The 144179-nt window shown below is 44.5% G+C and overlaps 1 long non-coding RNA gene across 1 annotated transcript; it reads left to right on the top strand.

Moving 5' to 3' along the window:
• Positions 1 to 124516: 124516 nt before the first annotated feature.
• Positions 124517 to 125044, top strand: LOC147703016 (uncharacterized). The gene is made up of 3 exons (XR_015297272.1): positions 124517 to 124573; positions 124674 to 124725; positions 124970 to 125044. It is a non-coding gene; the product is annotated as an uncharacterized LOC147703016 (long non-coding RNA).
• Positions 125045 to 144179: the final 19135 nt, after the last annotated feature.

Genomic DNA, 144179 nt, shown 5'->3' with positions numbered 1-144179 from the left:
CATTTAGGGGAGAATGAAAAAGGTAACATTTTCTTAAATAAGAGGTGGAAGTAGTAGCGTGACATGGACACTTCCGAGAAGGGGTGGGAGTGATTAGGGCTCAGTGTTGTGGAAGAGTTCTACGAAAAATAATAATGACATTCTTTTTCCCTTGGAGACAACAATTGTAGAGATTTAAAACATTTCTGATACCTGAAACAACATTCAAAATATAATTGTGAACATCAACAGCACAAATATGACAACAAATCTAACAAACAAAGGAAACTTTGCAAATCTCTCTGTTGAAGGTGGTACAGAATAAACAAAAAAACAAACAATTTAATTTAAAAATCAGACAGACTGCATAGTTGGTGGCTTTACGTGATTATTTTGTTTGCAATGAGTGATGCATTTAATTTGAGGACAGATTACGTGGGTTTTACAGACCACACATCGCTGATGCTTAGATTTGTTTATCTAAAGTTCTTCCAACCTTCGTAACTAGAGGTGGGACTGTGTGAAGGGCTGTCATTTACCACAAAGAGATGTCTAAAAATATGGGACTCCCTGATTCAGCCCTTAAAACACGCTGAGACCCTAATGATGTTGGTTAAATGACACCAGCTGAGGGGCCTGCAGTGAGGGATCTCATCCCGGTACTCACACCCAAACCTAGTCAGCCACATTCTCCTTTCGGTGGTCCGTCCACCAGCACCGAAACCTGTTTCCAAACTTCCCACCAAACATGCTTAGCCAATGCTAAATCAGCCAGTTGTTGTTTTAGGTTTCGCCTGGCGTCCGCTGCGCAGAAGCGTTCGCGCAGGCGAAATTTAATGTTATCTCAGTATTGGGGACTTGAACCCGCCCCTTCTTCCATTGGCTAGCTCCATAAATGGAGGCTAGCCATTGGAAGACATCGTTGTCAATTACTTTTTCTCCCCGCCAAGACGGGGGCGTTTCCGTGTCTTTTTTTAGGTCCCGCCCCTTTTTTCGTCATGGCATTCGGTGGGCGTTTCATTGGCAGCTTCCAGCCCTCACCCATGCTGTTTATTTAATATGCACGCTGTTTATTTAATATGCACACTGTTTATTTAATATGCAAGAGATCTCAGATTAGTTCATCATAATTAAATGTTGCAGCCCACACCAAGGCTCGAACCCTGTTCTCTTGTTCCAAAGTCGGCAAAGTTATAGGTTGAGCCACCTCCTCGCACTGTTTGCTTTCACTTGTTTAAAACTGCCACTCCTTCCAAGCTGGAAAATACCAGCTGTTGTGGTCCATTGGAGGTGCTGCAACACCTCATGTCGCATGGCCAATGAAACCTTGAGTTCACTCAAGCAGACGGTAGGCATGGGAGGCATGCAGGGAATAGCGGGGCAGTTGGCAGCTAACATCGCCCGGCACGGGTTTGCTGCTCTCCTTCCCTCTCGAATATTTTTTCTTTGCTTACTTTCTGCACATTAATTACTTTCTTCAAAATGTGTTTAGACGCAGTTGATTTAATTATTTTTACATTTTTGTTTTTTAATGTCAGTTCCCCTGCCGCTTCGCGTGTGCTTTGCTTTTTTTATGTCAGTTCCCCCGGGGCACAAGCAGGCATCCACTTCTGTGTTTGTGTTCAGATCAGCTGTCCTGCAGTTCCCCGGGGGCACAAGCAGGCATCCACTTCTGTGTTTTTGCTTCTTTACTGTCTATCAATTGCTAGTGTTTCTAGTCTATTTCACGCCTTGCTGTTTCCGCTTTTTAAATTTATGTAACCCTAGTACAAGGGACACGAGAATTTAATGCGGTATGCAGCTTGTCACAGGACACTGGATCAGTTGTGAAATTATACATAGTTTGTTTCCTTGGAAATGCCATCATTCTCTTACCCATACACATCACTGGGTATGGGCTCCCAGGCAGCAAGGCCAAACCCTGCCTAATGTATACTACAAAAAAACTGCCAATGCTGCCAATCTACATCAAAGTCCCTGTAATACCGACATACGAATTAAACACTATGAAGGCAAAGTCTAGTCTTTGTGAATTAATCTTTTTGATTTAATTTTCATTTGGGTTTCATTTTTTCAATAATTCAAGAGGATTTTTTTACATTTTCAAAAGAAAAACATTTAAAAAAAATAGAATCAACAAACATGTATATGTTGAACATTATACCCCAATAATAAATTCGTACACATTCTCTCTGAAATTCTCACACTACACACATTCATACTCTCATATTCTCGTAGCAAGAATAATTTATATGTACATTTTTTATACAATTTGTACAAGAACCATAGTATACAATTTGTGAAACAAATCCATCTAATTGAAATATTCTTTCTAATTTTCTTATGGTTCAGAAAATAAGGTCTACGCGTTTCGAACTCCCTTTTGTTACGGAGTTCTCATCAGGACCGTAAACTCTCAAGTGATAACTCCGATTAGGGGATCCTTACATCACCTACCACGGCGCAGAACCACTTTATATGTGTGGTTGATGTTTTCACTCTCCTTGATCTTTAAATATGTCCCAAAATTGTTTGTTTATACGTGGGAGGGGGGAAAGTTATTTGAAGTTGCTCCCTCGACACTTCCGCCAAGTGCCTCACGTTGGTTCTGCTGTTCAATAGTCTCACGTTCCGGTCTCTCAGTCCCGGTTGATCATTCTCCTACAGCCCCTTGGTCCCTTTGTGCGCTGACTTCAAGCAGCCGTGCTCGCTGAATCTGAGGCCACGAAGGCGGGGCGATGAAAGCGCCCGTTGCATGAGGGCGGTGAAGTTACTGCCGCCATCAGCCCGAGTCATTGGAAGACGCCTTTTTGTTGTGAACTACAAAACATGCAACGTGAGATTATGTTAAGAGGCAAAGAACCACATTAGTCAAGCAACACTCCAGAGCGGGGATGGGTGAGGCGGGGGTTATTCTGATATCACTTCAACTTCTCTGGCTTCCTCAAGACAGCAGCGGGAAATAATGTCTACATCAGGCCTTTACAAAACGAAGCTAGCGTGCCTCTCTCCTGAAGAGGGTTCTAAATACCAGTTGTCTATATCTACTGTTCCAATAGTGAAACATCGCATATTGACCTTCAATAATGTAGAACAGCAGACAGCCTTGGCTCACCGCACATTGCCCCGGCCCTACTTGAGCGCCAAGAAGGTGGGTATGCTGAGCTGTCACTGTTTTGTCACTCCGCAGCCACCAGTATTCAGCGCCAGCAGAGTCGCACGAGTATTCAGGGCACTGAACCACAGTATATTAAGCAAAATAAATAAAACTGTGTGCCCGAGCGTTCAAATCAAACGCTTCTTTGAAACACTCAACCAATCACATGACTCGATTTGCACACCACTGACAATAAGTACACACTTGTTATTCTTTTATTTCACCTCATGCCTTTGATATACACCTCTCTGCACTCCCTCATACATGAACCCCACAAACATCACACTCCCTCACACTAGAACCCCAGGGGCGTGACAGTGCACTCTACCCATGTCTGTCTGTCTGCGCGTCGCTCTCTCCTGGCTGTCTGCTTCACCCCCTGCCTGCCAGCCTGTCTGGGCAGCTAGTTGGATGGATAGACAGACCACAGAGCGAGATGTTAAAGGACACATCACCCCATGGGCACTCCATAACTGCAGAGGTGTGTTGCAGGAATACAACATGACAGGTCATACTTGAGGAGTTTGACTTTTTCGCACCCGCCACAGTGTTGATATGTTATCAGTGTTTATGTTTCGCCTTAAGCCAATAGCAAGGCATAGAAGCTTCCTTGAACAAAGTGGGGTTATTGTACAGCTCTGGATTTTCTATTGGCTACTTTTGTGGGAGAACTCTGAATGTTAGGCAATTATCGAACAAAATAGTGTGGGTGTTGTAAGGTGTTCACATTTTGAGAAGGGGGTAGGTAGCATTACCAGGGCTTTAAGTGGGATAAAATAACTGGTGGTGTCTCCCGTAGGGGCGTGGCCAATGTAATCAAGGGCGTGCCTTAAAACACAAGCCAAAAATCGGTACTTAGCTTATTGTGCTGCCCCACTTGTATTTTGTTGCTTCTGTCCATTGTGGCTCTGTGTATGTGTGTGTGTGGCTCTGTGTGTGTGTGTGTGGCTCTGCGTGTGACTCTGTAGGTATGTATGTGTGTGGGACTCTGTGTGGGTCTGTGTGTGGCATTTGCGAGAGATTAAGCTATTGCTATTGTAAATGACAGTGCCATTTATGTATCTGTTTTCAAAACCAACACATAAATAAAAATGTTGTCATTTACAATGCCAATAGCTCTAACTTTTTTAAAGGCGAGATCCTTTTGGAACGCAGGTACAAATTCTATTACAGGACCGGAGGCTTCCGATTATGCTTCTCTTTCTTTTATTTGCTACTCACAGCAGCCAATGTAAAACGTTTTGTATGCAAATAAAACTACATTTCCCATGATGCTTGTCCATACATCACATTCCGTATAGCCCTATAAGAGCTACTGTGTCCTGTTTCTCCTCCTCTTTCTTTGCTGCTCACGCAGACATTTAAGTGCTCAGAACATTATGTTATGATTTATGTCGTAATTGACTGTTGAATTATCTTGGCGATGTTGCGTTTATGTTTGCGCTTATATCGCGCTATGTTGAATACTTGTGTTTAAGTATGTGTGTTGGCTGTAGTAGGGGCCATTATGCTTTCCTTGTAAATTGCCATATTTTTTTCGATTAGCGCTTGCTGGTGCTATTGTTTTCAGACCATTGACGGCTTGAGAGGCTTCCGCTGGGAGCGGTGTGATTTTGTGGGGGGCTCCCACTAAAGCATTGTATTTGATTAACTGGGCGGCCCCTCCGGGCATGTTTTACTTCCCCGATGGCCTGCTGCAAATTTATAGGTTTCCCGCTGGGAGCGGCGTAATGGTGATACGCTCCTGCCTGGAGGAGAGCTTGAATACAGCACCGACGGCCTGTTCGGGCTTCGCTTCTCTCCCTGCTGCCGCTGAGTGCCACGCTGCTGTCATGGCTCATTTAGATCTTTAGCAGGTGCGCGCCGCCATTTATTATTCATGACTGAGGTTACCGTGGTGTAACTTTAACGCGGGTGGCCTAATCCGTCTTAATTGTGCCCCCGCTGACCTCACAATGCCGCGCTGCCCTCAGTAGCCTTCCCCCATTGACAGAGTCCACAGACTTCCTCAGGTTTACGTGCTTATTGGTTTGCACGGAGTCCATGTGGCCCAGGGGCAAGGCTTTTGCCTCCTATTCCAAAGGTTCAGGGTTCGATTCCAGGTTCTTCAGGTTGTGTTTTCACAAGTACGAAATTATATTTAAATTACAATTAAGATTGATATTCCTCTGATGAATGTTTTCAGTATTTGTACTGCAAGGGTTTGTGTGCGTGTGGTAGCGCTATTGGTTTCACCCACAAGAGTCCACAATACGATCTCCCGCGGGAGTGGAAATGTCGCGCTGATGATACCTATGACATGCCAGATTGGGCCTACGCTTGATCTTCATGACAAGGCCTGGGCTTGGCCGCACACTGAATCAAACGCTCTTTCAAGAGCTGCGATACTGCGCTGGCGTTGCAACGCTACAAAATGAGTCACTGTGGTTTGTGTATAGATTTTTTGCTCAAAGATTAGGTGTTTCAATGATTATGATTTCTGAATTAACACTATTCCTGTCACTTCCATAGGGTTGTTCTGATCATTGCACGGTCTCACGCTTTCTCCGCCAAAGGCTTTCCATAGTAGCCAAGAGCCGTTATGGATTCATAACGCTCCAGTGTGTGTAACTCAATTGGGCTTCATTAGGCGATTTTGGTCTACCCATGTCGCACGCGTCCCCCATTTTTGCTTCGAGGTTCACAGTGCCTCGTGCTTTACATGAGCAGATTTCCTGGTACGCCTTCCAGGTTGTAACAGAAGGCTGGCCCTTGGAGTGCGCACATGCTCCTAATATGACTCGGACACCCGTTTAGAGCACAAGTCTCCTAAATAATTCTGTTGACACTTGGATTCTCCACGTCCTTGAGTGGTCAACCGGGCCCCAGGTATGACAATCCCTAATTCAGGGTAACAAAGCTTGATTGACGCCCATCACTATTTTTCTACCGCAGATCCTTGGGCATTATTTTATTTTATTTTCATTTTTATTTTTATTAATTTTATTTTTATTTTTTCCTACCTCACCAACATGGCGGATATTAGGACATCCAAGCGCGCTCAACGGTTTAGACAAGGGCACATTAGCTTACAGTTAGAGGCGTTGCGGCCTGATTTTTTGGTTACGGTTGAAGAATTGCCCAACGTCGACGCCAGTCTCCTTTTTCTGGTTGTCTCAGAAAGGGTTTACCCAGTCTTGACAGGATGCAAAGACAAAATTCTAGTCATAGTCGGCCACAAAGGGTCATAGGCGTCGGTATAACGTCATCTGCGCCAGCTCTCCAGAGAGTTGCAACTCCTTTCAAAAAGATGGACAACTTGACATCCTGACTACGCTGGCCAATTGCGACAGATCCCCTCTGGGACGGGTTCGTTATTGGTCGTATCTATAATAAGTAGACATATTTTTGCTTGTGGTCACATCCTCTGGAATTAGGAGGGTCTTTTACAATGTCAATCCTTGACGGGCTGTTCAGGGATTCCTACTGGCTTTATCAATATCTGTCCCATCATATTTCACAAATTCTAACATATAGCATTCAGGAGAGAGTCTAGTTGTGGACACCTTCCTTTCCCTTCATTCGCGGCTGTTCCAATAACAGGCCTGATGGTTGATTTTTTTTTTTTTTTTTAAATATATTTTTATTGCAGGAATCAGTAAATCGTTACAATATCGATCAGCATTGTATCATAAGCAATATCAACACGGTAAAACCCTCTGGCCCCCCACCGTAAGTTTCGTACACAGCCATCCAGCCCACAACCCTGGGGTCGGGCGGCGAAATGCAATGGGGGCTCAGCAGGATGCTTGAGCTGGTCCGGATGATCCACTGTCCGTCATCTGCTTTTCCAAACAAGGCTATAAACCCAAAAGAAACCGCCCACCCTCGAAATACTACTTCAAACCAACAAAAAACCCACCCAACCCCGCCACCAGCGCCTGGGAGCTACCGCTACAGGATCTGCCATGGGACCCACGGGGAAAGCAATAGGACTAACATTGCAAACGTTTACCGGGACTCGGGGCGAGTCGCTTCTTCACCTTCAGAGTCGCTGGGGGCACAGTAATCCCTGAGGGCCTGCACCAACATTTCCCACTCCAACGCGGCCTCCTGCGCCTTTTCATTACGCTGCCTCCAAGCTAGTTGATATCTCAGCGCGCTCTCCCCCGCCGCCCATTTCAAAAGCTCACTGTGCCATCTGCTGCCTATCGGACCAACTCGTGCCTTCCAGTTCCTGGTCACCTCTCGTTTAGCAAGGAGGAGCCCTAGGTCGATAAATTTACTAGAAATTTTATTCCTGGGGGTATGGGGGAACCAGTGTAAGAGCCCTACCGCCGCATCAAATGATAAGGACCTCCCCGTCACCTCCTCCAGGGTCTTCTCTACTTCCTGCCAATAAGATGACAATCCCGGACAAGCCCACAACATATGAAGGAGGTCCGCTTCCTGAGCTGGGCACCTAGGGCATTCCGCAGAATTCGTGGCAAAATATCGCTTAATTTTCACTGGGGTCAGGTACGCCCTATTGAGCACGTAATAGTGGACCAGCTGGAAACGGGCGTTACGTGTGCCCTTCCAGGCTCGTCTCACCAACTGGTTCCAGGTCGTCTCCGGGATCTCCTTGCCAATGTCCTCCTCCCAGCGGTTTCTCAGAGTGGGAAGAGGAGCCAACCCTTCGTTGATCAACCTGCCGTAAAGGCAAGTGACCGCCTTCACCGTGCCCGCAGACATCATCACATACTGGCACACCTGAGATAAGGGGGGTTCCTCCTGCCCGCTCTTCCAGTGTGCCTGGATTGCTCGGACTATGGCCGAGTGCAGCAGAAAATCACCACGGGGGATCTCGAAGCGGTCAATAAGATCCTGGAAGGACAAGAGCGCTCCATCCTCGTACAAATCTCCAAACAGCTGTAAGCCGGCATCCTCCCAGGCCGCCAACCGTGACCAATCACCTCCATGGGGGAGGGCCGTCAGCATCCCCAACGGTATTTCAGGCGCATACGGTGTTCGCAGTTGGCCTCGGGCGTGGGCCCGATTCCAACACAGGCGGACAGTCCGCTCCTCCATCGACAAATCCCGCAGGGCCAAACGTTGTCGCAGCACTATAAAAGAGAGAACATGTCTGGCCATGCCCGTCCCCCTCCTGTCTTCCGGGCCCCGGAATTCCCTGGCGATCTCCTGGTTGAAGGTCTGGAGCTGCGCCGCCAGATAGTACTTTTCAAAGTCCGGCACCGCGAGCCCCCCCTCGTCTTTCGGCCTCATCAAGGTTTTGAGGGCTACCCGCCGGCGGCCCGACCCCCAGAGGAATCCGACCACCATAGAGCGTAACAGTCGAAACGTGGCCGGTGGGACCCAGATCGGTAGGGTCCGAAAGTAATATAAGAGCCGGGGAAGCGCCACCATTTTGAGCAGGGCGATCCGTCCCGCCACCGAAAGCGGCAGCGTGGCCCAAAAGTCCATGCAGCCTCGAAGTGCTCGAATGCTGCGGGCAATGTTCCCGTCCAGGAGGTCGGGTTGGTCGTGGTAGACGAACACCCCAAGATATTTAAAGCAGTCGGGTTCCCACCTAATCTCCCTATCTAGGGTAGGGGCGGGAGCACCTCTGCGCACCGGAAAGAGACAGGTCTTGGACCAATTCACTCGGAGGCCCGAAACCTCCCCAAACTCTGTGAGCGCCACCGCCGCTCCACGTAAAGCGTCGAGCGGGTCCTCTAGGAAGAGCAACAGGTCGTCCGCATACAGCGAAACATAATGCTGGCCCGAAGGCGTCCACAAGCCCGTATAGTGGGCTCCCGATCGAAGGTGCAGCGCGAGTGGCTCCACCGCCGGCGCAAAGAGAAGTGGGGACAACGAACACCCTTGCCGCGTGCCTCGTTCTACCGGATACTGTGAGGAAATCAGTGGACCCGCCCGGACCCTGGCTGAAGCAGAGGCATACAGAACCGCGGTCCACCTAACAAAGCCCTCCCCGAGGCCGAATCTCCGCAGCACCGTGCAGAGGTAGTCCCACTCCAGGCTATCAAAAGCCTTCTCTAGGTCCACCGACAAGACGACCGGGGATGGAGCATCCACAAAAGGTTCCCCTAGCAAACGGAACAACCTGCGAATATTCATAGTCGTGTTCCGTCGCGGGATGAAACCAGCCTGGTCTTCATGCACTAGGGAACTCATGTGTCCCAGCAGCCTCGAGGCCAAGACGCTGCTCAGTATTTTATAGTCCACCGTCAGCATCGATAGGGGACGGTAAGACCCTGGGTCGGACGAGTCTCGACCCGGTTTGAGGAGAGGAACCACCAACGCCTCACACATCGAGCTCGGGAGTCGCCCCAGCCTCTTCGCCTCCCTGTAGACCACCAACAATCGAGGGGCTAGGAGATCAGCGTAAGCTGCATAAAACTCCACGGGTAAGCCATCCAGGCCCGGGGTCTTGTTTCTCGCCATCCGTTTAATGGCCCCGCGGATCTCCCCCAGTTCAATGTCGGACCCCAGGGTTTTCGCCACTTCTTGCTCCACTGCGCGGAGCTCCAACGGACGTAGATAATTATCGAGCCGGGCAGGGTCTCGTGCGGAGCGACTGCGGTACAAACGTTCATAATAATGCCGGAAGCAGCTAAGAATCTCCGGTTGAGTGTGTACCTCGGTGCCGCCTGCCTCACGCATACTTGTCGTCAATTGGGACTGGCGCGTAGGGTTGGCCAACCACGCTAGCAACGCGCTCGATCTGTCCCCCTCCGCGATGGATCGGACCGTATAGGCTTTATAATCAAAACAGCGAAGCCGTTCGACTTCTGCCGCTACCTTTTCCCTCGCCTCTGCCGTTCGTACCTGCAATTCCGGGTGCCCAGGGCGGCGAATTTCAAGCTCGCGGAGTTGCTGGTCCGCTGCATCTAAGTCAGCCAGGATCACGCGCCTCATACCCACTTTCTTAGAAATACAATAACCCCTCACCACCACCTTAAAAGCATCCCATTCTAACGCTCGTGTACTCGCGGTGCCTCCGTTGGACGCAAAATATTCCACTACCTTGTCCCCCAGATCCGCTCTGAAAACACTGTCCTCAAGAATCTCGGGTCGCAGCTTCCAGGTGGGCACCGCCGGCGCCCCGGGGAACCAGCGAAGGTCCAGCAGGAGTGGGTTATGGTCTGAAATGGTTCTGGACAAGTACTCAGATCGAACCGCTGCCGAAACCAGTTCGGGCGACCCAAGAAAGCCATCCAGTCGGACATGCAACTCATGAAGGCTCGAGAAGTACGAATAATCCCTAGACGCGGGGTGGTGCGCCCTCCAGATGTCCGTCAAACCCCATCGGGTCTGCCAATCCTGACGCCCCTTAGCCGTGCGACGAACCGGAGAATCGGGAAGTGGTGGATGGGAGCGGTCAATATCCACGTCCACTACGGAGTTGAAGTCTCCCCCAAGCAGAAGGGGCCCGGAGAAGAAGTGGGCCAACGAGCCCGATAACCTGGAAAGGAAGGCAGTCTGGTCCACATTAGGAGCGTACACACAGCAAACGTTCAAGTCCCTCCCTCCTAGGGTGCCCGAGATAGCCACGTAACGCCCCTCCGGATCTATCACTGTTCTCGTGACTTGGAAGGGGACCCCTGCTCTGATCCATATTAGCGCCCCTCTGGCATACGCGGAGTACGACGTGGAAAAGACCTGCCCCCGCCATCTACGCTGTAGCGCCGCCCCTTCCGCCTTGGTCAGATGAGTTTCCTGCAGCAGCGCCATTTGCACTCCCCTACGCACTAAATAAGCGTGGACTTTGTGGCGCCTGGACATAGTGTGAAGCCCCCTTACGTTCCAAGTAACACATTTCAAGTTAGCAACATCAGCCATTGTCCCATATTGTTCTCGCCCAGTTTCCCCGACCGGGCTCCCACAAAGAAAAGACATCATACATCCCAGTACTGATGGCGGCCATTTTCCCCAACCAAAACCACACAACCCAAGAACAAACCGAACTCCCACCCACCCACCCCAGAACAGGACCCAAACTACACCATCCAGATCCCATCCAAACCTCGCTCTCTAGCAACCCAATACCCCCTACTAATCCTACGGTCGCCACCGTAGGAAGGCCTTAAGGGCCAGGTGCGGGCCGGGCGGAGGCAGTGGGCCCTCGACGCTCAAGCCACCAGGACTAAAACAAGCCCTAAACAGTACCAAAACCCCCTCGGGGCAGAAACAGGGGCACCCCACCCCTCCCTCCCTCTTAGTCAGCATCAGTGGACGGCAGCCGCCTCCCCCCTGCCGGGCCCCCACCCCAAATAAGGCAACACATCCCGTTACCCTTGACCATCCAAAAGATCCTCCACCGATTTCGGTGTGATCACCGGTGTATGGGCACTATCAGTCACTGAGTCCTCCGATTCCGATGGTGCCTCCTCATCACCCGGGTTGTCTTCCTCCACAACGGCTCCGTCCCGTGCACCAGACAACTCCGACAGTACTTCCAACACTCCCCTCCGCTCCGATGATGTCTCTGCAGTTGAGGGCCCTCCTGTACGGCCGCGGCGATTCCTGATCCTCCTGGATCGCCGTCTCTGTTCCGGCTCATCTGCCTGTTGGGACGAGGAGCCGAAGCCATCTTTCCCTGTCCTGTAAAGCTCGAGCCAGGCACAGACATCCTCCGGGGTGTCGAAGAACTGAGTTTTATCATCGACAATGATGCGGAGCCTCGCAGGATAGAGGAGCGAGTACTGGATGCCCTCGCTCCTGAGCTCGCGCTTGACCGCCAGAAAGGAGAACCGCTTGCGTTGAGTCTCATAGGTGTAATCCGGGAAGATGTTCACCTGACTGTTCGCCACTTTGAATGGACCATTATGTCTGGCGGCATTAAGGATTAAGTCCCTGTCCCGAAAGTGCAGTAGCCGTGCCACCACCGGTCTCGGGGCGCGTCCCTGTTGCGGTGGCCGCGCCGGGACTCGGTGGGCACGCTCCAGAGTGTAGAAGGAGGATAGCCCCTCCGGGGCCACCGTGTCACGGAGCCAGGTCTCCAAATATGTCACCATGTCGCCCTCCTCGATCTTTTCCGGGAGGCCCACTACACGGATGTTGTTCCTTCTGTTGCGGCCTTCCGCATCCTCCGCCCTCTGCTCCAGGGACGCAATTCGGGATAAGGCATCCTTCATCATTGCAGCCAAGGTCCGCTGCGCCGGCTCCAAGGTTTTCACCGAGCTCTCCACTTCCTTGACCCGGTCCGAAAGTTTGCCGTGGTCCGCTCTGAGGAGGCCTAGGCTCGTTGCCACCTGGGCAATGTCCTGTTGGAGGGCCGATCTCGTGGTCGCTATCGCCTCCAGGATGCGGTCGAACTGTTGTTGCATCGGTGCGCCATCAGAACTCTTTGGGTCCCCACGTTCCTCTTTGTCCTGGGCTTCCGAGTCTGAGGCAGTCGGGGTAGGCCCCTTGGCTCCTCTAGGTTTCCCCATGTCACCGGGGGCACTCCGTGAAGGTCTCGGAGTAGGCGTCTCCGGGTGCAGATGTCGACCACGACCCTCCCGGTTACTGGTCTTCAAATCGTGTATGGGAGACCTCCTTCTCCAGGGCCTGTGGAGACTTCTCCGCTTCGGCTCACGCCACCACCACGGCGTCCGAGGGCACCGATGAGGGGGCGGAGATAACCGCCGCCGAGTCGGGCAGGCCCGCTCAGCCGCTAGAGACCCGGGGTGAGGGTCACCAACTCCACCGGACGACTTGTGGCGCCAAAGTGTCGCGCCTCCCATGGAAGTGGACTGGCCAGGAAAACGTAGCTAGGTGCGGAGTCGAGAGTTGGACCACCGTCTGGATCACAGGGCGTCCGCTCCCGGGGTCCCCTATAACGTGGGCAGCCGCCCAGTCACTCAACCGAGCGCAGGCTCGTTGTAAAAAGTCCGATCCAATTGATATCTTGTGCACAGAGCCGCCGGAGATGGCCAAGCCGGGCGCAGGTCGCTGCTCGCGCCGCTCCTCCGAGTCAGTGGGTCCGACCAGGGGGACAAAGAAATCCGGGCGCCATGTTGGGTCGCACTCCGCAACTCCGCAAACTTCGGTGTTACTCCGGATCAACCCTCGTCCAAGCCCCACCAGGGGCCCCGGCAGGTCTCCGTCGGTCCGCTCAGCGGAGTGCGGGGTCTGGGGTGCCCCGCAGCCTCCGATTTACAGGATAATTCCGGGCTCAGTCCCGGAGCCGAGCTCTCAGGCGACCATCGCCATCGGCGCCCAAGCCACGCCCCCAGGCCTGATGGTTGATGATATATTTTCTCACAGGCCCCTTCAGCTCTCTAGTGCTCACCAAGTTGCTAAATAGGTGATTATTTTTCCTAGGGAACAAGGCATCGCACCTTTGTGTTAATGGGATTTATATATAGGTTAATCAATTTGGAAAACGTCAACCAAATGCTTCTTGAAGACAGCTTCAGCATCCCGTGTAGTCAAAATGGCGAATCTGCGATCTACTCCATCAAGGGCAGCGCCACCGCCTTGAGGATAGAAGGAGCCGGCACCTCCTTTGGGGAGGGGACACTGATCAACAGGACCAACACCGAGCAAGTAAACCTGAGCCTGTGCCTACTGAAATCATAGTGGACACAGAGGATGCAGAGGGAGGCATGAAAGAGCTCTCCTATTTCGAGTTGACGGAATGGGTAAAAATGTTGCACTCATATGGGAACACAATCCCTGGACATCCTCAGCTACCAGCATCACCAAGGCAGGACAATAGGTCCCTTCTTAAGAAAAGGCATGGGCTACCGCCCTTGATATTCTCCAAAAGTCAGCAGACGCAATGACTTATCAGGCGGATAAAATGGACATTCAAATCAGCCTCCTAAACACACTTGCTGTGTACGTAGTTAAAATCGACGACAGGATCTCAAACCTAAATAGCCTGATCAGACGGGCCCAGGAAGCTGTAGACCGCCCGCAGCAAGGATGTGTCTGTACACCAGTAGTGGAGAAACGCAGTTCACTCCCAGGCATTATGGAAAAGCTTGTGGTATACCTAAAAGAAATAGCAAAAGTTAAACCCATCCCTGGAAATGGCAACGACGCAGACTTAGGAAACTTAAGCGAAGATCCTCAAGTCAAAACAGCTTCTAACTCATGGTCAAGAGGGGAAGAAGGGGCCAACTCCTCTCGACTTCAAGAGTCATCGGTGCAAGGCGGCAGAACGTGTGAACAGCAATTTCCTCAGATCACCAGCAGAGCAAACTCCACCCTTCTCTCATCAATTGGACAAGACCTGGGAGACCCTGTGGGAAAAGTGAAAAGACAAAGGAAGCGGAAAGGACGCAACAAAATGAGAAGGAGTAAACAAGTTTTAAGTCTCTACCCGATGTTCAACACCCTTAGACGTCCTGCAAGTTCAGGAGACGATGATTTAAAAAACTCTTCTGATCCAGCAACCACAACGGAAGTACAACCAACCATGCAGGATAGTGAAAGAAGGAAGAGTGACACTTCCCCCTCATCAACAGCAAAGAAATCAGCAATGGCACCTCTAGGAAAAAGTGTGCACAGTGGTGTAAAAGAGCAAATAACAACTACCAACATGGCTCCCCCAAACACACCCATCATGCAGAATGTAAAGGCTAAGAGTCACTCATCAAGTCTCGCCACAAGGCAGCTTGAAGGCACCATGTCAAAGCAGGTAGTCACAGTTAGCAGTGACAACAATCAACAGGGCGCACTTCCAGCGAGTGCTAAATGGGCCTTCGGTCAAGTAAATAATGAAAGGCTCGACAGTGTGCAAAACGAGGTCCTTTCCACGGGCCCATTGACAAAGGTTGCTCACACGTCTAATGCGCAAAAAAGAGGCAATTCCTAGGCCGATTAGTACAGCGCTGAGTGGGGATGCCCTCTTCACCTTCTTCTATCCAGAATATTAGTCTAAAGGTAGCCATGACGTCCTAAATCGGGGTAACATCTTAAAGCTGATTCAAGCAACAGGACTGTCAAATGCAATAAACTCACCAGACATAATATCGGTAGAATTCATTGCACCGTGCCAAGGCCAATCAAACAAATCTACAAAGGTCACCTGGAGTACTGCACAACATTTTAGGGTTAATCGATACCTTCAAGCAATGGGGTATACTGATACAACTGGGCAGGGAAGCGGGTTATCCACACGTTTTGCAGGATAGCCGTGGTGAGGAACACAGTCGAGCAGGGACGGGTTTAGTGTACTCCGTCCTCAGGGGCGCATGCAACAAAACCCCCACTCCTGACCACTCAATGTGGAAATTAAGAGAAGACGGGACCACACCAATCAGGAATCAGGATGAGGCAGGTACATAGTCATGGTTGGCCGGCACCCTGAATACAACCCGACTCTTACGATTACAGCCCAACAGGGAGGACTGCTACGAAACGCCTCCTCTTAAAATCTGTTCATGGAACATCAAAGGCCTAACAAGCAAACTTGAGGACAACGCCACAATTTCCTACTTTCGGGATTTCAACATACTGCTACTACAAGAGACATGGTTCACTGAACCGCAGCATCTAGAAGGCTTCAAAACTCACCACATTCCAGCTCACAAACGGAATCGTCCAGGAAGAGGGAGCGGCGGCCTTGCAACCTACATATCAATAACAAATACAGTTACCTCCTGGGACCTTTCGGGCTCATCACACTGTCTCCAGTGTGTGGGAATTTCTCACACTTCGAGTAAAGGCCAAAGTTGGAGTCTAATCTTAATAAACGCTTACGTCTGTCCAAACACAGCATCAAGGAAATCCTTCGTAGAAGAAGCCACAGCGTCAGCAGTGAGAGCGCAAACAGGACCCCTAAATCCAGAAATCTTACTTACTGGTGACTTTAACATGTGGTTAATGTCAGACCTTCAAAAAAAAGAGGTCACCAAATCACACGACAGCATCTGGGTGATACCACCGCAGGACCGGCCTGGATTTTACAAGGACGACCCACATGGAAGTTCCCTACAAGGCAACCTTGAAAACCTAGGCCTCAAAGCCTTAAATGGACGTTTTTTCTCAGACAAGCCTCCTCGTTTTTCCTACCTATCGAAAAAAGGCACTTCATTATTTGACTACACCTTCGTCAGCCTTTCAGTGCTCCATCAAATAGCAGGTTATTGTCTTCCGAGAGTTTCACAATCAACCACAAATGAATTAAATGCTGCTTCAAGAATTTTCAACAAGTAACAACAGAGGCCAAACAAATAAACGAGCGCCAAAGTAGGAGCCAGAGTGATACAATCGCCAACTGGTCAACATTTGCAACTAAACTCATTGACAGATACGCAAAACCAATAGAGCATACAAACCAAACCGTTCAAAAGCAAACGCCCCGCTCGAATCCAGAGATACAATCAGCAACAAGATCCATGAATCGGTCATGGCGGGCCTTAAAAACTGATCCAACGGACCCCATAAAAATAATAAAATTGAGAGAGGCCTGCAGCCATCTTAAGAAAGCGAAACGTGAGCTACGCATAAGCCAATGGAACTCGTTCTGGGCCAAACTGCAGCAAGACATTAAAACAAACAACTCCACTAGGTTTTGGCGTACAATCAAAAGCATATCCGGGCACGCATCTAAAGTTGCCTCCTCGAGCCTACTGGAGACAGAGTGGGTCGATTTTCTCCATTCTCACTTCAACGATCGGGAAGTGTATATTCCCCTCCTAAGTCTCCCCTCCGCGGACAAAGCGGCACAAAAAGAGTGTGACTGGGCATCTGTTCTGAACATTGCAAACTCCCTAACGAAGGAACGGCCCTACGATGATCATAAAACGGCACTAACAAAAGAGTGTTTTTCGACTCAAAGCAACGATAATCCTACAACAGTCCAGAAGGCTGAAATAGAAAAAATGATAAAAAAGGGATGGAAGGATGGGGCTCCAGGTCCAGGTGGAATTCCTCAAGCTCTGTTCAAGGAAGACGCAACCTTTTGGGCTGCGAAATTAAGCACCCTATTTAATTCAAGCCTGCAAAACAACACCATACCGCCCTCCTGGCGTGGATCAATCCTCGCACCGATCTTCAAAGGAGGGGACAAAAAATCCCCAGGGAATTATCGCCTCATCGCACTCATCGACAATGACGCAAAGTATTTTGCGGGAGTGTTGCTCAACTCACTTAGGGCATGGGTGGATAACAACTCTATAATTCCTCCGAATCAAACAGGCTTTACAACAAACACCGGCACCTCAGTCAATCTTATGACCCTCTCCTGCCTGATTGACCAAGCAAAGTTCTGTTCTTGCCCACTCTATATGGGATTCATTGACTTCCAAGCGGCCTTCGACAACGTGAACAGAGGTGAGCTCTGGCAGAAGTTGTCCAGACTTAACATTCCAGCTGACCTTTTAAGAGCCATACAACTTCTACACCAGGACACATGGGTCAGGATTAAGATCAGGGACGGCTCAAGATTATCCCGCCCAATTCCAATGAAAAAAGGCCTTAAACAGGGTTGTGTCTTGGCCCCAACACTCTTTAATTTATTTCTAGACGACCTTCCTGAAGCCCTCAACAAGGTCAATTCCCACGCTTCAAAACTAACCGGTCTGTCGTTGACAAACCTACTATATGCTGATGACGTGGATCTTCTTAGCAAAACAAAGATCGGAATGCAAAGGCTCCTGGACGCTACCTCTGAATACTCAAATAAGAACGAGCTACGCATTAACAACAGGAAGACGAAAATCCTAGCGGTTCATCCACTGAAAGCTAAGAAACTTTCTTGGACTCTGAACAAGGAAAGCATTATCTAATCAAATTGTCAGAGGTATCTTAGAGTTATTTTCATCAATAATGAAAAATACAAATCCCACCTAGAAGAACAAAAAAGGAAGGGTGCTGCACTTGCTTTTGCAATTGGACTAATTCAAAAGAAACTACAAGGCCCAACTATCGCACCTACAATACAGGTCGCTCAGGCAAAAATCATTCCTACCCTAACCTACGGTAGTGAAGTTTTAAAAAGACCGGACAGCGGCCAACTGGACACAATCATTACAAAGATCTACAGATCAGTGTTCAAATTACCAACCCATACATCACCCGCACAAATTAGGTTGGAACTAGGCATCTGCAATCAACCACTCGCCAGAGCCATGTATTTTCTTGTGTGCTGCCACAAACTGAGGTCATCAAAGGAAGGACGTCTATGGCACCATCTGTGGGCCGGTATTGCCAAGAACCCATGGTGCGAAAAGGAGAAACAAGGGGACCCTACTCACAGCGGAACCAGGGCAAACTGTATATCCAAAGAACAATGGTTCCTGTGGCATACGAATTTAAAGGATACAATACTTGACAGCTTAAATAAGCGATATTCACTTGTAGCAGAGAAGGGTTTGGCAGAAAAAGAAAACACACATATGCAAAATTTATAAGAAAAAATTCTTATATTTCAAATCATGAACAGTGTCCATATTTACAACAGCAACACATATACAAAAAATTGTATGTACAGTGAAAAGTGCAGTGCGTCCCAAGTGATTGTGTGAACACAAAACCAGAACAAACACAAAAGATAAAGGGTCTATACAGTTTTTGTGTTATGGGTATTTATGTGTTGCTGTTGTAAATATGGACACTGTTCATGATTTGAAATATAAGAATTTTTTCTTATAAATTTTGCATATGTGTGTTTTCTTTTTCTGCCAAACCCTTCTCTGCTACAAGTGAATATCGCTTATTTAAGCTGTCAAGAACCCATGGTGAGCAGGACATGACTACTGGTCAAAAGGACAACCCTATGCCTCAATGACCTCTGGAACTTGCACGCTAGTCAGAAGGAATTCAAATGGCTAGCGAAAATAAGTACCAAACAACTTTCAATAGTGGAAGACAAAGCTTGCCTCGCAAAAAGAAGTCATGGGTGAATGACCCTTCAATCCTACGCTTTGTTAACCCCACAGCCGTACCTAACCAAGGCCCAGATGTAGGTAAAATAGATTTACCGATTGTTAATTACCGAATTCTACCGAATTGGTAATTAAAAATCGGTAAATCTAAGGGGTGGATATGTAGGAACATCCAGATGTTCCTTTTACCGAATCGGTATATATCTGTATTTACCGATTCGGTAAATACCGACCGGTAATGCCCCATTCATTCCTATGGGCTTTGAAGCCCATAGGAATGAATGGGGCATTACCGATTTTGACAAGGGTGCAGGGGGTGTCACTTTGACACCCTCTAGCACCCCCAAAAAAGATTCGGGGGCCATGTGGCAGGCATACCTGCCCTAAGGGCAGGTCTGTCTGTCATATGGCACAGGTGTGCATGCACACATGTGCATGCACACCGGAATCGGTATTTTACCATGAAGTTGGATTTCATGGTAAAATACCGATTCTGTAAGGCTTGTGGGACTCAGAAGAGTCCCACCTACATCTCATTGTTACCAAATCGGTAAAAATACCGATTCGGTATTTTACATATTCGGTAAATTTACCGATCGGTAAATTTACCGAATCTGTAAAATATGTGGCCCTACATACCATTTTGTGAATCTCGGTCGGTAACGGCTGAAAATACCGATTTTCGGCCGTTACCGACCGACCTACATCCGGCCCCATATCTTTTAGTGCACGAACGAAACTAAGTTTTTTAAAATTGAGACTGGGTGTTATCAACCTGTTGGTTCATTGGCCAAAATGGAAAAGAGAGCACGGATGAGATCTATGCCGACTTTGTGGGAATCACAAAGAAGACATAATACACATCATTTGTCTGTGCCCAAAACTGCTGACAGAGAGATGATGATGATGATGATGATGAAGTGGCTTTTATAGAGCGCAATCTTACACTCCATGGAGCATCTTGGCGCTTGTCATTGCGTGTCACAGAAGAGAAAGGAGGGAGAAAAATGACACAGACAGACTAGGGAGAGAGAGAAAGGTATGTGAGTCAGAGAAATGGAGTTAATTTAGATTAATGCTAGGCATAGTGTGTCAGTGGCCTTGAAGATCCATGTTTTTAGGGCTTTCCGAAACAGGATCTCTGAATGTATCAGACGCATCTGGGGTGGGAGTTTGTTCCAGGCTCTGGCTCCTAGCACTCCGATGGATTTTCCACCTTTTGTGGCTAGTCTGAATTTGGGGACGGCTAATAGGTTTAAGTTGGATGATCTAAGTGACCTGGAGGGAGTGTATCTTCCAAACTTTTGAGACAGATATGTTGGGCCCAGCTGATGGTAAGCTCTGAAAGTGATGAGTAGGATTTTGAAGAGTACTCTCTTGTGAATGGGTAGCCAATGTAAAGTTTTAAGTGCTGAGGAGGCAGACGATTTCCTGGGTAGTCTTAGCACTAGACGGGCCGCAGCATTCTGCACAATCTGTAATTTGTGCAGTACAGTTTTGTTGGAACCTGCGTAGATGCTGTTGCAATAGTCTAGCCGGGATGAAATGAGGGCCACTGCTACCGTTTTTCTGGCTGACAGGGGAAGGAGGTCAAAGAACCTTCTGAGGCCTCTAATAATGTTGAAGCAGGACCCTGCCACAGTACCTGCTTGTTTTTTGAAAGATAGGGCTTCATCAAATCTTATCCCGAGGTTGCGGGCCGACGTAATGGTGTTGGGTGGAACTTCGGCGTCTTTAGGCCACCAGTTGTTAGGGGAGAAAAGGTTATTCTGGCCAAAAGGGAGGATTTCAGTTTTGCCTGAATTACATTTAAGATGGTGATTTCTCATCCATTCAAAGGTTGCGGTGAGGCAGTCTCTCAGATTTTCTTCCGCTTTAGTTGAGTTGTTGTCCAGTACGAGGATGAGTTGGGTATCATCCGCGTAGGATATTGTACTGATGTTGAATGATGTGATGATGGGGCTTACTCAAGCATCTTTGGAATATAAAAATGATCAGAACCTGTAGAGCAGCAGTTCTGGCCTGCTTTGATCCTAGGAACACTAAACTAAACTGTGCCCTAGTAAGATTCATGGAGCGCACTGCAAAAAAACTCTGTGTGGTGCACAAAGTCTGCGATTCTCCATCGGCATAACGCTTTGGCAAGCTCCACCTGTTATTGCTACCCCTACTGGTTCTTATGAACATTACATTTTAAATGAAGTTTTGAAATATTTTTAAAGTTTTGTACTTGCAATGGTTTTTTTAAATCACGCAATAAATAAATACTACGACATATATAGGTTAATCTTAACTCAGACATAGACCTTGGCCTCACACCTTCCCGATGTCAGATTCCCTCTTCGGCTACATCATATGCTGGACTTTTCCGGCTATAGCCTTGATTCACTTGGATTAGATTTCCAGGGTTATCTCATTCCTACGCGTCTCAGTTACATATTGCACGCTCTAAATTAAAGAGCTACGAGGAGTCTTTTTCCGATGTTATACATGCAAAGGGTTCCATTCGGGCGACTGGCAAAGTAGTGGTGTGTTAGCATCGTCAATCAAACAGTTTTTCCGACCTTTCAGTTATTCGAGTCGTTTACCGCACCGATTTCTTGACACATACTGCTCAGCATGCGCAATATCTCGGCTGCGAGACCTAGCGACAAGTATAAGAATACAAGGTCACCTTCCTGGTGGACTTGGCCTGGACCTATGGCATTCCGATAAAAATTCTCAGATTTAGGTCATTGCAAAATGCATCCCATAGCAAACAGGACAGTGATGGACTGGTACTTCGGGTTTCTCCAGATGGAATTGGATGACAACTTCACCGAAAGACAGTCAGTAGTTGTATGCCTTTTTGGGTTCTTGCTCTCAGACCGTTTGTGGCAGGACTGATTCGCCAGTTACAGACGTTCCAGTTGGAGGTCAGTACCATTAGAAAAGCATGTTGGTCTTGTCTCACGAAAGTCAGTGGGAGTGAATTATGTTCCCCTCTGTTCCATAATATTTTTGGCGAATGGGGACGCAAATTTCGCTCCGTTTATGTGTAAGCGATATTTGCACTTCTCGCATGGAGGTCTCCATTTTGTATTTCCAGTACTCCTTGAGACGGCGGTGTCCCGTTCGGAGTTCCTCCCTTACCTTTACATTATTTCTCAGGCAGCAGCGCTCATCTAAATTGGGGCAGCTGTCCTTGATAATACACCAGAGAGCTGCAGCTTGCAGGTTAGTCATGTGCCTTTAGATAGCACAGGGTCAGGGTCGAAACATGCCAATGCGGTAAGTACAGTTTTCCCAAGGTGGTATATTACACACATTTATTGGTATGTACACAAAGCGTCAGCTCTGTGAGGACTGATTTTTTCGAATTGTGAATTGTTTATCAGATAAGGTAATGGGATTTCAGTAGCGTTCACTTCACAGTGGCCATGTCGGCCGTTTCTGTGACTCTCTCTCGGATCGAAGCAAGTTGTTGAATCTGCGCCGTGTTTTTCTTTCGATTTCTTGTTGGTAGCGTAAAATCCCAAACCAGAATAATTCTCTTGCTTTCCTATTTGAAAAGTGGCTGAATAATAATAATATGTCGATCAGAGATCATCTATTGTCAGGCTGTGTTACAAGGCCTTCCACCTCTAGGTGTTCCTACGGTGAGACAAGCCCTCGATTTACAGGTACAGTATCTACTCCAGGAAGTTTGCACTATAAGTAATGGCAAGAATACATATGGTCAGGGTCTGGTCTCATGAAGTTTTCGAAATAATGCTGTTTATGTGTGTTTCTCCATACCTTAGGGTTTACAAGGATGTCCTCTGCTTTACTATCTGAGGTTTTTCGTATAACTGTTCATTTTACTGTTGATTATTACAGATACTTTTACATGTGTGTCTGAGGCTATTAGCCGGTGGTTGAGGGCAAAATTCTCTTTTTTTTTTTGCCAGGATGTGGTATTCATGACCAAATGTTGAGACGCAGTCTGTTCGAAAGACTTTACTCATCAATATTGTTTGATGATTTCCATTGTTCAAGACGTTTCTAATCCTACTGATTGATTTCTCATTCTATATTTAAGCAGTTTATTATGTACCGGTGGGAGATATGCCTGTAGTTGTGTGGATAAGCGTTAAACTAGCATAATCCGAAGCCTCAGGTCCTGTAATAGTATCAAAAATTAGCTAGCATTCGCGCCAAGAATTTTCAATTCTATTAAGGACACGGAGGCGAGGATTATCCCACCCGGTTTTATTACTATATTGGTAATAATTGCCCACCCGCATGTACTTGATATTCTGTATCAGCAGAAGTTACGGGTTTTCCCTGTCTCATTCCTTTCAGGTTCGGGAAAAGAAGACGGAGAAGGTGTACTTCTGGTTTAGAAGACGCAAACTTTCCAGTTTGAATATGGTTCTTCCACATTGGAGGATGATTATTGGGACTCATATTCCTTGGTTTTTGGACTGAAATTATTAATGTTGACTGTTAAGGTTTGAGCAAAGAAAGAGGAGGAGAAACAGGATACAGTAGCTCTTATAGGGCTATACAGGATGTGATGTATGGACAAGCATCATGGGAAATGTAGTTTTATTTGCATACAAAATGTTTTTCATTGGCTGCTGTGAGTAACAAATAAAAGAAAGAGAAGCATAATCCTCGCCTCCGTGTCCTTAATAGAATTGAAAATTCTTGGCGCAAATGCTAGCTAATTTTTGATCCAGCAACATGGTCTCCGAGAATCACTGCAGCGAGCAGCAGTACAAGGGATATGATGGGAGTCACCGCGCAAGCCCGGAGCAGCCAGGCCTTGTCGAGCAACTAGGCCCACCTCCTGCCGAAAGAAGCCCTAAACAAGTACAACCTGCAGTGCGAGGCTGCCAGAGTAAACAAAGAAATGTTTACACCATGATTATAGAAAGTAGTTCAGCTTGTTCATGTGCCGTCCTCTGCAGAGTAACTATGTCAAAATGACACCTTTTAAGGAAAAGTCTCAAATGTTATTCCCCGAACGTCCTTGGAAGAAGCTGCGAGGTGGTTCATCCACTGTGAGGTGTCAAGAGGAGGAGGATGGGGTGGGAGGGAAGATGCAATGGAATACGGCACCACCGCTAAATACCAGCAGGAAAGAAATAAAAAAACAAGCCCATGGTGGGCACCATTAAAGAATGCTGCATTTTTAAACATGGAAAATGAAGATGTACAAGTAGTGATGTGCGCCAGTCCTGAGGAATCCCAGGCACATAGATGTGGATGGCAGCTTTGGCCACAGGCTCCGGACAAAAAGAACACAGGAACCCGCAAGTAAAATTGTAAATTGATACTTGTATAGCGCACTACTCACCCGCAAGGGTCTCAAGGCGCTTGTACGAATACCGCTGTGGAACCCATCCTGGCTTTCCCTGTGAGGCGTCCACTCCTGGGCACCCCCAAGGTGGAGGACAGGCATCCTTAGCGTTGTGGGGACCGTTGTGGAGATTAAGCAAGCTATTGCCCAGAGTTGCAGAGTGGGACTCCATGATTGGAATAGGCAACGAGGCGAGAATTATCAGGTCCGTGGAATTTTATAGCCCAAGACCCGCCGAGGCAGGGAATTGAACCCTGGTCCCGGGCTAGACCTCTGCATCAGGGTCTGCCGCTCTAACCATTGAGCCACACTTCTCCACTCAAGAAGATCCCTGCTTGTGCGGGGGGGGGGGGGGGGGGGGGGTGGAGTGCGCGTGCAATTGGAGTGTGAATATGACCCAGGCAGAGAATGAAGCAGTTGAGGCAGATTAAGAAAAGGTTGAGGTGTAGAGAGAGGGATGTGAGTCAAAGAGTGGAAGTATTGGCGCGGCAGGGAAAAGTAATGTGAAGCAGAGAGAAAACAAGCATTTGCAATTCAATAGGACTCGCATTTACGTGAGACCTATTGCATTGAAATCGGGAGTGCGGGCAGGGTACAGGGAGCGAGAAGGCATGAACAACGACAGTGCAGGTCAGGGAACGCACAGACTGCGGGAGGGGGTTGGGGGAGAAGGCACAGGAAGAAAATAGTTACCATGCAACACTCGAAGTATAGGGGCCAGTAGCCTTGGAAGGATACACATGACGTCATGGCCGTCATAAGGAGGGCCTAAGAAGCATATAAACCAATCGGAAAGAAGCATTTAGGAACGACAGAGACACAAGCCATTGAAAAACATTGGGAGGGAAGTGGGCATTGCTTCTTTCCCGTATTCAACTACCCCAGATCAACACCAGAGCAGCGCTTGTGCACTGGCTCAGGGCTGGACCAAAAAAAGACAAGCACGTAGCCACTGAAAACGTGGTGAAAAAAAGTCCCTCAGCAGAAAGTAAAAAGCAGAAGCAGACAAGTCCTGCAGCAATACTCCAGAGCCCTTTAAGTACATACAACCGATCATCCTGCTGCGCAAGTGCTGTAGGCTCATCCTAAATATCGGGGGCAGTAGTGGGGGAGCTTCAACCACATGTATAGCAGTATATATATTTTTTACATGCAGTGTAAATTTCTAACCTGAGCCATTGCTGCTTACTGGCTTGTGGGTCATTTGTAAACAGTTTGGGCTTTTAGCTATCAGAACATGGCATGCTGGGGCTTGTAGCTACATGCTTCGCATTATGGCTCTTGTTCTTCAGGTTCATGAATGCAAAGTTGTGTTGTCTAAAGTGCTAAGGCTGGGAGAAGGTGTGACATCTGACAAGGCACTCCTTGACCTGGGGTAACGGAAATGAGTATTTTGATTGTAACACGTGATATACTGCACATGCCAACATCCATGACATCGCTCATGCATGATTGCGGTTAATTAGTACAGGGACGAAAACGATCACACAGCGATGCAGTTGTAAACAGTTCTTATCTAGTTATTTTTGCCACAAAATATTCAAAGGTAGCGTGACAATGTTAAAAGACGCACTAAAATATTGGTGCAGGGGAACTCAGTGATTGTTGTTAAGGCTCAGATCTCTTGAGAGACGGTTGTGTTCATGACTCATTTAAACGCTGTGGTCCCTGGGGACATGTTACCTGCAAATCACAGCAGAAGTCATGGTTATTGTGCTGTGTTTGCAAATGCCAGCCGTGGCTGTCTGCACTCATTCCATTGCCTCGCCATGCGTCCTCTTGTTACAAACACATCACCATCCCCAACACACACAGACACACACACCTATCCAGGGCTACACCATTCTGCAGTGCCCCTTTCTATCAGACTGCTTTGAAGGCCCTGGCTATGGGTTCAGGTTTTCAACCCCCCATCACACAGAGATGGGATTTATGACAAGGGGGCCTATTTCACTGGTCTTACACAATTAGGTCCTCTGTAGCCCCCTGACCCATTTTCTCGCCTGCTGCCCTCCCTCTACTCCAGGGTTCTTCAAACTGTAGGGCGCCCCCCTGGGGGGGGCACAGCACCATCCCAGGTGGAGCGCGCGCTCCACTCCGATCTTCCCTTTGTGCCCGTTCCTTTGTCTGGGTGATTCTCCCAGGAGGGGGCCAATTCCTTGAGTCGACAGCTTCGGCTGCAGTGCAGGCAAGGAGTCTCCTCTGCTTAAAACGAAAGCAAACAAACAGACACACTTTAAGCTTTAACAGAGGAGACCCCTTGCCTCCCACTGCAGCTGAAGCTGTCGCCTCCGTGAATTGGCCCCCTCCTGGGAGAGTTAGCTCTTCCCAGAAGGGAGAGAAGGTTTCCGGAGAGGGTTTGAGGCACGGGCGGGGTGGGCTCTGGCCCAGGGCCCCAGCCTTTCAAGGGGGGTGGGAATGAGGGGGAGGGGGGGCGGGAGTCCTTCAGTTACTTTGGGAAGGGAGGGAGAGGTGTCTGTGTTCAGGGATGTTAGTCTGCAGATTCGAATTTGAATCATCAAATGTGTGAGGGATGTATGGGTGGAGTGGTGGATGTATGGGTGGAGTGATGGGTGGAATGGTGGATGTGTGGGTGACATGGTGGATGTATGGGTGGGGGGGTGGATGGATGAGTGAGGGGATGGATGGATGGATGGATGAAGGGGTGGATGGATGGTGGGAGAGAGGATGGATGCATGAGTGGAGGGATGGATGGGAGTGGATGGATGTGTGTATGGTTGGAAGGGTAGATGGATGGGTGGAGGGATGGATGGATCAGTGAAATGGTGGATGGATCGATGGGGGGTGGATGGTGGACGAGTCAGTGGGTGGAAGGATTAGAGAGGTGATAGATGGATTGATGTATTGATGGGTGAAGGGGTGAATGAATGAATGGATGGATGGATGGATGGATGGATGGAGGAGTGAAGGGGTGGGTGAGAGGTCAATGGATGGATTCATGAGTGGATGAGTGGATGGATGAGTGGGTGGATGGGTGAAGGGTGGATGGAGGGATGGGTGGCTGGGTGAGGGGGGAATGGAGAGAGAGGGGGAGAATAGGTGGATGGATGAGTGAGGACATGGATGAATGATTGGCAGAGTGGATGGGCAGGTGTGTGCATGGATGGGTGAGGAGAGGAGCATGGAGATGGATTTGTCAGAGAGTGCATGCATGAGTGGGGGGAGGGTGGAGAGCGGGAGAGATGGATGGGTGGGTGGATGGATGAGTGGGGGTTGAGTGGGTGGACGGATGAGTGACTGGGTGGATGGATGAGTGGGTGGGGGGATGGCTGGAAGGGTGAGAGGGTGGGTGGTTGGATGGATGAGTGAGTGGATGGATGGGTGGAGGAGTGGATGGATGGGTGGAAGAGTGGATGGATGAATGGAGGAGTGGATGGATGAGTGGGAGAATAGCTTGGGTGAAGGGGTGAGTGGTTGGATGGATGAGTGGGTGGGTGGATGGGTGGAAGAGTGGATGGATTGGTGAGGGGATGGATTGGGTGAAGGGATGGATGGATGATGGATGGATGGGTGAGGGGGTGGATGGAGGGATGGATGGGTGAGATGATAGATGGAGGGATGGATGGTGGATGGGTTTGCAAGTGGTTGAAGGGGTTTGGATGTAGATGGGGCACAGATGGAGGGACGGAATGAATGGTGGGGGAGTTGGTGGATGACAAGGTGTACATGATGGATGGGGAGGGTTGTGATGACTTCCTTTGCCTTGGAGGATTGTGTTTTGAGCTGTGTGGCACGCCTCTGTCGTTTTGCCACACCCACTCACAGGCCTGCAGTTTGCTAGGCACTCTTGTTGTGTTGAACGTTGTTTGCCGGATATGGCCCGTGGTGTGCGCGTTGTAGTCGATCATGTGGTGTGCCGGATTCCCGAGGTTTCGGTCGGGTGGTGGGGGGCCCAACATCTGGGGGAATTCAGCTGGGGGGGCTCAACCTGGAAACGTTTGAATACCTCTGCTCTACTCTCTAGTCTCCGCTGAGTTTTTTTCTGGATTTCCTGCTCCGAACTGAAGGTTGACCTGTGCCAGCCCACACTGTGGTACTAGCAGTAATATTATCTGCAGCCAGCTGGCCAATCAACGCAAAAGGGAAACAGTGACATCATGAGCTAGGGAACAGCAAAGAGGCACTGAGGCATCCGCGTTGCTGATGCTAGAATTGTCGGCAAGCAGCCGGGCTCGGGCCAGAATGGGGGGGCTGCGGGTTGACTTAGCTAGGGAGGGGGCACATCATGCATGCGAAGGGACTAGAATGGGACATAGATGGTGCAGTAATGCATGCCTTTTTTGCAGTAATGCTGTCAGTGATGGTGAAGCAGAGAGCAAAAAGGCATGCACGTAGTCACTGAAAACATAGTGAAAAAAAGTCCCTAAGCAGAAATCAAAAAGCGGAAGCAGACAAGTCCTGCGCAAATACTCCAGAGCCCACTAAGTACATTCAACAGATCATCCTGCAGTGCAAGCACTGTAGGCTCGACCTTAAAAAACAGACATAAGCGTTTCACAGGATAGGAACATTTTCACTACATTTTGTCTTGGCGGTTGCACAGCAGAAGTACATTACAGGAGCATACATGTACAATTTCAATTTGCCCTTCTTAACAGGTGTCCGTAGGATTTCTGTAAATCTCTAAAACAACATATCTGTGGAAATCACAGAAAGAATCGTCCGATTTATCGACTTATAACTTTCTTCAAACTGGCCAGAGAATTTTGCTCGCAGAAAATGTTCATCTATGGGTTCAAGTTGCGCACTGATGCTCTTTTGGTTTGAACGAGAGAAACACCAACATTTATTGAAGCTAAAGTCAAATGAGTAAGTGCTGTGATGTGTAGAAAACAGTATCCAGAAATATATTCTAAAAAAAAACAATCAATACCAGTGGCATTAATATAATCATCGTCATCAATCTTTATTCGGGAAAATTCTATAAAAGTACATTTAAAAAATGAGTACAGTTCATAGGGATGAGAAAGTAAAGCACCCAGAACAATATATATGTAGCCATAATGTTCATACACATATAAAGTACACATTGTCCAAACCAAATCACATCATGCTTAAAGACCATGTGGCTTATTTACAAGGCCCTTGCAATTCTTTCGCGTCATTTTTAACATGGGAAAAGTGACGCAAAAGTGGTGCAAGGTGCTTTTAAATCTGCCCCATATGTATTACTCTGCATCATCATGAAGTCACATATAAATAGACAGATACACAGCGGTAAGGCTGCGGCAAATACACAAGGTATTACAATTACATCGTTTAAGATCCTGGGGGAAAAAACGAAGTTAAAATCCCATTATAAATTCATATATTTTCCTTACTGCTAAGTTCCTTGAATATAACTGATCACAGCAACTATACTCAAAACATGTACGCCATTTAATATTCTGCCCGAGCTCCTATTCTATTTACAATCTATATGCAAAGTAGAGAATTATAACAGGTACAAATTCGTTTGTTGCTTTGCGGTGTTGTGAGCAGGTGTGGTTCAGTGGTCAATCCCTTCTGCTTCCTAGGATGTATTGTCTTTCATGCTCATGTGGAATACAAGTAGTTCCCTTGATACTTACTTTTCTCTGGTTGACCAAACATGAAAAAAGGGATGCGTGAAATTGTGCAATTTATTTCACAAAATGTCATGAAATTTCAAACGAACACTTAGGTACGCGTAGGTCACATCGCAAATTTCACATTTTAAAGTAGGTCAAAAAATGATATGCCTGATGAATATTAATTTTGCGGTGTCCGTGGCCACCAGTAAATGGCTGCAAATGCAGGGATATCGGCCTGCAGGGGACTGTAGGCGGCAATATTTGAATTGTCTTTTCCAAAAAGAAATATTTTTTAAAGCAGCCCATGCGCACTAAATGAACAGGTGCAGATTTTAAATCAAAATGCTTTCCAGTTTGGGAGAGCATGAAGTCTCTCACTGGGGCTACCCAAAATTATCCCATAAGGTGAAGCTACCAACAGGGAAAGATGCCACTTAGCGATTCAGTTACCACCCACATTGAAGCGTTAATATCATTTTAATGGTTTTCAGCTGCAATCCCTGCTACTTACCTTTGAAAATCATCATTAGGATGGGATGGCCCTTTCACGCCGATTCCTAAAAGCTACAGGGTATAATTTGCAAAACTTCATTTGAAAATTGGATAGGCTTTTCTGGCTTGCAATAGGATATTGGTAGATGTCTCAACACCATTTTGCAAGAAACAACACTAAGAGTTTGGAAAGTTTGCAAATCAAAGTATTTGTGACTGCAAAAATGTTTAGTACACCTGGGGCAATATCTGGGGTCATGTCTCGTGCCCTGGGGAGCAACGGGAATGTGTGCTCACTTTATGCTCCCCAGGGCACTTTGGTATTATAGAAGGGGCCGCAAACGCGTATGCAGCCTGTAGTGTCTTGCTTCTAATAATGACAGACACATACTTATGTTTATCAGGAGCTTTATTCTTTGCTTCCTCTCTCATCCCTGTCCCTACTCTATCTAACCCCTTCCTGCCGTTACTCCTTCTCTTCCTCTGGCCCCCTAGCTCCACCCACACCCAACTACAAGACTGCACATTCTTACATCTCCCCCTTTGTTAACAAATGAAACAAACTGACTTGATCATAGTTCTTCTATTAGTCGTACAGGTCGTTGAATGTTTCGTCGAGGTCGGAGGTCCACATCTCCACCTTCAGAAGCAGCTTCTGCTTGAGTTTCAGGTCTCTGCACTGCAGCTGCACGATCGGGCCTCTCAGTATTCGGTTGTTCAATTGTATTGTTGAGAACCTCTTTCATAGCTGAAGTACACCATTGGAAATGCGATACATTTCTGGGGATCTGTTTGTTCTCGGAATCTGCAGTCACCATCTTACCTTTCTGTTGAGTGATCATCAATGGTTCAGCTCTGAATTTACAGTCCGTCTTTCTCTGCTGTTCCTGCTTAACCACTACACAGTCTCCCTCATGAAGGGATAGCGATTTGGCTCTTCTCCGAGCATCAGCGTTGGACTTCATTTTGTTCTTGCCTGCCTAATCAGACACCACTACCTCCTGATGGGCACCTGCGGGTGACACTGGTCGCAAGGCTCCTTCCCAGGTAGGGATCTGCGTTCTGATTGGTCGCCCTAACATAAGTGTGGCAGGACACTTTCCTGTGGTGGCATGGGGTGTCGTTCAATACTCTCTCAGGACATCATTGAGAGCCACTTGAAAGTCCTTTTTGTCTACAGTGGCTTGTTGAATAGTCTTTTTTAAAGTTGCCATAAACCTCTCTATGGTGCCATTGGCCTGAGGCCATAGAGGGGGGACTTTTCGATGCCTAAAGTTGAGGCGCTGCACAAACTCCCCAAACTCATGTCCGTTAAAAGGAGGGCCATTGTCTGTCTTGAGTTCCTTAGGCACACCCCAAGCAGCAAACACTTCATCCAATACGGCTATGGTGCTAGCGGCACTGGTGAATGCTACAAACTGTGCAATCGGAAATCTCGAATATTCATCCATTATTGCCAGGACATATTTGCCTGACTGAAGGGGTCCATAAAAGTCCATGGCAAGTTCCTGCCATACCCCGCTGGGTAATTTGGTCATTTGTAGAGGAGCTGGAGGATTTCCGTGGCTGACCAGTTGGCACTGGGGGCCGTCCTTTAGTGTGAGCTCCACCATTGGATCAAGCATCGGAAACCACACTCGCTCTCTGAGCGCTCTTTTTGTCGCGAGCACTCCACAGTGACCTTCGTGGGCAAAAGTGATAACACCCTGCCGCAGCTGTCTCGGGATGACAATCCGTTGATCTCTCAGTAAGAGCCCTTCTGAGGTAGCAGATAGCTCCTCACTTACATGTCTGAAAGCCTGCATCTCTTGGAGGATCTGAGGGTCTTGCCCTTCCTCCTCGCTGTCATGTCTCCACCTATTGGTCCGCAATCAACGCATCACTTTTTGAAGGATGTCATCTTGCCTGGTGGCCTCACATATTGCTTCTAATGGAACCGCCGGTGGCCTGGCGTGGTCCACTATGAAATGAATGTACTCTTCCACTAAAGATGGACTTGAGGCTTGAGATGCTTGAGGGTGCCTCGACATGTAATCAGCAGGATTTGCTGATTTTCCCGGCTTGTGTATTATTGTATAAGTATATTCCTGCAGACAAAAACCCCAGCGCTCAATTCGAGGTGGCATCTTGGCTCTGGGATTTCCAAAGATGGTGACGAGCGCCTGATGATCAGTCACAATGGTAAAATGTTTGCCATAAACAAAAACATGGAAGTGCTCGCATGCCCATACAACTGCAAGACTTTCCTTTTCGGGTTGGGAATACGCCTTTTCCGTGTCCGATAAACTGCGGCTGGCATAAGTCTCAATATGTCTCTGGTCTGTCTCATTGTCAAACTGAGCTAGTTTTGCACCCAGTCCCACCGGGCTGGCATCAACAGTTATTTCTGTGTGTCTTTTGGGGCTGAAATAGGCCAAGTTATCTGCTGACTCAACAGCTCGTTTGATTTCTTGAAACGCCCGCTCACACATGGGGGTCCAGACGAATGGCTGTCCTTGTTTTGTAAGAGCCTGTAGCGGGTGACTTATTGTGGCATAGTCATTTATGTATATGGCGCAGTAACTTGCCATGCCCAGAAAAGATCGAATGTCACTCACGTCTTGCGGACTCTTGGTATCATTTAGTGCTATCACTTTCTCGGGATCGGGCTTCATCCCGGCTCCAGAGAATACATGTCCAAAGAATTTAAGAGTGGATTGATGGAACTCGCATTTGTCCTTGTTGAGGGTAAGATTGGCTTCTAAAAGGGCATGACACACCCAATCCAATGCTGTGTCATGTTCCTGGACATTGGACCCATAGACTAAGATATCATCGCTATAGTTCAGTGTGTTTGGTATGTGCTGAATGGTCTGGTGGATGGCTTCTTGGAAAATTTCCGCAGCAGAAGAGATACCAAAACTAAGTCGTTTGTATCGAAATAAACCCCAAGTGAGTGGCAAATGTTGTGATGTAGCACGATTTTTCATGCAGTTCCAGCTGATGGTATCCTTTATTTAAGTCGAGTTTTGAAAAGACTCGCACGCCATTTAATGATGAGATCATGTCACTCAAGTGAGCTCCTGGATGACGCTCCCTTTCGAAGGCAGTGTTGGGGAGCCTCATGTCCACACATAGGCGCACCTTTTCGGCTGTCCCTTTCTTTGGCACGATGACCACAGGTGACACCCATGATGTTGGACCGTCTGTTCGTTCAATAATGTCTGTTTGTAATAGCTCCTGAATTTCATCCTCCACTGCTTGTTGAAGGTGAAAAGGTACCCACCAGGAATGTTGCGCTACAGGGCGTACTTGCTCATTAATATGTAGTCGAATCTGACATTTGTTCATCTTTCCAAGCCCAGTGAATAACTTAGGGAACTTATGTATAATGTCTGGATCATCGCTGACTCTGTATAAAATGTCAACTAGCCAAAGGCACTCCGCGGTGGGTAGACTGAGGAGACAGTCAGCTTCTGGACCTTCGATCACATGAATGTATGCCGGCACAGAGGTGGTTTTGTGTTCGAGTGTCGTTGCAAACTTTCCCAGACAGGGAAGAGGCTTCTTTGACATCCACGTGAAGACTCTGACATATGCCGGGCTTAAGGGGGATGGTGGCTTCATTTTGTTGTACTCAGTCACAGGGATATAATTCAGTGACGCCCCACTGTCCAATAAAAACTTGGTTGCATGAGTTCCCACACATATATCCAGTCTGGGATATTTCTTCAACTGATCTGGATCGGCTACTATGCCGACATATTCATCCGTGTATTCTGATTCCGGAGATGCCGATCTGGACTCTCTAGATGGTGACCTTTTCATCCATTGCAACTTGCGAGAGTCTCTGCTGGAGTGCGAAGAACCGGAGGATGATTTGGGCCAATCCTGTACTGCTTTCGCATGATGTCGCCTTGTGTCAGGGCGGGAAGACCTGGTTATTTCATTCATTTTTTCTTTGCGATATTCTCTGCACATCGCCTCAAAGTGATTTTGTCCCCCACACTTCCTGCACTGCTGACCCATTGCAGGACAACCATCTGTGTGTGGGAAGTCATATCCACACCTATAGCACTTTCAAGGGCGGTCTCGTTTCTGATGTCCTCGGCCAGACTCTTGGCGTCCGCGCCTAGCGTATTGGTGACGGGATGACGGTCTGGATCTTTGCCGTCGATCTCTCGAGTGTCTGTGAGAGTTATTGGCCTGCACACGACATGCTTGTTCCTGCCTTTCACCACGTCCTGTTTCCATTCTTTTGGCATGCTCCTCTGCTTGGTCATGCACTCAAGTCATTTCTTCGATCTCGTCGAGATTATGGCTCTTCCATAATAGCCGCCTTCTGAGCATCTCTGATTGGCAGCCATCAATTATTCGCAATCTGATGACAGCCTCCGTTGAAAATGTGTCGAACTCACAATATCGAGACAGTCGGTGTAACCTCGATATGAATGTGCTCATCAATTCCTCCTTTTCTTGACGATCTTGGTGAAACATGTACCGTTCATAATCCAAATTTCTTTTGTGTAAGAATTTCTTATTTAAAGCATCTCGCACCTTGTCATACGTTCCTGTATCTGCTGTCGGCAGTTCCTTGATCAACTTGCTAACTTCTTTCCCAACAAGATTGCGCAGTGCGATCAGTTTGTCCTCATCTCTCGTGACTCTTGATCCCTTAAAATAGTCCTCAAAGTCCTCGAACCACTCCTGCCATCTGGGGCCCATGCCTCCTCCGGCTATCAGAGTCAATGGTTCCAGAGGGTGCAGATGTGACATCCCAGTTGTGATTGGCGTGGTCACTGCCGCACCTTCATTGTTCTGGGGCGGGGAGACTGCCATTTTGGAATGAGCCTTTGTCCCTATTTTGTTTCTTTGCACGTGCTTGTCGATATCATTATTGTAGTTACTTATGCTTGTTTGTGTTTCACTGTCGCATTTGCTTGTGCTTGTTTGTTATTTCACTCTTGTTTTGGCTCATGCTTGTTTGTTATTTCACTCCTGCATTTGCTCGTGCTTGTTTGTTATTTCACTCTTTTATTGGCTCGTGCTTGTTTGTTATTTCACTCTTGCACTTACTCGTGCTTGTTTGTCACTTCACTCTTGCATTAGTGAGGGTTTGTTGATTCTTGGCACTGCCTGACCTGAAAATTGCCGCTCAGGGACTTCACAGGGGATGTCTCCCAGGTTGCCTGATTCTAAGATGGCCGCCAGTCCAGGAATTTCGTCCTCCACGAGATTTGGTTTCATTCACTCAAGCTCTCCTCAAACTCACATGGACTTACTCGGCAATTACCAGCAGCCGGCTCTCTCATGCACCGATGCCTCAGCGATGTCGCAGACACTCCTTGGGCACTGAAGCAACCAGGTAGGATCGGGGTAGGCTCCCGATCTCGCTTCTTTGGTTGCACGCTGTTTTCCAGGCATCCGGGGTGAGCACCCGATTTTGGCGCGTAGCGGCGCTTCACTTCAAATGCATCCAGCGCTCGACCGCGCTGGTTCAGCAGGGCTCTACGCGACAGCTCACGGAGCAGGGGCAAATACCGCTGGCCTTTCACTCTGGGCGGCGGCTTCAGCATGGGCACACGTGTCACGACGGCGACCGTTCCTCGTGCTCCGCTCAGGACAGGGCTCTTCCTTTCCGGGGTTCAGGGGTGGCAGACTGCACCATCTCACCCTCGTCGCCAGCTGTAGTGTCTTGCATCTAATAATGACAGACACGTACTTATGTTTATCAGGAGCTTTATTCTTTGCTTCCTCTCTCATCCCTGTCCCTACTCTATCTAACCCCTTCCTGCCATTACTCCTCCTCTTCCTCTGGCCCCCTAGCTCCACCCACACCCAACTACTAGACTGCACATTCTTACACAGCCCTTTCTGTAATACAGATAGTGCTGGCAAACATGGAGTCCCAGTGCAACCTTAAAAGGGTGTTCCCTCATTGGCAAGAGGGCATGACCCAGTGCAAATGAGAGAATCTCTTTGCCTCTGCAACTCTGCCGTATTATACAGGTGGGTGCAGAAGCAAAGAAGTTGTCAGGGGCTGTATTGACAGTGCGTCACAAAAAGTTGAAGCACTGTCAGTGCGCTCAATTATTGCAGCCCTCTGGATAGGGTCAAGTGAGTCATATGGGTGCCCCAGATATCCCTTCGCAGGTGCAAGGGGATCTCTTCCCCTCTCAAAAGTACAGGCGGGTGTAGCATTCTCCCCAGCACAGGAGCATGTAACAGACCACGCCACACACGGAGCTCTAGTTTGCACACCTTTATTCTTCAGCATGCAACAATTAACTGAATGCCCAGCTTCATAAACGTTATTAACCACACCCATTTACACTCACCAGGTTACATAATTCATGTTAGGAGTCTGCTGAGGGCCTCCAGAGGCCTAATATATATAAACACAGGACACAAAAGTGGGTTGTGCCTGCACAGTGAAACATGGATTGGCTGCTTCAAAGGCACTCTGTATATCACTTGAATGAGCTGCACCAGGGCAGCACGAGCTCGCGGCTGCCCTGAGGGCAGCACATTCAGCTTAACAGGGCGGGGCGCACTGTCCTTGTTTGAACATGGTGCACCTGTTTAAAGTTGAGCTTGTGTGCTAATAGGGAAAGTGAACCCTATATGTGAAAGGGCCCCTGGCCTCTTTTATTTGAACAGCAGGAGGACAACCACAGGAGTTCAAGACAATGTACTAAATGGCATACTGTGCATGTTGGGATGTATCTAACTGGTTCCCTGCACATATATAATTGGCATAGGTACCAGAAGGTGTCAGCAATATGTGTGAGGGCACAGATGCCTAAATATATTTAATGTAAAAATATGTATGCAGCAAGTAGGTGCCAGTTGAGAGAGCCTTCAGGGCTGACTCAGTCGTTTTCTTCTCATTAATCAATAAATAGCTTGCTATTTAGGTGATTTATTTGAACACCCACTGCTTGCTGAGATTATAAAACACAAAATTGTCTAAGCAGTAAGGAAATCAAAACAATAAATATGTTGCCATTGGATGGATAATTCAATGAGGGGCAGAGAAAGGATAGCCACTCTTAAAAGAAAATACATATGAGCCACGAGCTGAAAGTATTTTTTTCATTATTAATCTGAAATATGTAATGTTGCTTTTGTGTTGTTTTTAAATCACCTCCTTGTGATACATTTTACTGACTGGCATGTTTTTCAGCGTGTGTCATGTGTGCTCTTCGGAAGCCCCTTCTGTGCCTCGGTTGGTCACACAGACCAAGGTTCTTCTCGTGACCTTAAAACACCTTGCCAAAGGACCTGATTGCCTCGCTGCTTTTGGATGTTGAGCACAGTGGCACCTGTCAAGGCATCGCTGAACCTTTCCTTCTGGGTAACCAAGGGCCCCTTGCTGGAATTGACAGGTCTAGCTCACAGCTTGCTCATTTGCCATCAATTCATTGTCTCCTTGTCTTTCTGGGTCAGGGGACAGGAGATGTTTCTGTACCTGGTAGCGTCAGAAACCTCATCGCAGTATATGAGTTTATTCAAGACATAGGGCTTTATTTCACATCGTTAGCATAGGCAAGGTGACTTTCAGTTATACTCATGTAGGGTTGGACCGGCGACAAAGAGAATGAGAAACATTGATGACACAGTTAGAAAATGTCAGGAAGAAATGACAAGTCAGGCACATAAATGAAATAAAAGGCAGTACCTCACAAAATCATGTTGCTGGGTAACGTTTGTGATGCTCCAAATTAGGGCCGCTCATGATCTTCTATTAAAATATCAGCAATTGCTGTAGCAGTAAAAGCACTGCTAGTAGTTACTTTCACCACATTTTGGGCAATAACCTGCAGTTACCAAAGATCATTTCTGCGCTTCCTCAAGAGTTGCACACACGGATAATGCTGGGAATATTTTGGAAATTTGAGGTAAAATAATTCATTTTACAGCCCAATATTCACTGGAATTTTCTAAGAAGTCCTAAAATTTGAAAGGTTACCTTTATAGGGGACATCTGAAACATGTCAGTACTTGCATGATTCGATTTGTGGGGCTGGGACTGGTTGGGGGGCCTATAGTAGGCCAGTAAAACTGGCTGGACCCCCATTTGGTTGTGTTTGTTTTCTGAAAAACACATATGCCCTGGTTAGGTGGTTTTCATTCTTTGCAAATTTGTATACGGGGCTAGAGCCTTTAGTTGTCGAAGGGCCTTATTATGAGTTTGGCACTGCGGAAGCGGGACTGCCCCACTCCTGCACCACCAAACCCTTGTAGGAACCGCCCTCCAGATCAGGAGTTTTCTCCTGTCTAGCTGGCAGTTCTTTGGTGTTCCCATGGCTGTGCCTATGAAATAGGAACTGCAATTGGAACATAAAAGGCAGTGCCTGCATGGCATGAACTGCTGCAGTCCATGCCTTGAAGGTACTGGTGTGCATGCACACAGGAGACATGGTGTAGATGCACAAGGGAGCCCTGTATGTCCCCTTGGTTTCCTCATTGCCACACTTTTCGTGGTGGTAGCAATGCCATGAAAAGTGTGGCTGTGAGGAAGCTTGTAATATGTTTGCAGGGGCCTCAGCGGCCCCACCAAGCATATTGCAGCCTCACAATGGCGATTCCACCAGGGATGCAGTGGTCCCAGGGCAGGCCAACCACCTTGGTCCTAGTAGGGCTGACGGAAGACACACACCCGCGAGTCTGGCCACTTTCGGTACAAAAAAAACAATCATTCTAGATCTGCATATGGCCGCTTCCTGTTATAAATAATACATTCATGCAATATGATTCAGAATCTTTAAATCTATTATTCAATTGTCTTTCATTCATGTATGGCATGCACTGGTTACATAAATCTCCTGGATTAGAGTTCATTATGGGCCATATGTTCAAAGCATTCGTATCATTTGCAACAGCAAAAATGCTTTTCCTGATGTACAAACATACATACTGCGATTCTCCAGATTCACAGTTTGGTTGTATAAATCACATTTTTGGGAGGGGCATGTTTAGGGCGTCCCTTCCAAATAGCTATTTCTAGTGTCATGTATCAATGTTTACCGACTGAAATGTGGAAGCAAAACCTTGATATTTCACCACTAACTCAAAGTTGATGATAATGCATTCGCAAATGGGGACCCCTTTCCCTTGTGAACTTTTGGGGAAATATTTTTTAAGAGCAGGCAGTGGTCTCTTGTTTAAACATCCAGGGGCGTAGATTCAGGGGTGGTGATAGAGGTGTTAAACCCCCCTAATAAATGTATTTTGTGATAAATAGTTGGATATGATGAGGTGTTTGCTGTATTTAACCACAATTTTTTTCACACACAGACAGAACGCACACATATTCTCTTCAACTCTCGGTTTGGAAAGACTTAAAAATGTTAGTTATTCTACAAAATAGTGTGCTTTCTCTCACTTAGTACCCATACCGATCTGCATTCCTCTCCCTTTCCGCTACACACTTAAGCCGCTCTTGTGCACCCTGATTGTTGTACAATGAATTTTAACATTATCTTCCAGCATGATTGTTGGCAAATCTGAAGCTCACCCCCTCTAATCTTACCAACCAAGCCACGCCTCTTAACACATCCCATTTTTATTTGAGTAAAACGGATTGCATTTCAACAAAAAAACTATTCAAAAGCAATCACACACATGAAGGTCTGCTGACCTCAACAGTCCACTATCCCTGTGATGGCACACATACCTAATGGGTCGCAAATTGCAACCTACCTCTTTAATATTCACAAGGTGGGTCTCTTTACGACCCACTAGGAAACAAAAAGTTTCATACATGAGGGATAGCAATTTCCAAATAGTGATTCAGATAAAATCACTATTTGGAGATCACTATTCCTAATCTTTGTACAGCGTGTCCTGTCTTTAACTTGCTAATGGTTTTCCGTAACAAAGTATTTGACTCAATATTCACTGAAAACAGAATTTAACATTGCATTGTTTTCGATCTTCATTTTCTGGAGGATTTTTACAGCCCATTTGCTTTCCTTTAATAGTTGTTCTGCAAAGTAAAATCCTTTACTGAACCTTGAAATCACTATTTTCCATTCTTTCACCTAGCATACCTACATGATTTTCAGAAGCTCCTGACTTTTTGCATTTTTGCAATTATTTACATTTTCATTGGATGCAATGAAATGGGTCTTGGCTGATTAATGGGACAGAATGTTTTTCAGTTGTAGGGTCCTCAAAGTTTGGACTATAGCTTAAAAAGAATTCAACGGGACTTGCTAGAGCTAAATCAACTACAGAATACTGTAACAATAAGAAATGTTTCTTTTTCTCTCCCTCCCCCTGTTTTGTTAATTGGAACTTTTTCTGGTACTGATGCCCAATGTTAATGAGAGGCTACTGAGGGAATAATAAATGCTCATGGACATAACTGCTGTAGAGGGTCAGTGTGAGGAGGAGCCCGCCTTTACTCCTGTTGTGACCCCTAACCTCGACATCCCGGACAGCCGGTCTTGTGCTGAGAGGAACCCATTGGTAAGGCAAGGGTTATTAACCCAGACTCCTCTCCTATACAGGTCGGGGAACACCCCAGGGAGAGAGAGAGCCATTGGGAAGAGCTCCCAGTGGGGAGCAAGGCGGGACCACCCCTTCAAAGGGAGAAGCTGGAAAACATTGAGGAGGACGGCGAATGGAGACCGGAAGAAGGAATCCTGACGAGGATCGAGACAACAGAAGGGAATTCCTGTATATCGGGATGAACGGACGGGTATCCCCGGAACCGGCATCGTCGTTGAGGAGGTAGCCGAACCTGAAACTTGGACGGAGGACTGGTGGACACCCCCGGAGGAAGCGGGTAAAAGACCTTACAGTGGAGCCTTCTTAGAATCAGCACCTAACATAAAGTAGCCCCAGATGATGAATGTTACCCCTACTAATTTCACAGGGGTTCGTGTGTACACTGAGTAGCACCCACTGTAACAATGTTGGTTCCCTAGGGAACAAAATCAGTTAAGTATAACAGCACAGGTGCACTACAGCATTTAACATAAGACAAGTCAATATTTAATATACAATTCCAATAAGTCACGGAGATTGAAGTTCCTCGATTTGATTTCTTTATTTCAATAGAAAAATGAAGCACCATACAACCCTGTATGGTGCTTCATTTTTCTATTGAAATAAAGAAATCAAATCAAGGAACTTCGATCTCCGTGACGTATTGAAATTGTATATTAAATATTGACTTGTCTTATGTTAAATGCTGTGGTGCACCTGTGCTGTTATACCCCCGGAGGAAGTCTTCATGCTGCTGTAACTCCGGAGAGTTACTGCTCCTGCGGTACGTGGACCTGGAAAGGGGAGCGAAGGGAGGGGGAGGGTTTTGTTGTATGTGGGCACCTGGGAGTAACGGGTCTATTTTGCTTTATTGTTGGTGGGGGGGAAAGAAGGGAGAGCACACGACGGGTTGCCACAGACACATTGTGGGGCAGGTAAAAAGGTTGTTTTGACTTTGGGGCTTTGGAGGGCTATTCTGACCCTCCTTCTATTGCTTTAAGGTGTTGGCCATATTAGACTTTTGTAACCCCTTGCAGCCTGAACTTAAGGGGCAGACGTGTGGGTCCTTCTAGGGCATATGATTCCCAGGCCTTTCCGGTTTTACTCCAAACTGCACGTTAAACCTACTCCATGCACTCAGTGTGTTCTGTTCTCCTTTTTCTCCTTATTGGTGACAGTGGTCTACCCTCTCACCAACCCTGCTACATACTGGACAGTTAATCTTACCGCCTTCCATCTCTTCTTTTCCCTCGGTACCTGGGGACGTCACCACCACTCGCCTGGAGGAGGGAAACCGGAAGAAGAAAGGACACTAATCACCCAAGACCCAGCGGAGACTCTTACCTGTTTTTATTCTTGTGTTGTTCCCTGCCAATAAAATCAAGCCATCATTGATCCATGCATAAGACCTCATTGATTCTTTTTCCGCCCATCCCTCTCACATGCAGATCGCAGTGTGTTAAGTATGAATACCAGGAGGAAAAGATTGGATGGTGTTTTCTCCATAACAAAAGACTGAACTGCTGAAAGAACAGGAACAGTGCTGTCGTGATTGATATTGGTGTTTGTTAAGAGGCCTGGAATTACGGAGTTTCTGGAAAAATCCATTAAGTGGTCAAGGTGCCCCTTAGGCGTTGGCGAGGGGAGATATATAGCGGCATGACGCAAAATTGAAGGTTTATTTTTTGTACAGACTATATACTCTGGTAAATCAGCCCCTAGTGGTTCAGAAACTACAATATCTATAGAACCTTCTCCCCTGCTGCTCAGTTTCACCACATTGGGTTCAAAGCTGGAAGCAGTAAATTAAGCACTGGCCTGACACTATATTAAGGAAAGGCTGTTCTCCTTGCAATAGGGCAAAATAATAGTGTGTTTTTAGACAATTGCTTACTGCCAAGATGGGTAAACTTTAAAAAATCGCCAACATATTAGCCCATGTTGATACAAATGGGGGACTTAAATCAAAGACCTGGTCGACCCAAGTGATGACAGCCATAGCAACTTTAGGAGCTGAATGTTTGCAGAAAGCTTGTCAAGGCTTGGCTAGAATATCAAGCCCACTGAGCTCAGAAGACAATCTAGTGGACAAGTGTGGCTCAATGGTTAGAGCAGCAGACCCTAATGCAGAGGTCTAGCCCGGGACCAGAGTTCAATTCCCCGCCTCGGCGGGTCTTGGGCTCAAAATTCCACGGACCTGATAATTCTCGCCTCGGTGCCTATTCCAATCATGGAGTCCCACTCTGCAACTCTGGGCAATAGCTTGCTTAATCCCCACAACAGCCCCCACAACACTAAGGATGCTTGGCCTCCACCTTGGGGGTGCCCAGGAGTGGACGCCACACAGGGAAAGCCAGGATGGGTTCCACAGCGGTATTCGTACAAGCACCTTGAGACCCTTGCGGGTGAGTAGCACGCTATACAAGTATCAATTTACATTTTACATTTACATAGTGGAGCTCGGGAAGGGAACATTGCAATGATCAGTCCCTGGAAATCTCTGAGACTCCTGCAATAGAAAAGACAAATGAAGGTCTTACAGCTGAGGGGCTAGCTCTGGTTCAATCTGGCTCAGTCTGTGCTGGGGCCATCATCCAGGAAGAAAGCCAGGCAATAGGAAATCCTGCGAATTCAGAAATGTGCCAAAATCAAGAGAACGCAAGGGAAGATTTCACTGGCACACATCAAACAAAAACTAAAGTATCCTCTATTTTTGAAGCCCAAATCACCTCTACCACCTGCGCAGCCCCCATGTACAGAACAAGAACCTCTGGGGAAAACACAAGTGGATGGGCCGTAGGATATTCCAATATCTACCTGTTCTACACCGATTTTACCTCCAAGACCCCTGGATCCTTTAAAGTGGGATTTGAGGGATGGTCAGCCTTCGATCTCCCTAGTGGATACAACGTCTTCAGTAGTATGTCTAGATCGGACTCTGGAAGAGCCAGTTGGGATCCAGCATTCAGACACCGGGGCCAGCTTTCAACGTGACATTAAATCCATGCTGAATCTCATCTTAAATAAGATACTTGAGATGAAAGTGACACAAGCGAATGAGATTGCAGCCTTACATCTTCACCTCTCAAAAATTGAAGAAGCAGTCGCCAGCTATCTGGTAATATTTCAGGAGGCTGGGTCCAGGATATCTCATCTTGAGGATCAGATGACTGTGATCCAGCATCAGACAACCCTGGACAAAAAACAAAAACTCTCTTTGGAAAGTAAGCTTGAAGAACTAGAAAATCATTCCTGACGTTCCAATTTGTGACTGGTTGGGGTCCCAGAAGGTTGTGAGGGGACACAAATGCTCCAGTGGGTTGAGTCATATATTAAAGATAATGTGCTGCCTGTGTTTACCGGAGATCTCACCATCACAAGAACACATAGAATCCCAGCTCAGCCATTTCCGAATTCAGTTACCCAGAACAATCCTCTTTACAGACTTTTGGATTAAAGAACAGAGATTGACTCAGGCTAAAGAATTCCCTAGCTGTCGCATTTTTTCTGATATGTCTGCAGCAGCAGCCCGCCACTGTAAAGAATTTGTTAAACTTCTCTACCTGTTTAAGGCGCAAAGGGCTCAGTCTTCTACAGCCCAGCAATCTAAGCTCTGTGTTCTTGTACAAGGGAAATTCCATATGTTTGGGAACCTTGAAGACATACAGGAGCGTCTTCAGAAAATCACTGTGGAAAAATAAAGAATTAAGTCTGGTTGTTATCATTATACTTTCTTTTCTGGGGAGGTGGGGAGAAGGAAGGGGGGAAGAAGGAGGAAGGCAGAAAGTATGTTTTTTTTCTCGTAAAGAGTAAGAGAGGGGCAGGGTCAATAAGGGTGCAATAATATGGCACCCAGTTTGGGGGGTACTCAATGAGAAAACGCAGGGTGTATGGTGGGCTATTCCACATTTGCCGGGGGTTACGGGGAGGGTGGCAAGATAGTGGGGGATGGGCGGTTGGAAGGAGAAAGCAAAGGAAAAAAGGAACAGGAAAAGAGTGAAGTTCACAGGATATGTTCACAGGGGAGGAGGAAATTGCAGAGATCGGTTTGGAGGGGTGACGATGGGGAATGTAGGCTTAAAATAGTAGAAAAAAAGTGGAACACCAACCAAGATGCAATCAAAAATGCAGAATATAAAAATGGTTATGTGTAATGTTGATGGACTACAGAATCTGCGGAAAATCTCTGCTTTTATAAATTGCATAACTTCCCTTTCTCCTGAAATTATATTCTTACAAGAAACACATCTCAGATCTGATACCCCTAAGAAATCACTTACCAAGAAATATGTACACGTATATTTCTCATCTGCTAATTTAGCAGTTAGAATGGTAGGGATTTTATTATCTAAGAAACTGTATTGGCAGGTTAAAGATGTCCTGTTAGATGGTAAAGGTAGATGACTTTGGGTAAAAGTAAAGCTTGAGGAAACAGTGCTGAATCTGGTTAATTATTACAGCCCTTTAGAGGATGATACCGTAGCTCTCGAGCAAATGTATCAATTGGCAGTACCAATGGAAGGTATACTAATTCTGGGGGGTGATTTAAATTTTATTCAGAATCTGACACTAGATACATCAAATAAGGCAAACCGACAGATACATTCCAAAACCACAAAATGAATAAGCAGTTTGTCAAAACATTTCTCCTTACTAAATCCTTGAAGGCTAGGGCATCCTGGCTTCTTGCAATTTACTTGCTACTCTGCAGGATTAGAATGGCATCCCAATTGGACGGTCCAGCAGAAATACTGGCTAACTCATTTTTGGACCACTCTCTAGTTTCATTTAAATTAAGGGTAGGAATCACTCCAAAAAAGAGGCCAAGATGGCAGTTTGACAAATATTTATTACAAGATACTAAGTGGGTGACAGAAACTAGGGTATTTATGAAGGAATTTGTCCAGCTTAATGTAAATACTGCCCCAATGTTTATGGTTTGGGAGGCATTCAAAGCTATTTGTAGAGGCCAGACGATATCATATAAGGCGAGAATAAGTAATGTATGAAAACAATAGATTCTGAAACTACAGACTGCCGTGGAGAAGGCTAGACAAAATGCAACCCTAACAAATATAGCGGAGCCCATCATAAGAGCACAACAGCAAGAATTAGCTAAAGCCAAGGAGCAATTGAAGGATTTGTTTTGGTACACGCAAACATGCTGCTGAGCTCTGGTACCTACTCAACACCACCGTACCAGACATCGCCTTCCTGACCGAGACCTGGATGAACAAAGCCTCCTCCCCAGACGTAGCAGTGGCCATCCCCGACGAATACAAGAGACCGCACCAACGGAGTTGGAGGAAGAATCGCCATCATCCACAAGAACACCATCAAGGTCTCTACAAACACCGTCGACACCCTCAGCACCGCCGAACTCATGCACTTCCAGATTCACATGGACCCCAAGACCACCCTAAGAGGCACCCTCATCTACAGACCACCCGGACCCCATCCCCGATTCTGCAACTCCATCACCGACTTCATCAGCACGCACGCGCTGGCCTCCACCAACTACATCCTTCTTGGCGACCTGAACTACCACGTGGAAAACAACAACGACAGCAACTCCTCCACCCTGATTGACAACCTCTCCACCCTCGGACTGAAGCAGATCATCACAACACCGACCCACATCGCCGGCCACATGCTCGATGCCATCTTCTCCTCCAGCCCCCACGTTGCCTTCCGCCACGCTTCCGAACTCACCTGGACCGACCACCACTGCATTAATTTCACCTTCCGAAAACCTGTCACACATCACCGCACCCCACAGATCCCACGGCGTTGCTGGGGCACAGTCACCAAGGAATTACTACAACACACCTCGCACTCAACCCACTGACCACCCCACCGACTCCGAGGAGGGGGCCTGAACCCTCAGACTCTGGATAGAAGACTGCACCAACACCTTAGCCACATTGAGACAGAACACATACGGAGACACCAGCAAGAGAGCCAACTGGTTCCCCCCGGAACTTCTAGCCTCCAAGCGCACCTGTCGGAGACTGGAAAACATCTGGCACAACGAGAAGATGCCCAACAGCCGCGCAGCCCACAAAGATGCCATCCGCAACCATCATCACCTCATCAGGACCACCAAGAAGGCCTCCTTCAAAGACCGTCTCGACAACAATGCACACAACAGCAAGGAGCTCTTCAACATCGTGAAGGAACTCTCAAACCCCAGCTCCTGCACCAACGACATCCCGCCTTCACTAATCCTGTGTGACACCCTCGCTGCCTTCTTCTACCGCAAGATCACCGACATACACGACAGCTTCAACCCTCGGATAATCCCGCTGACCCCACCACACCGGACCCACCTAACCCAGCCGACCACGACCTCCTCACCACATGGACCAACGTGAACTCCGAGGACACTATCAAGACCATGAGCACCATCCACTCAGGCACCCCATTCAACCCTCTTCCCCACCACATCGTCAACAAAGCCGACAGCTCCATCGCATCCCACCTGTGTAACAACATCAACCTCTCCTTCAAGGCGAACCTGAGCGACCTCAAGAACTTCCGGCCAATCTCGCTGCTTCCGTTCCCTTCTAAGGTCATCGAGAAGATCGTCAACACCCAACTCACCCGCTACCTGGAAAACAACAGCATCCTCAACCCCTCCCAGTCAGGCATCGGCAAGAACCACAGCACCGAGACCGCCCTCATCGCAGCCACAGACGACATCTGAACCCTACTCGACAATGGGGAGACAGCAGCTCTCATACTCCTGAAACACTCCGCCGCCTTCAACACCGTCTGCCACCACACACTGCGCATACGCCTCTACAACATCGAGATCAGAGACAAGGCTCTGGACTGGACCGACTCCTTCCTCTCCGATAGAACCCAAAGAGTCCGCCACCCCCATTCCACTCCGGGATCACAAAGACCGTCTGCGGCGTCCCGCAAGTATCCTCCCCCAGCCCAACATTATTCAACATCTACATGGCACCTCTCGCAAGCATCGCCAGACAACCCCGCCGCCGACCTGTCTCTGGCCGCAGTCCCACGCATCCACAGAACCACTTCTGGGGCAGGTCCTGCTCCCACCGCACCGCCAAGACCTGGAACACCCTCCCTCTCTTCCTATGACAACTGAAGACCCGAAGACCTTCAGGAGACTACTCAAGACCTATCTCTTCGACCACTAGCAGCGGCTCATCCCCCGAGCGCCTTGAGAACCTCGTGGGTAAGTAGTGCACTCTACAAATCCACTGATTGATTGATTAGAGGGAATCACTGGAAGTAAGGCCTACCAACACAAGCTTTATGGGAAAAGTCAGCAGATTGGCAGATTCCTAGCTTGGTCCACGAAAAGTCAGGAAGCAGCTCAATTAATCAGCCAAGTTTAAAATTCACCTACGGGGATGTTAATAGATGACAAACAGGCAATGTCTGAGGTGTTTCTTGCACATTTATCAAATATATGCAGAAACACAGGCGGTAGATGAGGTAGAATTGACATATTAGTTTGAATCACTGGAGTTACCACAGCTATCACAGCAGCTCTCTGTGACATTGAATAGCCCAATAGGAAACTATATCAGTATTAAAAAGTATGATCAATGCTAAGGCTAGTGGTGTAGACGGGCTCCCGGTGGAAGTTTATAAGGTATTTCAGGAAGAACTACTTCCCTTTCTAGCAAAACTGTTCAATCAAATAAAGGAAGGTATAGACATCCCCAAAAGTTTTAAAGAATCAGTGCTAGTAGTCTTCCTTCAAAAGGATAAAGTTCTCTGCACCAAAACTCATATCGCCCTACTAGTTTATTAAATATGGACTACAAATTGCTTATGAAAATCTGGGCAAGAAGGATAGCCCCATTTTCACAACAAGTGGTTCATATTGAACAAAATGGTTTTATGCCAGGACAGTTGATGGCATCTAAAATGTATTTTATATTACAAGCCATTGATTATTTCGCCACTTTTAAGATTAATGCGGTGATTATGATGATGGATGCCAAGAAAGCTTTTGATTTAGTGGACTGGAGTGCTTAATTTTTTATTTTGGATAAGTTTAGTTTTCCGTTACAATTTCTACAGATGCGAAAAGAATTATATAGTTATGCGGAAGCCAAAATTATCATCAATGGATCAGAAGCCGGTAAGGTAAATATTAAGCGTGGCACACGGCAAGGATGTCCGTTATCCCCCCTTCTGTTTTCTTTGTTTATTGAACACCCAGATGTTAAAACTCGGAAGACCTTAATGATTTTGCCTCCCATTGAAGGGATGGCAAAAAACAAGCTTTATGCATACAATATTATTTCATATCTCAAGGCAGGGGGGTCTAATGTACAGAACGTACTTGATGAAATCCAGAGATTGACACAGGTTGTGGGATATAAAGTGAATCAAGCGAAAACTGAAATTCTTACATTTAACTCGAATCCTTTGGATATTCTGGCTTCCATTCAGCTAAGGCCACCACAACCAGTTAGATATTTAGGGATATATGTTATAAACGATTTTGGGCAATTATTCTCCTTGAATTATAATAGCATGCTCACGAATGTGAAACAATTATTAGATAAATGGTCTCTGCTTCAATTATCATTATTAGTACGGAGTTCTATAGTTAACATTTTGGTGCTCCCTTTGTTCCTGTTTCTTTTCAGCTAAACTTAGCACTTTATTTAATATTAACTGCTGCTGCCAGCACAACACACTTTAGAATAGTTTGTGACCTTCTTTATCTACTAGGACACCGACACACTGCACTTTCTATAAGTTTTGAGGTATATCTGCTGCTAGTCTTATCTGCACTTTAAATAGAATGTACGTTAGTTTGATGTAGCTATTCTAGGTTGTAGTTGTCATTAACAATTAGGTACGGACAAATGTATTTGTGGGAAATCACTGGAAGTTAGTTTGAGCATCGACTATAGTTTAATATAGATTACTGCGAACTATATTATATACTCTATTTTATATTTTCTATGGAATGTTTTTATAGTTGTCATGAATTCAGATTTATCAATTTATCTTCATGGAACTTGGCATTGTTATTAATTGAATAAAGTTTACTTCCGCCTCTTGTTCCTTACTCTGCGATGTCATGCAGTATGTCTGTTTGCTCTCGTTTGTTCGTTTTCTTGTTCTAATACAAAATAACTAAACAATACAAAATCTATATTTTGGGGTGGACAACTTAGCTCCTGAGAGGTACCAACTCCATGAGGGTTGAATTAGATGGTGGTAACAGTTTTTCCATTTGGCAGTCGTGAGGGAAAGAATTCGGGAATTTATGGCTTTGTGCATTTTAATTATTCTTCCATAGTTTGTATTTATTTACAAGATTCTGAAGGGTTTCTAAAGAGAAATAGCATTTACAATGCAGTCTAAACCACAATGTACTTTTACAGCAAAGTCTTAACAATGTTTCAGTCTTTACCACGCAGGATTTTACAATTTTTTTTAGAGCTAGACATTTAGTACATGTGTGTACCACTAGTGTCATTACTATGCATTTTTTACCCCTAGTATCATTCCCACAAATATTTTTACCATACACCAATATGTAAGTATATTATTAAGTATATAAGTAATTATATGTTAAATATATTTGGTAAATATTCATTTTGCAATTCTTTTATATTTTTTTTAAACAATAATACGTTTTTGGACTGGAATGTATGTGAAACAGGGGTTTTGGATTGGGAAGAATATTAATATACAGGTATTCATTTAATATTTTAGTATTTGTATTGTAATACTGTAATTTATATTTATTCAGGTTAATGTTCATTGTTAAGAGACATTTTAGCGACTGTATTATAATATTTTAGGGCTGGGATGCAAGGAATATAGAGGTATTGGGTGGAGATGTGTATTAACACTCAGATAATAATTTTAATCATTTACTATTAATATTTAAGGATCGTAATTGTTGCAAATTAATAATGAACATTTTAAAATATTTCATAAAGCATTACTATTTAGAGATGGGATGCTAGGGTTATAGGATTATTTGGTGGGAAGTGTAATAATACTCAGGAATCAATTTCAATACTTTAGTATCAATATATAAGAATTGTAATTGTACAGGTTATAGGGGTATTGGGTGGGGAAGTGTATTAATACTCAGGAATCCATTTCAATACTTTAGTATTAATATATAGGAATTTGAATTTTTTTTGTAAATTAATAATAATACATGTTCACATATTTCACATGATTGTAAAATTATAATTTAGGGATGGGAGGCAAGTGATATGGGGTACTGTGTCGGGAAGTGGACTAATGGTCATATAGTCATTTGAATAATTTAGTATTAATATTTAAGAATTTTATCTGTAAATTAATAATAATGTACTTTCTTTTATTGTTGTAAAAATATAACATTACTATTTAGGGATGAGATGCAAGGGATATAGTAGGATTTGGTGTCCACCTCACCCCTCATACGATGGCACCCAACAGACCCTGCTTAAATGGATCTCACTCAAGACAGAAAACCCCTTGAAGACCATGAAAAGCATCCACTCCGGAGCACCATCAGACCCCTGCCACACCACATCTTCCACACAGCTGCCTCAGCCATCGCACCCGAACTACGTTGGATGATCAACTGCTCCTTTGAGACCACCACCTTCCCTGTCGACTGGAAACATGCCAAAGTCAACCCCTTCCTGAAGAAACCCTCTGGGGACCTGAAGGACCTCAAGAAATTCAAGCCCATATCCCTGCTTTCATTCACAGCCATGGCCATTGAAAAGGCCATCAACACCCAGCTAACAAACTTCAAGGAGCTAACAATGTCCTGGACATCTCCCAATCTGGATTCCGAAAGAAACCACAGCACCGAGGATGCCCTACTTACTGCCACTGACTACATACGTTCCCTCCTCGACAAGGTCAAAACTGTATATCATCCTCCTGGACCTCTCAAGCACATTTGAAACCATCTCCCGCCATACCCAATCCACCAGACTCCACAAGGCCGGCATCCACAGCAAGGCCCTTGACTAGATCCACTCCTTCGATACTGGCAGAACTCAGCGGTTCAGACTCTCTCCCTACTTCTCAGAACCAACAGAGACCAACTGTGGAGTGCCCCAGGTCTCCGCCCTCAGCCCCACCCTCTAAAACATCTACATGTCCCTCCTCATAACCATCATCAGGAATCATGGGCTCTGCTCATCATCTCCTTACACTGCTGACACCCAGCTGATTCTCTCCCTCACCAATAAACCCTACATCACCAGACACATCTTCCAAGAAGGGATGAAAGCCGTCACCACCTGGGTGAAGAACAGGGGCCTCAAACGCAACTCAGAAAAGACAGAAGTCCTCTTCTTTGGTACCACCCCGTCAGCATGAAATGACTCCAGCTGGCCCTCGGCCCTCGGAAATCCTCCATCCCCAACGGACCATGCACAAAAACTTGGTATGATACTAGACTCATCACTCACAATGAACCGCCAGATCAACACCACCTGCTCGACCTGCTTCAACACCCTCTGCATGCTTCGAAAGACTTTCAAATGGATCCCAGATGAAACCAGAAAAACGGCCATGCACGCACTCATCAGCAGCACACTGGACTATGGCAAAGCTCTCTACGCTCTCTACGAATCAACAAGAACCTCCTTTGCAAACTCCATTCTCTCCAGAACGCCACAGCCAGACTGATCCTAGACATCCCCTGTCACAGCCGCATCACTCAACACCTCCACGTTCTCAAATGGCTTCCAGTCAAAATAAGAATAACCTTCAAACCGCTCACCCATGCATACAAATCCCTTCACAATACCGGACCAACATACCTGAACAGCTGCCTCTCCTTCCATGCACGCAAAAGATATATCTGATCAGGCCAGCTCTCTCTGGCCACAGTCCTGCGTATCAGCAAGACTAGAAAATGAGGAAAGTCCTTCTCCTACCTCGCAGACAAATCCTGGAACACCCTTCCCCTCCACATCCGGCAATCTTCCACACTGTCTCAGTTCAGGAAGGACCTCAAGACCTGATTTTTCTTATGACCCCAGCCAGCTCCCTTGCCACCCAGTGCCTAGAGACCCCCATGGGTCAGTAGCTGCACTGATTGATTGATTGGGTGGGGAAGTGTATTAATACTCAGGTATTATTTTATTGTGTTAGTATCAATATTTAATATTTGTAATTGTAAATAATAATAACATTACATTTTTCATGTTTAAAAAAAGTGTAACATTACTCTTTAGGGATGGGATGCAACGATATCGGGGCATTGGGCGGGGAAGTGTATTAATACTCAGGTATTATTTTTATATTTTAGTATTAATGTTTACGTTTTGTAAATGTTTTCTATTTTAAGTAATACATTTATATATATATATTTTTTTAAATAAATACTATTTAGGGATGGTATTTAAGTTATTTAGAGGTATTGTGTGGGGAAGTGTATTCCTACTCAGGTATTAGTTATAGCACCTGGATATTATTAATTCAAGGTAATTATTTATTTATTTATTTAAGGTTTTTATAGAGCGCGTAGTCACCCGTGAGTATCCCAGCGCTAGCTAAGTAAAAAAGGTTGAAGTAAGTTAAACATCTATTTAATTAAATACCAATATATGTTATTTAAATAATTTTAAAAAGTAGTTAAAACATTATCATATGTCAAAATTTAATTTTTACACAATATATGGAAAGATGCAACATGAATATAAAGTTGTAATATTTATATTCTTTTATAAATAGTATAAAAATAGACACATTTAAAACAATAGTAAATTATGTAATATTTAAAAAAAAAAAAAATTGTAGTGTATAACATATTTTTCAAACATGTTACAAGATTTTTCTCCACAGTTTTCCATAGACTTTCATGGCAAATAAGGGCCCTTCACTGTTTTTACTTTTGTGTTTGATGCTCACACTTGCACATCTGTTTCTACAGTCGAAGGCACATTACGGTCAAGATCGGAAGCAAGGGAGAGTTGCGGTCAGGTGAGAAAAATGTGTTTTATTTTAATAATTGTATAGGTGGCTACATTTATTGTAAGGTACAGGGTGGATGTAATTAGATGGTAGATAGAAATAAATGTTACCCCTCATTGCTATGTCAGGCAGACTTGCGTCCACCCAACACCGATTCTGTGAGGCAACCGCCCAACCATAGGTCGGTGGTCCCGCATACCAAATTAGGATGCGACCGCACATGGTGCCATTGCAAACTTCCATTTTACAATGAGAGATTGTACCGTGGTCTGAAACTGCCCGCAGCACAAGTTCCCATTGCAAAATGGAAGTTTTTGCACATCTCTGAACCATGTGACAAGCTCCTCACAGTGCCTGCCACATGGTGCAGGATATGGTGCCCCCCAGGGCCACAACCGGAGGGCCAGGGGAGAAGAGGGGGGCATGCTAGTGGCCCCCAAAGTCGCTCTCTGACAGTCTTTCCCTGTCAGAAAGACCAACATGGGAAGGCTTTAGAAAACCAACATCATAATCCCAACAGCGGAAACACCGTCTTTAAGGGATTATGGCGACATGCTCCTTGAGCCCATCGGAACCCAGTCAATTTTCTCGAATGGTTTACACTCCGATGGTCAACATTATAATTTAACGGTTGGAATGTAAACCCACCATGTTGGTCAGTAAGCCTCCAATGAGTAGTTTGAGGCTTACCGATCAACATCTTATTTTGGCCCTGTATGTTTTATGTGTTTTTACCACATTTCTATTTTCATGCAGGTTGTGTTCATATGCTCACGTCTGAACGGTTGTTGTTTTTTTTTCAAACTAAGTTTAGAAAAAGTTGAATGATAATATTTTAAAACTTTTTAAGACTTATTTGAAACAAAAGCAACACTTTTACTTTTTGGGCTACGTGGAGTATTTGGAGAATTCTTGGGATGAAAAACACGTGGCCGCAAGAGGAAGGTGGATGTTGTTAATCTAGTACAACAGCTTTTTTTGTCATTTCCATTTGGAAACAGTGTAATTTGTATGGTTATGCTTTTATTAACAGAGTTTCGGATACAGGTGTTGCTTTTGTGTATTGCTTCAAACACATTTATGTATTACTATTGCTTTTTGGAGAATGTATTTTTTTCTGGCTATTTGAAAAAATATAAGTTTTCCTATTTTGCTTTCTAAAACTGTGTTTTTATACTCAAAATGCATACATTTATAATAATTAGGTTGTAAGTGATGGGTTTACATTTAAAACCAAGCTTTTTCAGCACCTTACTTTTTCAGAGGATGTTAATTACTCTATATAGATTATTGGAGTAACGTTGACTCTTATTATTATTTTAGTTTGGTATAAACAAATAGAAAAATGACAATTGAATTGTATACACTTGTTAAAATAGGTAAGTAATTTAGGGAATATTTGTCAGCATTAGTAATGTAATATGTATGCAATAATGTCCGGGTAGTCTGAAGCCACCATCCACAAAAATTTTTGAATTCGACCCATTTGTTTCTCAGTCATTTATTTATTCTTTGTTAATATATGTGGGTTCAGGCTACCTGGCAGTGACTGTGCAAGTCTTATTTCTGGGAAACTTTGTTCCTTCTTCAAAAATTTCCCAAAATGATATAGGTTTGGGTGAAGTTTTCCAATTGAATTACTAAAGGAATTGTGCAATCCCTTAATAGCATTGTTTGTCTTTGCACCTCCCTCTAAGCAGGTCTTGTAACAGTTCCACCATTCAATGGGAAACATTGGCTTCCACCTGTGACCTGCTTAGTTGGTCAATCAATGTATCTTTGAAATAATTTAGTAGGATTGCTAATTTCTCTTTACTTTATGTGAAATATTCTGATTCAGAAATTGCTGTGTAGTACTCATCTACACTATCAGGAGGTATAAAGCACAAGGCAGGTTGTTTTTTTTGTTGAAAATGAAGCTTACTGTTTGATAAGTAATCCTAAACTAAGGATAATTTTGGATTTTTCACCAATATGCCTGTGAAAAGTGAAAAAGAATCCTTGAACCTGGGTGATAGGGTAAATGTTGTAATTTTATTAAGCATTGATAATTTGAAGTCAATTATTACTTTTCTAGGACTTTTATTCATTGTTTTGGATTTTACAACTGTTAGAAATGTGGTGTATGTTGAGGATTGCTTGTCAGGGAGTAAACTATAAACTAATGGGACAGTTGTCTTATTTATGTTAGAGTCAATAGTGTAAATTTGAGTGAATAAATAGGGTGTTGATTTAAAAGTACCATTCATCATCCAAATTTTAATATTCTCAAGTTTTAAAGGATTATGGGTTGTGCTAAATATTAGTATTCTTTTTGTGGGGTTTTTGTTATCATGCAATAGGAAAGGTTCTTCAGAGAACGTGATAGTTAATTCAGAAGGGATGTTAATGTCAAAACAATTGTGTGGTGTTATTTGTTGGGGATTACTTGGGTATTTTTGTCTTTATACCATTCTCCAAATATCTGAAATTGTGGGCATACCACTAGCTATATATATGAGAATGGTTTCAGGTACCTGTCTCAAAATTGAGCCAAAGGGCTCATTGGAGGTGGATTCAAGTTCTATATTTTTTGTATGTTTTCACGTATTTTCATCTTCATTGCAGTGGAAGAGTGGTTATACTCAGTTATCCTAACTACGGTGTTTTCCAGAGTAACTGCTCTGCCTGTGCAATGGGATGAAAAGTACTCCACACACCTCCAATGACACCTGGGCTCAGTTAACCTGCCCTTACAATAATGGTAAGTCTGTTGCCTCGCCAGGATTTGACATAACTTGCTTGATTAGATGACTCCATTGATATTTGTTCTGTTGAAAAAGAGAACTAGAAAAAGAGTGTAAGTTAATGTATTACTGTTTCTTTTATTTCTTGCTTTTGTTAATTTGCCTAGTAAAAGAATGGTAATGTGTCTTGTTAATTCTTTTTTTCTGTTAACAAGAGCATATTTATTGTTAGTTGATATTTTTCACCTGAAAAAAAATAATGTTAGAAGAAATTGTATTTTTTTTACCTGGAAATTGGTGAGTTGTTTGTTTTTAAAAGGAGGTTATTGGTAGTGGATATATTTCTACTTTGAAATGTTCTTTAAAGAAATTATTCTTTCTTCAATTATGCTGTTATCTATTCAAAAAAGAAATATGCAATTTATTAATTATTGGTTAACTTTGAGATTTCTGAACTTTTTCTTACTATATTATGTTGGTATTTACAATACATACATGGGTATTTGTGCTTTAGTTGTTTAGGTTATGTATGTCAGGTTGTTTTGTAGGTAGATGTATCTGTTTTAAGAAATAAAATACATGTTCATTTGTTAAGTATTTATTTTATCAACTTGAGCAATTGGCTTCAGATAAGTATTTGGTGAAGATAAACTATTAGATTTGTATTCTAGTTAAGGTTCAGCACCTTCCCTGAGGTGAGTACTTGGTGGAGTTAGAATAGAGTATTGCCCCCTAATCACTGTCCAGCACCTGCCCTAAATTAAGTACTTGGTGGACTTAGAAAAGTAATTTTGTCCACTAGTCACTGTCCAGCACCTGCCCTGAGGTAAGTACTTGGTGGAGTGAGAATAGTAATTTTGACTCCAGTTACTGTCCAACACCTGCCTGAGTTATAATTGTTATATTACCCCGTCAAAATCCAGCATCTGCCCTGAGGTAAGTGTCTGGTGGAATTAAAATAGTACATTTTCCTCCAGACACTGTCCAGCGCCTGCCTTGAGGTAAGTCCCTGATGGAGTTAAAATAATAGGTTTGCCCCCTAGTCGCTGTACAGCACACAATTTTATACCCAGTCACTATCCAGCACCTGCCCTAAGGTAAGTACATGGTGAACACCCAGGTAGTTGAAGGTTTCGTTCATTTTCACAAACCAGCTAGCAAAAATAAAAAATTTGGACGCCCCTCAGGGGGTATGGTAACACTTGCTTCAACCAGTTTTGTAAAAGAGTCCAAACTAATCAGTTCACTATGTAAATGGCTGTTGGTTTGTAATGTATGTCATCTAGGGTCCAATGGGAAGGATGTCCATCTGATTATCATAAACGTATATATCCAATGGGGGTCTCAAAAAGAATATGAGAGAGAATTAAGCCTCTTTAAAAAGGATATAATTGACTTGACAGAAAAGTATGGGAAGGATACTTTGGTAATAATGGGCGATTTTAATCACAAATTAAATTTTGGAAGGTTGGATCATTGGTTCGAGGATATGCTGAGTGCCTATAACATAGATCCAGCAAATTTCCCATTATGTCCAACGTCTAGCCAGGATGAAGTTCTTGGAAAGTTCTTGGGGTCAAAGTGTTTAATATGCCTGAACGGCAGGAAGGATACTGATCGACCTGCTACACAGACCTTTAGAGTGGGAAACCAACATTGCCCTATAGATTATGTCTTTATCCAGGCGTGGAACTATAAATTGGTAAAACAATTCTATGTTATTAAGCGCAGAGATAGCGACCACAATGCGTTGTTTTGTGAAATTGTAGGTGGGATATTGGGCACTTGTGAAAGGGTAATCCCCGAAAGTGTGGAGTATCCCAAACGCATGTCCACAAGACTGACGGATGAGTATGTGGAGAAACTGGTAAGTTTTCAACAAAACTTATCAAAGGAAAGGATCGAAGGGCATCAGGTGGCATGGTATGAGGATATAATAGTACAGGCGGTGCAGTGCATAAGAGTGTACCTAAATGATAAGAAACAAGTCAAGGCAATTGCACAACCCAAGAAAGGAAAGTCCAAGTGGTTTAATCAGGAATGTCAGAGTAAAAAAAGTGTGATACGAAAATTAGAGCGACGCCAGAGGATCAGCTATGACCTTGGGAATGTGGAGCTCTTGCTTGGGTTGAAGAAGGAGTATAAATCCCTAGTAAAGAAGCAGAAAGGGATTTTTAAAGAAGAATGCTGGGCAAACCTTTTAGAAACAATTGAAAATAAAAATATAAAAGGATTCTGGAGGTTGATACAGGATGCTGCAGGAAGGGTACCGGGTACTATGAGCTGCGTTGTGGAGGAGGCAGCATGGGTAGACTATTTAAGTAACCTTTATAATGCTAAAAAGTCCCCGGAAAGCGAGAAGAATAGATCAACTCGGATAAGGGATGTAGAAGGTTTAATACCAGACTTCTCTATAGAGAAAGTGAGAGAAACTATTAAAAAATTAAACTTATCACGTGCAGCAGGTCCAGATAATCTTCCCGCCATCCTAATTAAAACCCAGATAGATTGGTGGGCTGGATTTTTATCCCACATGTTTGTGGCAATCCTGGCTTTAGGTCATTTCCCCAAATCCTGGAGAGGTGCCATAATTAGACCCTTGCATAAAAAAGGAGAAAAGAAAGACCCTAAGAACTATAGGTTAATTAACCTATTAGACATCGGGGAAAAGGTATTCTCTAAAATAGTCCTGGGAAAATTGAAAGAATGGGTGGAGCGGCAGTCAATAGTTCCAATAGAGCAAGGTGGCTTCAAGGAGGGGCACTCCACTATTGATCACTGCTTCGCACTTTGGGCTGTAGCCAGGAAGTCCATGGAGCAGCAGGGCAAATTGTTTTGTTGCTTCGTGGACTTTCGAGCAGCCTTTGATTTGGTGGATAGGGACTGTTTGTGGGAGACATTGAGAAAGTATGATGTTCCGGCGGATCTTTTGTTAATTATCCAAGAATTGCATAGCCATAACTGGGCACGGGTGATTAAAGATACCTCTGGCGGCCTTACAATGGAAATACCGATAAACAATGGGTTGAGGCAAGGCTGTGTTCTGGCCCAGTTACTTTTTGCCATATTTTTAGCAGACTTGCCCCTTCTCCTGGGTACTGCCAGAGGAGCGAGCCCTAAAATAAATGGTAAGCATCTGTCCTGTCTGTTGTACGCAGATGACCTTGTAATAATGGATCAAACAGAGGTGGGGCTTCAGAGGAAGTTAAATGTATTCAATGAATATTCTATCGCAAAGCGACTTACAGTAAACATGGATAAGACAAAAATTCTATGTTTTGGGAAGAAGAGCACGAAGTTTAGCTGGTACTTGGGCCAAACCAAGCTAGAAACTGTAAGTGAATATAAATACCTCGGGATTTGGTTCACAAGGTCTCTGAAGTGGGATTCCCATTTGGAAGCGCAGAAACTAAAAGCGCATTTAGCGGTATGCGGGTTGAAAAGATTCAACCATAGCTATGGCGATATGTCACATAAACCTCTCTTGACTGCCTTCAAAGCTATGGTTCCGCCACAATTCCAATATGGGGCTGAAGTTCTCTGCTTCGATGGGAAAAGCACCTGGGATAAAGAGGAGGGAAAATGTTTAAAAGCCTTGCTGTCCCTCCCTGGGTCGGCAATGATCCAGGCAGTTAGAGTAGAATTGGGCCTAACCGCATGGAATGTTCAGGTGCAGATGAGTCTCCTCAGATTCTGGAACCGTTTGGGTCAGGGGGAAGTCACTAAGGTATCACAATGGTGTATGAAAGAAATTCAGACTAGTGAGTTTAAGTGGGCGAAGGCAACAAGAAGGAAACTCCTGGCCATTTGTGATTACCTGAATGTGAAAATCGACCCTATGACACTCCAAATTAATGTTATAAAGAATGTTCTTAAAGTGCATGGTAAAGAGATTTCTAGGGCGACAGACCAAATGTATCTGAGAGAGAAAGACTCTGTAAAGTTTATGAGTTCAGGATGGGAGAAAGACTCTAACTTTCCATATATAGACTTGCTACCAAACCGTTGGATAAGAACAGAAGTTCTTAAATTACGAATAGGTATTAATCCGATATTTACAAATAGTGCAATAAAAACTGCCCTAATGCATCCTGATGGTAAATGTGTGTGTAAACTAGGAATGAAATGTGATATTTTGCACATCTTGCTGGATTGTTATATGTTTTTAAATGTACGTAAACAGTTTCTCCGCCCGATATTTTTAAAATATGAGGTTGAGGATCGCACTAAAGCACGGGAGCTTTTAGTTAACATGGAAAATCTTGACATTGCGATAGCTATCGGGAAATATATGCAGGGGGTATATAAGTTCCTGATCTGTCTGGAGACCCAAAATAGCCAATAGTCCTATAATCCAAATGAAATTTGGTTTTAAATTGTATAAAGGTTGTTTTTAGGATAAATTTTACTGTTAAGAATATGAATTTGTGTTATGTGATTTTAAATGATAAAGGATGAACTGTGGTTTATAGATCAAATGGTCTAAATAAACATATTTTTGACTTGACTTGACTTGACATGGTGAAGTTAGAACAGTCATTGTGTCCCCTACTCACTGTCCAACACCTGCACCGAGGTAAGTACTTGATGGAGTTAGAATATACATTTTGCCACCAAATCACTGTCTAGCAGCTGCCCTGAGGTAAGTATGTGGTGGAGTAAAGTATTCATTTTGTCCCCTTGTCAATATCCAGCACTTGCCCTGACGTAAGTTGCTGGTGAAATTAGAACATTAATTTTGCACAATAGTTACTGTTTAGCCTGTACTTGAAGGGAAATATCTGGCATGTTAGAATAGTACATTTTCATACCAGTCATTGTCCAGCACTTGATCTGAGTGAAGTAGGTGGTGGAGGTATAATAGTAATTTTTGCTTTGGCTAAATTATCGGTATTTGCTTCTGAATGTACACCTAGCTATTTTGCTACAGTTATTTAAGTTAACGATTAGTAATTGTTTTGGGATAAAAATAGTAGCATTTTGACACTTTGGGGCTCATTAGGATGACGGGCGGACTTTGTCCGCCCATCATCCTGTCGTGTGTAGGGACCACCCGCCATAAGGGTGGGGGTCCCGTTGGGGGAATTAGGATGCACTCGCCACACTGGAGGGCGCATCCTGTATCTTTAGCATTGCGGCGGGTGGTGCTGAAAGACACCGCCATCATATTAAACCTTTTGCGCCCCGGCCGCATAGACACCGCCAGTCTGCCACCATATTAAACCTTTTCCGCCCCGGGCGCAAGGCTACCAGGGCGGAAAAGTGGCGGACGGTCTTTCCGTCAATCGCGGTCCCCCCACCATACTAATATGGCGAGGGGGTCATTCCGGGTAGGATGGCGGGCAGATCGCCCCCGCCAGGCCGGCGGTGGCTACCACCAGCCTGGCAGGGGTGATCCACCCGCCATCCTAATGGCCCCTTTATTTTTTTCTTTAGTAATATAAAATATATAATATTTTGGAAAAATAATATTTTATAGAACTGCAATATTGTTTTATATAAAATAATTTCAAAAATGTGAACCTAGTACATGTTTGTCTGGTCAACTTATGCAAATGGAAATCTATAAGTTTAAGAATAATGCATTAATTGACGTGTTTTACATTATAAAAAAAGGTAGAAAATGTACTTACTTTTTCCCTCCCTCATCTGTAATAAGTGCAGCTTGAACGTATGGGAAAAGATGGCTACTCAAGCAGGAACGACCATATTTGTCAGGGTGAAGTCACAAGCAAACCCCAAATTAACCTGTGTTGAATCCTCTGATAGCAGTGCAGTCAGACTTAAATTAGAGCCAATATGTAAAGTATTTATGCAACACATCAAACAGCAATAAAGTGAAAACACAACATAAAACGGATCCACACCAGATTAGATAGAGTACATTTTAATAAATATAACAAGACCAAATGACAATAATCCAATCAGGGGAACTGATGATATGCATTTTTAAAGATTTAAGTGAAAATAGATACAAAAAGCACAAATCACCATCTGAGGACATCTGGTCACTCCAGACCACTACAAAGTCACAAGTTCAGGCTGACTGTGATGGAGCATGGGCTGGCTATAGAACCCAGTTAGGTCAGCTGAGCAAGAGTACCTTAAACCCTAGTTGCAGAGAGTGGTATGGTCCTACCCTAAGGATGTGCAGCACAGCCAAGAAGATGCATCAGTTCTGGGGAGTTGTGAGGTTGTGATGCGAGGTCCTGCATCATCATCGAGGATGCCATTCATATGGAAAGCTTGCTTGTGTGGAGGATGCATCGCACACTGGCTGGTTCTGAAGAGACCACAGGGCTTACGATGAAAAATCCTGCGTCGTCACCAAGGCTGCCGTCGACTAGAGGCTAGTGATTTGAGGAGCTACATCGGGTAAGCGCCGGCCATCAGAGGTTCTGATGCAGCTGTCAGGTCGATACAGAGTCCTTGCACTAGAAGAAGCCTCATGGCTGTTTGGGCTTGTGCTGCACTGCGGGGTGATGCTTCAGTTCTGCTGAATCCACAGATGGGTTGGCAGAGCACCTTCAGGCCCACTTCCAAGAGTCCAGGACTATAGTGGCACCACTTGGCTGGTTAGGATTCACAGTTAGAGACTCCAGGTGCTGTTTACAAGTGATTAGCCTTTGGAGTCACTCTCGTGGTCCTGGGATCAGGTTATAGGTTCAGTCCTTCTCACCCAGACAGAAGGTCAGCACCGCAGGCACCAGTCCTCCAGGACAGCAGTCCAGCAAAATGACAGTTATTTCAGGAGCACAGCAATACTTCTTCCTGATAGAGTCCTCCACAGGTCAAAAAGAGTACTGAAGAATTGATGCCTGAGGCGCCTTTGAAGTGGGAGAAGCTTATAGACGCCTCCCTTTGAAGTGCACCTGTTTCCTGCCTCTCCCCATCCCTGACTCTGAACTAACGACAGGGGGTATGCAATTCTTTGTGTTGTGTTAAGACACAGCCTATTCATGTGTAAGTCAGGCTGTGTCTACCTCAGCCCACCCATCCTTTCAGTGATGGCCCATGTAGACAAACCTAAGCTCTCTATTGTGGGAGGCTGTCTAGGAGGACAAAGACCAACTGCCAACTACACCCAGTCACATGACCCAGACACGTTACAGGCACTAAATGGATATGGTAGGAAAATGGCAACTATCTAAAAGTGTCATTTTTGAAACTGTAATAAAAACTGTGACTTCACCATAAGAGACATTTTCATTACAATTCAAAAGACAGCAAACATGTTCCCATTTGGAAGTTACAGCTTATTAAATCTAATAAGGCAATCCCAGTTTTTCACTACCAGGACATGGAAAACGTCAAATTACAAGTCTATTTTTTTAATACATAGCACCCTGCTCTCTGGGTTGTATAGAGCCTAACCTTTGTGTGACTTATATGTATTGAAAAGGCAGGCATTACCCTAGCAAAAGGTTTACTTTGCAAAGTGGAAATGGCATTTAAAACCTGCACACACAGGCTGCAATGGCAGGCCTGAGTCAGATTTGCAAGGCTACTTAAGCGGGTTGGACAAAAAGTGCTGCAGGCCCACTATACTATCAAATTTACAGGCCCTAGGTACATGTAGTACCAAATTACTAGGAGATTTATAAGTAAAATAACTACTCCAATTGGGTATCATTCAATTTTACAATGTTAAAGGAGAGAGCACACACACTTAAGCATTAGTTAACAGTAGTAAAATTCACAAAATCCCAAAGCCAACAAGAGATCAGATAAATATGGACGAGTAAGGCCAAATGTTTGAGGGTGACCCTGCAGAGGAGGCCAGGTCCAACATGACCCTTCCTTCAGCCTCACTTGTGGATCCTACTTGTCGATCCTATCTGTGAAGCTTCTAACCTTAATTTGCTCACATATGCACCTCAGCAGGAAGACAGCACCACAATGGTCAACAAAGTGATGTGGCCCATTCCGAGCCTTGGTTAGGACTTCTGTCTCCAACTCAAGGAAAACTCTGCCCATAGGGACAACAACCAACAGAGGCTGTCAGTCTCAATTGTCCGGATCTGGAGCCTTCCACTGCCAGGCAGAAGCTCCAATCAGCAACATTGGATAGGCTCTTTTCCGGCACTGGCACTGAAAAGGAGTTCCCTATAGCTCCTGAGGTTTCCCTGACCTCTGTGGTTTCTTAGAGTGGGGGACAACAGCCCCAAGAGTTAGGCACACTACTTCGACGTCCCATCTCACCAGTTCAAGGGTGGTCATCCTCAGACTGGCTTTTCAGCCTGGGATCTGTACCCTGAAGCTGAACAGGTGACAGGGTGAGTCCTTCCTCCCCTGGACCTTCTATTTGTCATTCTCTACCCTCTGCTTGGAAGTAGTACCCCAGAAACCAAACTGTCAGTGAGCCCTGGGCAGTCGCCCTTCCCAGCACTCCTGACACTGGGGGCAACAAATTCCCCAGAATGCATTCTATGGGCATCTGAGGACTAACTTTGACCTTCATCTGGGTCACCACCCAACCCCACTCTAGGGATACCAGGGCCCTAGAGTAAAAAGGTCCAGCCCCTGGACCTGAGTTACCCTACAAACCTGACCAGTGTCTTTCTGTTGAGAAATTCGTTTTTCCACTACCATGGTCTGGCTGGCTCCGGTGTCCCTCATATGAGTGACACAGACCCTATTCACTTTTACCTGGTGGAGGTGATGACTCCCACACTCAGGGATCACAAGTCCACTCCCTGAGTCCCCTTCCCAACTAAGGAAGACAAGGGCATGTTCTATCACCTGCCCTTGGGGTTACTTGCCACTAAGACCACATTAGCAACTCCTATAGAGGCCCCACCTGTGGGTGGTTTCTTAGGACAGACAGAGTCCACCTACTTGAGTCCCAACTGCAAGCACTCAAAGCATCAGGGTTGGAAATGGGGCAACTTCGGCTTCCGCCCATTAGAACCATCCCCCTGTTTCTCATAGGGTGCCTGGAAATCCTTTCAGACCTTACTCTGGAACTTGTTTGGGCCATCTTAATCCTCCCCTCACTCTGCTAAAGGAACCTGAACTAGCCTTCTTGGGGTCACTCCCAGGAACCTTCTTAGATAGTCTGGTACTGACACAGATGTCCGCCTCCTGGGTTCAGCCAGCTTGCTGTCCACCAGGTGCAGCTCTGTAAAACATGTACTAAGCATGTGCTCTCTCAGTATCAGATTGAATAACGCAGTAAAATAATCCATATTGCTGTCCCGCAACCAACCATTCAGTGCCTTGCTGGAATAATAATGAAATTCCACCCAAGACTGATTCTGCATCCTTTGACTATCCATGAATATGATGCGATATTTCTCTAAGTTAAGTTCATGGGGCTATAACTTGTCTGGTATTCTACCTCCTGTGTGAGTAGGGTGTCACTCCCCACTGGCGGCATATGTTTCCACAATATACCCCCATACTCCTTTGGAATCATGTATACCTTTAGAACTACTTATTATGTGGCAAGTCACTTGTCTATGTCATCTCCCACAACATAGTTGGGCACCAGATTGTTAGGGATGTGAACCTTTTAGTCTCCTTCAGACACTGCATGTGTGCTCCTGGACTCTGCTTGTTTTACTTTAGGGTCCAGCTCTCAGGGATTCCTCTCATGAGACAATTTATTCTCCTACAGAACCAATTTCCTTTCCTCCATCTTGAGTTGGGGCATCTGTAGCCTGAACACCCTCTCTGCCTTGCAGTACACCAGCTCCTCTGGGGACAGGCTATGTGAGGACACACTGCTTCCTCTGGCACAGAGTTCAATCTCAGGAGATGGGACATCCTCTTCCCCTGAAGGCTTTGTTTTAGGTCTGCTCATCCATATCGTCTTCATCATCCTGCTCCTCTGCTGCTTTTAGTCACTGGTGAACCTCCCACCAGGCCCTCAGAGCATTCTGCAGCTCCATCTTCTTGGTACCCTTCTAAACATCGAGTTCCCACTCCTTGGAGAACTGTTTGAAGTCAATCACCATATAAATTTGCCAGTTAGGCAGCTTGAATTTTATTGCTACAGGTGAGGTCACAGACAGTCAGGTAGGAATTAGATTTGGAAAAAAGCAAAAGAAACCAATGGAGGAGAATTTTAGAAACTCAAACTTGTCTCAACATTATTTATATGATATGGTATTGTGACAGAAAATTATTGTATGGCAGTGCACATACACAATAGAATCCTCAGCACTGCTAACAATGTAAGAACGTCGCTGCTGGTTCTGAAGGGTGAAACCCTACTAAAGCAGGATACACACCTTGGCTGGGTCAAGTCACAAGCAAATTCAAATTAACCTGTGTTCAAGCCTCTGGTAGCTTGCTACAGAACAGACAGGTTTAACTTAGATGCAATGTGTAAAGCATTTATGAGATACAAAAGGGGATGATAGACGGAGCGTTTGAGCCAATCAAACACTCACCCCCAGTCAACTGATCTGGGTTTAATCCATCACCATTCTTTAGCTCACTCAGACACCCCAGTTCAGACATGGCCATATACAAATCAGTCTGACCCTGTGCCACATGGGAACAGTCCAGCCCGAACTGCCAAGCCATGTCTTCCCTGGACTGGAAACAAGCATTCTCCTCATCAGCCAGGCTATTTTTAATTCCAGTGGCCAAGTAAGCAAGGGACTCAGGTCTGAGCATACCCTGCCAACTTAGGGCAAACAAAGCGATACAAAAGGGGATGATGGACGGAGCGTTTGAGACAATCAAACACTCACCCCCAGTCAACTGATTTGGGTTTAATCCATCACCATATACAAAAGGGGATGATGGCCCAGATCTCTGTACTGGGGTGAATGTATAACATTGTTCTGCATTCTTTCTATCAACTGTGGTTTTTGCATTTGTCACCCGAGTGGGATGGGTATGCTCAGACGTGAGTCCCATGCTCTCCACACCACTGGATTCAAGCAAGCCGGGCTGAAGACGGCTGGAATGCCAGAAACCGGTCCTCAGAAGCATGTTTCTGGTCCAGGGAAGGCATGGCTTGGCAGTTCGGGCTGGACTGTTCCCATGAGGCACCGGGTCACACTGATTTGCATATGGCCATGTCTGAACTGGGGTGGTGTGGAGTGCAAAAGACGATGGATTTTGGGCCAGATCTCTGTACTGGGGTGAATGTATGACATTGTTCTGCATTCTGTCTATCAACTGTGGTTTTTAAAGTATTTATGCAGCACTTCAAACAGCAATGAAGTGAAAATGCAAGAAGCAACCCACACCGAATTAGAAAAATAGAGTACATTTTTGTAAATAAAACAAGACAAAAACGATGAAACTCCAATCAGGAGAACCAGAGAGATAACATTTTGAAGATTTAAGTGAAAATAGCGCAAAAAAGCACAAAGTGACAACTGTGGGTATCTGGTTGCACCCGACCAGAACAAAGTCACAAGTTCATGCTGACCAAAAACAAGAAAGAAAAAGGCAGCAAAGAGAGAAAGGAGGAGGAAGACAAATGCAGGAAAAACAGCAACAAAGGGCGCGAGCTTTGATCTAAAAGAATATGAACATGATCTAAAAATAGAGGAAGGGGAAGGCTGTGGAAGAAAGAGGTGTGAGGTGGAGTCAAGACTACAGAGGTTTGGAATTCAGTAATACCAGCATTTGGCAGTGCTCAAGAAAAATATTGGGCTTGTACTTACATCTTTTGCATAAGAAGTACAGTTATATGTAGAGCGAAAGTTGACTGGTGCAGGATTAATTAAAACGTGTGAAGAATTCTGAGAAATATTTGGGAGAATGGGTAGCTGTCTGGCTATAGCTTTCATATTTACTCTCCAAAGTAGTGGGCTCCTCAAGCCATAGTAATGGAACATTATGTTACCAGTCATTGACTTTAAGTCACCTTGGTGCATGGTCGGATTGGTAAGGCTGGTACTCGGGTAATGGACAATGGGACGGTATCGGAAGTGCAGCTGTTGGACGCTTTTTTGGGCAGTGTGGTGGCCGATATGGACACTGTCTGTGCTTTTCAGATGCCGCCAAAGACCCAGTGGGGGCCTGAGTGGCATTTCTGGAGGCAGATGGGCTTCTATTACCTCCCATTTATCAAAGGGGCAGTGGTGTCATTCCCAGTCTCTCGCTGGGCCAGTCCATAAATCTATGTAGATTGAGTAGGGCCAGAGGGCCTTAGCAGAAGGGACCTCACATATATTCAGGTGTGATTCACCAGTCTGAACTAATTTGTGCACAGAGTCCTGGAAACATTTTCATTTTTTTTTTATCTTAGTCATGTTAAGAAACATGTCTCTTTTATAGAAACCCCACTCTTTCTTTTTAAAACATTTAAAACAGGGAAGCAGTGTTTTGAAAAAAGACACAATTCACAAATCAGGGCTACTTTTTTAGGGTGCCCGGGTCAATTTTGTATCACAATCCAATCCTGTCTTGGTGTCATTCAAGGTTCAAGGTTCTTTATTTTCTGCATAGTTACTTAAACCCATTGCAATATTATCAGATAAAATACTCAGTACAAAAAATATATAAAGAAATGTTTGGCAATGTGTGTATGATTTCCACCTTTTCCACTTCCTTATTGTTAATTTTAAAAATTATGAGAGGATATCCTCAAGTTAAAAACCAAATGAGACCCATTGGTCGATAAGACTTTACAGATATAAAAAACAGATTGATTATAAACATGTTATTAGTTTTTATAAAACTTAATGCTGTAATTGCAGTCTTGTATTCCTTTGTACCAGCCATGTAGTTCTTATTCCGGTCGCTGCGTTTGATTTGTTCAGGTTTGCTCCACTCGTTGCGAGGATTTCCCCTTACATCCTGGCAGTTTGTCCTTGTATGATCTAGATTGGGACATGTTCGTGTCAGTGGTGTACTGCAATACAAGTGCTTGATTTAGTTTTTATTGTTTTTAACATTTTTTTCATCAGCTAGCATAAGGAATTTTACCAATCTGCAGTTTAGTTGAGTATTTTCTGGGTTTAAACAGGCTAGCACCTCTTGTCTCCTGGTGCAGATGCCTTTCTGTTTTAGGGGTTCTTTAAGAAACTGTTGCCGAGCTTGTTGCAGTTCCTTGCATAAACAAATCAGGTGTAAAATGTCACTTTGTTTGGCTTTACATAGCCTGAACGACTCTTGAGCTAGTGGCCTTAGCCATGGTGGAAAAAGCTGTGCCCACGGAAATATTCCCATCCTATGCCTCAAAAAATTCATTTTAATAGACTTCGAGTAACCCTGGCTAAAAAATGGTTGTGGAGCCAGTGATTTATAGGAGTTGAGAGTCATCCAGGCGTGTGATCTATTTGAGAAGCTTGCTTTGTCCTCCACCAGAGAGATTTGTTTTAAGGTTTTCCAGACCAGTTTTTTAAAATTGGGATAGCCAATTTGCGTATCCCAGAGTTCTGTGAGTTTAGTAGACTCTAGGGCTAGTTGAAAATAGCTTCTGGCTTGGGAATGCTCCCTATGCTGTATATCCCGCCACAACAGATTGTTTAGCGTATTTGTGGGGGCATTTCTGGCCCGGTGCAAGCAGATGATATAAGCACCATACCTGGCTAGATCTTTCCGTAAGAGGCCAAACTCCAACCTTATTTGAGCAGGTGATGTGTAGGGCGGAAGGCTGAACATAATTCTATAGGCTTTGACCTGCGTAATGTCCAACTCGTTAGCATCCCTTCCTCTCATTGCCTCACTGCCATAAGCAATTGAGGGGATTAGTTTGGCCTGGACTACTTTCAAAAGCGGAGTCAGGGTCGGCCCCATCAGTTTATTTGCGAGATTTTTCATTGTTAGGGCAATCAGGTGTGTTATAAATCCAGCATTGCAGCAATAAAGTTAGTTTAAAAGATAACATAATTCATATTGCTGTCATAATGATGCATTCTGAGCTATTGCTTAATATGAGCTGGTGGTTTCCAGTGCTGTATATGCACATGGGTGTCAACACAGGCACTTATGAAAGCTGCCACATAGTGGCGCTGTTGTGTGATTTAGAGATGTGCAGAACAACAGTTGTTTTAATAATTCAAAATACATTAAACACAACTAATAACTGCTGCCCAAGCCATTCTTAGAACTTTGGGGTCTTTGAGCAGTCTGAATTGTCACACTTGTAGCAGTGATGATTAGTAGTTGTGCAAGTGCTGTGACGGCAGTGATGACAGGGGCAATTGGTGGTGCAAGCTTTATTATCCTCCTTAAGGGCCCTGGCACTTAGTTCTTTTTATTTTTAAATCAAATTAAGCACTGATTCCAAGCGTTGTAGTCTTGATTCACATCAGTTGAACTCATTAACCTTGGTGGTGATGTCTGAGCTATTTAAATACCACAAAAAATCTAAATAAATGTACTAAGTGAGAATAATTTCTGAAGGAGTTTGGAAAATTGGTGACATTGAGCCATCTGCATCCACGCTATTAAAACTCATATCTAACATTTGGAGGAACAGTGCGAGACATTATTACTATACTAATTATCTATAGTATAATATACATGGTTCAGAACATGAATTGTTAAAAATGTGTATTTTTCGGACATCTGCCTTACTGTCCTTCGCTTTAACTGGACAAGGCGCCCAGAGGGACTACAGGACACATGCACGCAATTTGTTTCTGGTGGAGGGCAAAGGACACAAACCTTTTCACTGCCCCCTCCATGGGCTGTATCATTCCTTTGACAGAGCAACAGGAAAATAACACACTTGTCACTTTGCGTCAGACGACACGAGTGCCGCTTCCTCTGACAGAAATGAACACCATCACATTAACCGATGACCCTTAAAAGCACTGTTTCAAAATGGCAATTTTTTAATCGCACGATTTTCTGACGCGCCCTGCGGAGTAGGTACCGCATGTTCTGTTGATGTGGCTTGAAGATCAATCTATAGACACCCCGCTCTCGGCTAATGGTTTGAACTCGCTCAGGTACATTTGCCTGGTGCGTGTTAGGCAGAGATGCTGAGGCTGCATGGGAAGGGGAAATCGTTTAGCAGTAATTCGGTTATCGTCCAAACGCCGTGCACCTGTCAGCCTGGCGCGCGCAGTCGGAGTGACAGGCGCATCCTTTCTCTTCCTGTGCCTGGTCACGTGGAAAGAATCTGCAATACCAGCTGCACCACGCGCGATAACTGAGCAGGGACTTTGTAGGGAGCAGCCCCTTTTTCTTGGGGCTGATAGCTTTAAAAAAATGCATGCAGTTTGTGCATCTTTGCTTAGAAGTGGGCGAGAGAACAAATTAACAGGATGAGTCGAGCCAGAGCCGAGCCAAGGGCCTGGCTTGGCTCTAAGAACCCAAACACGAGCCGAACCATTAAAACATTTGACACCTGAATCATGCAACAAACCTAAAGTGAAATATGATAAAGTCCCTAAAAAAATGACAAAACGAAAACCTATTAACACGTGGACGCATTTCACCATGTTGAATAAGATTATATTACTGCAGTGAGAAATTGAGACATATTTATTGAAAGTTATAGTTTTTAAATAGGAATTTACAAACATTACTTCCCTCCACGACAATGCATTTGTGAACTAGGAGGCAAGTCAGTTTTCATGGGTACTCAATATGAGGCCTAGATTCCTATTATAGGTGGAGTAACATAATATATGCGATAAAGTACACCTTGCTGTACAATACAAGGATATTACATGTAATCGAAGACTTTTGTGACCATACAGAGCAATGAGGCTAAAGGTAGTGTTCCTTTATAAGATCATGGAACTGAAAGGTGACTTGCAATATCTTTATAATATATGGCGGGGTACTTTATTCCTTAAAATACCTTATATCATTACCCTTCCCACAAACTACCTAAATCCTTAGTGTGTTGTACTTTCATTTGCAAGGTGTAGGATGTTTGCACACATGATGTGTAGCATAAAAAACACACCAAAAGAATTTAGATATTTGCTGCAAAAAAAAATTATGCAATAAAAATAATAATAATAATCCACATTTGTAAAGCGCGAACCATCACCTGTTAGGGTCTCTAGGTGCTGTGGGCCGTCTGGAAGATTAAGCAAGCTAGTGCCCAGAGTCGCATGGTGCTGGGCTAATCTGCAGCCGGCCGCGGGGATCGAACCGCTATCCCCATATTCCGGAGTCAGTCACCCTGGCCGCTGCGCCACACCTCTCCCCTGCAGAGTATGTAAATCAATTTTTTTTAAAGCACTATATCTCAGAATGTATAGACACATGGATATAAATGTATGCTTTCCTATAATTATCAAAATCACACAACAAATAAGCATGTTGCCATAAACATCTGCATTCTGCTGGTCATGCTTTATCTAGGAAAATAGTGCTGAAGTAGGAAAAGTCAGGTTTTGTTTTCATTGTTCACACTGCAGCTTTAATTATGCTGCGTGTTCTACCTTTCCTCTTAATTGCTGGCTCTGGCAGGAGGCATTCTGTAGTCAAAACTCCAATTTAATAACTTACTACAAATGAGTCGGTATGTCATTTCTCTATTACAGACTAATAGAGATCTCACATGTCGCCTTTAACGTCATGCGCGCTAGCGGAATTCCGCTCGTACGCTGAGATTTTTAAAAGCGCATGTTACGTGACGAGCTGGGCTCGTCATCAGCGTGCGAGGAGGCTACGCCATGACGAGCCCAGCTCGTCATCAGCGTGGGGTTAATAAGGAAATTATAAACAGGCTTTTATACAGAGATTGCAGGCTCTCATTAATTATGGTAAGGGCCGCTGGAACAATGTAGTTGGGAAGGACCAAAATATGCAGCAAGAAAAGACAAATTATGTGACCATTTGCGGCACATTTTGTGATAGTATTATTTCATAATCTAGTAATTTTTAGGTCTCGCCTAGCGATGCAGCGCATGTGCTGGCAACTTGGCGAGATCTATTGTGGATTTTCCGGAAAAAGGAGGTCAGGAGATGTGCACGCATAGGGACAGGAGATACGCATGCATACGGCTCATGTGCATGAGTATGGAACAACGTGCTTTTGCTTTTGCTGTTGCTGATGCTGCCACCGCTCTAACTTTTGCCCTATGCAGTGTGTGTTGAGTGAAGAGCTTTTTTTTATGCTTACTGCTACATTCCAAGGAGATCCCAGCTCTAAGCTTTTTATTGACAACACATCACATGCCTGGGCTTCATGTCAGCTTTGCCCCTTGACCAGTAAGTTAGTAACAAGCAAGGCGAGCATACAGTTTGGTCGCCCTGCTAAGTGGGGGGTGCGATTCAACAGCATTTCTTTGAATCTTCCCCAGGAAGAGGGAGCGTGGAAGGCGCAGGGTTATCTGGTGCACCACTAACAGGGACACCTTTCAGGCATACATACCTTGCCCCTACAAAATTTTGCAAGGGCGATTGCTCAGTAGGTATTAAGAATAAACTCAGGGAATTAACTTATTAGTGAAAGATAGACATAAGCAATACTAGCACATGGATTCTTACTGTGGAAGACTTTGGAGATAAAGTAGTATTTTTTTTCTCAGTTTTATACATGCTTAAGTAAAAAAAAAAAAAGAGCCCAGAACCCTTTAACTTAGAGCCGTTTGGTTTAGAGAACACCCACAACTTGATGAAAGCCAGCTCCTGTTGCTATGGTAGCTAAATTGGTAATCAGACAAAATATCGAAAAAAAAATATTGTAAAGACAAAATATCGAAGAAAAAATATCGAAGGTCAAAAATATAGGGAAGCAAAAATATCGGATACAAAAATATCGTAATAGGTAAGTAAGTAAAAATATCGAAAACAATAATATCGTTTGACAAAATATCGACAATACAAAATATTGTGTAGTAATGGAAATAATCAATAGTATAGGAAAAAGTAAAATAATTGTACATAAAATGTTGTTAAAAAGGTGTATCCTTAAAAAAAAATAGTTAAAAAAAATATTTTAATTTAAAAACATATCTAGGTTTAGGATCGGGTAATTGGGTTTATAGGGGATAAGGGTGGGGAGTGTATTAAAATGTATGTAAAAAAACCTAAATTAATAAAAATATGTAAAAAAAATTATGAATAATAATTATTTTTTAAAATAAATATAAAACAAATAATAATAGATATCTAGTTATAGGAGCGGGTTATTGGGTTTATAGGGGATAAGGGTGGGAAGTAATTTATTAATAATTAATTAATTAATATATGTTAGTCAATATTTCAAATTTATACCTAATTGGTAATTAATTTAAATTAATTAGTTAATTAATTAAGATCATATAGTACATATTATTAATTACTAATTAATTGGTAATTAATTAATATTAATTAGTTAATTATATTAATTAGGTTAATTTTTTTTTAAAATATATATTATTTTTGTGTTAATTAAATTGGGAAAAATAATAATAATAATTTAAATTCTTTAATTACAGCTAATGAGTTCATATATTTACGTTATTGTTAATTAATCATTAATTGGTAATTAAATAATAATAATTCATTTTGGGTAAAGGATTTATTTGAGGGTTCTTGGTCAGTTTTCAGTTTTTGGGTAAAGGGGTATTTTTTGGGTTCAGGGTCAATTTTCAGTTTTTGGGTAAAGGGGTATTTTTTGGGTTCAGGGTCAGTTTTCAGTTTTTTGGGTAAAGGGGTATTTTTAGGGTTCAGGGTCAGTTTTCAGTTTTTGGGTAAAGGGGTATTTGTTGGGTTCAGAGTCAGTTTTCAGTTTTTGGGTAAAGGGGTATTTGTTGGGTTCAGGGTCAGTTTTCAGTTTTTGGGTAAAGGGGTATTTTTAGGGTTCAGGGTCAGTTTTCAGTTTTTGGGTAAAGGGGTATTTGTTGGGTTCTGGGTCAGTTTTCATTTTTTGGGTAAAGGGGTATTTGTTGGGTTCAGGGTCAGTTTTCAGTTTTTGGGTAAAGGGGTATTTTTTGGGTTCAGGGTCAGTTTTCAGTTTTTGGGTAAAGGGGTATTTTTAGGGTTCAGGGTCAGTTTTCAGGTTTTGGGTAAAGGGGTATTTGTTGGGTTCAGGGTCAGTTTTCAGTTTTTGGGTAAAGGGGTATTTGTTGGGTTCAGGGTCAGTTTTCAGTTTTTGGGTAAAGGTGTATTTGTTGGGTTCAGGGTCAGTTTTCAGTTTTTAGGTAAAGGGGTATTTTTAGGGTTCAGGGTCAGTTTTCAGTTTTTGGGTAAAGGGGTATTTGTTGGGTTCAGGGTCAGTTTTCAGTTTTTGGGTAAAGGGGTATTTGTTGGGTTCAGGGTCAGTTTTCAGTTTTTGGGTAAAGGGGTATTTTTTGGGTTCAGGGTCAGTTTTCAGTTTTTGGGTAAAGGGGTATTTGTTGGGTTCAGGGTCAGTTTTCAGTTTTTGGGTAAAGGGGTATTTGTTGGGTTCAGGGTCAGTTTTCAGTTTTTGGGTAAAGGGGTATTTGTTGGGTTCAGGGTCAGTTTTCAGTTTTTAGGTAAAGGGGTATTTTTAGGGTTCAGGGTCAGTTTTCAGTTTTTGGGTAAAGGGGTATTTGTTGGGTTCTGGGTCAGTTTTCAGTTTGTAGGTAAAGGGGTATTTTTAGGGTTCAGGGTCAGTTTTCAGTTTTTGGGTAAAGGGGTATTTCTTGGGTTCAGGGTCAGTTTTCTGTTTTGGGGTAAAGGGGTATTTGTAGGGTTCAGGATCAGTTTTGGGTTTTTAGTGTACAGTTGTACAGGGTAAAAATATAATTAATTTACATTCAATCAATTAAAGGAAATTACAAATATATAACATTACACTAACTCTAATTTACTGTAGACTGCAGTTGGAATATTATTTAATAATTAATTAGTGTCCAGCACCTATTAAAATTTAATGTAGACTGGAGTAGGAATATTAATTATTATATAATTAGTGTGCAGCACCTACTCTAATTTAATGTACACTGGATTTGGTATATGAATAATTACATTATTAGAGTCCAACATATACTCACATTTAATATACAGTGAAAAATGTATTAATAAGATTGTTACTTTCTAGTAAGATAATGATACAAATAGTTCAACATGATTAAAGAAACATTTTTTTTATTTATGTTTCAAAAATAAAAAAAATGTCATACAAATTTTTTTTATTTACATTTGCTTTTAAAACAATTTTTTATAAACACAATCATAAACAACTATACAGAAGCATTATTATTTTGTGAACTTTTTTTACAAAAATGAACATTCTTTATTATCTCTTTTACATATTGTTATTTCATAAAAAAATGTAGAAATATCACAAGTATTTTTCAATTAAGCTTTTTTCAGCTTCATTTGTGAAGATCAAATATTTATAATATAAGTCACACATTTTTAACACTTTTTTACATTATTTTAATTTGTGACAATGTAGTTATATTTCTAGACATTGTTAACATAAACATTATTGTTTTCATAACATTTAATTATTACATTCATTTACATATTTGTTAATGAAATCATTGTAGGATTAAAGAAAATATTTTTTAACAATAATATAAACTTACATTTTTTTTCCCTATTTTGTTAAGTATAGATATTATATTTTAAACTTGGGACTATTTTATTGCATTTGGGTGCTTTATTTTGTAACCGGGTTAGGTCGTTTTGGGTTATTTGGAGGAAGGGCTGATCGCGGTTGGGAGATACTTCACGTCGCTTCAGGTAATGTTGATTTTATATGTTTTATGTGTATTTTTATGATGTTTTTAGATTAGTGACCTTATATTTAGTGTTGTTGAATGTGAGGGAGTTATGTTTTAGATTTTGAAAACAGATATTTACTTATGGTATATACACGTAGTGTTAGTTAGTTAACTATTTATTTATAGAGTGAATTTTAGTCTTTTAGGGTATATCTAAAAGTTAAATCATCAATGTTAATATGTTGGTATCTAATTACTAGCTAATTAATGTGGGTGGGAATGTCTGTTTTCTATGTTTTTGTCATAGGTGTATGCTACATCGGAAGTTCCGTTTTTTTTTTCAAGGAAGTGTTTGTTTGTTTAATTCAACACTGATTTACAAACACTTCTTTACATTTTTCGGGTTTCCAGGAGCGATTCTTTCTATTTTTCTACTTTTTCGGGTTTTTTATGGTTATTCGATGGCTCAGGACCACGTGGATTTCTTAATTTTGGAACAGTTGTATTTTTACTTTTTTTTGGGTTAATTTTGCACTACCTGGATTACTTTGGTGGAGAAGGACGTTATTGGATTGACAACATAATTGGTAAGTCATTGCTTTCTATTTTTGTGTGGGTGGGTAATGTCATATTTATTATGGAATTGTTTTTTACTTGTTATTTAGTTTTAATGTGTGCATATATTATAATAATATCTTTATATATTGCATACATTAAATACTTTAGAAGCTCACGTTACATATTTTTTGCATACTTAGGTGATACTTTTAGTGTTTTATAACAGTTTGAGAATTAATTACAGTAGTGTTTTGGCTATGATGTTTAGGTATTCTATGCCTTTTGTACTAGGGTAAAGTTTTACTTGTTGTTCCAGGTACTTGTGCATTTGTTTATTTTGCTTGGATGTTTTTGGGACAAGTTCTGTTACAGATTGGTCCATTCTAAATTCTTGATAGCTCTGTTCTTTCTGTAGGCATTTAATGAAATTTTCTAGAGTAGGTTTGGTTCTGCCTGTTGATTGTACAAATGCATTGTGCCAACCTTCCACTGCATTGTTAGTTTTTGATTCTCCGTTAAGGGTACTATTGTACACGTTCCACCAGGGTATGAGGAATTTTGGATTTCGTCTGTGGCCAGATCTGTGGAGTCTGCCTACCCAGGTGTCTTCAAAGTAATCGAGAAAAGGACTTCATCTAGTTTCATTTTGTTTGTAGAATGGACTGTCTATAATAATGTTGTCAGGGACATAGGCAAGTGCAATGAGTTTTTTGATTTGGAAAGCAAATGATGAGTTTGTAGCATATTCGACACTTAGGGTAGTTTTTTGAAGGTGTCTCCATAAACACTGGTTGAAATGATAATAGCATCCTTGAATGCAGGTATGGGGGTGGATTTTTAGAATAGTTGAGAGCATTGCATGCTCAAAATCAAGAATGATTTTTTCTGGAGAAAAATCATTCGTTTTTTGTTTTATTATATTTAATAATTCCATATATGTTGAATTATTTTTGTTTGGCAATAGTGCATATAGGAAAGGGATGTTGCAGTTGTGGTAGAGGCCATGTATTGTGTATAATTGGAAAAATGGTTTGGGACAGATGTTAAATGTTCCATCCATCATCCAATATTGGCTTTGCTGCAGTTTAACTAAATTCATATTGGTACCAAAAATTATAAGCCTTTTGTCATTGTTTTCGTTGTCATAAACTATAAATGGTTGTTTATTTAAAGTTATTATTTGGTTTGCAGTTAAATTTATATCCTGATATGTTCTGGGAGATGGTGTTGTAGCAGTTGTAGCTTTTTTAGTTCATGCTATAGTTCTTTTTAAGGACAGGATATTTGGCATTTGGGTTGTGGCTGTTTTTGGGATTTTAGGAATGGCTTCTTTTAAAATGACATTTGTTTGCTTTTGGGAACCTGTACTAGCTTCTTTTATATTTTCCAAAGCTGTTCTAACTTCTATTTCAGTAACATTAGGTGGATGATTGTGTTCCCTAGTATACAGTACTGTAGCTTCTCTAGTTGTTGCTCTTCCATAGCACTTGTTCGAATAATATTTACAACATTTCCAATTAACTTTCATGCCATATTGCTTTTCTTGTGTATACGTGTAACCCATGTAGCATAGTAATAGTTTTCCTTTTTGGCTGGTCACAAATTCGGCTCCTTCGGTCATTTTGTACTTTGTATATCTATAAAATATATATATAATAGTTAATGTCAAATTAAATGTGATAAATAATCTATGTTAGTGATAAGTAGGAATGTTTATACTTACGTGTTTTAGAATTTACAGCAAAACTTAGGAGTTGCTTGCTTCTTTAGTTGGGGATAAATGGTTGTGATGTTGTTGTAGCTGTTATGAGAAACATGAAAGTAGTATATTATTAATTAATGTTTAGGTACATTTGCAATGTTAGAGCTCATTTCTACTACAAAAGTGTATCTTCATGATTCACATTGTGAAGATACTTACATATTTTTTTAGGTTGGTATTTGGCAGTATAATTGTTTCTTCAGCTTCTGGAGAGTAGTTTGTAGTGTTATCTTAAAAAAATAAGGAACATATGTGTTAGAATAATCACCATGTTGGTACGTTTTTTAATACATTATCTGGTAAATATGTTCTTTAATATACTTACTTTGTGATTAGTATCAGTATTATTTAGAATGTGGAGTTCTGTATTATGTCTGTATATCTATTCGCCGTGTTTGCTCTGTAAATAAACAATATATAATAGAAAATAATTAGAACAGTTATAAATGTTTGTATGGTTTTTCCACATTTATTTCAGTTGCATAATACTTACTTAGTAAAATGTATTCTAGAAATAGTACTGATGTCCTTAGTTCAGTAGTAGTGCAGTTTTCAGTAGTAGAATCTACAGAAAAATAGAAATATGGTGTGCAAAAGTCATTATTTCTGTGTGTTTAGATTTATGTGCACATAATGAAACAATGTGAAATTACTTACATAGTTTTTAGAATCTGTATTCCTATGCTTTGTTCACAGTTATTTTGAGTAGAATATTCAGTAGTGGTAGTATCTAAAAAAAATATTTTGATATCATTATTTAGCATGTTAAGTTGTATGAATAGAAAAGGGGCACTGGGTATTTAGCAGGTAAGTAAGTAGTATTAGCAAATAATGCAGTTTCTATTTTATTTACTTACTTAGAAGATGTATTAGTAGGTTGATAGTCTGGTTCATCTAGTTGTTGTGCAGCAATTCGGATAGAGATGAATCTCCTTCAGTGACTTTTGGCAAGTAGTTTGTGCTTACATTTTCATTGCTTATATAGGGGAGTGTCAGTAGTAATTACTTTGCTATTGGTTCATTTAAAAAATTAGGGTTGTGATTGGTTAGTTAGTATATTTGAATTTCAGTTGTGATTACTTTGTATTAGAAGTGAAAAACCAAAAATAATCCTAAAAGTATACAAACTAGCATAGAATATTTTTATATGTGTAGGTGATATAATTATACCAATAGGAAATATTTGATGAATTAATAGTGTGTCTATAGTATTAATGAAAGTATAGTATGTTTATTTTGATGTGAAAACATATAAAACGTTAATTAATTATGTTAACAGATGCTTATAAAAAGTCGATATAGTTTATAATCCGATATTGATGTGCACGATATTTTTGAAGTCGATATTATAGTTAATGTCATTATTTTTTGTAGAAAGCGATATTTTTGTATTCCGATATTAATGTAGTCGATATTACAGTAAACGATGTTTTTGTATATCGATATTAAAAAATCGATATTTGTGTATATATCTAGTTAAGTATAGGAACCCGATATTTTTGATTTCGATATATTTGTTCCGATATTTTTGTACATCGATATTGTGGATTTCGATATTTTGTCAGACATTCAGCTAAATTCTCTAGTGAGATCCCTTTTAAAATCACCCAATGTAGAATTGTGTACCCACAGCCAAGTTCACACAATGTCGGTGCCCACTACTAAGGATCATTTTAAGGGCTTCCAAATTACAGTTGTGAAAAAGAAAGTATAGATGTATCTGTCTAAAGGGGTGTCAGACATGCGCTCAGACATATGCTCGTCAGCTTTGGACATACTTTTTTCTTAACAGTTTATGTAGCCCAAACTTATTGGACAGTGAGCTATGACCGGCATTAAAGAACTGAGTGCAAAAAGTGCATGGCATGGGTTTAGAACTTTGTATTTCTTCTCAATCTGTGTTTATTGTAAGGTTGCTTAAAAATGTCCCTTTGGAGACTAACAGACTACCCCAACCACTGCGTTACGATTTAATTCCCGACTATGCACTCCTTAACGCAGAGTGCCTACGTAACAGTCACCAACTGCCCAAGAGTGCAAAGGTTAAGTTTGGATACGTGAATTCTTTGTGGTATATTAAAGCAGAATCCATTGTTAAGCATACTGTTACTATAGTGGGTCATCTAATTGTCCACTCCCATTACTAGGAGCCACATTTAATGTGGGAGTCATGGGCCATTGTTCCATTTACTCTTAAAACTTACTGCTAAAAAAATCAGCGCTTTCAACACAACTACTCTTGTGTGCAAGATAGATTCCTCTTGCGAAGCAGGCCAGACAGGAGCAGCGAACGTCGGAACTGACTGTATGTTTCAAATGCCTCAGTTCGAAGTGCAACTACTAGAACTCACCAGTGTCTGGTGCTTTTCTCTTGGTTGTGTTCCTCACTGGCTTTCTGTGGCAAATATAAATGAAATAAGCATAGAAAATGCAACCAGTCTCACATTTGTTTGAGTTAGTGCTGTTGGCATTGTAAGTAGCAATGTCTTTTACCTATGTGTTATGGTAAGGGTGTGGTGTGTAGTGTAGTGGAATTATGTGGGTTGGACTGGATTAGTAAGTAGTGTAATTGTGTGGCATGAGATTGTGTGGTGTGGCATGGATTGGATTTGTGTAGTGGAATTATGAAGTATGGTGTGTTGTAAAATTATATGGATAGTAAATATGTGGTATTGAGTGTGGTGGAATTATGTGGAGTGGGATTATGTGCCATGGTGTGTAATTATGTGGAGTGGTATGTAGTGGAGTGTAATTATATGGTGTGCTGTTGAATTTTGTGGCATGATGAGGATTTGTGTGGTTTGGATTAGATATATGTGTTGTGTTGTGTAATTGTGTTGTATTATGTGCTTTGGTGTCTATTTATCTGGTATGGATTGCAAACGTTTGGAGTTGAATTGTGTGGTGTGGAACTGTGTGGATAGTTTTACCTGTTTAGTGATGAAAAAGAAGAAATAGGTAGAAGCTAAGCTTCAGAACAGTGTGTTTTGATGAAAAGAAAGAGTTAGAGCTACTGGCATTGTAAATGTAAATGTCTCTTACCTATATGTCATGAATTGGAGTGGATGTATCTGGTGTGCAGTGGAAGTATGTGGGATGGATTGGAATTCTTAGTTGTGGCATTGTGTGGCTTGGAATTGTGTGGTGTAGTGGGATTGTGTGTATTGGAGTGTAATTATGATGAATTGTAGTTTGTGTTGTGGAGTGTTATGTAGTAGAGTTTAATTTGGTGGTGTGCTGTTGAATTTTACGTTATGATGTTGAATTATGTGTTGTAAATTGAATATCTGTGGTGTGTAGTGGAATTGTGTTGTCAGTGGAATAATGCTGTGTGTTTTATTTATTATGTGCTGTGGAAGGGATTGGTGTGGAGTTGAATAGTGTGGCGTGGAACAGTGTAGCATAGAGTAATATTATGTTGACTGGAATTATGTGGCATGGTGTGGAGTGCTGTTATGTGGATTGGTATGTGGTATAGAGTGGATTTATGTGGGGTATATTTATGTGGTATTGAGTAGTGTGTAATTAGGTGGAGTTGAATTAGGCGGAGTGAAATTATGTGGTAATTACTAGTATTATGTGGATTGTAATTATGTTGCATGGTGTGGATTGGCATTGTATTGAGTGGTGGAGCGTTGAGTGGCGCTGAGTAGATTAGAGTGGTGTGGTGTTTAGTGGAGTGGCATAAAGAGGAATGCAGTTGCGTAGCATTGTGTGGAGTGAAGTTGGTTGGAGTGGCGTTTCATAGAGTAGAATGGCAGGAGTGGGGTTGCATGAAGTGGTGTTGTGTAGAATGGAGTGGTATTGCAAGAAGTGGCATTGCATGGGTGGCGCTGCATTGATTGGCACTGCATGGAGTGCAGTTGCTTGGAGTGCAGTTGTGTAGAATGGGGCTGAATTGAGTAAAGTGGAGTGCAGTTGCATGGAGTGGCGTTGTGTGGAGTGGCTTAGAGTGAAGTGGCGTATAGTAGAGTGGTGTTGCATGGATTGGCATTGTATTGAGTGGTGTTGAGCATGGTGCCATTGCATAGAGCTGAGTGGCATGGAGTGGTGAAGAGTGAAGTTCAGTTGTTTAGAGTGTAGGACAGTTGCATAGAGTGAAGCAGAGCGGTGTGGAGTAAAGCAGAGTGGCTTTGAGTAAAGCAGAGCGGAGTAAGGCAGAGTGGAGTAAAGTGGAGTAAAGCAGAATGGCATGGATTGGAGTAAAGCAGAGTAGAGCGGAGTTGAGTAAAGCAGAGTGTAGTTGAGTAAAGCTGAGCTGAGTGGGGTAAAGCAGAGTGGCATGTAGTAAAGCAGAGCAGGATAGAGTAAAGCAGAGTGGCGTGGAGTGGAGTGAAGCAGAGTGGGGTGGAGTAAAACAGAGTGGAGTGAGGTGGAGCAAAGCAGCGTGGCGTGGAGCAAAGCAGAGTGGGATGGAATTGAGCAAAGCAGAGTGGCATGGAATGGAGCAAAGCAGAGTGGCATGGAATGGAGTAAAGCAGAGTGGTGTGGAATGGAGTAAAGCAGGAAGGAGTGGAGCAGAGTGGAGTAAAGCATAGTGGAGTAGAGTAGATTAAAGCAGAGTAGAGTGGAGTAAAGCAGAGTTGAGTGAAGTAAAGCAGAGTAGAGTTAAGTGAAGCAGAGAGGTGTTAAGTGGAGTATAAAGCAGAGTGGAGTAAAGCAGAGTGGCGTTGAGGAATAGAGAAAGGAGAGTTGTGTGGAGTAAAGCATAGTGGCACCGAGTAGAGTGCAGTAAAGCAGATCGGAGTAAAGCAGAGTGATGTTGAGTGGAGTGGTGTGGAATAAAGCAGATTTGTGTGGAGTGGAGTAATGCAGACTGGCATGGAGTAAAGCAGAGTGAAGTAAAGCAGAGTGGCATTGAGTGGAGTGGCGTGGAGTAAATTGGAGTGATGTAAAGTTGAGTGGCGTGGAGTAAAGCAGGGAGGCGTAGAGTAAAGTAGAGTGGTGCATTAACACACACTTTGTACTTCTTGTTCTTGCTTACGAGAAGCAAGGCTGACAGTAACTGTTCCCCTTTTACTACCAGCCTTGCTTCTGGCAAGCAAGGACTACAAGTACAAAGTGCGTGTTTACACACCACTTGCAGGTTTTCAAAACAAAAATGAATGGCATTGTCATATACAATGCCAATAGCTCAAAATCTTGCAAATGCGATACCTATTGCCTTGCAAATGCTTGTTTTACATGTTAACACTGTCTGGTCAAAGGTTTCATTTCATTATTACCAGTTTAGCTTCCAAATACAGTAATAGGCAAATGAAAGATGACCAGTCAACCTTTGCATAGGGACTTTGACTGCGCAGAACCATGAGTCACCATTCATTTTATTAACTTTTGATCTGTTTGAGCTAGACACAATTGTTTGTTAAAATATGCAGTTTATGAAGCAGATGGTGGATTACATGGCAAATGTGCAAATCTATACTTACGCTGAAAACATAGGAGCAACAGAATCACATAATTCCAGTAGCCCTGACAATATTCTCAAATCAAACACAAGAAGTTTTCATACAATGTACATCTTGAGCGCTCATATTTGAAGGTGCCCTTACATGTAATAATGAAGGAAAAGGAGGCTAAGTGAAACAAACATTTGCCTACGACCTCAAACTTTGGAGACGAGCAAAAGACAGAGTTAATCTCATATTTTTTGGTTTTAGGTTGTGCAAGGCAGACACTAGATTGCTACCTATTTTAACTTTTTTACATGAAGATCACTTCTATGTTTTTACTTCTTGGCACGCAACATTTAGGTGACAGCAATGACAGCCGCCACTAATTAAAGCGATGGGGCAGGGGGCACGGGGATGTGAGCTTGGGAGGGGGAGCACGGGGGACTTAAATCATAATTTAAAAAAGGAAACTTTACCTCCAGGTGTCGCGGCTTGGTCTTCCTTGTCCCTGCAGACACTGGGACTACGTCACAGTCTCCCTGTGCAATCCCCACGCTGCTCTCATACCATGAGTAGTAGGGGGATTGACCTGAGCGGGCTGAAAAGACGCTCCGTTCAGGCAGGGAGGCTGTGCAGTTTCTCCAGCCCAGCTGTTCAACTCAGCAGGGCTGTACAAACCTAAGTGCGCAGGTGTGTTTGGCCTGCCTGAGATGGCTGGCTAAACGCTCATACCCACTTAGCGGGTGCACATAGTACTCCTCTTCCCCTCCTCCCATGGTCCTGGCCTCACCCCTCCCTACTGCACACTGGCTCAGCCAGCAACTGAAAAATAAATCAATGAAGCATATTGTTTTATTTTTTTCAAGTGCTGGGTCTGAGCCAGATAAGCGACTCTTCTCCGTCATTGCGGAGGTGTCGCCCCTGGACAGGCAGAAGCCACACGAAAGCTCAGCTCGCTTTGGGCTTGAGGATCCAAGGGGGCCTCTAGATGAGCCAAAGCCAAGCATCTGGATCACTCATAGCTCGAGCTTTCACTGGCTTACCCACCTCTAGCTGTGCCATGGTGGCCAAATATCCCGATTACGCATCCTGCCTCTGCCACTAGTCCTCTGAGTGAGCGCCATGAATATCTTGTGCCAATTAAAAAAGGGCTTACCGAATTCCATTTACACAGCTGCCTTCGTATGTCTTGACCTATGCACTTTCATCCGACCTAGAGCCCCAAGTGAGCCAGTAATGTGATCCATAATACTCTCCTGCAGTGCTGAAACCCTCTGTTTTATCAGATGAAACCGGTCCTTGCGTTCACCATTTATTGCTGGCGGCTGCCCTGCTTCCCATGAGTTCACCGTATCCAGGCCCTAATACGCTCCTCCCCCCACAGAAAGGCCCTCTATCCGACCTTGCTGTCATAAACCGTAGTCGATGCATGTCAGAGCGCCCGCCAAGACTCCCCATTCCGAACCGGCCTTGTATTGATGCAGCGAGAACAAGATGCAATTCGCCTCGGGCAGACCACTGCACGGTCCACGTGAACACACTGCACAGCGCTGCTGCGCGAGGACGCGCGGCTTCGCCCAGAACGTTATCAGCAGAATACTAGGTCACTCTTTAAGGCAACAATCGGCTTTAATTAGATGAACGGCCTGGCATGCAAACATATGGAATTCCTAATTAGCTTTTCTCTCACTGCGCCTCCCCTAGGCCTGCCTGTGTCTGGGATTCAGCCTAGTTTAGAGATTGCTAGTATTGCTCTAAAATCGGAGGAAACCCGGGCAGTCCATTCTCATGAATAATTATAAACAGCTATTTGTGAAATTCTGTGCGATAAAACATGAGACTGTTATGTTGTTCGACGGACATTATGCAAGAGTTGTGTTTTTTTGCTGTCTTCGGCGCATACCACATCAGTGTCTGTCACAATAAATTATCCAGACTTGCTGAGCACTGGACATGTCCTTAGTTTAAACCTCGGGTTTTCCTATTTGTTATCTTGCAGATTTTATGGAGCTTTCCTAAGACCTCGAGCAGTTTACGGTCTCACTAATGGAACCGGGTAGTCACAGAGTGATGTCAGCAGTCATAGGAGGAAGGAAAAAACTCTGCTTCGCTCACGGTTGCTATGGAACGCTTGTCTAGTGGCCTGCTCTTTATTCACAGCTCTTTTTATGTTCAGATATTTAAGTCATACTTTTACTTACTTCGCCTCTCGTGGCATAATGTATCACCATCCTCTGAAGCCCCAGCTCAAAATATGATGGGTGGTATGGGAGATAACTTCAGGATTTTGGGGGCCCGGGGCCGAACGTATTTTGGGGGCCCCTGTTCAGAACAGCTATGAATTTATGATCCGATTTCAGTTCTGTTATGATCACCGACAGTGCACAAGCTCATATTTTCAAATTCTAAAGTTGTTGCATCTAATATTCAGGGATAGTAACGTGTGTTTTCAATATTAAAACACAGCAGCAGCTCACTGATATTACTGCAAACAATCTCTGTGACACACTCCCACTTCTCATATGTGAGGTCCTGTTTTGAACTAAGACAACATTTTTTTATGGATGTTGCATGAATCACATGCACAACATTTCTCTGCAAAATGTCTGTAACAGACACACACATCACTCACATGAAATATAAATGAAAGTGAAACAGTTTTTAAAACCATCTGTTCAAGAATTATGCAAAGTCATCAGGACAAGACACTCTGAGCAGAGCTGTCACTATCAGGGGGCCCCATAAAAGGCTGGGGATCTGGGACAGAGCCCACTTTGCCCATGCCTTAATACTTCTCTGGGTGGAATTATTGATGTAATCCTAGCCACTAGCTGATCACTCTCTGGTATCTTCAACTCCATCTTTTTAAGTGGAGGCCAAGGCATGATATATTCGATTATTCACTTGAAGCTCCGCCCATTCTCCGCCCACATTTTTTATTGGCTTGTGTCATTGTCCTTTGTAAATGCTGGCCTCTGATTAGTTAATAGGCTTGTTTAGTCCCTCCTTAGTACTGCCTTGTCTTCATTTGTAACCTCCCACGAGGGCTGGCCCTTTTACTTCTGTTGCTAAACAGCATGTATTTAGTCTGTAAGCACTATTTTCTTTAATGAGTTTCTGTTAGACCTGGCACCTTGGCGTGAGTCTCCCTTCCACTTTTTGATGATGTGCCTCAGATGTTTTTGCTGGTGTTCGATGTTCAGGGCACTGCGCCACGGCCAACCCGTGCCGCAGTGCAAGTGCTCCCTATGTAGAGTGTATCCATAATTGATTTCCATGATTGGCTTATTTGGTTTACTGTTAGTCCCCAGTAACGTGCACCAGGAGTGCCGGGGCTTGTAGATACAAATGCCGCGAGTGGGCCTGCAGCGCTGGTTGCGCCACCCACAGAAGCGGCCTAGTAAAAGATGTCTCGGGTCCGCCATTGCAGACCCTGCGTACAGTCTGGTACTGTCACGCTGACTGTGCAAGTGCCCACACTTGCCCATCCCTGAACCTTCCCTAATCTTCATATCAGTCACCCCTATGGTAGGCCCACGGGCAGGGTGCATTGTAAGCGTAAGGTAGGACAAGCCTGATGTGTGTGGCATGTCCTAGTAGTGAATTACCGCCTTTTTTGTTCTTCACTATTGAAGGGCTGCCTGTTCTCTTAGGCCAAGGTGAGCGGCTGGAACTATTACACCCTATAGTCCCAACCGGCTCCGGGAACACGGTGGCATGTCGAGTTTGGTATGCCTGAACTCAGGATAATAAAATACTTCCCTTAGCAAGGTTTATTTTAATATCCTGTGTTTGCAACTGCTACTTTTAGAAAGTTAGCATTTGCTCGCCTGACTATTTCAGTCCGCCTCTGCCAGGATGTGTATCTGCTATCTGGGTTTGTGTGAGTGACAGGGCGGGGGAATTCCCGGGGACAGTCGGGGTGGCCAGGTGGTGAATAGAGTGCTTACACCAGGATGGATGGGCGGAGTAGTCCTTGACTCTGAATAGGGTTGTGCTCCACCACCACAATACTAGCTCCACCTCCTGCGGAGCGTCTGATGTCCCTGCCCTGCACCCTGAAAGAAGACGGCAGCGTCCTGTAAACAGAGTACTCCAAAACCGGGTCGAACCAGGCTCAGGCCCCCTGGCCTGCCAAGACAAAAGAAATCGAGTATAAAGGTAGGAGCCCTGCTCCTAAGAAATCAGATCCAGTTTTGACCACGACAAACCTCTGCCCGACTAGAAGGCCCAAGAGAAGCTGAGGAGAAGGAATCCTGTAGTGGTGCCTTGCTGAGAATGGAGAGGAAAAGACCAGAAAGTACTTTGAAGACTTGTGCCTGAAACTATCTCCAAGGGCTTGATCACGAGCTTGCCCCCTGACCGGAACCCCAGGACCATTGGGTTCTATTCTGCCTGTGCCCGTTTGCTGTTGGGCCTTCAGTTCTTATTCCCTCGCCAGAGTTGTGACTCGGGTGCCTTCGCCCTCCAAGGTCGTGACAGCTTGGAGCCTGGTCGCCCCGCCGCCGAGAGCCCCGCTCAAGCTTGAGTCGCTCTCCGCTTCAGTGCCGGGCCGCCCGCTCTCCTGTCACCTCGCCTGCTATGGAGCACGCTGTGCGCCTCTCATCTTCTCTCGCCAAAATCTGCACGGAGTGCATCTGATAGCCTTGGACGGTCCGTACATCGTAACGTACCTGACTGTACTGCTTTGCCCTCCTGCATACCAAGGCCGTGCCGCACCTCAAGAAGGGCTTCCCTACTGCGGTACCGAAGGCCCGGTGCTGCACCCGCCTACCCGCGAACGCAACGCCCCACACAGATCCACAGGTACGAACTGGTGTGCTAAGAAGTAGTACGCCCCGCAGGCCTGAACGGCACCTCGCCCCATGAGTTGCATCAGATCCCGGATCGCCACAACCCTCCACACCGTCCCGCTCACCCGCCTCGCACCTCGAGGAGGCTCCGAGCCGGATAGATCCTTCGGAGAACCGTTGGCCTCGTCCAGGGTCCACCCTCACCAGTAGCCACGCCTGAAACGCCTCGGACACTCATCAAAAGGTACATTGGAACTCTATCCCGAGTTTGCATCGGATCCAGGGTCCGCAACGTTTGTTTTCCCTGTCATCGTACCTTGCTCACTAAGAACACTTACGAACAATTGCCTATCTAAATCTGGTGGCCTTCCTTTGCTAAACGTTATATGGTCTTGTGATAACTCTGCGTATTTTTTTACATAAAGTTTACGTATTTTTGATACGATCCTACGACTGGTGTCCGTTTGTGGTGGGTCAGTGGGTTTCCTGTATGTGATCATAAATGCTTAACTAACTATCGCCCTGAAGATTAGCCTTGTCTGCTCGCGCCACACTACCTAGAGGGTGAGCAAGGGTTATTTCTAAAGGAGTAGTTCTCTTACCCTGACTAGAGGAGAGGGTCCCTGTTTGGCACAAGTGCATACCTGTGCCAACCAGAGACCCCCTAGTCTAACAGTTTCTCCTACTGCGGGCACGACATGCTTTCCTGCAACATTCAGAGCACCATGCGAGCTTTCACTTTCCAAGCAGCCCGGGCCAATGGCGGCTGCTTCTTTGAAGTGAAATAGGTCTCACTTACAAGAGTTTGAGCTATTGGCATTGTAAATAACAGTGCCTTTTATTCATATGTTAGTTATCAAAACAGAAATAAAAGGCATTGTCATTTACAATGCCAATAACTTAAACTCTCGCAAATGCACGACCTATTGTATTGCAAATGCTTGTTTTTATTTGCCTGTACAACTACAGTGAATAGCCATGAGAAAATAATATTTGTCCTTGCCCCAAACGAAACAGTCTGGTTCAAACTGCTAAGCCATGTCCCCTGTTAACAGGAACACAAGAAACTCCAGACTTGCTGTATGTCATTTGCTCAATCACTGGTATTGCAAAAAGGGCCATAACATGACATTGGCTGCAGTGAAAAATGCTGAAAACAGGTGACCACAGAGTCAGTCAGAAACATGGAAAAACTATTTTGATCAAAAAAACAAATAATCAGATCAATACCAAACATCTTCAGTAAGGTTTATACCGTGAAGGTTAGCTGTCAAGGATGAGAGGAGAATAAGGGCCTTCAACAGACTCAGGTGGGCCCCCTCATGCTCCAATCAACTCCTCCACAGACAGCATCCTTTGGTTTCCTCATGACGAAGACCTGGCTTCAGAGCCCCAGGATTTCCAAGTGTCTGTGGGGAATTTGAGGCACCAATAGCAGACCTCCACTGTTTGACTGATTGTTGGAACTGGCCCTTTTTGCAGGGTCATCCCCAAACTTTTTGCTTCTTCCTCCCTTATTTTTCCTGACCCGTGGTTGTTGGCAATAGGACTCTGCGCACTTTACCACTGCTGATCAGTGCTAAAGTGCATATGCTCCCTATGTAAATTGTTATTCTGATTGGATATACATGTTTGGCATATTTGTATCACCATGAAGTCCCTAGTAAAGTGCACTGGGTGTGCCAGTGCTGGTGATGACAAATGCTACTAGTGGGCCTGCAGCACTGATTGTGCCACCCACAGGAGTAGCTCTCAAAATGGTGTCTCAGGCCTGCCACTGCGGTGCCTGCGTGCAGTTTAGAACTGCCATGTCCTCCTGGTCAGTGTCCCCACTGACCAGGCCTAACCCTTCCCTTTTCGTGCACATCAGTCACCCCTATGGAAGGCCCAGGGTACCCCCCTGGGCAGGGTGCAGTGTATGTGAAAGGTAGAGCATGTGCTAGTGCAGGTGACATGCTCTGGTAGTGAATTACAGCCATTTTCGTTTTTCACTATTGTAAGGCTATCTTGCTCCATAGGTTAACATGGGGGATGCTGGCTACAGTGGTTAACAGCATTTCTTCCCATAGGAACAAGATAGGACATAAGTATCTAGTATCCCTGAACTCAGAATTTAATAACACATCTTTTAGGAAAGGTGGTTTTTAAATCCTGTGTTTGAGAACAGCACTTTTAGAAAGTTGCTGTTCTCTTGTCTGACCCTTCTGTGTGCCTGGGCCTGTTTGTGTATTGACTGTCTGGTTTGTGAGTGACAGGGGCTGGGTAATTCCCCCAGAGGCTGGATGAGTCAGCACTAGGCTGAATGGATGCATTGCAACCTGAGTGGTGGGAGGAGTTAGCACCTGGGCTGAATAGGGCTGTGCCTGCCTGCCACAATGCTGGCTCCACCTCCTGCTGGGCGGCTGAGGACCCTGCCCCTCACTCTGAAATGAAAGATGCAGCCAGCAAAACAAAGTGCTCAGGATCCACCCAGAACTGGTTCAGACCGGGCTCAGGGCCCACATGCACAGAGAGAACAAAGACTTTAGGGGAATAAGTACAGGACCCCTGACAACAGAAAATTAGATCATCCTGGAAATCAAGAAGGAACCTCTGCCAAGGAGAAAGCTGACTCTGAAGAAGGAAGACTGTCCTGCTGTTGCTCTGCTGGACTGACCTGCTGTTGCTTTGCTGCCAAGGAGAGGGGAAGGACTTTGCTGTGAGCTGTGTCCCCTGTCTTGAAGGAATCTCCAAGGGCCTGAGAAGAGCTGGCTCCCTGTTTTTGAAGTCCCAGGAACAAAAGGATTTCACCCCCAGTTTCCCTGAACTCTGCTGAGAGAGTTCTGTCCTTCCTAGAGTGCTTGATCCAGTTGTGGGGCCTCTGGAAGTTGAACCTGAGCTGGGAAGCTGGAAACTAAGCTTGAGAGACTTTTGAAGCTGAAAAGTGTCGCATCGCTCGCTTGCGGAGCGCATCCCCGACAGTGCGAGAAGTTTCCCGCCGCTACGAAGGTCGAGATCGGCGCAGCGCCTGACGCCGCTGCCGGAGCCGTCGCATCCTTCGTTTGCGGGACGCACCAGACCGGTGCGGGAGAATCGAACCTCGCTGCGAGTGTCGTCGCAGAGCCTGTCGTCGCTGGGTGAGATCGCCGCACCGCTTGCTTGCGGACCGCATCACGTCGCTGCGAGCACCGTCGCAGAACCATCGCATCGAGGAGCTGCGAGAGAGAGGATCACCGCTGGATCGCGCATCGTCGCCCCGGAGATCGTCGCAGCCCCTACGAGATCATCGCATCGTGCCTTTGCGAGAACAGACTTCCTACGGAACCTACGCACCGGAATCTACGCAAGTGGCCTTCCTCCCCATACAGACCGGATTCGTCGCAACACGCCCGCTGCTGCAGCGGGGCTGTCGCATCGCCTCCCCAGGGTCTCAGGAGTAACGCATCGCTTGTTTCCACCGCACCAGCTTCCTGCTTGTGGAACTTTGTTGCACCTAAAAGGTACTGTGAGTAAACGTGACGCAACTGTGAACTTTTCACGCATCTGTGGATTATTTTAACGCAACTTAAAGAACTTTGATTACAACCTGAAGAACTCTTTTGAAACCATATCCTTGAACTGTGTATGTTGGATTTTTGACGTTTTGGTCTTGTGTAGTTTAGAGAATAAATATCTTTATTTTCCTAAACTGTTGTGGAATCAGTCTGTGGTGTTTTCACTGTGTTACTGTGAGTGTTGGTACAAATACTTAACGCATTGCCTCTGGTTAGCCTAGACTGCTCAGGCCAAGCTACCTTGAGGGCGAGCAGGGGTTATCTGAGAGGGTTATCTCCTTGTCCTGACTAGAAGCAAGGGTCCCTATTTGGACAGTGGTACCTACCTCTGCCAACTAGAGACCCCCAGTTCTAACATTGGTGGCAGCGGTGGGATTTGAACTTGTATTTGTACTTGACCCACAGTAATTGGTGTACATCACTAGTGAGTGCAGACCACTACGCCACCGCATACTACATTTTTTATTTTTTGGTTCTATTTTTGATCGTAACCCTGAAAGAATCCAAGCATCATGTTTCAGAATGGTAAACCAGCAAGTTATGTTGCAGAACTGGAGTTTGATATTGAAATGTTAAGTGATTACAAAGTAGGTCAACTCAGGCAGTTCTGCAGGAACTTTGGATGCCCCATGAAGCGCCGCTCCAAGAAGGAGGAGCTACAGGAGGCCTTAAGGGCCTGGTGGGAGACCAAAAAGGCTGGGGAGACAGATGATGCAGAAGTGGATGAGGATGCAGAGAGGGATGGTTTCAGGCCACAGGATCTGCCTGTGTCCGGAGCAGCCTCAAAGGCTGGCAGCAACCATTCAGCTGAAAGTTTTTCCCCAGAAGAGTTGGAGGAAAACCAAAGGGCTAGAGATCATAAATTAGAAATGTTGAGGCTTGAAATGAAGATGAAGCAAATGGAAAGGGCGGCGGAGGAGAGCAAACATGCCCGTGCCCTGGAGGAATTGAAATTGTCCTTGGCCCATGAATTAAGAATGAGGAAGCTTGAGTTGGAGCTCAAGATGCGTGAGGCTATGAGGGTCTCAGCTGAAGAAGAAACATGGGTAGCTCAAGAAGTGAGCTTTGCTGAGTTGGAGGTGGAGTCCAGCTCAGATGGTGGCAGCAAGATTATAGTTTCCAGTGCTGAGAGAAAGGTACAAACACCCAGAGATGTGGCGCCTGACTTGAGGGAGGGGGTCGATATACACCAGGGGGTTCAGGTTTATGATGTAGTTCCAGTGGAGTGCAGTGTCCCTGAAGTATATTGGGGGACTGGCACAGGGGACCATATTCCTAGTGGCGGGAGGGACACTCTACTGACTCTAGATGAGAGGTACAGGGAGAGGGATTCCCCCGTGGTAGAAACCTTGGTGTGTGTGTGTGAAGACCAGCCAGAAGAGTGTGGGTTGTGTGACAGAGACAGTCAGATACTGTCTTGCCAGTCTCAAGAGAGTGGTGTGGGGTACTTGTGTGAGGCACTGGAGGGTGAGGCAAAGGGTAGCGTGGTTAACAACTGTGGGGGCCTGTGTGATTCATTTGATGGAGAGCATATTTTAAGTCCCTGTTTTCCAGAGCTATGCCAACACCCGGTGGAGTGTGAGTTCTCTGACCCCAGAGAGCTTGCGTTGGAGGCAGACCTCTTGGTGAATTCCAGAGAGTCTGAGGAGGCATTGGGGAGTGATCCCAAAAGGAGTGGCTTAGATATCTTCCAGACCTGTGAGGTGGAAGAGGTTCAGTGTAGCCCGGTTAGGTCCCAGTGTAGTGGGAGGGGTGTAGGGGCTCATGTCTGGTCTCAGTGGAGAAGGAATGAGTGTGGGACGGTGTGTCTCACGGTGCCCGAAACCCAGTCTCAGGGCCTGGAGGGTTCCTTAAGGGAACACCAGGTTGAGGACCTAGACTGTACCTGTAGGCCATTTGAGGAGGATCTCCCAGTGTCTGTTGAACGGGGAGTGCCTGTAACCAGGCCTCCTTCAGTTCTGGTGTTTGGCAGTGCCGCTCCATTTGGGAGGGTACAGAAGTCCAGACTGAGGGGTGAGAGGGGGAAGGAGTCCCCAGTGGGTGAACCAGTGGGTCAGGGACCAGTCGGAAGGGCTGAGTCTCCCAGGAGTGACCATGGTGACACCACTTCTGTCCTGGGGGATCTTCCCACACTGTCAGGTGGACAGGGGTCGGGAGATCTGCGCCAGGCAGACTGTCACAGGACACATGAGTTGTGCGTCACCCTCAAGGGGGTACTATGTGAGTCCCCAGAAGTCCTGGCGTGCCAGGCGAGTGTTCCACCGCAGGGGCTGGTCCCTGGGTGGGGAAGCCAGGTTCAGGTGTTGTCTGACCTGGGGGCGTTGGAGCCTAGGTTTGAGGGCCAGGTCCGGGGTGTCCCCCCTGACCTGGAATACCAGTTGCAGGATAGAACCCCTGAACTGGTGGGTGGATGGTGCAGGGTACCTGCCACAGGTGCCCTGACTATTCTAGAAGGGGGTACCGCTCCAGGTGGGAGGGTACAGAGCCCTAAGGAAGAGGAGGACCAGGTGTGGGGAAGCCCACCTCAGCCTCCTGTTCAGCCGCCGGATAAAGGTCCGGGACTGGTGAGTCAGTGCCAGAGTGTCAGACCTGACCTGACAAGAAAGAGAGTGGACCAAGGGTGCCAAGCACCTGGGGCTACTGCCCCCCATCCTCTGATGCCACAGGGGTTTGAGAGCCATGAGAGGCATGAGGCCTGGGTCTCATCCCTGATCACTGTTCGTGGTCACTGTGGCTTGCTGTTGGTCTGTTGGGACACACCTGTGAGGAAATTAAGGTTAGGTGCTGCACAGGTGGTGTCCACAGGTGAGGTGAAGGGTTCCACATGGATTGGCATGGTGGACCCTGAGAGTATGGATAGAGTGATACAACTGGGTTTAGGACGGCATAGAACAGGACTGCCCTGCTGTTTGGGCCAGGTTCCGTGTTCTATCGCCTTAAGCAGGGAATCCCATCGAGGTATCGTTTGGTCTACCCTGGCTTTAGGCTGGAAGGGGGTTGTGTTGGAACTGGCCCTTTTTGCAGGGTCATCCCCAAACTTTTTGCTTCTTCCTCCCTTATTTTTCCTGACCCGTGGTTGTTGGCAATAGGACTCTGCGCACTTTACCACTGCTGATCAGTGCTAAAGTGCATATGCTCCCTATGTAAATTGTTATTCTGATTGGATATACATGTTTGGCATATTTGTATCACCATGAAGTCCCTAGTAAAGTGCACTGGGTGTGCCAGTGCTGGTGATGACAAATGCTACTAGTGGGCCTGCAGCACTGATTGTGCCACCCACAGGAGTAGCTCTCAAAATGGTGTCTCAGGCCTGCCACTGCGGTGCCTGCGTGCAGTTTAGAACTGCCATGTCCTCCTGGTCAGTGTCCCCACTGACCAGGCCTAACCCTTCCCTTTTCGTGCACATCAGTCACCCCTATGGAAGGCCCAGGGTACCCCCCTGGGCAGGGTGCAGTGTATGTGAAAGGTAGAGCATGTGCTAGTGCAGGTGACATGCTCTGGTAGTGAATTACAGCCATTTTCGTTTTTCACTATTGTAAGGCTATCTTGCTCCATAGGTTAACATGGGGGATGCTGGCTACAGTGGTTAACAGCATTTCTTCCCATAGGAACAAGATAGGACATAAGTATCTAGTATCCCTGAACTCAGAATTTAATAACACATCTTTTAGGAAAGGTGGTTTTTAAATCCTGTGTTTGAGAACAGCACTTTTAGAAAGTTGCTGTTCTCTTATCTGACCCTTCTGTGTGCCTGGGCCTGTTTGTGTATTGACTGTCTGGTTTGTGAGTGACAGGGGCTGGGGAATTCCCCCAGAGGCTGGATGAGTCAGCACTAGGCTGAATGGATGCATTGCAACCTGAGTGGTGGGAGGAGTTAGCACCTGGGCTGAATAGGGCTGTGCCTGCCTGCCACAATGCTGGCTCCACCTCCTGCTGGGCGGCTGAGGACCCTGCCCCTCACTCTGAAATGAAAGATGCAGCCAGCAAAACAAAGTGCTCAGGATCCACCCAGAACTGGTTCAGACCGGGCTCAGGGCCCACATGCACAGAGAGAACAAAGACTTTAGGGGTATAAGTACAGGACCCCTGACAACAGAAAATTAGATCATCCTGGAAATCAAGAAGGAACCTCTGCCAAGGAGAAAGCTGACTCTGAAGAAGGAAGACTGTCCTGCTGTTGCTCTGCTGGACTGACCTGCTGTTGCTTTGCTGCCAAGGAGAGGGGAAGGACTTTGCTGTGAGCTGTGTCCCCTGTCTTGAAGGAATCTCCAAGGGCCTGAGAAGAGCTGGCTCCCTGTTTTTGAAGTCCCAGGAACAAAAGGACTTCACCCCCAGTTTCCCTGAACTCTGCTGAGAGAGTTCTGTCCTTCCTAGAGTGCTTGATCCAGTTGTGGGGCCTCTGGAAGTTGAACCTGAGCTGGGAAGCTGGAAACTAAGCTTGAGAGACTTTTGAAGCTGAAAAGTGTCGCATCGCTCGCTTGCGGAGCGCATCCCCGACAGTGCGAGAAGTTTCCCGCCGCTACGAAGGTCGAGATCGGCGCAGCGCCTGACGCCGCTGCCGGAGCCGTCGCATCCTTCGTTTGCGGGACGCACCAGACCGGTGCGGGAGAATCGAACCTCGCTGCGAGTGTCGTCGCAGAGCCTGTCGTCGCTGGGTGAGATCGCCGCACCGCTTGCTTGCGGACCGCATCACGTCGCTGCGAGCACCGTCGCAGAACCATCGCATCGAGGAGCTGCGAGAGAGAGGATCACCGCTGGATCGCGCATCGTCGCCCCGGAGATCGTCGCAGCCTCTACGAGATCATCGCATCGTGCCTTTGCGAGAACAGACTTCCTACGGAACCTACGCACCGGAATCTACGCAAGTGGCCTTCCTCCCCATACAGACCGGATTCGTCGCAACACGCCCGCTGCTGCAGCGGGGCTGTCGCATCGCCTCCCCAGGGTCTCAGGAGTAACGCATCGCTTGTTTCCACCGCACCAGCTTCCTGCTTGTGGAACTTTGTTGCACCTAAAAGGTACTGTGAGTAAACGTGACGCAACTGTGAACTTTTCACGCATCTGTGGATTATTTTAACGCAACTTAAAGAACTTTGATTACAACCTGAAGAACTCTTTTGAAACCATATCCTTGAACTGTGTATGTTGGATTTTTGACGTTTTGGTCTTGTGTAGTTTAGAATAAATATCTTTATTTTCCTAAACTGTTGTGGAATCAGTCTGTGGTGTTTTCACTGTGTTACTGTGAGTGTTGGTACAAATACTTAACGCATTGCCTCTGGTTAGCCTAGACTGCTCAGGCCAAGCTACCTTGAGGGCGAGCAGGGGTTATCTGAGAGGGTTATCTCCTTGTCCTGACTAGAAGCAAGGGTCCCTATTTGGACAGTGGTACCTACCTCTGCCAACTAGAGACCCCCAGTTCTAACACTGATGTGTATGTGCAGCCCCCCCATAGTGTCAGGAGGTTGTAACTGCAAATAGCCCTAGAGCTTTGACTTGGGCTAGGAGATAAAGACAAAGACAACTTTGGCTGAAAGACTGAGCTTATTCAGAGAATGAATTTGAACAGCGCACGACATCATTCGGTGACTGCTCCAAGCCCACACCAGGAACTACCAGTTGTTTCGAACCCTAATCAAGAAATGTCAACGCTGAGAATTCAAATGTTGAGATGACAGAAAACATGATAAGCTCACCATCCATAAGGAGAAGCATTTCAAGGTTGCATTGACCCAGCAGTCTGCCACCTTATGCACATTCTCCACTGACTGGCTGGTTTCCAGTCCTTATAGTAAAATGATGGCCTTGCTCCTGTTGCAGGGATGGATTCTGCTCAGGAACAGAACTATGCTTTGGACCATAGAACATTAGTAGATAGGGTCAGAGTCAACATCCCCACCTCTGTACCATGAGCCCGAGCCCGACTAGCTATAGCGTCTTGCTTTCCCCTCTACCCAGTCCCAGAGAGACAAGTGATTTGACACCCCAGAACACAACATTCCCGATCCTCTCAAGGATCACAGTGACAGGACACCCCCTTTTGTTCTCACATTCATACTCATCCACAAAAAGATATGACAGAGACAGAAAGGAAGTTTGAAATGTTTATTTAAACTATTGGGCTCTAGAATGCAGTATATGTGCCACAATCAGAAAACAACTGTCTAGCAAAATTACCATCAGCATTATTAACAAACCACATTTAAGAAAAGCTGTGTCATAAGACAGAATAGCCCAACCCCCTCCGCTTCTACAGAAGCAAACTTCTCTAGGTTTAGTAGCAGAACCTATACCTTAGCATACACAGATGGGAGTTCTACATTTCAGATACAGACTTGATCTTCTCTCAGGAAATGTCTATCTCTCTCTCTGTGTTTCATTGCTCTCCATATCTATAGGACAAGGTTTACTTGTTCATAAACAACAGCTGCATTTCTGTGATGTGTCTAGGTGCGAGTGCCTGACCGGAACAAAATAACAAGGGCCATTGTTGTTTTACCATGTCTGCTGTTCAAACAAAATCCCAGGAAGGAACAGAATGAGTAGACAACTTCAGGTTCTGTGAGAAAGTATAATTTGGCACAGAAGCAAACATGTTTATATAGTAACATGTGCAAAGTTAATGTGACCAGTGACATGCACAGGTAGGCTAACACAGGGAAAACTACAATGGGCCCTTTACAGAGCACGATACTCTACTGCAGCCAATTTACCTGATTAAAGTTGCTATGGGTGCATTTATTGCTGAATGGTGTGCATATGCCTTGTTCCTACAGTAGAAGTGATGCTGCAACTGTGCCCTTCGGCAGAGTCTTAGGTAAGCTCAGTGCCCTGAGTGCCTCTCATAGGGTAACTCCATAGGGTAACTCCAGTAAAGACAATAGTTTGGACTGAATAGGACCTCTTCTTGACCTGTTCTAGACCTGTTCTAGACCCATTCATTCAGTACCTCTATATAATTTTCCTTCCCAAATGTATCCTCTCATCCTATTACCTCTTACCTATCAAGCTTTTGGAGTACCTATGATTTCACATATCCCATCACTCTCTCTCTCTCTCTTCCTCTCTCTCTCTCATTATGTCAATTGACCTCTTAAACAGCTGTTCCTTATGTAATAAAGCAGCCTCCATTTTCATTGTGACATATTCCCACTCCTGCATTATCTCCTCCTGCTCTTCCTCCTGAAGTTTCCTTCCTTCATAGAAACCTTTGGTGTGTGGAATTTGTTTAACTGTCTCTTGCCATTACTGCAACCTTTAAGAGTCTGATTTTGGTGCAATTAGCAGACTCTCAGGCTTTTCCTTCCACGATGTTCACCAGGTTAAATATAGTAAATTAATGTCAGTATGAGGGCCATAGGAGTGCATCATGAGGATTTTGCACATAAGAATGGGGAAAATATGAAGCAATACTGCATTTAATTGCATTCTATGGTGCAGAACGTGGAATGTGGTACTGAAAAATTCTGGACCCGACCATGGTGTGGTACCGAAGCTCTACCCTCGTGCAGAAAATATCATCATATCATGACGATTTTGGTATTGGCAGACCGGTAATGATTAGGACATTATTACTGTGCATTCGTGTCACGATTGAGTGACGGGAACACCCCTAAATCGTGCTCCCTGTCTTGAAGCCTTGGGTTCCATTTTGTGAGCGGCATCCATCTTGTGATTGCCCTTACATAGTCAATTGACCAAGGCTGAATTCGAGCTGAAAGGACACGTACACCTTTCCTGACTCCTCTGTGACCTGGGCAAGCTGACTCCACTGCCTCAAGCCAAACCTGTTCAGGCAGTCCCCGAACCAACTGGCCAAGCGAGATTTGTATCAAGGCACAACATACCACAAGCCTTTCATCGCACACAAACCATGTCTAATCTTACACACACCTGCCTCTGTTTCTGTCTTTATGATCTGCTTTACGATGGGGAGGTGCCCGTTTTTATTAGGGGTCCGTCGATATCTGATGGAAACACTGGACCTTGCCGGATAGTTAATTATATACTGGACAAACTGAAGTATGGATTGTCATCATAACTCTGCTCCTTCTTTGTGTTGGAAATATGTGGATTATTTACTGTGAAACAAAGAATGTTTGCCTAGGGCATAATAATTTGTATAAAAGGTCTGTGCGGAGGCCATGCAGGCAGACTACCTCATTCAGTTGCATTTAAATGTGGCTGGGCGACGTAGCCTCACAATTAATAAAGATGTCTTTCCATATTTCAGATTCTCTGTTGATTCCTTTGCTGCTTATGAATGAAGTACCTATTGGTAAGATCCCTGAGAAGAAGTATGATGGTTTTCAGTATGATGGATTTTAGGTACTTCAGTTGTCGCCCAACGAGGGGGCCTCATCAAGAAGTGACTATCTGGAGGAGTAATCTTGTCTGAGGACAGAAATCTACTGGGGAAGGCAAGACAGAAATCTACTAAAAGAGGTACTCTGTGCACGGAGGTTCTGGGGGATTCTCTGTCTTTGCGGCCTAGTATATTTTGATTTTCCTGACAAATCTCTCCAAAAGATGTCACTCCTGACTGAGGAACCCACTTTTTGGCGTAAGTGTTTTTTAACAAAAAAGTCTGTTAGTGCAGTTAGAACTTGGCAGTTAGAATTTGGACAACTATTTGTTTGGTATAGCTTTGATAAGTTTGTATAGGTTTGTATATGCAAATTGCAATTTGTGTAGGTGTATATGCGAATTGTAATTTGTATAGGCAGGTAATGCCATTTGTTTTACTTGAAGTATAAGTGGGTCGCTCCCAGTCCTTTGTTTTTGCTTGGTTTGTATTTGAGGATTGCAATTTTCAATAACCGAGGGTTTGTATATTTACAAATGTATCGATAGAGATAGCCCCTTGAAGTTTGAAGCTAGTTTAGTGAGCTATAAGATGCCTGATCTTAGCAAATTTGGAGATTTGTGTTGGCCAACTTTGTATACGTTTGGATTTGCCGGATTCCCCTAAAGGGAATATCTAAATAGGTTAGATATACAAACATATTTCTTCCTTGGTGATTTTGTATTCCCAGGGAATTAAAATATGACATAATACATAACAAGGTTCCTTTGCTCTGTGCACTTCTATATGCAGAACGGTTTTTGGTGTTCTGCCAGCTACAGCTAGTGAATTGAGTGTATTTTTGTTTTTCTGCACTTACAGCTAGCACTGTTCGGCTACTTCTGTAGTCTTTTGGAACTCTATTGAGAAGTGTTTCTTGTAAATATGACTTACAGCTACGTACAGTCTGAACTGTCCTGTTTTAGTCCTGAGTGTTGATTTGCGGGTTTAAATATGTGTTAAATGTGTGTTTAAAATGTGTGTTTAAATGTCTATTTTGTTTGTGGGTTTTGTTGTAAATTGCGACAGCGCTATTTACAAGAAATGGTTAGAGCGCGCTGTATTGTGTGTCCTAAATGTTTTCAACACTTTCTGTTTATGTCTGAAATGAGCTCAATGTGTGTGGGTCACATTTAATGGAGATAAATAAGGCCCCAGACAAAAACAAAATCACATGTTTTTGCAAAAATAAATAAATTTACAGCATTTTCCCTTAAATGCACTGTGGTAGATGTTCACAGGCAAACGTTTTCAGCTGCAGTATATTTAATAAGAAGGTTCATTCAGCCAGCTCCTCTCTAGTTAAACACGGGTGGAATTTTGCATAACAGTTCTTTTAGGAAACATGGCGCAGAAATGTGACGCAGAAATGTGACACTTTTTAAGTTAGGCATATGCGCTTAGGTTTGTGAGTTAATGCATCTAAAATGAGAGGCGAGGGATGCAACGGGCTCTTATATGTAGAACAATCACAAAAAAGGAATAATTGGTTTTATTAGAAAAAAATAATTATTAATTATCAAAAATAATTATTAAAAATAAGTGCTACAAAAATCGTTTTCTAATGTTTATAAAGCTTAACACTCATACTATGACCTCCTAGCATTAAAATTTGATTTAAGTTATGTTGCATCACTAAAATGACAAGTATTCGTGTGTATAATTTGCCCTTGACATAGGCGCAAGCAAGCTCATTTTTACAAAGTATAAATTATTATTTTCAAATACCTGACTCATGGGTTATGTAATAGACATTCTAGTAATCCATATTATGCAAGAAAACTGTAGGATATTCATTTTTTTAATGCCCAAAATGTAAAAGTCGATTTTGAGTAAATTCACTATTTAAAAAGCATTTTGCTTTCATTCAGACTACTATTTAAAGTGTCTCAGCCTTAAGCAAATGCATGCATTTAGGTTTTGATATAAGGTTGTGCCTTCTTATGATTCAGTGGGTTAATGTGCCAGTAAAAAGGCTTGTTTTAATATCAGGGTTGAGGGTTCTAGCTTCAGCTAGGCCTACGGAAAGTTTGTTCAATTAAGACTGAAGTGTGTGCCATAGGATTGCAACAAGCATTTACTCTGAAAAAAACAATGGTCTGTGTGTCTTTACGTTTTAAGAAACATTGACAGTAAATGTAGTTTAATGATCTGGGAATAGGGATAATTTTGGCGCCTATAAAAAGAGAAATTATTTTTCTAAATAAAGTAAATTATTATAGGTTAGGCCTCCTGGCTTTGACGGGTTCAGTGTGGCAGAAGGTGGGGGCTGAGAGGATGGCTGACTAGAGCCGCGCTCCTGAGATGTTATCTTTTAGTGTTTCCTGTAAATAATGGAGAAGGCCGTCATGTTGACATTTGCGACATTTTAATTAGGACTTTTCCTCCGAGGAATGCAGAATGACCTCTCTGCACGGGCTGCTAAAGGTGGGGTTTCTGGTTTCTCTGTGAGAACATCAATAAAATGAACGAACTTAATTTAAAGGGGAAATACATAGGGGTTTCTCTGAAGATCCCAAACATGTGCTAAATAATATGCAGAAATACACTTGTCTTTCCACACTAAGGAAAATAATGTTTGAAAGCTGCGTTTATTTTACAGAAAATAGAGTGTTGCATTAAGTCTTAGATAGAAAATAACGTGCAGCCCTTTTCCAAATTTTGAAGGTTATAGGTTACAGGCCTACGTACAAAAAAGATTTGCTCATTAGGTATTATTTTTTTCAGTGCACATTATAGGTACCAAATTAATATGGAGTGTCAGTATAACCATTTCTTTTGGAACGGTACAATAAGATAGCTTGATGTTGCGAGGTGAACTGACAGGAGAGTAACAGTTATTTTTTGTGTATGTTACAATGTTTTTTGTGTTGTGTATTTTTCTACTTTTTGCCAACAGATTATTAATGGATTGTTCTAAGGCAGACAAGACACGTGAGTTTAGTTAATTGAAAGGAGATGTGTTTTTGTGTAATTTCTTTGAAAGAAAAAAATGTTCATGTTTTGGTTTGGGTATCTGGCACTGTCATGATATTTTAATTGGACATGTATGTTAGAAGAGAGACAGTAAAGGTGTAGTTGACAATGAACTACAACTGTGTTGTGTTCACTGTCAAAAGGCTGGTATAGAGTTGTATAGAGTTTGTATGGAGTTTAGATCTGACAAAATTTAGACAGGCCCAAATATTGCATTGTGGGCTGCAGGTTTACAGTGCATAAAGTATACAACGAGTATATCTGATAGCTTGACATGTGCATTGTGCATTTCTTATTATGTGTATGTTTTGTTTCATGTTGTTACTATTACAAGTTCTCCTGTGTTGTGAAGCGATCATATGACGATATGTATCGTTGCACAATAATTGGATGGCTTTGGTATAATGATAAATTTCACAGATATGGTTTTCATACTGTGAGGAAGACAGGCAGCATTTTTACCAGTGCATGCCTAAATCTGGCTATAATGATATTGAAGAGAACTAAAAAGACATACAGGTTCAAAAGTGTATCACCTGATGTTAGTCACCTACTGCACATCCCCTTAAAGGAATAGGCAGCCCTAAATTGTTATGTATCCTTGATTGGACCTAAGGATAGAATTATAGATATGTGACTCAAGGTGGCCTAATTTCTATATTGCATTACTTAATCATGTTTTGTTTCCCAAATAGCATATGGCTTATGGCTTTGTCCCTTGAAAGGAAACTAGGTTTCATTTCTCTCTCCCTGAAGAAGGAACTGGAACATTAGCTAAGATTACTGTATATGGTGGAATTAGAATGTGTGTACCTTTGGTCTTGTGTGTATCCCCCGTACTCTTGGTGCTGTGTCACATGCCTGAGGCACCCAAGCAAACTCTTGTTCTTCCTATTTCTATTGTTGCCCCCCCCCTGACCAATGTCGCATTATGCTTAGTTACTAGGGATTTTAATTGTGTCCTACTTCCATTTCACCTTCCCATGTTCCTTTCACCAGTCAGCCCATTTTTTATGGGTGTATTGTTTATGTGCACACTTCTAGACTGTAGTGATGTGTTAGGGACCCCCCATGTTATGTAAAACGTTTTTCCAGACTGACTGTCAGGGTAGTGGTAGGCTGGTTAACTGACCCAATATTACAGTGAGACAAGTTTTCCATCTCAATAGGAGATATCTTAAATTTACCCTTTTGAACATGACGAATTTTCAGATGTGTTCTAATCATGCAAATACCAGGACTTTCTAGTGCTTGTCCTTTGTCTGCACATTTGATCATTAGCCTTTGTATTGCATAGTGCACCTGGTGCACATTTTTAAAGGGACCTTTCTTCATGTCCTTGATAATCTGAATCATGTTATTTCTCTATTTGAGATGTTCTAGATAAGGGATTTAGGAACATCTAGGCTTAGTCATTGAGGGAACACATGTATTTGCCCCATTAGACAATGCCACTATGTGAGGAAATCCATTTGGATAGGTGACAGAGAATAATGAAAAGAACATCTTGAATTGGAGGAAACTAACAATTGTGTTACATTCCCTACATCACTAGGTCCTGCTAGATCTTCCAGAGTCAAAGGAAGAGTGATTCCCTGCAGACCTGTGATCAACACTAAGCCCACTCCCCATCAGTGACCGCTACAGATTTCTTGGCTCTACAAATCCTGCAACAAGGAAGTCGCGAAGCTGGACAGCGATCATCAGCGCGACATCAGTGGTACCTCCAAAAGCAAGGCATCTGCTTGAAAGGCGTTGCAGAAAAAAGGAGGAGCTGGTTTCTTGTTTTCCACAGAATTAGAGTTTATTCATTTGGGCTCTGTACCTGTTATGTGCTGGAAACCTCTGTCAGTGTACATTCCCTTGAGCCCTTGGCCCGAGTTTTGGCCTCACCCACACCTCTTTTGCTTTGCACCAGCGGAACGGCAGCGCTCCCAAGGATCCAAGTTTGGAAAAAGGCACTTCATTCTGGTGCCCATGAAAGAGCAGCTTGAGCGTCCTCTGACACTAAATGATGAGTGTTGGAGTCTGAAAGTGCTGCTGATCTTGCTGGGTTGTTTCTCAGTAGTGCTTGGATCTGCACAAGATGCTTTGTGCCCTTGATTAATAAACAGCGCATCATTTGTAGTGTCTGCCACAAAGAAGAGACACTGGTGCATTGTTTTGTGACTTTCGAGTGAGCTGTGAGTGTTTTGCCCGGAGGGCACTCCAACTAAACAGTATTGTCTTCTCATGAAAAAGCCTGAATTGAAGAGGCCCCACGCGAAGAAGACACTGGAAGCGGATTTGATGGACAATAGGAGCCTGCAAGGAGAGGCTTTGACGGACTCTGGGTATTTTCTGTGAGCTTGTATAGAATTGGAGTTTGGAAACTAATTTTTGCTGCTTTGCTGGCATTTGTTTTAAAGTACTATTCTGTTTAGTAAAAGCAGAATAAAGTCTCTCTGTAGAAGAGTATCCCTTTTCATCTGAGAGCATTGATCAGGAACGCCACTGTTTCACTTGAACATATAATAAATTACTGAAATGCATAGGAAGCTATATAAAATGTTATTAGATAATTCTAGGATTTGCCTTCTGCTTAGGATTGTGGGAAATTATAATTTCATTCGTAATAGTGGTCACTACTTCCTCCCGTGGTCTATATGTTCTCAACAACGTATTTTCTAGTGTTATTCTAAAATGACATTGTCTTTTATGGGTGGGATTGTTTTTGTTGCTACTCAATTGACATCTGTACCCACCTCCCAACCTATGTCTCTTCCTACTATTACTTCTTTGCATTTGACTTTTGCTTTTCCTTTTCTCTTGCTTTCCCTGAAATTGTATTATGGTTTTCTGTTAGATTTTTGATTGGTTACCATTTGCCAGTTGCAGGGTCACGTAGGAGTACCAACGGTTCATGCTGTGACCTGAGTAGTGGCAATAGGTCTGCAGGACTTGCAGTGTCCCTATGACCTGCTAATAATCACAGCTGAAGTACTCTATCAAGATTGCGTGAGCGACATTAGAAAATGGAGATTGTATTGAGGAATGACGATAAAAAGCAAGAGATGAAAAACCGATATTATAGAATGTTGTTCTCTAAGTGTGGTATAGCTTTATCTATTTTAATACTTTTACGTATTCTATTAGTTACTATATTCTGGTTTGTTTCTCCTACACAATTGACGTCTGCGCCAACTTCTCAACCTACTCTTTCTTTACTGTTTCTTCACATGACTTTCATATTTTACCTGAACATAAATTGGTTAGGCCAGAGTTTACCGATAAACCCTTATGTACAGCTTCTACATCAACACCAGTTAGTAGTGAACATCACTAATTGTTGGGTGGGTGATCTTATACCACATACTACAGATAGAGGTATTCCCTATTTGGTCCTGCCATATATGGCCTTTGTACCACTACGTGTGTAAGAAGACCTGTCCCGAGAGAGTTGCTAAGTAGTAAGATGATACTACAGCAACCCCTTGACGATCTGATAAGTATAGACCTAGATTCAGACTGACATGGGTTTAGGTCATTGCCTATATAAGGGCAAAAGGAGTGTCTGTGGTACTGAAAAATTCTGGACCCGACCATGGTGTGGTACCGAAGCTCTACCCTCAAGCAGAAATTATCATCATATCATGACGATTTTGGTATTGGCAGACCAGTAATGATTAGGACATTATTACTGTGCATTTGCATCACGATTGAGTGACGGGAACACCCCTAAATCGTGCTCCCTGTCTTGAAGCCTTGGGTTCCATGTTGTGAGCGGCATCCATCTTGTGATTGCCCTTACATAGTCAATTGACCAAGGCTGAATTCGAGCTGAAAGGACACGTACACCTTTCCTGACTCCTCTGTGACCTGGGCAAGCTGACTCCACTGCCTCAAGCCAAACCTGTTCAGGCAGTCCCCAACCCACTGGCCGAGTGAGATTTGTATCAAGGCACAACATACCACAAGCCTTTCATCGCACACAAACCATGTCTAATCTTACACACACCTGTCTCTGTTTCTGTCTTTATGATCTGCTTTACGATGGGGAGGTGCCCGTTTTTATTAGGGGTCCGTCGATATCTGATGGAAACACTGGACCTTGCCGGATAGTTAATTATATACTGGACAAACTGAAGTATGGATTGTCATCATAACTCTGCTCCTTCTTTGTGTTGGAAATATGTGGATTATTTACTGTGAAACAAAGAATGTTTGCCTAGGGCATAATAATTTGTATAAAAGGTCTGTGCGGAGGCCATGCAGGCAGACTACCTCATTCAGTTGCATTTAAATGTGTCTGGGCGACGTAGCCTCACAATTAATAAAGATGTCTTTCCATATTTCAGATTCTCTGTTGATTCCTTTGCTGCTTATGAATGAAGTACCTATTGGTAAGATCCCTGAGAAGAAGTATGATGGTTTTCAGTATGATGGACTTTAGGTACTTCAGGAATGCAGCAGTAGTAATGCCTCACAGTTACTGAGGACCAGTCTGAGTGTAGTCTTGCAACCAGGCCACCGATTCTAAAAGGCACGGATGAATTTAGTGAAGATTTCAGGGAAACTAATCTACCAAACAGCAAATGAATAAACAAATATCACTTAAGAGCTGAAAACTCTACAAGCTCTACCCTAGAGGACCACTCTTTCCTGAACCCGTTTAAGGTTAGGCTGGTCTCATGTCAAGGAATGAGCTTGCCACGCCCCTCATTTAGTTTTTGCACTTTTTAGAATTAGCCCATGTAAGGATTCTAGGACTTTTTCTGTTCAACAGCCTTTTTGGGGGCTAATATTGAATATGTTTTTCAATAGGAACAACTAAGCATTTTAAATTCCAACAAATAGCAATTTGGGCTTCAAACACAAGATAATCTATTGCGTGCCAATACAGATAGACTGTCACCAATACCTGATGGCGAGATATTGAGTACTGACCACAAAAATGCAGATCCTAAGAGTAGGTGGTGCAGAAAATGAAACCACTTCATTTAACCCCTTCGACGCTCATGACGAGCTCAGCTCGTCATGAGTTACACCTGTCGTTCGCTCATGACGAGCTGAGCTCGTCATGATACCCCGGTTTCCGCAAAAGTCAGCGCACAGAGGGAAAACCGCTAGCGCTCATAGTGTTAAAAGCATCAGAAACTTTCTTTCACTTGCTTTCTTCTCCTCAAAACACCTCCCATGATTTCCAAACAGTGTTTCAGTTTGCAAACTGTAGCATCAAGTATTAACAATCACATAAGCCCTCATCACCAGCAGACTAGACTATGAAAACACCCTATACCCAAAGATTACAACCAGCTTACAAGAAGTCTGCAGACTGTCCAGAACACAGCAGTCAGACTAGTCATCAACCTCCCATGCCGAGCCCACATCATACCACACCTAAGGGAACTCCACTGGCACTGTATGCACAATCTCACAGACTTAAAACACCCCACCCACACCTACAAAACTATCCACAGCACTAGCTCTGCCTACCTGAACAGCCACACGCACTTCCGCCAACTTTCCAGACTCCCTCTCTCTGCTTATCTCTTACTAGCACACACCCCACACATTCTCAAAAGCAGAGCAGGGGGTTGCACCTTCTTGAACCTAGCCCGTAAACTGGAAAAATTGCCCACAACACATCAGAGGCTCCTTCATGTTGTCTTGACTTTCACAAGAAGCTGAAGGCCTGGCTTTTTGAGTAAACGTAGAGGAGAACAATGAGCTTCCTGATTACAGCATTGCAGGGGGTCAGTGACCTGAAAAAGACACATGATTTGAAACTTACCTGACCACTGGTAGGCCTTAACCTGGTGGCGATGTGGTGCAGTGTACTGTTTGGTTGAAAGTCCGGTACTCTTGCCCTGATAAAATCTCCATAAGCTCCATCTGACAATGAAACATGTCAGAAACCATGTTGCTTTGTGGTCTGAGCATGTTGAATGATTTTTAATTATGTGTTGAAGGCCTAGTTAATTTAATCCGTTTTTTGGCACTTCAGACACGTTTAACTCTCTGTGTGGACATTGTTCGCTCAGAGTGAAGAGAGAACTCTCAGTTGTTTAACCCCTTGCACGCTGGCCGAATTTTCATGCTGTGCGGGCGAAATAGAGAGTGGGGGCCGTCCTGAGCACCAAAGGGGTTCAGAGGATATTTTTCTTTGATGGAGGGATTATTAAAGTTTTTCCAAACAGCTGTGTTGGCCTCTCGCCACAGGAAGTTTTGGGAGTTTTGGCAGTTCCCTGCATGCATAAGAATTACCAATGATGGGATCCCAGTCAGTCAACAGCACTCTTTGACTGGCTTCTTTTGACGATTTCCCTGAGGTGCTTCCTATTTTTTTTTACATAATGTTTACATGATTTTTGTCACCAATTGTCACTACTCCAACCTTCTTGTGCAGCTTCACCCCTAAATTTATAACAAATTCCTGCAAAAGGGAGACAGTTCTTTATGTTTTAAATTGTCAAGGGACCCCTGCTTACAAATGTATATTTCAGTTTGGGTGATAAGATTGTGGGATCTCTTTGTTGTTGTATATTCTTTTCAAGTACGCCAACAGGGCTGGCCTCACACACTTGCTACAGAGTGCCTGGATACCATCACGGGAGATTAGCATGCCATAAAAACACCAATAGGATAACACAGTGTCAATATCAGAATCCATAAGTTCTGAACGGATGAGTTGCGTTTAGGAAAACTTTTCAATGAGTGACATATTGTGTAATGAATAAGCTCTAGTTCACAGAAATAATTTGTATCTGAAGGAAAACAAGCTCTTTTGATATAGACATTTTACCGTACAAGCACAGAAAGGTTTTGGTTCTCACAGAAAATACACCTTCTCAGTATTAACCTTGCATATAAGCAGTGAACCCCTCCTCCCTTCCCATCCTATCAAAAATGTCAAATTTTGAATCAGAAAAAGTCTTCTGTTTGGGATCTAGTGGCTGTGGGTATGTTGAGGCAGGCATTTCCTAATGGAAGAGTAGTGGAATATCATGACTGATAGACAAAACACCGAAAGTAGAACCTGCCATCAGTTGACGTCCCCTTTGGGGCTGCTCTAAGGGAATATAAAACGTGCTGATGTTGCTTTTCTGAGAAAGGGAAGATTGGCACCTTATGATGGAAGAACACAATCCTCTTTTCCTGCATGGTAACACTTATTTTGATTTAACAACTATGTCAATCTAGACCTCCCATCCAGTTCAGAACACAGGATGTTCTAAAAAAGGTCACTGAAGACTTTTTCTCCAAAAGTTTCAATAGCCTGGGTAGTGAAATAAGTGGTCATTTAAATGTATTTACTTTGACTCACAAAGGTAGAAGGACGATTCCATCATACTAAAAAGAAACATATCCTTTAACCACCACCAAAGGCTTTTGGCATTATTGTTAGAAATGGGATCTCTGTCCGGCCAAGGCTCGCGCCAAAGTCAGTCAGAGACCACCATTCCCAAGTCAGGGCAAGGGAGTTACACACCAAGATAACCCCAGCTCACCCTCTAGGTAACGTGACGCGAGCAGCAAGGCTAATCTCGGAGGCGATGTGTAAAGCATTTGCGCGCGCACCCAGCCCCAACACCCAAGGCCCACAACAAAGGAAACTCCACTCAAGGTTATATAAAAAAATAGCCTTTGTATTATAGCAAAACACATTAGAGAAAAACACACACTTTACAATGTGCCAACAGGCACGGGCAGAATTTACAAGGGATTATTTACAGGAGGACAGGGCCTCATGGACCACTGTCAGGGATATGCACTTTTAGAATTAGAATACTTGTTGGAATTAGCACTTTGTAGGAATAATAATACTTAGCACATAGAACATATAATGACTGTAGCACCAAAATAGTACATGTAGCACACAACCAGTAATTACTGGTAAAGGTAAGTACCACCCTACGCAACCCTAACCACGTTAGGAGAATCACGCAGGGAACCAGGACCTTACTAGCAGGACCTATAGAAGGAGAAACAACCACCTAAGCATAAAACACATAGTAAGGGAAAGAAGCCAACCACATGATGCATAAAAACACATTCAGAGGTGCAGGAAGAACAATTGCCCTGAAATCACATTGGCAAGTAAATCACAAGTTGCGCAAGGTGCACATAGGCACAACACCAGAACTGTCCCTCAGGCCAACTGGCCTTTCAGGGGCTAAAATGCCCTCAGTCCAAAAGTCAGGGCAGGTTGCGCAGGCAGCCAAGGAACAAGCCTAAACGTTGCAGCTGCCCACTAAGTGCTGGGCAGCTGTAGTAGACAAGATGTGGCCAACACGGTGGAGCCTCGCAGGCTCTAGCCACCAAAGCACTTGTGAGCCTCGTGGCTCTAGAGCAATTGGGGGGGTGAGTGGGAGCGGCCCGCTGACTTCTGAGGCCACTCTACCACACAAGGAACAATGCACAATGCCCCCGATTACTTTGGAATCCCTCACGGGGGACTCGAGAACAGTTGGAGTGATGAGGAACCTCTCAGGTTCTAACACAAATATGGCCCCAGGAGCATCGCGTGCTCTCAAAACAACTGTGGCGCCTTGAGCCTCTCGGGGCTCAGGGACAACTTGCGTCGCCCTGAGGAGCCTCGGGCCGTTTAGGAAATGCTGCCCGGTTTGAGCCTCGTGGGCTCTAGAAACTGAATGCCCTCTGAGCCTCTCAGGTCTCTAAAACAATAAGGCCCATTGTTGGAGTCTCTCGCGGGAGACTCGACACAGCCAAATGCCCCCTCTCTCCCTCGGAGCGGCCCGCTGTCAACTGGGGCTGCTCTGAGTAAAACAAAACTGCCCCCGCACTCACCGGGATCTTGCTGGTTCTGCATGGGCGGGAAGCACTGCCGGTCTCCTTCCAGCAGCGCAGGGCTCCTCGTCTGCATCGGAGCCCCGCCTGCTCTTCCAGCCGCTCTCTTCTTGCTGGGCAGGAGCGCGGGGTGGCCTCCCGTCCGCTTCCTTGTTCCTCTGCTCTGGGGGAAGCCCTTGCGGCCCGACCAATGGCTGCGGGGCATGACGATGACACGTGGAGATCCCGGGGCCAATCACATCGCAGCCCCACACTGCAGCTTCCCAGCGCCGTTTCCTCTGCCACCACGGCTCTGGCGGGGTGGGCACCCGTCAGAGGGCCAAAACACACGGGCACAAGGTTCCTGGTGAGGTGGGCACTTGCCAGGGATTGCACACTGGCAATCCTGCGGGGAAAATGCCGGGTGGGCACCGGCTACAAACAGAAAGCTCTCCTAAACGCTAGGGCAAAATAAAGCGCTCTCAAGCGCTAGGGACCCAATAAAGTGCTTCCAGGCGCTATAAGCAAAACAAAGCACTCCCAAGCGCTAGAGGCAAGGTCCAGATCCAGCAAAGTTCTTTAGGTAGGCAGGGGGCAAGGCTGGGCCCAGATCCAGCTCACTGGGCCTCCAGGCAGGGAGGCTGTCCAAGTGGTGGTCCTTCTGGTGCCCAGCAGCAGCAGCCCCCCTTAGATAGGATCCTGGAAGAGAACCCCTTGTAAGGAGACACAGCCCCTTTTTATACACAGTATTCATTTGTCAGGCTTCAGGGTGAGGGGATAAACCAGTCGCATCTGGTTTGTGAGTACTCTTGATGTGCTCAGCCCCTCACTCTATTCACTGGCAGGGGTAGGGACATTAGACGCACCACAGGGGGTGGAGCCAGCATTGTGTAGGGAAAGCCCAGCCCTATTCAGGACCCAGGTGCACCCCTCTCTCACATCAGCATGCTAATCTCTCCATTTACCACCGGGGCAGACCCATCCAGACTCCTGGAGCCAGGCTCACCAGCCAGCTCCAGCCAATCATGTACCTGCACACTCACTGCACACACACACCCATGTCTAGAAGTGGCACTTCCACACTAGACACATTCACGCCACACACATCATTACGCAGCATTCAATCTCACGTCACGAGTTCGGACATACCAAACTCGGGCCTGCACACCCCACGCATCAGGAATTAACATGGACACATGCATTCCCCATGCATTCCTATGGGAGGGCAGGCCAGCCTCACTACATGCACGCACTGTACACTAGGACACAGGAGAACGTGCGTAGAGACCAAAAATCACTACCACTAAATCACATACTAAAAGCAAAAAGTTTAGGGGTGAACCTGCTTGAAGGGCCAAGTCCAACAATCATGAAATAGGTCTTCATTGTAACTATCTGTTCGTTCGAGGAGGATTCATTGTTAGATGTTCCTATATTTAATGTCTTTACCAAGCTGCAAGATAAAAGTCTATATTAACAGTTTTAAAATTGTGAAAAGCCAACCTCTTAATGACTCTACGAGTTAAAACTTTAATCAATGAGAGAGAGAGGACTAGATAGACTTGACCGTATCCCCTGGGTTATATGTATGTATCAATAAGGACTAGCTAAGGTTAAGAGAAGTAGGAGACTCAGAGCAGTACATCAAATAAGGAGAAACGTTGTTTTCCTTATAAAGCCCTCACCCACCGACCTAGTCGGTGGCATGCTTCATCATAGGGCCCACCGCAGTGGCACCAAATGTGCCCCGGGTGTGCTTCAACGCCAGGTGACTGCGGAGCTGGTATGTTGCTGAGTGTGCAGTGAGTTGGTAAGATATTTTAATGAACTGGGCCTCTATTAGCGGATAAAAGGCAAGTAGACGTTAATTGGAGTGCTAATTATGACCTCCAGCGTCTAGTGTGATCTACATGTTTCAGCCAGTGCCTTATATTTTAAAAACCCTCACCAGCTTCATGCCCATAGCATGAACCCACAGTAGCCGATTATAGGTCGCACACCACCTTATAAGCCGGCACATGATGTGGTATATCAAATACCATTCTAATATGACTCTACCATGTACGTCTTGTCTTTGTCCTATGTGTTATATGTAGTCAAGCTTGAGGGAATCCCCCTCTAACAGTTATAGCGCTTTAGTGTGCGCTTCACTAAGCCTAAAGATAACACAACCACTATAATTTAATTATTATTTAATCTGCACGTTTTGCACATATTAAAACGGTCCTGAGGAAAGCCAGTATATAATCTATAAGGCACTGTCTGAAACATGTAGACCACACTAGACGCTGGAGGTCATAATTAGCACTCCAATTAACGTCTACTTGCCTTTTATCCGCTAACAGAGGCCCAGTTCATTATTATTTTACCCTCGGGTACTGGGACCAGCTGTATAGCTTTTAAACTTCACCCTTCTCACCCAACTCACTGCACACTCAGCAACATACCAGCTCTGCAGTCACCTGGCGTTGAAGCACACCCGGGGCACATTCGGTGCCACTGCGGTGGGCCCGATGATGAAGCATGCCACCAACTATGTCGGTGGGTGAGGGCTTTATAAGGAAAACAACTTTTCTCCTTATTTGACGTACTGCTCTGAGTCTCCTACTTCTCTTAACCTTAGCTAGTCCTTATTGATACATACATATAACCCAGGGGATACGGTCTAGCCTATCTGGTCCTCTCTCTCTCATTGATTAAAGCATTACTAGGCAGCGCGCAGCTGCGAGAGTTCCACCCACGCCCAAATATGGCCGAAAATATTGGCCTCACCTTCACTGCTGAGGATGTCAGCGAAATCCTATCTGACCCCTCCCTCCTGGCAGATTTCAACATCTCCGCCACCGTAGCCCAATCAACAGACTGGGACTCACTAACGGAGAAGAAGAGTAACAGATTCCGGACTGTTCTGCACGGTTTAATACTGGCACAATATCCTTGCACCAACACAGCCCCAACTGGTCTCCTGGTCACGAATGCCCCAAGAATTTTCCTTGATGATGCCGCATTCCGCAAGGATTGGGCCCAGATTGCCTGGCATTGCACCAGGGACTGGTTAATCCTCATCATAAAAACAGCGAAACGCCTATCAGATGCCATCATGATAGAGATCCAAGCAACAGAGACACACTTTAAGACCACCCTGACGGGCTTTAAGAAAAAGCTTGATGACCAAAATCGCGAAATGGCCAAATAGAAAGATTACCTATCCCAGACCAAAATAAAAAAGTTTGAGAAAGATCTAAAAAGATTTAGCTACTTCAAGACTTACCCTTACGCGGACGATGACTACACTGCCCCAAAAAAACTTCTGAGAGCTCTGACAATAGCTCTATCTCAAGCAACTCCAGCTCGGGATCAAACAAATCCAGTGGCAGAGGACGACGAGGACAACATTGGGAACAACCATGGCAAGGTCCCCCCCAAATCCATAATTTTGGTCCACTGCCACCCCATTTTGGCCACCCACCACCTCCATACTTTGGCTACCCCCAAATGTACCCTCCAGGAAATATGCCCTTTTATCAAGGAAACCAGAACCAACAATATCCTTTTTTATCCCAGGGCAGGAGAGGATGGGGAAAGAGACGGAACCCGGGGCACGTACAATGTGCACCGGAAGAGGAACCAGTGAGCTCCAACACCAGGAACAAAACAAGGGAACAGCCGGGAACAAGCAAGTAAGACCCCCATGCCCACTTGTATTCAACTTGTCTGACATACAACTAACCACTGAGGAAACAGAAGTGCTCAACAAAGGCCTCTCGTTCGTCCCCACCACCAGACTGGACACTTTCAAATTACATGTAGAACTTGCCGAGTTCTTCAGGAAACTGAAATTAAAAGCCTTTTTTGAGAAAAAAGACAACATCAACAATGACAGTGAGGATACTCCGAACGAAACAGGCCTCAGACCTAAATCCACTTTCACACCTCCACCGGGAAGTGTTCCGGTTGAAATCCTAACATTTGAACAGGCAGTATACACAGAAGTAGAACAACTACAACACAAGGAGACCTTCAACAACCTATCTAACAATGATAGGACAACCATTCAACGTCTACAAAACGATCCATCCCTCATCATCAAACCCGCGGACAAAGGGGGTGGCATAGTCCTCATGAACGAAACGGATTATGACCAAGAGTGCAAAAAAACTCTTAAGTGACACAAGGAACTACAAATGCCTCAACAAGGATCCCACTGGGGAACTACAAAACACCATCAATCTCCTGGTTAAAAATGCCAGAGACACGGAAAAGATCTCTAAACAAGAGGCGGACTATCTATGCACTAAGAATGCGAAGACCCCGTACTTCTACACAGTCCCAAAAATACACAAGGGTATCACCCCTCCCCCTGGCAGACCCATTGTGTCTGGAATGAAGTCACTATTAGAACCCCTATCACGTTTCTGTGACTTCTTTCTCAACCCACTAGTCCAAAAAACACCTTCCTACATCAAGGACACCAAACATCTCCTGAGCGTAATCATAGACATTAACTTCAACCCAGCCTCTGAATTACTAGTAGGACTAGACATAGAGAGCCTTTACACCAGCTTACCACAGGACACGACACTAAAGGTACTACACGATGTCCTCATGGAAAGCCCTTGGGAATATAACACCCCCGCAGCTTCATATTAGACTGCGCTACCCTGGCACTCATGGAGAACTACTTCGAATACGAAGGAACCTACTATCTGCAGACCAATGGTACATCCATGGGCAGCGTTTTTTGCCCCCAGCGTGGCAGGCCTGTATGTGGCCCACTTCGAACACACCTACATACAACAACCCACCAACCCATACTCCACCAACATAAAAATGTGGCGTCAATAAATCGACGACATTCTCCTCATATGGGAAGGAAATCAAGAACAGCTGGACAACTTCATGCTCTGGATCAACCACCAAGACTCCTACCTACGATTTACAAGCACAAGCAGTTCCACCGAACTAGCTTTCCTCGACCTGAATATCAAACCAGACAACGGAAGTCTCACTACCACCACTTTCTACAAGCCCACAGCAAGGAACTCCCTGCTAAGATTTGACAGTTTTCACCCCCGACACCTGAGGGAAAACCTGCCTAACGGGCAATTCTTACGCATAAGACGTAACTGCAGCAATATTCAGGATTACAAACTACAATCAAACGAACTGATCCACAAACTCAAGGACCGTGGCTACCCATCGAGAATAATAAAAAACATCTGTAAAAGAGCAAGGAACCAAAACAGAGAGGCACTCCTGGAAACATTTGAAAGATCGCAGGAAGAACCTACCCTCACCTGTGTGACAACTTACAACACAGCGTCAAACCAGGTAGCAAATATCATACAAAGAAATTGGAAAATCATAAACTCTGGAACAAGAAAATGGGAAAAACCACGTTTTGCCTCCAAAAGAGCAACCAACCTCAAAGACTAACCAGTAAACACCAGGCCCCGGCCAACCCCACGCAGAACTGACAACACCATTATTAACGCATGGGGCATACCGAAGATCACCGGCCACTAACCCTGCAACAATTGCAGCGTGTGCCACCTGACATCACCCTCAAAAACACTAAACCTAGAACCGGGCAAGACTTGGACACAACAACAGTTCACAAACTGCAACTCTGCTAATTTGGTGTACCTAATAACCTGCCGATGTGGTCTAAGATACATTGGCATACCCACCCGGAATGTCCGGACAAGAATGACAGAGCACAGGAGTACCATAAGGTGTGGTAAAAACATTAGTAAACTCACAGACCACTTCCTAACCAATAACCACACCCCCAATGACTTCTCCTGGACTGTCATAGAACAATTTGACACCAATGTCAATGAAAAATTCCTCCTACAGAAGGAACAGCCCTGGATATATCGCTTATCTACGCATACCCAAGGCCTTAACTATGCCATACCATGGAACTCCCTGACTGTGTAGTCTCTCTGTTGAAAAAAACCCATATATCGCTAAAATACCTGTGTCAGTACATACCTGCATGAGTGCCCCATCCCTCCATTCCCCCCTCCCTAGTGTACCCCTGGCGAGTGCCCTGAACAGCTTGTCCCCCTCGCACTTTTTCAGTGCGTTCATAAGCAGCCATCACTTACCCACGTGTTTGGCCATGCCCTTGCTGGGACTATCACCCATCGTGGTAATATTTACTTTTATTTTTATTTTTATTTTAAGTCTTAGTCATGAAATACAATGACTCAAAGTCATAAGCCTCACCAACCTCGAACGTGGCAAGCAACATGCTTAACTTCAACATTCAGCATAACAAGAGCTGAAAACACGAACCGCTCATAACTTGCCCACAGTTTACTTCATTTCGTGCAATACGCATACGCAAGATAGCCGCGCATGCGCAGAACTCACACTAGTCCCCGGCGCATGCGCTGAAGCCCAATCATGACAATGCAAACAGCACGCACGCACCCCTCCCTCTCTTTCCACCAAATGCAGGTGAAACCAACTAACTAAACTACAAATAGAGACCGGGCGGCCCTCCTCTCTCATAACGGGCGCCGCGGAAGGACGAATAGGTCCAAGGAGGAACCAGACTGAAACACTCGTGAGTAAAATAGAACCGCTAAAGCCACGAATGGGGTAAGCCACCACTTTTTTTCTTCCTACAGGTTGGACATATTGTGACCTAGTTACTATTCTTACAGGGTCTCTTTCTCTGCCAGGCGACCCATGAAGCTTTTTACAAGACAAAACTGAGTGAGGACTTAGCACTATACTTACCTGTACCTCACCTTGTAAATACGCTCTCTAGCCCGCCACCACCACTATCGGTTTCATTTTATAAACCCTGGCCAGCTTCATGCCCATAGCATGAACCCACAGTAGCCGATTATAGGTCGCACACCACCTTATAAGCCGGCACATGATGTGGTATATCAAAAACCATTCTAATATGACTCTACCATGTACGTCTTGTCTTTGTCCTATGTGTTATATGTAGTCAAGCTTGAGGGAATCCCCCTCTAACAGTTATAGCGCCTTAGTGTGCACTTCACTTAGCCTAAAGATAACACAACCACTATAATTTAATTATTATTTAATCTGCACGTTTTGCACAGATTAAAATGGTCCTGAGGAAAGCCAGTATAAAATCTATAAGGCACTGGCTGAAACATGTAGACCACACTAGACGCTGGAGGTCATAATTAGCACTCCAATTAACGTCTACTTGCCTTTTATCCGCTAACAGAGGCCCAGTTCATTAAAATATTTTACCCTCGGGTACTGGGACCATCTGTATAGCTTTTAAACTTCACCCTTCTCACCCAACTCACTGCACACTCAGCAACATACCAGCTCCGCAGTCACCTGGCGTTGAATTACACCCGGGGCACATTCGGTGCCACTGCGGTGGGTCCGATGATGAAGCATGCCACCGACTAGGTCGGTGGGTGAGGGCTTTATAAGGAAAACAACGTTTCTCCTTATTTTACATACTACTCTGAGTCTCCTACTTCTCTTAACCATTGCTAGTCCTTATTGATACATACATATACCCAAGGGATACGGTCTAGCCTATCTGGTCCTCTCTCTCTCATTGATTAAAGCATTACTAGGCAGCGCACAGCTGCGAGAGTTCCACCCACGCCCAAATATGGCCGAAAATATTGGCCTCACCTTCACTGCTGAGGATGTCAGCGAAATCCTATCTGACCCCTCCCTCCTGGCAGATTTCAACATCTCCGCCACCGTAGCCCAATCAACAGACTGGGACTCACTAACGGAGAAGAAGAGGAACAGGATCCGGACTGTTCTGTGCTGTGTAATACTGGCACAATATTTACGCACCAACACAGCCCCAACTGGTCTCCTGGTCACGAATGCCCCAAGAATTTTCCTGGACGATGCCGCATTCCGCAAGGATTGGGCCCAGATCGCCTGGCATTGCACCAGGGACTGGTTAATCCTCATCATAAAAACAGCGAAACGCCTATCAGATGCCATCATGATAGAGATCCAAGCAATAGAGACACACTTTAAGACCACCCTGACGGGCTTTAAGAAAAAGCTTGATGACCAAATTCGCGACATGGCCGAATACAAAGATTACCTATCCCAGACCAAAATAAAAAAGTTTGAGAAAGATCTAAAAAGATTTAGCTACTCCAAGACTTACCCTTACGCGGACGATGACTACACTGCCCCCAAAAAAATCTTCTGAGAGCTCTGAAAATAGCTCTATCTCAAGCAACTCCAGCTCGGGATCAAACAAATCCAGAGGCAGAGGATGACGAGGACAACATTGGCAACAACCATGGCAAGGTCCCCCCCAGAACCATAATTTTGGTCCACCGCCACCCCATTTTGGCCACCCACCACCTCCATACTTTGGCTACCCCCAAATGTACCCTCCAGGAAAAATGCCCTTTTATCAAGGAAACCAGAACCAACCATATCCTTTTTTATCCCAGGGCAGGAGAGGACGGGGAAAGAGACGGAACCCGGGGCACGTACAATGGGCACCGGAAGAGGAACCAGTGAGCTCCAACACCAGGAACAAAACAAGGGAACAGCCGGGAACAAGCAAGTAAGACCCCCATGCCCACTTGTATTCAACTTTTCCGACATACAACTAAACACTGAGGAAACAGAAGTGCTCAACAAAGGCCTCTCGTTCGTCCCCACCACCAGACTGGACACTTTCAAATTACATGTAGAACTTGCCGAGTTCTTCAGGAAACTGAAATTAAAAGCCTTTTTTGAGAAGAAAGACAACATCAACAATGACAGTGAGGATACTCCGAACGAAACAGGCCTCAGACCTAAATCAACTTTCACACCTCCACCGGGAAGTGTTCCGGTTGAAATCCTAATATTTGAACAGGCAGTATACACAGAAGTAGAACAACTACAACACAAGGAGACATTCAACAACCTATCTAACAAAGATAGGACAACCATTAAACGTCTACAAAACGATCCATCCCTCATCATCAAACCCGCGGACAAAGGGGGGGGCATAGTCCTCATGAACAAAACGGATTATGACCAAGAGTGCATAAGACTCTTAAGTGACACAACGAACTACAAACGCCTCAACAAGGATCCCACTGAGGAACTACAAAACACCATCAATCTCCTGGTTAAAAATTCCAGAGACAAGGAAAAGATCTCTAAACAAGAAGCAGACTATCTATGCTCTAAGAATGCGAAGACCCCGTACTTCTACACAGTCCCAAAAATACACAAGGGTATCACCCCTCCCCCTGGCAGACCCATCGTGTCTGGAATGAAGTCACTATTAGAACCCCTATCACGTTTCTGGGACTTCTTTCTCAACCCACTAGTCCAAAAAACACCTTCCTACATCAAGGACACCAAACATCTCCTGAGCGTTATCAAAGACATTAACTTCAACCCAGCCTCTGAATTACTAGTAGGACTAGACATAGAGAGCCTTTACACCAGCTTACCACAGGACACGACACTAAAGGTACTACACGATGTCCTCATGGAAAGCCCTTGGGAATATAACACCCCGCAGCTTCATATTGGACTACGTTACCCTGGCACTCAAGGAGAACTACTTCGAATACGAAGGAACATACTATCTGCAGACCAATGGTACATCCATGGGCAGCGTTTTTGCCCCCAGCGTGGCAGGCCTGTATGTGGCCCACTTCGAACACACCTACATACAACAACCCACCAACCCATACTCCACCAACATAAAAATGTGGCGTCGATATATCGACGACATTTTCCTCATATGGGAAGGAAATCAAGAACAGCTGGACAACTTCATGCTCTGGATCAACCACCAAGACTCCTACCTACGATTTACAAGCTCAAGCAGTTCCACCGAACTAGCTTTCCTCGACCTGAATATCAAACCAGACAATGGAAGTCTCACTACCACCACTTTCTACAAGCCCACAGCAAGGAACTCCCTGCTAAGATTTGACAGTTTTCACCCCCGACACCTGTGGGAAAACCTGCCTTACGGGCAATTCTTACGCATAAGACGTAACTGCAGCAACATTCAGGATTACAAACTACAATCGAACAAACTGATCCACAAACTCAACGACCGTGGCTATCCATTGAGAATAATAAAAAACACCTGTAAAAGAGCAAGGAACCAAAACAGAGAGGCACTCCTGGAAACCTTTGAAAGACCGCAGGAAGAACCTACCTTCACCTGTGTGACAACTTACAACACAGCATCAAACCAGGTAGCAAATATCATACAAAGAAATTGGAAAATCATAAACTCTGGAACAAGAAAATGGGAAAAACCACGTTTTGCCTACAAAAGAGCAACCAACCTCAAAGACCAACTAGTAAACACCAGGCCCCGGCCAACCCCACGCAGAACTGACAACACCATTCTTAACGCATGGGGCCTACCGAAGATCACCGGCCACCAACCCTGCAACAATTGAAGCGTGTGCCACCTGACATCACCCTCAAAAACACTAAACCTAGAACCGGGCAAGACTTGGACACAACAACAGTTCACGAACTGCAACTCTGCTAATTTGGTGTACCTAATAACCTGCCGATGTGGTCTAAGATACATTGGCATGACCACCCGGAAAGTCCGGACAAGAATGGCAGAGCACAGGAGTACCATAAGGTGTGGTAAAAACATTAGTAAACTCACCGACCACTTCCTAACCCATAACCACACCCCCAATGACTTCTCCTGGACTGTCATAGAACAATTTGACACCAATGTCAATGAAAAATTCCCCCTACAGAAGGAACAGCGCTGGATATATCGCTTATCTACGCATACCCAAGGCCTTAACGATGCCATACCATGGAACTCCCTGACTTTGTAGTCTCTCTGTTGAAAAAACCCCATATATCGCTAAAATACCTGTGCCAGTACATACCTGCATGAGTGCCCCTATCCCTCCATTCCCCCCTCCCTAGTGTACCCCTGGCGGGTGCCCTGAACTGCATGTCCCCCTCGCACTTTTTCAGTGCGTTCATAAGCAGCCATCACTTACCCACGTGTTTGGCCATGCCCTTGCTGGGACTATCACCCATCGTGGTAATATTTACTTTTATTTTTATTTTTATTTTTATTTTAAGTCTTAGTCATGAAATACAATGACTCGAAGTCATAAGCCTCACCAACCTCGAACGTGGCAAGCAGCATGCTTAACTTCAACATTCAGCATAACAAGAGCTGAAAACACGAACCGCCCATAACTTGCCCACAGTTTACTTCATTTCGTGCAATACGCATACGCAAGATGGCCGCGCATGCGCAGAACTCACGCTAGTCCCCGGCGCATGCGCTGAAGCCCAATCATGACAATGCAAACAGCGCGCACGCACCCCTCCCTCTCTTTCCACCAAATGCAGGTGAAACCAACTTACTAAACTACAAATAGAGACCGGGCGGCCCTCCTCTCTCATAACGGGCGCCGCGGAAGGACGAATAGGTCCAAGGAGGAACCAGACTGCAACACTCGTGAGTAAAATAGAACCGCTAAAGCCACGAATGGGGTAAGCCACCACTTTTTTTCTCCCTACAGGTTGGACATATTGTGACCAAGTTACTATTATTACAGGGTCTCTTTCTCTGCCAGGCGACCCATGAAGCTTTTTACAAGACAAAACTGAGTGAGGACTTAGCAGTATACTTACCTGTACCTCACCTTGTAAATACGCTCTCTAGCCCACCACCACCACTATCGGTTTCATTTTAAAAACCCTCACCAGCTTCATGCCCATAGCATGAACCCACAGTAGCCGATTATAGGTCGCACACCACCTTATAAGCCGGCACATGATGTGGTATATCAAATACCATTCTAATATGACTCTACAATGTACGTCTTGTCTTTGTCCTATGTGTTATATATAGTCAAGCTTGAGGGAATCCCCCTCTAACAGTTATAGCGCCTTAGTGTGCGCTTCACTTAGCCTAAAGATAACACAACCACTATAATTTAATTATTATTTAATCTGCATGTTTTGCACATATTAAAACGATCCTGAGGAAAGCCAGTATAAAATCTATAAGGCACTGGTTGAAACATGTGGACCACACTAGACGCTGGAGGTCATAATTAGCACTCCAATTAACGCCTACTTGCCTTTTATCCGCTAACAGAGGCCCAGTTCATTAAAATATTTTACCCTCGGGTACTGGGCCCAGCTGTATAGCTTTTAAACTTCACCCTTCTCACCCAACTCACTGCACACTCTGCAACATACCAGCTCCGCAGTCACCTGGCATTGAAGCACACCCGGGGCACATTCGGTGCCACTGCGGTGGGTCCGATGATGAAGCATGCCACCGACTAGGTCGGTGGGTAAGGGCTTTATAAGGAAAACAATGTTTCTCCTTCTTTGAAGTACTGCTCTGAGTCTCCAACTTCTCTTAACCTTAGCTTGTCCTTATTGATACATACATCTACGAGTTAAAAACCTTCCCCCACACAAAAAGCAATTGCATGAAATGTTCAGTGTTCAAGAAACAGAGACAAAAGATTGGTTCATTATCTATTAATTAATTTATCTTAGTAGAGCATGAAAGAGTGTTTAAAATTATTTTCACTTGTTGAACGTGTGAGAAAGTGGCTTGGTATATGCTGTTCATTAATTAAAGTGGGCACCCTGTACCAGTCCACACAACCCTTATGATGTATGAGGTTAAAGATAACCTTTAGAAAGCTATCCTAGTGGTAGCTGTGGAGAGCAGCCTTCAGGCTTAATCTTGAATGAATGTAAAGCAGTTTGCTTTACCAGAATATCACCTCCTAAATTACTAAAAGAAGGGAAAACCACACAGTAGTTATATAAAGATATGTATTTATTAATATAACCCTCTCTACTAGTCTATGTGAGAGACTAGGGCACAAAGTGCTCAATACTGAATCAAATGAACATTTGTAAATAGCAAATTATACAGCGGGCTCCAGGGGGAGACTGAACAATATACTGAAAAAATGGTATAACAACAACGACTTGACCAGATAATGCCTAGAGCACGTAGAATCGCTGGGACCCCAAGGAACCACCCTGAGGAGTGACACAGGGAGCCCACGGAGGACAGGTGCAGTGAGGAAACACCGACACGTGCTCCGTACTACTCTATGGGAAAGTCATGGTTGCAAAGTTACAGTTTAACCCCTTCCATGCTGATGACGACCGGGAGACGCCATGGCACACAGTGCTATTGTGCTGTTGACGGCACCCGCGATCGGAATGTGCCGCACAGGCGCAGAATCGCGGCCGCGGCCAGGGGGTTAAGGACACTTCTACAAGGACTTCCAAAAAACTCTTTGGAGCATAGGAGTTTCTAAGGCCAACCCATCAGTGAGTACCGAGGTACCCGTGTTAGCTATCCCAGAGGAGCCGGGTGCATAGGGGTCAACTGATGTCGGAAACCTTTGTCGTTTTCGGTGGAGAGCTGCGGAGAAGTATTGCTGCCAGGAGGGCGAAGAGTGTCTGCTGGAATCCAACCCTGGATTCGAGGTGAGAGGAACCTGAAAGCAGAGGGGACAGAGTCTGGCTCACTTCAGGTAACCATAGGCTCGTTGTGGAATGCCCACCAATGTTGGGTGCTTCAGGAGTAAAGAAGGATTGCTTGACTCTGCAGCCACGGGGACCAGGAGATGTCGAGGACAACCAGGATCCAGAGGTGAGCTGTGCCACAAAGGATGTCGAGTGCTGACGGGTCAAAGTCCGGCAGGAGGCCGAACAAGCCTTGGTAAATGCAACCGACACGGTCAGAGAAAACAGGTAACGGAGTAGACCAGAAATGGCCAGGGGAATCCCCAAGCAATGGAGAGTCAGGGCACATCTAGAGCAACCAGGTAAGCCCAAGAACAAATGAAGGGACCCTCGACAGGACCCACAGGCCAAAGGACCAGGGATCGCAAGGAGACTTCCAGCAAGTTTACAAAGTACTAGCCCACAGGACACTCAGTGAGTGGAGGCTGGAAATCTTCTGTGCATATTCTGCTCGGGGTACGGACTACACGGACTCCAATGCACAGGCTCAGGAATTGTCACTAAGCATATGGAACTGCAAATGTACACTGTGCACAGGGGTTCTGGTTGCACGGTTTCCACGAGGGATACTGGTCTCAGAAACACTGAAAGGGAGATCAACCTCAGGAACCTTCGGAAATACACCTCCTGTGTTGCTGAAATCTTCAGAGTCCTCAGAAGCTTGGGAGAAGCAACCTGGTCAGATGCATTTTGGTACCTGCTTTTGCAGGGGAGTAACTCATTTACTCCAAGGGAGATTCTTCAGTCGTCCAGCATCGTGCAGGCAGTCAAAGTACTTGGTTTCTTCCTAGCAAAATCTTGTCCAGGTAAAAGCTAAAGTGCTGTAGTCAGGTAACCCACTTTATACCCATGGGAAGCGGTTGTAAAATGATTCTGTGGACCCTCCTAGGGGAGGGGCAACACAGAGGGGTGGTTAAACCCTTGTCCTTTGCCCAGTGTCATGCCAGAGCAGGAGCCAATGGCTCCCAGAACTGATTTGAGCTGGACTATGCATACACAGAGACACCAAATGTGCCCCAAGTGCAGACTCGCTGGCATTCTCAGAGTGCACCCACACAGCCCTAATACACTAAATCCTGTCTGAGAGGTGGTTACACCTCCCTGTGACAGGATGCCTATTGTCATGCCTTCCTCTGCGCGAGCTTGGCTCAGTAGCAGGAGGGCAGACCCGTGTCTGTGGCTGGCAGCATCCATTTTATGCTGCGCAGGTTGAGAAAGCTGGTACCGGGAGACCGGTGACCCACAGTAGTGGTTCTAGAATGGTGGAATCATACTTCCCACACCAGTTACTGGTGTGGAGGTATGATTCCAAGGTGTTTGACACCAAACACAATATGTTTCTTATCAGAAGTAATGCACTTAAACATATATGTCTGGCTGAATCACAGGCAACCCTGAAGAATAGTCTCCAAAGGCTGCAGAGGGGCTCTGCTCATGCACGGGCGCCCTCTCACGTAAAACCCAGCACCCTGCCTTCAGGATTGATAAGGCCAGCCATAGGGGTTTTTAAGTGTAGTGATTTAGATAAATATAGTGAACCTACATCTCAGTAAGTGGTGCAAGCACCATCTTGCACAGTCTGCAGTGGAAGGCATGTCGTCTCATTTTGAATGGCCTCTCATGGGTGGCATAATACATGCTTCAGCCCATGGGAGGCCTCTGGGGTACCTATGCCCTGGGTACTTGGTGTACCATATACTAGGGACTGATAAGGGTACCCCAGAATCCAATGTGGTGTAGTGTAGTTCCTATATTCCCAATATGCTCTGTGCATTGGAATAATATATCCTATTGGTGTGACATAGGAATGAAGTCAGTATGTCTCTATCGAATATACTAAACTTAATTGTGAGTGCCAGCTAGCTCAGAGGTCACTAGAAACTTTCTCGACTACACAAGAAGGGATTAGTTTCTGACAACCAAATAAATGTGACAACTTTGTTGCCCTAGGACTAGAACAAATATCTTCTGAGTCGTGGAAACAATAGATAACTATTTTACTCAGTCAATCGTGCATGCTTCGTTTCTACAGAGTTGCAGAGAAAATAGAGAGACAGGCGTTTTCAATAAAAGGATTTATTGAACAGTCTTCTTTCTCATGCAAGAGAGGTGAACTGCTACAATCGTTAGACAGAATGCAAAGTATAATGCGTACAGTGAGAATAGTATTATAAAATAATACTGTAAGAGCATTGTCTAGTGCTATGACATATAAAAATACATACATAAATAACACAGGCTAAAATACTCAACTGATGCTTCTAAAATATGCTTACCCCAATGTACCTAACCTAGGTCTAGTCTGAGGGAAGAAGTAAGTGCTATTTAGCATAAGTTTTAGTTCTGCCAAGAATTGCCAAAGATTTCTCTAGGTTCTAATCAGCTCCATCCCTGAGAATGAAGGAGGTTGGTATTTCTGTCTCTGACTCGATATCCCAACACCCCGCAAGGGGAATCAGAAACACTGGAGCTGGATTCTCTGCAGAGGAGGACAGCTTCTTGTCAGTGCATCTGCTGGAGAGTTGGCTTCCCTCGGCACTTGCAGTAGCGAGCTGCATAGGGCAAGTAGGTAGTCGAACTGCACCGAACCACACCGTGCTTTGCTATAGCAAGTGAAGGTATATTTATACCTTGAAGGTGTTTAGGAAAGCCAGCTTTGACGTAAAGTCGGGCATATGAATGTCATGTATGAACCCCTAAGGAATAGTTGTTCATGCATAAGAATGAGTTTCTTGGAGAAATCAATATCCAGGCTAGTGGAATTCCCTTCTGCTTAAGAGTCTGGTTTATCAAGAAATCGTTGTGACATTTGATGAACAGATGGAAGTAGCCATGCCTGTATTTGGGTAGCATGGGCTATGCCTAAATAAGGGCTTTATTTCTATGCCTATATAAGGGTAACGCAAATTGTACCAATATAAGGGCATGAAGCGGGAAAATTCATTCGGAATCTAAAATGCCATACAACACTGGAGTCTACCTAAAGTACATACAGATCAATTTAAGGGAGAAAGCAGATAGACTGGGCTCCTGAATAGCAGGATCCCAGTCAGACCAGTCAAAACCATCAAAACACCAGGAAAAAAGTGGGGGTATCTATGCAGTCAGATCCTAACTTCCGACAGAACGGACATGAAACTCATAGAAAATAAAACAAATCTTTAGCTTTTGCGCAACATTATTTGGTTAAGATGTACAGAGTGCCTGTCCAATAAATTGTTCTCTGATAAGACAGATGTTTGCTTAATTCAAGAATAGAAGTTTTTTAATTATAAAAAAAACAGCTGGCACTGCTTTCGTCCATTTATTTTGAATGAAGAATATTTGTTTCTCATATCAATACCTGCGAGTGTGTACACAGTGCACTGCAATGTGGGTCGTAATGGCATAAACATGAAAAAAAGATTTAAAGCACGTCATTACTTTGGAGTGAACGCAGGTACCTACTATCATTTAATTCACAATTGATGGATGAAATGCAGAACAAATGAAAACATTCACCCCCCAGTCAAGACGTGGGTCCTGGGCTCACTGTGCCACTGAAGCCCCCAAAACGGTCCTAGGATGCTTGTTTCCAGTCCAGGAAGGACCTGGCTTGGCAGTTCGGGCTGAACTGTTCCCATGAGGCACAGGGTCAAGACTGATTTGCATATGGCCAGGTCTAAACTCGGGTGGCATGGTGAGCAAAAGAATGATGGATTTAACCCAGATCTCTTGACTGGGGGTGAATGTTTTGATTTGCTCTGTGTACCATCCATCAATTGTGTGTCTTTTGCTTTCTCATCCTCAATGCGCCAGGTATGCCCAGATGTGGGCCCTGGGCTCACTGTGCCACTGGAATCAAGCTGTAGTGTAGTTCCTATATTCCCAATAGGCTCTGCGCATTGGAATAATATATACTGTAGTTTAGATGTAGGACTGAAGTCGACTAGGTCTCTACCGAATGTATTAAACTTAATAGAGAGTGCGAGCTAGCTCAGAGGTCACTAGAAACTTTCTTGAATTCACAAGAAGGGATTAGTTTCTGACAACCGCATAAACATGACAACTTTGTTTCCCAAGAATAAGAAATCAAATCTCTAGAGTCGCGGAAACAATAGATAACTATTTTACTCAGTCAATCGTGCATGCTTTGTTTCACCTAAAATGCATTGAAATAAAGAGACGGGCGTTTTCAATAAAAGCATTTATTGAACAGTCTTCTTTCTCAAGCATTGGAAATGAACTGCTACAATCGTAATACTGGTTATAAAGTGCAATGCATATATTACGAACAGTATTATGAAGTAGTACTGTAAAAGCATGATATGGTTTCTAAGCCATAAAAGTACATAAAATGTATAAAATACATACAGTAATAAATAATGACTAAAAGTACTCAACTGGTGCTTCTCAAATACGCCTACCCTGGTGTACCTAACCTAAGTTTACTACTAGGGAGGAAGTAAGTGAGGAGTAGCCTAAGTTTAGTAGTTCTCTGCCAGGAATCTATTCCAAGAATTCTCTAAGAGGTCTAATCAGCTCCGTACCTTGGTTTTAGAATGAAGGAGGTCTTGTATCTCTCTCTCAGGACTCGATTTCCCAGATACCCGCAAGGGTAAGCCGGAAACACTGGAGCTGGATTTATCGGCAAGAGAAAAGACAGCGTCTCTCTCAGTGCGTCAGCTGGAGGGTCGGCTTCCTTTGGCACTTGCAGCTGCAGGGCGTCAGGCAAGTTGTCAGATTTACTATAACCTTAAAGGATACTCGTTGTATAGCTGCACAGTAACAGAGATGCTAGCTCCCAAATCCTCCTTGGGCAACAACTCGGAGCTCAAATAATCAAGCCTTCAAACTGTTACCTCAGGGGGAAGGGAGAAATTGGATAAAATAATAAACACTCTAATAAAAGAGAGAGGGACCCATTACCAAAGGGATGGGGTACCAACTACTGACTGTGTGTCAAAAAGAAATTCCCTTTGGGCACCTTAGTGAAAACATAGCGACTTATACTGACAAAATATACATCAATACATTAAACATAAAAACATATCAATCAGAGCAATGCAATGAGTAACCAAATTCTGTTAGGACAAATAGATTCAGTATGCACAGTTTATTTATATGATTAAAAAACAATTAAAAAACATATTAAAAAGTATATAAAACAAGGGAAAACAGACAATATACAAAGGAACAAATCATATACATGAGTTCATCGAATTAATTCCTAGATCTAAACAGGGAGGTACAGATAAGGTATATTCGGCAACAGTCAGAATTCTCCTTGACCAATATATATTGTACTTCTCCCTTAATTTTCAACACGTTTCGACAGACATTTAACATATAGCCGCCTTCATCAGGAAAATATTAGCTGTCTTCCCAAGATAGCTTTAAGGGAAAGCCTGCCTTCTAGGTAGGGGATTGATTCCTCCTTCCTCTCGAGCAGAGACATATTTTCTAGAGCTGACGGTGTTTACATAAGCCACAGCTCAAACGATCCTATTTATTTCTCGATGTCATATACACGAGAACAGTATGTCCCTTCTGGGCAGAGTAAAAGTATAAGCGTAAAAAGTAGTTGTTTTTGATAACGTTTGCACGCGGTAGGGAATTATAGTTGCAGGAATTCAATACTCATAATACAATTTTGATGAAGCGCATTAAGGGCCTGAGAGCTATCTCCAGTCTCTCCAGTCTTTAAAATATACAGCCTCTTAAGTTGTAATGTGCCTAACGTCCCGCGTGCAGTTCCAGTTATTCAAAGTAGAAATTTTGAATAACCGGAACTGCACGCGGGACGTTCGGCACATTACAACTTAAGAGGCGGTATATTTTAAAGACTGGAGAGACTGGAGATAGCTCTCAGGCCCTTAATGCGCTTTATCAAAATTGTATTATGAGTATTGAATTCCTGCGACTATAATTCCCTACCGCGTGCAAACGTTATCAAAAACAACGACTTTTTAAGGCTCATACTTTTACTTTGCCCAAAAGGGACATACTGTTCTCGTGTATATGACATCGAGAAATAAATAGGATCGTTTGAGCTGTGGCTTATGTAAACACCGTCCGCTCTAGAAAATACGTCTCTGCTTGAGAGGAAGGAGGCATCAATCCCCTACCTAGAAGGCAGGCTTTCCCTTAAAGCTATCTTGGGAAGACAGCTAATATTTTCCTGATGAAGGCGGCTATATGTTAAATGTCCGTCGAAACGCGTTGAAAATTAAGGGAGAAGTACAATATATATTGGTCAAGGAGAATTCTGACTGTTGCTGAATATACCTTATCTGTACCTCCCTGGTTAGATCTAGGAATTAATTGGATGAACTCATGTATATGATTTGTTCGTTTGTATATTGTCTGTTTTCCCTTGTTTTATATGCTTTTTAATATGTTTTTTAATTGTTTTTAATCATATAAATAAACTGTGCATACTGACTCTATTTGTCCTTACAGAATTTAGTTACTCATTGCATTGCTCTGATTGATATGTTTTTATGTTTAATGTATTGATGTATATTTTGTCAGTATAAGTCCCTTTGTTTTCACTAAGGTGCCCAAAGGGAATTTCTTTTTGACACACAGTAAAATAATAAACAAACAAAAAGAGACTTTCTTGGCTGCTTCCTCTCGTCAGTCCGACCTGCAGACCGCTACTAATTTGAACCCTGCGGAGAAAGATCAAAATTAACCTTAGTTCTAACCCTACTCTTTCTATTTCTACTCTCTCCCCTCTGTTCCTCACATACTATTTACTTCCAAGAGTCTTGCCCTCTCTTCTATCTTTTCTTTTTTCTGGCGCTGTAGGACTGAATCTTTTGGTATGTTATTTCCTGCAATGCACAATGAGGTTATATTTCATTAGTTCTCTAAACTCTTTAACTATACTGGGTCTTATTATGGCGCTGTCTGCCTTCACTCACTTGTTTTCTGTCCTCCAGTGCTTTTATCCTAATTGCCTTTATTTCTCTGCTGTCTATTCTTTTCTTTTCTGTGAAATAACAAGACACAATCTCTTAGTTATTAGTTTATCAACCTACTCTACCTTAATTTATGTATTGTTTACTGGTTCTGACTTACTTCGTTTTATTTCTATTCTTCTTTGAGCTTGTCTCTAGCTTCCTGCTTTATTCTTGACTGAATACGCTGTTTTTTATCTCCTCTAGGAATTTCTCTACATTGGTTTCAGTCTTGTGAGCCTTTTGAACTGGTTGGTCTCACTACAAGTCTTTATCAGGTAAGTAACACACTATGCGCATTTACATTTACGTTCTTCTACACTTCACTATAAATTTGTTTCACTTATCTTCTCTTTTTTCTCTTTCAGGTTTCCTCACGCGGAGTTCCCAGGTTGCTGGTTGGTTTTCAGGCTGCGTCTTCTCAGGCTGGAATGTGGCTGCCTCAGCTGACTAAGATTCGCGGCCGCCTCAGCTGACGAAGTTTTGTTTCCGGCTTTCCTTTCTGAGGGTATACTGAGTCACTCTTTCAGCTACGGGAACAAGGAATTATCTGGGATTACTTGGGCAGGCGAAACGAGTGGTTTTAAAACACATGAACTCTATTTCAGCAAACAAGGTTTTCCTCTGAACACGGAGCTCACGACCTCCTCTCCTAACAGGGTCATGTCGCAGGTGAAGTGCGCTGATTCCTGAGAACCCGCGCCTCACCTGGACTCGGCATTCTATTAAAGGGAAACACTAGACCGCAAGCTTAAACTCCAGCCCTCCGGCCATGTTGGAGTTCCGCTTGCGCACGTGTTCTGACCATGAACCTCCTATCGGGTTCTTTTGGGTACTATAGTGCTGTTGGTGAGAGATGGTCGCTACCTGTAGGCTAAGGGTCCTGACAGTACCCCCCAACAAAGTAGATCCTGTCTATCTTGGTTTTGCAGGGAATCGTTGATGAAAGATTTTGACCAATCTTGGAGCATGAGCATCCTCATCTCTCTCCCAAGATCGTTCATCGGGACCATAACCTTTCCAATCTACTAGGCAGTATAATTGTCCCTTAGAGTGTTTTGAATTCGAGTATTTCTTTGACTTCATACTCAGTTCCAGTTTCTAAGTTTAGGGGCCTTGGTGGCAACATCTTCCGCAAATTGGTTGGGGCCTTCATTAGTAATGAGACATGAAAAACTGGGTGAATTCTAAGTCTTGATGGTAAAATGAGTCAATAAGTCACTGGATTGATCTTTTTCTCAATTGGATAAGGACAGATGTATCGCGGCTGAAACTTTCGGTTTCCTTTTAGTCTCAGATTCTTAGTATTCAACCAGACCTTATCTCCTGTCTCCAAGATGGGACCCTCTCGTCTTTTCTTGTCTGCATAGTTCTTATATTTCTCCTTCGCTACCTTCAAACTTTTCATTGCTTTTGATGAATCGACTCTAGGTGGGACACTACATCTTTTACTGCTGGAACTGAGATATCAACTTGTCTGAGGGTGGAGTTTGGATGCCTTCCATAATTCATATAGAAGGGAGAAAAGCCTGAGGAAACGTTCTTAGCATTATTATAAGCAAACTCTGCTGCCCATAAATACTCGGACCAGTTTCCATCCTGTTTTTAAAGGAACAGCCTTAAATATTGTTCTAATTCCGGGTTCACTCTCTCTGTTTGACCATCGGTCTCAGGATGGTAACTGGTGGAGAACCTCACCTCTGTCCCTAAGCTTTCCATAAAAGATTTCCAAAAGTGAGAAATGAATTGCGGATCTCGGTCTGAAATCAAAATCTTAGGAATTCCATGAGTCTTTACTATTTCTGTACTAAAGTGAGTAGCTAACTGTTTAGCTGAAGGTAGACCTCGTAAAGCTGTGAAATGTGCCATTTTTGCAAAGGAATCTACAACTACTAGAATGGTGTTGTATCCCTGACTGAGTGGTAAATCAGTGATGAGATCTAATGTGATTGTGTGCCAAGGATAGGGTGGTATGGGCAAAGGCTGTAATAACCCTTTCGGAGCCTGCCGTTCAGATTTCCCCTGAGCACAGATCTCGCAAGTCTTGACATAATCCTCAATATCCTTGGCCATTTCCGGCCACCAGTAATGTCGCTTGATCAGTTCCTTGGTTTTCGCTTCTCCCTTGTGTCCTGCCAGTTTTGCGTCATGACACTCTTGCATAATTTGTTGCTGTAACTCCTTAGTAGGAATATATAAGCTGTCCAGGTAATATGGAAGTTGCTGAATGATTTTTCTACCTTCCTTTCCTTTAACCCACTCTTCCATCGCTTCTGTACTCATCACTTTCGAAATACTGGTTTCAAGGCTAATTGAGGTGGTTACACCTATTATTTTCTCTTTTGGAATGATTGATTGGTTTTCCAGTGGCATCTTTTGGCCTTCGATATTAATTCTGGACAATGCGTCTGCTTTTCCGTTCTGTGTACCTGGCCGATAGGTAATTACAAAATCATAATCGGCGAAGTACAGGGACCATCGCAACTGTCTTGGGGTCAGCGTTCTGGCAGTCTTTAAGAATTTAAAATTTCGATGGTCCGTAAACACCGTTATCTGGTGCTGGGCTCCCATGAGATGATGTCTCCATTCCTTAAAAGCATCTTTTATCGCCAACAACTCCTTCTCGTGATGGTATAGTTACATTCTGCTTGAGACAGTTTTCTCGATCTGTAAGCAACTGGATACAGTTGCCCAGAAACCTTGTTGCGTTGGGACAGAACTCCCCCCACGGCTTGGTCCGAGGCGTCAGTTTCAACATAAAAGGGTTGGGTAGGATCAGCATGTTGAAGAATTGGAGCCGAGGTGAAGTGTTGCTTCAACAGATTGAGGGCCTCTTCAGCTTCTTTGGTCCATTCAAATTGAATTCCTTTTTTGAGCAACTTTGTGAGTGGCAGAATCTTGTGAGAAAATTCGCTGATGAACCTTCGGTAGAAGTTCGCGAACCCAATGAAACTTTGAACTTCCTTAACGCTCACTGGAGACTTCCAATTAATTACTGCTTCTATCTTCTGCTGGTCCATGAGTATGCCAGTTGGGGAGATAACGAAGCCCAAAAATTCCACCTGTGTAACGTTGAAAAGCGCATTTTTCCAACTTGACAAACAGCCTGTTTTCTCTCAATTTCTGTAAGGACCCCTCGGACCTGACCTTGGTGTCTCTCTCTGTCGGTGGAATAAATCAGAATGTCGTCTATATAAACGATGGCACATTGATCGATATATTCCTTCAGTGCGTCATTAATGAAATGTTGAAAGGCCGCGGGGGTGTTGTATAGGCCATAGGGCAGAACCTGGTATTCGAACAATCCAAATCGGGTTCTAAAGGCCGGCTTCCATTCGTCATCTTCTCGCATTCTGACCAGATGATATGCCCCCCTCAGATCAAGCTTCGTGTATATCTGTGCCCCTTTCACTTGGTCCAATAACACTGATATAAGAGGCAACGGATACCTGTTCTTCTTGGTGATTCTGTTTATCGCTCTATAATCGATACAGGTCCTCAAATCCCTTTCCTTCTTCGGCACAAAAAATAAAGGCGACGAGACAAGGGATTGCGAGGGTCGAATGAAGCCATTGGCAAGGTACCTGTCCAGATACTCCTTGAGATGGCGATGTTCCTTTTCGGTTAATGCATACACTCGACTGCAGGGCAGATTAGAGCCAGGTTCTATTTCTATTTTGCAGTAGTAGATTCTGTGTGGGGGTAATTGCTCTGCTTCCACCTCGTTGAACACATCTTGGAATTCTGCATACTCCTCAGGAATCTCTGGTGCATTAATTACACATTTTGATCCTCCGTTGTAGCACTGTGAGTGAGCCTGACTGACTTCTTGCATCCTCTCCTTGTTTCCAAAACAGTTCTCTATGCAATACTTGGAATCCATCTTGATAGTTCGATTACTCCAGTTTATTGTCGGATTGTGCTCAGTGAGCCAAGGCAGACCTGGGATTAATTCAAACTGGGGAGCATCAATCAGGTTAAGCTGGATCTTTTCTTCGTGACCATTATTTGAAACTAAATGAATCACTTCGGTATGACTAACTATGGGACCGGAAGATACATTTGTACCATCCACCGCTCTCACGGGGCCACTCTTGTTCTTCATAATAGCTTGTATTCCCACCTTCTGTGCAAATTTGAGGTCACAGAAATTTCCCGTGGCTCCAGAGTCTATCATTACTGAAACTCCAGTTAGGACTAAATGTCCGAACCTAACTTCCATTGATAAACTGAAATGAGGAGCCGCAGACTGTAAGGTGTTGGCCACTCTATGCTCTTCTGGAGTTTTCTCTTGACTCGCACCCACCTGTTCAACTCCTCCAACAGGTGGTGCTATTAGTTTTCCTTCGGCTTGTAGCTTGTCTTAGGTTTCCTAGGGAAATTTCTGACAAAATGACCTCCTGCTCCACAATACATACACAAACTACTAGACCGTCTCTTCTCTTTTTCTTCTTTTAACAGAGGTCCACGTATAGTTCCGATTTGCATAGGTTCCACCCCTGATGGTCCTTCATTTCTACTGCTATTCTCCGATCTAACACGATCAAATCTTGGAACCGTTGGTCTGAATTCCTTTCTCCTTTATCCTTTTCTTTCTCCCTGTCGAAAGTCTATTTCTAACACAAGATCCACTAATGCGGAAATCTCAGTGGGTCTGTTAGGGATTCCAGCCAGGGCGTCTTTCAACTCATCCTTCAACCTGCGGTAGAATACTGCTGTTTACTTGCTCTCTGGCCAATCAGTTTCCACCACGAGTTTGTTAAATTGTGCTAAGTACGAGACCAGATCTCTATTGCCTTGTTTCAAGTCCAGCTATTCATTATCGACAACTGGAGATATTCTCCTTCTATCAAAGATCCGCAGAAATTCCTGTTTAAATTCCTCATAATTTCTCAATATCGGATCATTTCTGGTTAGGAGCGGCAAAGACCAGGCTACTGCATCCCCACTTAAATAGGGTAAAGGGAACGCCACCTTGGATTGCGCATCAGGTAAAATTGAAGGGCGGCACATGTAATTTGGTGAGCATTGAGTTATGAATATTTGCGCCTTTTGTAGGTCCCCACTAAATCGCTCTGGAGCTGCCAAGGGTATCACTGGGGCAATTAATGGATCACTTGAGTGGTCATTCTATTCGCATTCTCTGCTAGAGGATTCTGAGCATCCTGTCCAGAACTAAAGGGTTGTCTAAACCTCTGCACTAACTCTGCTGTTTCTTTTCTGGAATTCACTATCTCCAACTTAAGATTCCGATTCTCCTCTCTAACTGCACTTAGCTCTTTCTGTATTGTGTCTAAGATTACTCCTAACCCTTGCAAATCAATTCCCTCTGCCATCTCTGTTCGGGTGCAAGGTGCAACTTGGGCACCTCACTCTGTCAGATCTAGTATAACCTTAAAGGATACTCGTTGTATAGCTGCACAGGAACAGAGATGCTAGCTCCCGAATCCTCCTTGGGCAACAACTCGGAGCTCAATCAAGCCTCCAACCTGTTACCTCAGGGGGGAAGGGGGAAATTGGATGAAATAATAAACAAACAAGAAGAGACTTTCTTGGCTGGTTCCTCTCGTCAGTCCGACCTGCAGACCGCTACTAATTTGAACCCTGCGGTGAAAGATCAGAATTAACCTTAGTTCTAACCCTACTCTTTCTATTTCTACTCTCTCCCCTCTGTTCCTCACATACCATTTACTTCCAAGAGGCTTGCCCTCTCTTCTATCTTTTCTTTTTTCTTGCGCTGTAGGCCAGAATCTTTTGGTATGTTATTTCCTGCAATGCACAATAAGATTATATTTCATTAGTTCTTTAAACTCTTTAACTATACTGGGTCTTATTATGGCGATGTCTGCCTTCACTCACTTGTTTTCTGTCCTCCAGTGCTTTTATCCTAATTGCCTTTATTTCTCTGGGGTCTATTCTTTTCTTTTCTGTGAAATAACAGCACACAATCTCTTAGTTATTAGTTTATCAACCTACTCTACCTTAATTTATGTATTGTTCACTGGATCTGACTTACTGCGTTTTATTTCTATTCTTCTTTGAGCTTGTCGCTAGCTTCCTGCTTTATTCTTGACTAAATATGTTGTTTTTTTATCTCCTCTAGGAATTTCTCTATATTGGTTCCAGTCTTGTGAGCCTTTTGAACTGGTTGGTCTCACTACAAGTCTTTATCAGGTAAGTAACACACTATACACATTTACATTTTTCGTTCTTCTAAACGTTACTATAGATTCGTTTTACTTATCTTCTCTTTTTTCTCTTTCAGGTTTCCTCACGCAGAGCTCCCAGGTTGCCATTTGGTTTTCAGGCTGCATCTTCACAGGCTGGAATGCGGCTGCCTCAGCTGACTAAGGTTCGCGGCCGCCTCAGCTGACGAAGTTTTGTTTCCGGCTTTCTATTCTGCGGGTATACTGAGTCACTCTTTCAGCTATGGGCACAAGGAATTATCTAGGATTACTTTGGCAGGCGAAACGAGTTGTTTTAAAACACTTGAACGCTATTTCAGCAAACAAGGTTTTCCTCTGAACAAGGAGCTCACGACCTCCTCTCCTCACCGGGTCATGGCGCAGGTGAAGTGCGCTGATTCTTGAGAGCGCGCGCCTCACCTGGACTCGGCATTCTATTGAAGGGAAACACTAGACCGCAAGCTTAAACTCCAGCCCTCCGGCCATGTTGGAGTTCCGCTTGCGCATGTGTAATGACCATGAACCTCCTATCGGGTTCTTTTGGGTACTATAGTGCAGATGGTGCGAGATGGTCGCTACCTGTGGGCTAAGGGTCCTGACACAAGTAGATAGTCGATCTGCTCCAAACCACTGTGTGTTTGACCGGGCAAACCTAGACATATTTATACTGTGAAGGTGCCGAGTTTGACGCATGTTTGGACTTAATATTGTCACACAAAGGCGAAATTCTTGGAAAACGCCAGGAGTTCTTGGAGAACTTAATATTCAAGCAGGGGGAAGTTCCTAGCTACTGAATGCAGGTTTTTCCAAGAAATCATTGTTAATTCTCGGAACCTAGTGGAAGTAGCCATGCCGTATTTGGGCTGTATGGATTAGACCAAATAGGGTAGTGATTTCTATGCCTATATAAGGATATGATAAAGTATACCTTTATAAGGGCATGAATCAGGAAAATTACACTAGGGGCCTAGATTCGAATACAACAAAGCTATTCTGGCTGAAGAGCGGTCAAACCCTGAATCTGGTCCCTGGATGCTTGTTTCCAGTCAAAGAAGGACCTTGCTTGGCAGTTCGGGCTGGACTGTTCCCATGAGGCACCGGGTCAATTCTGCTTTGCATATGGCCATGTCTAAACTGGGGTGGCATGGTGAGCAAAAGAATGATGGATTTAACCCAGATCTCTTGACTGGGGTGAATGTTTTGATTTGTTCTGCATTCCGTCCATCAATTGTGTGTCTTTTACTTTTTCGTCCTAAGTGCCCCAGGTATCCCCAGACGTGGGTCCTGGGCTCAATGTGCCATTGGAATCAAACAGTCCTAGGATGCTTGTTTCCGGTCCAGGAAGGACCTGGCTTGGCAGTTCGAGCTGGACTGTGCCCATGAGGCACAGGGTCAAGACTGATTTGCATATGGCCAGGTCTAAACGGTGGTGGCATGGTGAGCAAAAGAATGATGGATTTAACCCAGATCTCTTGACTGGGGGTGACATTTTTGATTTGTTCTGCATTCCCTCCATCAATTGTGTGTCTTTTGCTTTCTCGTCCTAGGTGTTCCGGGTATGCCCAGATATGGGTCCTAGGCTCACTGTGCCACTGGAATCAAGCTATCCTGGCTGAAGAAGGGTGAAACCCCAAAACCAGTCCTAGAATGCTTGTTTCTGGTCCTGGAATGACCTGGCTTGGCAGTTCAGGCTGGACTGTTCCCATGAGGCACAGGGTCAAGACTGATTTGTATATGGCCAGGTCTAAACTGAAGTGGCATGGTGAGCAAAAGATTGATGGATTTAACCCAGATCCCTTGACTGGGGGTGAATTTTTTGTTTTGTTCTGCATTCCATCCATCAATTGTGTGTCTTTGCTTTCTTGTAGGAGACAGTCACACCTTCACGGATATGAATAATAAGGGTCATATTTACATGGACTTAACGTCTCCAGAACATCACTTTTTGAGACGTTCTGGTGGTGATAAGCCTTTCACCTTATTTACAAGACGGCATTAAGCCAATTAATGTGCCTTAACTCTGCCTTGTGAATAAGGTCCCCTTTCATGCAGCACTTAGCATGAAAGAGAAGGGCAATGGGTGTTATGGTGGGTGTTCTGCCGCAACATCCATTGCTTTTTGATGCTGCCCCCTAATTGCAAGGGTGGTGTAAGTATGGGGCAGCGCCAAAAATAAGACCAGGGAAAACCTGGTCTTAACCTGGCGAAATGAACACAAATTAAGTATTTCTCCTCATTTTTGGCTGTTTCTATGTATGCTGCATTCTGCAGCACACATAGAAACAGCAAATCGCAACTAGTGATTGTTCATGTGCGGGAAGGTGTCCATTCCTGGACATAAACACTCATTAAAAAATGATGAGTTGCAATCTTCTATGTGTGCTCCATAAAGCTCAACACATAGAAGTTACAAATTGCCATTACTGATTGTTCATGTGCAGGAAAGCTCACCTTCCTGCACATGAACATTCATCCCCCCAAGGCAGCAGCACTCTTGCATTATACTGCATGGGTGCCTGCGCTGGCGCTAGGAAGCTAAATTTAGCACTAGAAATACATTGGTGAGCCGCATTCATGTAAATACGGCACATCCTTGTGTTTTCAGACTTGCAGAACGCAGCTTTAGCAATTTTGGCTTAACTACGCCCTCCGCTACTCTCTTGTAAATATACCCCTAATAATCCCTGACAAGTCCCTGGTTTAGGAATGCAACAGTACAGGTAGGCAATAAAAAGAAAAAGAAATATACCAAAATATATCTTTGTTTAAAGGTTAGCCTCTGACTGTATGACCTTATATAGATTACTGCCACCAGACGTCCCTGACATGGGTTAATTTATGGAACAAATAAGGAGCTAGTGGTAGAAGAATGTATTTAAATGGTATAGTCCTTTCATTTTCTGTTTCATTCAGTGATTCGTATTACTTCAGAGGTCAGCTGTCCAAATGGAAGAGGAACAATTAGAAAAAGGACTGTAATCATTGTAGCTGTTCAATGATTTCTGATGTATTGGCACATTGACAGAAGTGGTGAATGTCCTTCAGGGAGATTGATGATCGGTTATTCCAAAGGGGATGTCTGCCAGTGAATCACAAGCCTGTACCTTCAAGAGGGCCTGGAATAATGAATAGGTATTGGATTTGAGTCTTTGTAGAATTGCTAATTAGCATCTGTAGGTAGAGAAAACCGGAGACCTTTCTTTTGTCAGCATGTCAATAGCTTGAGCCGGATTTCAACTGCACTTCTTGAGCTCTTTCAACTCTATAGAGACATTCACTATGCTTTTTTATGTATTATAAGGGGCATGTTTATCAATGTTTTGCTTCATGGTGCAAGTGCGATGCATCCCCTAAAATGCAATTTATCAAGCCATGCAAGACCACTTAGCATAGCACTGAGTGGTGTGATAATTCAGGAATAATTCAACGAAGCACAAATCACAGCATTGTGTTACGCCCCAGGGAGGAGCTCCATTGGGTGTTGGGTGGGTGTTCCAATGCGACTCCAATATATTTTAACGCATTCCCAGATTTAACATTACTAGTTGACCTGGGAACGCACAAAAATGCTATGCCTTCATACGGCGGGCATAACAAGAAGAAATAACCTTATTTCCCCTCATTACTTCCTCTTTCTATATGTGCTGCATTCTGCGGCACACATAGAAAGCGCACTATGCCGCAGGGGAATATTTTTGTGCAGGGATGTGCCCCTTCCTGCACACAAACAACCCTGCATAGAACACATACACCCTTGCGCCATGGTGGCCCATTTTGAGCCAGTGCTGGGCAAAAGGCAGGAATGCGCTGTATTGAGATAAATACAGTGCTTTTCCACCCTTTCCCTCTAATGCAGCACAGCAAGGTGACTTGATGCACTGCTTTACTTTATAATACATAGGCCCCCAAGTCCTTTGCTCATGCATGTTGATTTTAATGAGAAGAGCCAGAAGAGACCACTGCAACCCATTCCTTTGGTGCAAACACAGATGTCTTGAAATTCAATAGAAAAAAAAAGCACCACTCTTCTGCCAATGTGTGTAAGAGGTGTGGAACAGAGAGGATCATTGGTGAAGTTGAGAAAAGTAGTCAGATCCCATGCTAATAAAGTCATTGGTCTTTGAGGTAACACTACAAACAAAGGTTCTAATTAACCCCTTGCGTGCTCGTGACGGAACCGTTCCGTCACGAGCCTCGGTTGGGCTGCGCTGGTGACGGAATGGTTCCGTCACGGCCCGCTCGCTGCACCTGCGTGGCATGAATTCCGCACCTGCGCTGAGCGTTCTATCGAGCGGGTGGGGCCGTGAAGGAACCGTTCCATCACAAGCACAGCCCATCCAAGGCTCGTGACGGAGCGGTTCCGTCACGAGCACAGGAGCGCCGCGCGCCCCCCCTCCCCCTTAGCACTGCGGCGGAATAGCCGCCG

Source organism: Lissotriton vulgaris, chromosome 7 (genome assembly GCF_964263255.1).
Source record: "Lissotriton vulgaris chromosome 7, aLisVul1.2, whole genome shotgun sequence".
NCBI classification, from domain to species: Eukaryota; Metazoa; Chordata; class Amphibia; order Caudata; family Salamandridae; genus Lissotriton; species Lissotriton vulgaris.
This window is presented reverse-complemented; position numbering and strand designations above follow the sequence as displayed.